Here is a 144179-nt window from a genome sequence, read left to right on the forward strand (position 1 = left end):
CTAAAGATAATTTTTCTCTACCTCACATTGATACCTTGGTGGATAATATAGCTTGACACTCGATATTCTCTTTCATGGATGGATTCTCTGGCTATAATCAGATAAAAATGACCCCAAATGATATGAAAAAGATCACTTTTATTATCATGTGAGGAATCTTTTGCTACAAAGTTATACCTTTTGGATTAAAAAATGCTGGGTCAATTTATCAAAGGGCTATGGTGACACTCTTCCACGATATGATGCATAAGGAAATTGGAGTGTATATGGATGACATGATTACCAAATCTTAAAAAGGAAAAGATCTTGTAGTCAACCTTAGAAAGTTATTTGAAAGGTTGAGAAGGTTTCAACTTAAGCTAAATCCAGCTAAATATACATTCGGAGCCAAGTCAAAAAAATTGTTGGATTTTATAGTCAGCAAAAAAAGATAGAAGTAGATCTAGATAAAATTTAGGTAATCCATAATTTGTCTCCCCCAAGTACACAAAAGGAGGTTCACAATTTCTTGAGCAAATTGAATTATATATCCCGATTCATTTCTTAACTCACTCTTAAATGTGACCCAATTTTTAAACTCTTTCAAAAGAATAATCCCAAGGAATGGAATGAACAATGTCAAGAAGCTTTCGACAAGATCAAGTGGTAGTTATCAAACCCTTCAATATTAGCACCCCCTATCTTAAAAAAATCATTGATTCTATACCTAGTGGTACAAGAAGGCTTGATGAGATGTGTGTTGGGCCAACAAGATAAATCTAGTAAGAAAGAAAAAGTTATTTATTATCTGAGCAAAAAATTCATAGAGTATAAGTTTAAGATTCATCACTAGACAAAATGTGTTGTGCTTTAGCTTAGACAGTTAAAAGGCTCAGGTAGTACATGCTGTACCATACCACTTTGCTTATGGCTAAATTAGATCCCATCAAATATATCTTCGAGAAGCCTTCACTATAAAAAAGAATCGTAAGATAGCAAATGATACTTTCTGAATATGACATAGTATATGTAAGTTAAAAAGTAATCAAAGGAAGTATTATTGTTGAATTCTTGGCAGACAAGGTCGTTAAAGATTATGACCCTATGAAGTTTGATTTCCCGAATAAGGAATTAATAACCGTCTTAAAGTCAAAAGAAGATGATGATAGAAAAAAACATGACAGATGTATTTTAATAGGGCCACTAATGCCATGGGGCATGAGATTAAAGTAGTTTTGATATCTCTGATAGAGCACTACTATCTTGTTACAACAAGATTAAATTTTAACTGCGCCAACAATATCGCTAAGTATGAAGCTTGTGTCATGGGGCTGCATGCAACTTTGGACAGAAAAATAAAAATATTAAAGGTGTTTAGGGACTCATCTCTAGTCATTTATCAATTGAAAAGTGAATGAGAGACAAGTGATTCAAAACTTATCCCTTATCATAAATACATTTTAGAGTTATGCAAACAATTTAAAATAATTCAATTTGAACACTTGCTTCGAGAAGAAAATCATATTGTAGATGCCTTGGCTATCTTAGCCACCATGGTACAGATCGATGATATCGTTGAAATTCAACCTATCAAATTAGATATCAAAGATACGCCAGTATATTGTGCCAACTTAGAAGATGATGAAGATAGCTACCCATAGTATTACGATATCATGCAGTATTTAAAAAATAAACGTATTCAAATCAAGCAATAACAAATGATAAGAGAGTCTTACAAAGATTAGCCATGAGATTCTTTTTAGATAGGAAAACTTTGTACAAAATAGGCAAGGATCAAGTGTTACTCCATTGTGTAAATGTTTCTAAAGTCAAAAGAATTGTTGAAAAAATGCATAATGGTGTATGTGGGGCACACATAAATAATCATATAATGGCAAGATAGGTCATTCGAGCTAGATATTATTAGTTGACAATAAAAAAAGATTATATCGATTATGCTCAAAAGTATCATAAATACCAGATTTATGCTAACAAATTCATGCTTCGCCAGTGCTTTGCATGTCATAACACCACATTGGCCATTTTTTATGTGAGGCATGGATGTTATTGACCCTATCACACTAAAGGCTTTCAATAGGAACAAATTTATTTTTTGTGATGATTGGTTACTTCACCAAATGGGTCGAGGCTACCTTTTTCACAATAGTGACTAGATCAATGGTTTGTAAATTTATCAAAAGAAATAATTTACAAATATAAGCTTTTAGAAAGAATCATATCTGACAATACAAAAAATTTGAATAACAAGATAATGCAAGAAGTATGTGCTCAGTTCAAGATCAAGCACCATAATTCAGTTTCATATCATCTAAAAATGAATGAGGCTACGGAAGCTGCAAACAAAAATATCAAAAGAATTCTAAAGAATATGATTAAAACACACAAGGATTGGCATGAAAAATTACCTTTCGCTCTACATGCGTATTGAACTTCTGTATGCACCTTTACTAAAGCACCTCTACTATAGTTTATAGGATGGAAGCTATATTGCCAGTAAAAGTAAAAATCCCATCTCTAAGGGTCCTAAGAGAAGCGAGATTAGACGAAGCTGAATGGATTTAGAAACGCTATGAGTAACTGAACTTTATCGATGAGAAAAAATTGATGGCATTGTACCATGGCCAATTGTATAAAAAAAGAATAATGAGAGCTCATGATAAAAAGGTCAGACCTCGATGATTTTGAGAGAGTGAATTCGTGTTAAAAAAGATTCTTCCAAGTTATCATGATAATAGAAGAAAATAGACTCCAAATTGGGAGGGGTTCTATGTGGTAAAAAGAGTTTTTTTCAGAAGGGCCTTAATCTTGTCGAAGATGGATGGAAATGAACTTTCTGGTCCTATCAACTCTGACATAGTGAAAAAGTATTTTGCATGATCCAAAAAAAAAAAGTTAAATTAAAAACCTGAAAGGGCAGTTTAAACCCAAAATAAAATCCAAAATAAAAAAAAGGAAAAAAGTTCAAGTCAAAAACTCGAAAGGGCAACTTGGAACTAAAGGAAGGGTTGAAACTCTAAAAAGCAACTGGAATTGGCACTACTTAAGAATGCATATCTGGGACAGTAAATTTCAAAGAGCTTTAAAGTATTTGGGCATCAAGTTTTAATTAAGTTTTTGAAGAAGATTTGATATTTGTTGTCATAGTCCTAAGGCATTGCTACCCCAAATAGCCACTCCTATGCATTCTTTTTTCTTTCCCACCATATTTGTAACTGATTATTCAAATAAATGAAAGCCATCTTTTCATTCTCTAAATCCTATACGTTGCCATTTTTCTTTACATCTTGCCATGAATGGAAGAAATGTATAACTTGCATCCTTATGCTTTTAAATTGGGATGATGATTAATAATTTAACAAAATCATAAGAAGTGTATTATTTTGAAGGGATAAAGGCAAAAGATGACCTCAAAAAAAATTTGACTTTCATGGCTTTCTTTAGGATAAACAAACAGGTGGACATAAAAGTTCATTTGCCAAAATTACCTCCAGGATGATGAAAAATGATTTTTTTGCATACTTTTGGGGTAATGAAAAATGATTTCTCTATAAACATGCACCTCTAGATTGATGAAAAAATAGCTTCTTTATTAAATGTGAAGGAGAATTCCTTCGTTAAAGTGCACAGTAAAGTGAACATACAAGATAATATCTGATGGTTTTTCTGCTAAAGGTGTATAGAAACGAGAGTACAAAAACCTTAGTACTATAATTAACGATTCATCTGCATCTTAGATAAGGCATGCATTTACATTACTTGTCCATTTGATCTTGGCTCAATCAAATCATCTTTAATGATTTATGATTTCATCCTGATTATTTGTTTTCAACCTTGACTCGATCTTGGTCACTTTAATTTGGCCTATGATTTGATCCCGGTCACTTGATCTTGACTTAGCCCAGATCATTTTTAATGATTGATGGTTTTATCCCGATCATTTATTTTTAACCTCGACTCGATCTTAGTTACTTTATTCTGGCTTGTAGTTTCATCCCAATCACTCGATCTTGGCTTAGTCCAGATCATCTCTGATGACTCGTGATTCTATCTTGATAATTTATTTTTGACCTTGACTCGATCTTGGTCGTTTTATTCTGGCTTGTGATTTAGTCCCGATCAGTTGATCTTAGCTCAATCTAGATCATCTCTGATGACTCGTGCTTCTGTCTCAATTATTTATTTTTCACCTTGACTTGGTCTTGGTTGTTTTATTCTAGCTTGTGGTTTCATTTCGGTCACTAAATCTTGGCTCAATCCAAATTGTTCAGTCCAGATCATCTCTGATGACTGGTGGTTCTGTCCTGATTATTTATTTTCACATCCACTCGATCCTGGTCACTTTATTCTGGCTTGTGATTTCGTCTCGATCACTTGATCTTAGTTTAATGTGGATAATTAGTGGTTTCGCCCTATCATTTGTTTTGACCATGACCTAGTTTTAGTTACTTCATCTAACTTATGGTTTAATCCCAGCCATCTAACCTTAGTTCAATTCAGGTTAATTTTTTTTCAAATTCGAGATCAGAGTGACTGTCTAGGTCTTTGCAACATCCTTGTCTAACAAAGATGTGCAAAGAGGGGAAGCTATAGACACTCATTTTAGTCTGAGCCTAATTAGGCCTATTTTGGCTCGGGCCCAATTAAGCCCATTTTTTGTCAGACCTATGCTGGCCCAAACCCAACTAGGCCTATTCTTGTTTTGGCCTGTTGAAGTCTAATTAGATTTATTTATTTATTATTATTATTTTTTGTTATTATCATTATTTTCTTCTTTGATTTTCTTTTTTTATTATATTATATCATATTATTATTATTATTATTATTATTATCATTATTATTATTGCTTTATATATTTTTTTTTCCTTTCTTTTTTTTTCTTCTTTCTTTTTTTGTTTTGATTCCCATATGATAAAATTAGAACCAAAATCCTGTTGAGTCAAACTTTCAATGCCAAATCACAGCAGCAGGAGATTGCTAAAATTTTGGATCAAAAATCATGTTGGATAGAATGCAATCCTAGGATTCAAGCCTAAGATTGATTCTGTCCAATTCCTAAAATTACTCCAAAGACTACCTATAAATTGGATTAATTCTGACACTAGAAGACACAAAAAACAAGGAGAAAAAAAAAGAAAATTATTGGGAAAGCTCTGAAAAATTTGGCAGTAAGGGTTCATGGGATTCGAGTATAGGGATTTCAGGTTTAATTTATAGTTTTGAGTGTGATTTTGGTTTCTGAAGGTGGGTTTGAGGTTGTAAGAGGGTTAGGAAGGGCTAGGACTATTTGAAAAATGTTTTGGATTTTTTTCAAAAATTTTTGGGTTTTTTTGGGTTTTTGAGAACATTGAATTTTTCGATTAAATTTTTCGACAAAAGGTTGAAGTTTCTAGTGAAATTTCCAAAATCTAGCAGGTTTTTCAGAAACTGGTGGGTTTTTCAATTTTTGGTTGAATTTTTTGACAAAGTGTCTAGAAATTGGTGGTGTTTTTAGTTTTCGGTTGAACTTTTCAGTAGGTTTCTAGAGAGAGGTCAGAAGATTTTGAGGGGTAAAAAGAGAAAGGCTTTGGAGTTCTAAGGAAAAACGCTAAAGGGTGCCTTTTAGATTGCCCTAAAACGACACCATTTTGGCAAGCTAAGATCCGCATGTCGACTCGAAAACCTGCGTGTTGACCCGTGTCCTGACCTGACCCGATCGTACTTTTTCTTTTTTTATTTATTTTTTATTTTTTTCTTTTTATTTTATTTTATCCACATTTTTATTTTCTATTTTTTTTAAAAAGGAAAAAATGTTCTGTTATTTCTTAAGAATAAGGAAACTCTTTCCAAAAAAAAAAAAACAAAAAAAAAATTCATTATCTGGTAAATTATAAAAAATGAGTAAGGCTTGGATAATTTGAAATCAAACTGGTGTCATCCTTTGGATGGGCGTTTTGGGAGTGCTATAACATTCTTAATGCATAATAAACTTCCAAACTTAACCTTGTTTTGTAGATCAGCTTTAATCAGGTGGCCAATCACACCTAACCAAAACAGATTGGTGGCAACTCCTTATTTATTCCAAGTATAGCAGTAGGTCAACGATCTATACATTGTGACACCTATGAATTTTCAAAAACAAGATTTGATCTTTTAAGCTTCAAAATCATTTGAAACTTACATGTAATACTATGAAAAATTAAAACTAATGCAAGTTATCAAGTTTTCTTTGTTTAAGCAAGTTTAAATCATTAAATTCAAGATATTCAAATTCATTTTACAATTAAAAGCTTGCTAAAACAAAATTTCATATTTTAAGGCTTGACTCTAGTGAAAATTATTTTCAAAGCAAAACATAAAGTCTCAAAATTATTAAGCTTTCAACACTCCCCCTAAGTTTGTGCATAAATATGAAAATAATTAAGCACAAAATAATCACACCAAGCATTAATAAAAAATTCATTAACAAAATTATGCTCAAGCAATTTAACACCACAATCAATTTCAACAAGCATATCAAACATATTTAATAGCAAAATAAATGCATTTTCAATTCAAGCTCACATTTTCTCAATATTATGCAACATATGTCTTGTAATCAATGTCAACCAAATTTTGCATAATCAATCAAGCATTCACAAATTTCATCAAGAATAAGTAACCAAATTCAAATGCTCTTCAAATAAAAGTTTAAAGGTTACCCATCTCCAATATGTGTCTAGAGTATTCAATCTTCAATCTCACATTATAACTCCTTGCTCTAGCATACGTACAATAGACATTCTCATTTGATTTTTAGGACCCAAATTGCTTTGGGTCCTTAAGAGTTTGTGACCAAGTCTCTTATTCCTTTAAGAACCTATACTTGCCTAATTCTAAATGAAACTTTTCTTCTAATAGGAAAAGTATGTATAGTATGATCATGAAAATTACAAAAATTACATTCAATCATTTTAGCATTTAAAACTCTTATCTAAAGACTCTTGTTTTTCATTCATCAAAACATCAAATTTCTTTTTTCAATTCAAAATTTTCTTTTTGTAAAATTTCATACCTATTTTGAGAGGTTTCAAAATCTATTTTTAATTTTTAATTTTTAATTTTTTTTAAACATTTTTTGCATTCATTAAAAACTCATTCTCTACATTCAACTTTGAAATCATTTTCCTATATTTCTTCTTCATTGATTCACATTCAACATATAGCTCATTATACGCATCTTGCAGTTTATCAAAAGCATATGAATTTAAATTAATAGAATTAGAGGTTACCTCTGAATCTTCAAGAGCCATAAAACATGATGCATTCCAGTGGGATTGTTGTCTTTCATGTATTTCATCTAACTTCTCTCATATTTCATTTGATGTTGGACACTTTGATACCAAAATGAATTTGTAGGAGTTAAGAGCTCTCATAGTAAGCACTTGGCCTTGGCATCATCCATGACTTGCCTCATGTAGTTTGCATCATTTGAAGAAATTTCAAACTTTTTTTTAATCACATTTCAAGCTCTAAAATCTTGAGCTATTATGAACATCTTCATCATCCTTCTTCATTCACAAAATTTAAATTTATCAATCATAGGAACTTTGAGGACTTTCTCATCTTTTTTAAACTAAAATTAAGCCATATAATCTCTACTCAAGATGGTTAAACCTACAAAAGAGACTAAAGCTTTGATATTAATTGTTAGCTTTATAAGTGAGATGGTGATCCACGATGAATTGGATTTCTCCAAATTCTTCCTAAACAATGATTTCAAAGTAATAGAATGAAAAATTAAAAACAATATCAAACTATGATACGAATAACAATAAATTGATGAACTATAAGCAAATATAAACTATAATAAAATAAAGAGATAAGGATAGAGAAATCAAACATAAGGATATATCAAGGTTTGATCCTTCTTCATAAGGCACCTACGTCCTCTCTGTTGGTTATCCACACCAAGGCTTTAATTCACTATTTTTGAATTGAAATTACAACCCTATCTTTTTCTTTATAAGGCTTAAGATATAAATCTTACACTAAGTGCTTTTTAAACTAAGTAGTAACCTTTCAATCTCACAAATTCAAGAGGATGTCTCACATCTTGATTACAAAGTCACTTAATAAAAATGCAAACATAAAACACATTTTAAAGGCTAAGTGCTTGCCTAATGAAGTACAAAGAACTATGATGAATGAAGAACAAATACGATTTCGATACAATAAATACAAATATATAGACTTTAAAGCTTTAAAACTCTTATTTCTTTAAGAGAATGAAAATACAATTTATTTGATCTTGCTCTCTTGATTCATCATCCTCCTTGGTGTGTTGGAGTGGTTAATATATAGAAAATTTGAAGAGCTGGCCATTGAGGATGCTTTAGATGAAAAAAATAGCCATTGAAAGCTTTAGAACTAGCCATTGGAGTTGCTTCAAGGCTGACCTAATCGATCCCTTCCATGAGGGGTCCATTGGTTTAAGTTTTGTGCCATTTACGCCTTTGAAAATCATGACCCGATCGATCCCTTTATGTAGGGGATAGATCGGTTCAAGGGGATGATCGATCCTTTACATAGGGTGATCGATCCCTTTTTGCCTTTTCAACACATAGTTTGCTTTTAGGTAAAAAAATCAATCAATCATTTCCCTAAAGGGATTGATCATGTCCAAGCTAGATGGTTGTTTCCTATTTTGTACTCTACTCACCAATTTGATCATTTCTTAAGTTATACAAATCCAAATCACAAATCATTTGAAGATTTAGAAACTAGACTTAAAGAACTTTCTATTCATATAAAATTCATCACCTAATTCTTTGTGTATGAATTATAGTGAATTTTCAAAACTACCAATTATATAGTTTTTATACAAGTACAAAATGTCTAGTAAAAATTCAAAATCTTTTCTTAAAAAATTTGAATTTGGATTTTGTTTAATCCATTAGAAAGTAGATTCAAAGAGCTTTCTAACCATATAAAATTCAAATATTAAAACTTTATGAATTAATACAAAAAAATAAAATAAGTTCAATATTAGAAAAACTTTGTTCTTGGAAAACAATTTTCTTAAGTTAATCTATTTCTCAAAACTAATATTATCAAAAAAGTTGTATTAAGTCCAAAATGAAAAAATTCACTTTAAAAACAACAATTGGACTTTCATTTTAGCTCAAATATATAATGTTTAAAGATAGATTTGGTTTGAGAAATATGAAACCAAGAAAGGTTTGTTTAAACTTTGAAAATCATATTATTTATTTTGTATCAAAATATAAAACTTAAGAACATGTACTGAATAAATCTTTTTTAAAATCTTGATCAAGCTTGTTTAGTTTAATGTTTTGTCATTTCAAAACAAGGATTCATTCAAGGCTAACATAAATGATTACGAAATCTACAAACTACTTTCACATTCTAATCATCATCTCTTGCTAATTTAATCTCGTGTAACTCAAATGAGTAACTATACTTCTTCATTCCCATTTTCTTATGTTACATTTCTTTTACATTTATCTTATTCTTTTGTGATCTGTATTTTCCACTTTGTTCATATGTCAGTTTTATTCTAGATTTCCTCGATGGAACTCCCAAATCAAAGTTTTTAATTTTAACCATAAAACATTATCTTTTTCAACTTGTTTAGCCCATTAAATCAATGCTTCCTGACTACAAAACATATGCATAACATATTTAATTTATCACTTTTTGCATTTATATAAACTAATATTAAAAATATAATCTTTATGCCTTCATAATAAAATAACATAAATAACAAAATCTTATCTCTTTAACCGTAAAAATTAGAATTACAATCATATTTGGTATTCAAATTGTATGGCGATTGATTCCACTATATAATTATAGTTTCCAAATTATTTTGCATATGAAAAAAAATTAAAAAATTAAAATAAACATAGTACAAATTTGGATATTTGATACCAATTTAGCATTACTAAATATGCATATTTGATAATGTGCAATGCTTTTTGGATATGTATTTTTGTAAACTCTTTATGTTATTGAATATGCATATCCAAAAATAATATTACAATACAGAAAATGCATATTTGGTAACATAAAGAGCTTACTGGATATACATATTCGATAATGCAAAGAACTTATTGGAAATGTATATCCAGAAAGCATTATACATTATTGAATATGCATATTCGATAAAAGTAATATTATTTTTGGATATGCATATCTATATTCTGTAATCATATTTTGGAAACATAATTCTCAAATGTGCTAATTTCCATTCAAAATTGTTGTTTTTTTCGTAGGCTTATCCCCACTGCTATTTTTTTTCCTATTTGGCTATCTATTTTGATAATATACCATATATGAATATTACTTTTAAGAACTTAGGGTTTGTGATAGAAAAATATAGGGAAGAAAAAAAGAGAAATAGAAGAGAAAAAGAGAAATAGAAAAAGGTGTAATGAGGGTTAAAAGGTAATTTCCTAAAGGATAACTTAGTTATTTCACTTAAAGGCAATTTGGTAATAAAAATTTTAGGTGTAAAAAGTATAAGGGCTTCATTTATGCCTTAAAAATTACACTATACACTTATTTTTCTAAGTACACCCTTAATTTAAAATCTAAACTTAAATTTGCTTTTTACACCTAAAAAAATTATTCTTGTTTTCCCGTAAAAACACTTCATACCTATTTACTATTTCTTTTTTCTTCATTATCTCTTTATGGATATGCAAATTCATAAGTTTTTAAAAGGTTATGGACATGCAAATCCCTAAGCTTTTAAAAACCTATGGATTAGCATATTTGTAAAGATTTATAAGCTTACGAATATACAAATCAGTAAGCTTTTAAATGTTTACAAATATTACAAACCCACAAGCTTTAAAAACTCATAGATTTACATATCTATTACCTTTAAAAAACATACATAGTTACAAATCCTACTTCTTCATTTTTTATCAACTATGACAAATTTCATTGTCTAGAGAAATTGAAAAAGAAGAAAGAAATGGTGAATGCAATTAACTGTTGCTTATCTTTTTCATGCTTTATTATTTAATCTAAGTTTAAAAGCCTTTAACTTAAAAACAATATCGACTTTTCTTCTTCTTTTTCTTCTTTCTTTTTTCTCTTTTTTTTCTTTTTTTTTTTTCTTCTATTGTCCAAAGGTAACTTTTTTCTTATTGTCTTATTATTATGTTTTATGCAATACACATTTCTCTTTTTGTTGAGTTAAAGTGAAAATCAGGATAAAATTTTTCTTCCACTTATTTTTCTTTTTCTATTGTCCAAAGGTTACTTTTTTTTTCCTATAAGTTTGTTATCATGTTTTATGCAATATCTATTTCTCTTTTTGTTTAGTTAATGTGAAAATCATGACAAAATTATTGACTTGTTAAGTTTCAACTAATAGGTTATTATAAAAAAAGTCTTTGCTATTATTAGGTTTCGTTTGGAAAATGGAAAATAACTTCTAGAAAATCAAAAAATTTTTTAAAAGAGATTTTTCAGAAAAAAATTTATTTTCTATTGTTTGAATGATTTTAAAGGAAATTAATTTCTAATATTTGTTTCAATTGAAAAACATCAACATTTTTTTCTTTTTTTCTTTTTTTCTCTTTATCTCACTATTACTCTTTTCTCTACCCAGAAACATCACAAACCTTCAACTCTATTTCACCTAATTTGATCTTTAATCCAAATCAAGCAAAGTTTTTCAAAATACATAAATCCCATTACTTTTTAAATCTTATCTAAACAATGACAACATGGAGAGGAAACTATAAAGAGTTATAGCTAAATTAAGAATAAGCCATGCCCAAAATCTCGACTATCTAAAAAATTTGGTAGTACTTTCCAAAAGTTTCTATTGAACTCATTTTGGCATATTGTGTATCTTTTCCTCAATTTTGTTCAGATTCACAATTTTGGTTTTCTGAAAAAATCTTTTATGGAAGCTTATAGTGTTTTAGTAGTTGCAAACAGAAACTTAGAGGCCAATGAGGCTTTTGGTGGTTAAAGGAAAAATAGGATGTGAAGGAGATAGGTTGCACTAGTTGCTTCAGAGGTGGCTAGAGTTAGATGATCTTTAAGGTTTGTAGGATATTGTTTAGGAACCTGAGGAAGAAAAAATTAGCAAAAAGAACAAAAAAAAAAAAGAAAAGAGATGATATGTAGAAATTGCCTTTCGGACTAAAAATCTAAAAGACAATTTCTTCAAAATGAAAGCTTTTTGCCTTTGACTCAAAAATCATTTTTGGTTGACTTAATTAGTTTTTGATATCCTACTTAAGAAAATGGAGAAAATCACTTCTGAAAATTTTTTCAATTGAAACAAATAGACACTTAATTTAGATAAATTTCTTTATATGGTTTCATTGCAACACTTTTTTGGTCTTTTTTTTTTATTATAATTCAATGTTTGGTTGACAAGAAATTTTTAGGAAAAGTTAAAATTTTTATGTATTTATTTCTAGGTTTATCAGCACTTTTAATCCTTATTATAATCCTTTATGGGTTTATTAGGAAACAACTTAAAAAACTTTTTTTGTATCATTATTATTGCTACACAATCTTTCTTTTTATTTTTTCTTTTGATAAATTCAAAGTTTAATGGCAAGAAATTCTTGAAAAAAGTTAAGTTTTTTAGTCTAGGGTTTTTAGCACTTATAAACCCCAATTGAATCCATTACTTGTTTTTATACTTTTTTTTTTGACAATTCAATCGATCTTTGCAAATTAAAGAAAAAACAAAGGCAAAATTTTATATGTTTCAAATATACATATTTGATGAGTTTTATATGTTATTAGATATGTATATTCATAAGTTTTATATGTTTTTTAGCCTGCATATTCAATATTATATGTCCTTGAATATGCTTATCCAATGAATAAAAATTGATGTATAAAAAAAGATAAAAAAATAATTTGTCACAAGTTAAATAATTTTGTAGGAAATATTTTTATAATAAAAAAGATGCATTAAATAATTTTTAAACTGTAAATAAAAGCTCTTCAAAAATATTTTTTTAGGGGTGTACTTAAAAAGCACCTTCAATTAAACATATATATTTCCAAAAAAAAAAAAGACATGATGCCGGTAAGATTGGTAACCTAACCCGGAACCAACAGGTTTCGACCTAACTCAACTTCATATGATCGATTTTTTTTTAAAATCGAGTTTTAGGTCGGATTGGATCGAGTATTATTAAAGAAAAATTGGAGTTGGATCGAGTTCTAGTTTTAGGTAAACCCGACTCGATATTATATAAAAAATTATTTTTAAAATTTTTATTTATATATTTATATTTAAAAAATAATATTTTATATTTTAAAAAATAATATTTTATTAATTTCGAATCGGATACAATTCATATAATATCGAATTTGGATCGAGTTCAACTATAAAAAAATAAAAAAAATTTTGAATCGGATACAAATTTAAATTTTATAATTATTAAATCGGATCGAATTTAAAACTAGTAAAATTCCGATAATCCGTTCTCAACCTTACATGCGAGTCTGCGGGGTGTCTCTGTCAAGAGAAGTCCATAGGAGTGGAGACTGAGTTACGCGCGTTGTCAACGTCGTTTATTTTTTAATTATTGATGATTTGGTTAATTGATGGTTGGGTTGGCGTAGGAAGAGGAGCAAACAAAACAAAAGAAAGAAAAAAAAAAAAAAAAGAAATGAAGGGAAGGAAAATGGCAGGGTCGCAAGACAGACTCCCCGCTTTTGCAATGTTTTTCGAAGAAACTGCAACTGGGCCAGTCGCATACTTCCAAGTTGGAAGACCAAAGACCAAAGACCAAACAAACACGTTTCTACTCTTATGAATTTCTTTCTTCCACGTTACACTTTACTTTTCAAAGTCTTTCTTTCTTCTCTATCTCTCTCATCAGCTAGCGCTTTGAGTCTCTGCTTCTCTTAGATACACAACTCAGCTCCCTTCATGTTTTATCAATTCCATTATTTCGATCTCACTCACTACCACGCAATTCAGCTTTAACCAGGTTTCTTTCTCTCTCACTCTCAGATTTGGACTTGTTTTCTTCTTTTATTTCTTGTTCTTGTTGATTAGTGTATTTAGTTGTTGTATGTAGAAAAGAAAGCGTCATTGCAATAAAAGGTATAGAATAGAAAAATGTTAAGCTAAGCCACTGTTAGTCTCATGCATTGTGAAACATAACTCATTATGCCTTTGTGTGCCTAACTAATCAAAGTAGTTGTGTGGTTTTCATCCGTTTCACTTTGAAAATGGTTTATCAAAAAATGATATGATATAAGCCGTTGCTTGAGCAGCTTGGATGAACTTATCACTGACCCTATTCTTTCATATAATCTTTTACTTGGAACTATTGAAAATACTTATGATTAAAATTAAGTTTACTAATTCATTCTTCAACCCCAAATTGTCCCCCACTTTCTTTAAAATAACTGTTTTTAACCTACCAAGTCCTCAAAATGATTAGGATTTGATATTACTGTACATGCCAATCAAAATTTGAACTTTTGCCTAAAACAAGTGCAAAAAACCCTTTGAAAATATACATAATCAACTACCAAGTGTTGATATTTATTATCAAGTCCATCTTTGGTTCATAGTGTAGAATGAAGATCATAAGGTCAAATGCAGAATTGAAAGCTGATAGTTGTCTTCTAGCATACCATTCAGGTGTCAATACTTTTATACTTCAATTCCATTAAGTTTTAGATTTAAATGTATTTCCTCATTCTTAAGTGGTGTTATAAATTAATTTCATCCCTTTTTACACACACATGCACACAAAAAGAAAAAAGAACAGGCAACTTGAAATGTATCTAAAACAGGGTCTTTAGTCCTTTCCATATCTGCAACTGACCTTCGCACATCCTTTTTGTATCCAAAATAAGATAAGTATTCTATTTTTCAGCATATACAATATTGTTAGATATGTACCTTGCTATTCCCAAGGATATTAATATCCCATATGGCTTGATATTGATACTAATCCGACTGTCTGATGCTTGCATCTTACTCTCTCATAGATTCTAGTGTTGGATGCAATGGATTTGAATTCATAACAACTGCCAGCTGAAGAAAGCCTCAAAAGTGTAGGCTTATATAGTATGTGAGGTAGATTAATTTTTAGAGTTGGGTTGAACCACAGAACAAAACTTGCTCAAAAACATTGAGCATGTACTTGAATACAATTTTTTTATGCTTAAAATAGGGAATGGTAATAACGACACAAATGAAAAGAGCAAAGGGTATGAATGGTGGACTTGAGATTTATACAGGTTTGGTCTAGCCACATGATGCCTGCATCATTTGTCCAAGAGTCCATCTTTTTGGGAGTTTCTTCACTTGCTTTCTTTTGAGCTTACGAGGCTAGCATAATGTGCTAGTCATCTTAATAAAATTTACTCAATCTCTCCACCCTATATAAGTTTTGCTAACACCTAAGAATTTCAATCTCTAATATAAAGACCTTTCTTGGAGGAGTTTAAATAATTACTAGCTAACCTCAAAAAAGATTGGACATATAGTATAATGTTCAGAACTTACAAAATGATATGCAAATCTGTGCCCTACAGGTTTTTCAATTTGATGATGAATATCTTGAAGATAGCTACATGAGAAATTCAATTTTGAATCCTCCTTTTGTGATTGGCCAAAAAAAAAAAAAAAGAGCCTCCTTCTGTAGCTGAGAAGATAAAAATAAATGGTTCTAAATTCTTAGGATATGTTGTCATTTTTTTTTTAATGTTTTCAGATGGTAAAATTTTCAACTTTATGACCCAAAGATGCCTTTTTGCTTCTCAACAGGTATCTTTCTTAGAAGGAAATGAGTTCATTACACATGGTCCTTCAAGCAAACCAAGAGCTTTCGTCCCTTTTCTGAAACTTGAATGTTCCAGATGATTCCATGATATTTTGATCTCTACAGGCATCTTTTTCTTAGCACAGGTATTGGAGCGGTAGTTCATAATTTCAGTTCAGCTTCTTTCATTGACAGGTGCCTTTAAGTTTTCTGTTCTTACCAGTTGGGACCTCTTGAAGCTAACAGAGGGTTTTCAAACTTTTAACGAAGGCCTTTCTTATTTTACCATAGGCACCTAAGATTTAAGGTGACTGCTCTTCTCCGGTGTATTTATTGGCAATTGTGAGATCAAACAAGATAAATCTCGTACATATAATACTATCACCTTTATAAATGTAGAGGCAGCATCCCTATTGGTGTAGTACCCTATACAGAATGTTCATTCTGAAAATTGAATTTTGAAATAATTATCTTTGGCTTTTTAATTAGAATCTCCTTCCTGTTAGAGCAGGTAACCTACTTTTATGACCTAGTGTATGCATACTGGAAAATGCGTATTGAGAAAAGTTTGTTGTTATTGATATGTCCTTGATGTGTAAATAATAAGTTAAAATTATCTACATCTACAAAGATGATAGTGGGAAGTTGGAGACTAGTTTTACACTCTACATTTAGTTATTTGACGATTCTTCCATTTCCTATGATTGGTGATTATTAGCACATCTGGCTATATTTCAAAGATGAATAGTCTGGTTCAAATCTATTCAGAGATTGTAGTTTGTTGGGCTTGTTTTTAAATCCTGGAAGGCTATGTAAGGAGATAAAGAGTCTCTCCCAGTTTGATGTAAGAGAGAAAAAATCTTCCTCATGTGTAATAATGTAAAAGCAGTGATTGCTATGAGTCATTGTCAAATTGATGGTTTTAGGTCATAAGCCTATCTTTGTCAAATCTAAGGAGGAAAAAAGGGGGTGAAAAGGATGAAAGTAGTCATTTTTGTGTAAAAACAAATATAGGTTACACCATAATAGGGAGGGTATGGGGGCAAGGTACTGATGTCTATTTAGTGTAAGAAGAAACTCTAACCTTCTGATGACAGATATTTCAGGGGAGATTTAGTTGGGTTGATGAACAGAACAGTTAACAGAAATTATAACAAACTTATTGCCATCACTATTACCCCGCTGTAATTTTGACCTGCCTTTATTATACTCTTTAATAACTAATCATCTGGATGATGTCTCTTTATAAATAAAATCAAAGTGGTGCAGTCCAATCATATGAACACTTCTTTATTTAAATCTAGAAGACTAGGAACTGAGATATTGTCCATTATGCTCTTGAAGTTTATCTTGGAATGCTGGACTTAATCTTTTGTTTACCTCCCCCCACTGTCTTTTTTTTTATCCAAACTAAATATGTAGTAGCAAGCATGTGCAATTATCTAAGCTGACTTTTTTTATTTCCTTTGTAGATCTAATATATGATAAATGGCATTTTATGATAAAGATGAGGTTCCTATGCTGTCAGATATCCATCCTCAATCATCAGAAAATAATAAGGATTCTCGATTTCAGACATTTTTCTCCAGGACTCAGAGTGCATCAATTTCTATCCCAATGCACTCCATAGAATCCTATGAAAATACTAATCTTGTAGGGCATACTGGTCCCTTGAGGAATGAAAGAAAAACACCATTTATACAGATGAGCGGGCCGCTATATATAAGCCGTAAGCCTGAAAATTCTTTTTATCTAAATCAAAATGCAGCAGGCCGTAAAATGGTGGAATCTAAGGCAGAAAAATTTCCTTCTTTTAATGGCATGGATGAAAAAGATTGGTCAGATAACAACTATGTTGGCAAAAATGAACATTTACTGAGGTCTGGGCAACTAGGAATGTGCAATGATCCTTATTGCACTACTTGCCCAACATATTACAATTTCAAAGCAGAACAACAGAAAAACTCAAAAGCTTCAGGTATCTTTGATGCCAAGGTATTTTTCTACACTCAAAACTAGTGTTGTTGGTTACAATTAACTTTCACAGACGGTTGTCAATTTATTCCTTGTTAAATTGTCTTATATGCTTTGGATTGCATAGCTTCATTCATGAGAGCAATCTTGTTGCTAAGTCTTCTGGTCTGTTTTATGATGTTTAGGTGACTTGACTAGGATTTCAGCCGTTAGTAGCTAATCTGCCTATGTCTGCACACCTACGGAACTCATAATATGAAGTTTTTACAAGTGAATATGATTAATGTTGCTCTCAAGTATGCTATAATTGCTCTCAAGTATGCTATAATTACAAGTGAAAACCCCCTTGGTTTTTTTTTTGATTGTATGAAAATCTTGTTTGAAACTGAGGTTATCTTCACATACACTTCTCTAGTTATTGTATAATATATGGTCTCTGGTGCTGCAGTTGTTAGATTGGTATTTCCATACTTTTTTTTTTATCACATTTTACTTTATTTCACCTAGAGAAAAATACAATCACCAGTCAAGAAGTGTGCATGTGAAGTAGCTTAAAATAGGATATCTAATATCATTTGTTGTCTACTCCAAACTTGCATCTAGATTTTAGTCTCTTCCAATGTTTTAGAAGTGTTATTATATCCGTTAAATTTGTTGCACATCCTTTAGTTTTAAGTACTCCATTTCCTTTTCCCTTTCCATGTTTAATGTATATTTATGAGTAGTTGCTTTTTGTAGATCCTATCCTGCCTCCATTATCCCTGATGAAAAAATAATCTATGATTACGCTACAAAACCGTATTTTTGCTTTTATACTGATGACAAGTTTGATTCTTGATTTTTAGTGAAGGTTTACTTGTTTGGTCATTGTGCACTAATTAGACAATGCAGCTATACATTCAATTGCACCCTCTAAAATTAGTTCACTTGAGTGCTCTAGTAATTTTGTTACTAATTCATTTTTAAAAGTACACAACCTCATGGTGATAAGAGAGCTGGGAATGCCACAACTAATTACTTTATTGCAGTTAGTGGGCACTGTTTTCGGCTTAGGATTCTTTAATGATGATTGATAACGAGGTTACTATGACTATTTATAATCATAAAATAGTATGCATAATGTTGCTTAGAAAAGGTTGCATCACACCCATCAAGGAAGTACGGACTTGGATATGCAATACGAGTACGATACAACATGAACACGGTGACATGGTAATTTCTAAAAATGTAATTTCTAAAAATTGAGGACATGGGCAAGACGTGACAATAAAAATATTTTTATATATTTTTTATATCTATAATTTTTATATGAATATAAATTAAATACAATAAAAAAGTAATTAACAGTGTGTAAAAAGTAAAATAAAATAAAATTATAAACATTATTAGAATTGTGTAGAAAAAATTAATAAACACAAATTTAATTTTATTAATTTAATTTTTAATGCTAATAGTTTATAAAATTCTAAATTTATTAAGTAATTTAATTCTTTTTCCTTTCTTGTGAGAGGATGGAGAGGGTAGAGAGAGAAGGATGAAATGAAAAAAAAAATGGATCATTTATAATTGCACCTAAATGGTCCATTTGGGAGCGAAAAAGGGAAAAAAAGAAAAAAGAAGAGTAGGTGGGAAGGAGATAAAAAAGAAAATAAAAAAGAAGAGTAAGAGGGAAGGTCCGCCTTGTTTGTGCTTTATAGACACCAAATGATTATGTTGAGAATACTTTCATCCAACTTGCTTAAAACAAGAAGGGAAAAAGAGCAAGAGACCAAGAGAAACAGAAAACTTATGTGCTATGTAAATGATTGATGCATGCTAGGCACATTTTTTCTTATTTATGTTAATATTTTTAAGAATTATCAAATTTTTTGATGAAGAATTATCAATATTTGTTTCATTAAAAATGTATCAATGTTTTGAGTGAATCTATTAGACAAGACAATTCCTTCATCCACATAGCATTTTGTAAACTTACTACGTTACATAATGTAGCTACTTTGATTGTATTTTTGTTTTAATTAGGTTGTATCATAACCACTAAACTTATGATATTAAACGAAAAAAAATAGTTAATAGAACTACATAAACTCAATAGTTGGGTTCTCAAATAATTTTTGTGATATATGGAGATCTATTAGGTCTTGGGCTACAACTTAGGGCTACTCCTATTCCATTGCATAAACCTCACTCATCACATCTTGGAATTCTAACTCGAGATCTTCAAGTTGTAATTTCAAGTTCTAACTTACGAGGTGTCCCTTTATAGATAAATAACTAAAAATTTGTAGATATTGAATGGAAAGGATATACCAAAAACCACTGATGAAAAGAATTGATAGTCATCACATAGGTTTTTGTTTGTTGGTAGGGTAGGTGGAAGTGGAAGTTCGAGTGAAGATCTTAGGTTTGGATCTTGCATTAACATCTCTTACACTACAAAGTTTACATGTAGACTATGATAAAGTGAAGGTTATAAAATATGCTAATAGTTTTCCCATTACTGTCATTTCAAGGTCGAAGTTTGGATTTAATCTTTCTACTATTTCAATTCAGTAGTTTTAGTCCCCTTACCTCAATTTTAATGAATTTAATCCTTTCACTTTTATTAAATTGATTTAATGTTAAATGATATTGGCACATTTTGCTATTAATTTGAATGATGTGACATTTTGATGATGACATGACATGTTGAATTGGATTAACTTTTTCACCGCATGGCACATATCAGTTGAAAACAATAATAACTTATTTTAATTAAATAATAGTTAACATTTTTTAGATTATAACATAAACAATCTATATTTTTTTTTATTAAAAATAAGGTTTTTTGTGCTAATGTGTGCCATGTGGCAAGAAAAAATTAAGTTGTCATGCTACATCATCAACAAAAAGGTCGGTAGATCAGATGATCAAAATTAACAATAGAACATTATTGATTGTCCTTAAATTAAATTTTAATAAAAATTTAAGGATTAATTCATTAAAATTGAAGTATAGGGACTAAAAAATTTATTGAATTGAAATAGTAGAAGGACTAAATTCATACTGCAACCTTTCTTTAAAATATTCAATTGTAATGGTCCTTTCTTTTTCAATGTGAAAGTATCATTTACGAAGAATAAGAAATCATATAAGCTGTAATACATGATTTTGTAGTGGTCTAAGCACAGATGTTGATAAAAGATTTTTGACTTAAAGGGGCATCAAATTTGGTATATTCCTAAATTGTCCTATTTAATTAAAAAAAATTAAAAATTGTCCTATTTAATTAAAAATTGATGTGTGAGAGATATCAATAACGAATGAAGTGAAAAAAAATTAAAAATTAGAATATTAAAAAGGTGTAAAATAAAAAAAATGTGAAGAGTGAAAAAAAAAGAGAAAATGAAGACTTAAATTGAAAACCCAAATGGGTGATTTGGGTAGAAAAACATCTAAGCTGGAAATTAGATGGGCAATTAAATACATGAAAGATCAATGTCATCTAAAGATCCTCCAAAACTGGGGTAAAATTTGATGAGCACAAAATGATTTTGAAAGTTAATGGAATGAGTTTTGAAAAAGAATTTGGATTAATGATTAAAAATTGTCTGAATATTCATTGTTTAAACATTATTATACCATTCAAATACGTATCCTAGTGACATGCTTCGAATTTATTTTTTTGCCTATTTGTTTTTGTACCAAACTCATTCTTGTATGGATTACCTTTTCTCTCAATTTACCTTGTCCTCTCATTTTTGCAACCCCTAGAATAAATCAAGGAAATATATGATTGAATTATATTTGTCATGAATTGAAATGATAATGTCCGTAAAAGATTCCTACATTCCTTTGAAAAGAAATCTAGGATGATAGGGGTAAAAACAAAATGAAAAGATGGAAAAAGCCTGAAAAGATTATTTGAAAAGGCAAATGGGGTGACCAAGTGATGGATTGGTCGACATAAACTATGAGTTGTGATCAGATGATGGAAATAATATGAATTAGTTGATGAACTTTATTCTGAAATTATTAGTGCTGAAAAGCTAAAAGGTAAAATATAAAATAATGGAGTCTTGAGAACTTTATTACCATATTTGAAAATTCATGGCATTGGTTCAAGTGGCATTTGTATTACATGCATTGCTTTGCACTATCATTTAGGCCATACATGTGCATAATTTGGTGAATAATTAAATCTTCATTTTGATAATTGCATTTACATCATGTAGTAAATATTTGAATCATGGACCTGCATTTGCATCATTGAGTGAGAATTTCAATTGTTGTATTTGTATCATTTAAAAAGCATTTACATTTATTATCATGGCATTCATTACATACAAAATTTTGACTTCGATTATTGATTGAGAATTTTTATGAGAGGAAATTTTGAACTTTTTGAGGAAAACCTTTTAAGATAAGAATTTGAATCCTTAAATGAGGAAAATATTGTATGAGGAAAACATTTAGAATTTAAAAGTTGTGAAGCCTTTTACAAAGCATTTTCAATGTTACGAATAATTTGTAAGACCTCCAAGTATAATATCTAAAAATTTTATGAGAATTTTGAAAATTTTTTTATGTGAATCCCTAAAATTTTTTGAATCAAAATCTTTGAAATTTGGGTTGAAACCCTAAAATTTTTGAATGAGAAACTTTTGAAATATTGGATGTGAAACATAAAAGTTTTTTGAATGAAAACTTTGAAATCTTGAAAGTGAATCCCTAAAGTTTTTCAAATGAAAATCTTTAACTTTCTAATTTTTGAATGTGAATATTTGAATGTTCAATGTGAACCTTTGAATTTGGGTGTGAATTTTTAAAATCTCGTGAATACAAATCTTCAAAACTTGAGAATCTAAAAAATTCATATGAATCTTTAATACTTGCGAATTCAAGTTCTTGGAAATATGAAAATCTTGCAAATTTTTAAGTCTTGTGAATCTTTAAATATTTACCAAACTTAAATTTTTGCAAATATGAAAATTCTTGTCAATCTTAGTTTTTGCTAATCTCTAGTTCTTGTGAATCTGAGTCTTTACAAATTTGAGTTAGTGCAAAGCTGAGTTCTTGTAAATCTTTAAAAACTTTGTGAATTTGAAAACCTTGTGAACATGAATTTTATGAATCTTTGAATTACGAATCTTTAAATTTCAAGATCATGATTCTTTGAATCAAGTTGGGAAACTTTGAATTTCAACTTGCATTGCAAATTGTCAGTTTGTGAAGTGTTTGAATATCTCAAATTGTGAATCTTTGAAGTTTCACGATTTTGTAGTTGTTATGAAACCAGACCTGGCCGTTATATATGTCTATATCTTTGCACAATTTTTGTTTTTCAAAAAATATGTGAGAGGGGTAACTGTTGACACTCTATTTCATTCGGGGTTATTCTCGAATCTAAAGTTACTTTGAATTGGGTTTTGGACCTAATCCATTTGGTTATAGATTTATCATCTAAGTTTTAGGCTCAGGTAATGTTCTGACCTGTAGCAAGCCCATTTTTTTTTATTGTTTTATTTATTTTTGCTTTTATTATTATTCTAGAAATGAAAAAAAAATAAAAAATAAAAAACAAAGTGATAAATCAAGTGATAAGATTTGGTAGATTAAATTTTTAAAATTCAGTGCTTTATGAAATCAAAATTCAGATTGAAGGGATATGATGCTCAATTTGAATTGAAATCATATCTTTGTCATCATTATATAAGATGTCATTTGCAAGCCAAAAAGAGAGGAACAAACGCAGAGGGAAAAAAAAACAACAATTACAATAAGCAATAAAGTGCAACCACCAGGCCACCATTGAGTTCCATCAAAGCTAAATTTGCCACCGCCTTTAATAGCTTGACCTTGCTCCTTTTAGTCACCTCCAAAGAATTCACCTTCATCCCAGCCTTAATCATCCAAGCCACAGCCTCCAGTGAACTCAATCACCCTACACACCATTTACATAGCCATCACCATTATCGTCCTCACCAAAATTCTAAAAATTTGGCAACAAAAATTCACAACCTGTTTGAAGAAACGCATAACAATTTCAAGTAGATCACTACCCTTAACACCAAAAACAGTTAAATTGCTCTTTGTCATCCATAGCACCATTAACAACCCTTAACCCACTAAACCTATTTTTGCCAAATAGCTATCCATTATCCATAAACCGCACTAAAAAAAAAAAGCAAAGTCAAAAGCAAAAGAGAACTAGAATCAACAAATTTTTGTTTTCTTTTTCTCTTTTAAGTTTTGGTTTGGGCTTCCTTCAAAGGGTTTCAAGTCCCCAAATTTAAAAAAAGGGTAGCCAATAGCAAGAAGAAGAGCATGCCTTGAACTAGTGGTGATCGAAGCAATGGAAGAGGAGACTTGAGAGGTTAAGTTTGTGACCCTTAAAGCTCCATCTATGGAGTTAGAGATGTCAGTGTGAAAAGCTAATTGTGCCATGTTAAAGAAGAGATCAAAATGAGTTATCGGGTGAAATTTGGGCCTCAATGGTGGTTGACTAGTGGTGTGAATGAGGATGGCAGTAGAATTATGCTAGAATCTAGAAAAACCATTGAAACTTTTGGTTACTATTTAGAGAGAGAGACTGAGAAATTAGTTTGTAGAAAGAGAAGAACAAAGGAAAAAACTAAAGAAAATAGAAAAACTTAGGCTTTTATAGAAACACAAAACTACATTGTTTTGGGAAGCAAGAGAAAATAAAATCCATGATGGGTTTGTACGTCAATGTAATAGTCAACTCGACCTGATCGCAACTTGTTCCAATTTTTAAGCAAATTGCGAGCTAAGCCAAAGACCAAGTCGCTAAGCATCATTTCATTCTTGTAGTCAGGCCTTTTTGAGTCAAGTCGAGCCTGAGAGTTTTTTTTTTTTGTATTTTCTATGTTATTTTGTTTATTTATTCAATTATATTTTTCATGAATCTTTGCTCTAAAAAATAAAAATAATTTCAAAAAATTATGAAAAAATTGAAATATCAATTTTTTCTTAAACAAAAAAATAATTTTAAAAAATACGTAAAAAGTTGAATTATCAATTTTTCCTTAAATAAAAATATTTTCAAAATTTCTTTAAGCAAAGTAATTTTAAGATTTGAGGTAAAAGTTAAAGTATGAATTTTTCCTCGAAATAAAATTCATAAGAAGGAAAAGTTGAAATATAAATTTTCCTTAAATAAAGAAATATTTTCAAAAAATTTTGAGGAAAAGTTGAAATATCAATTTTTCTTAAATAAAAAATATTTCAAGATTGTTTTGAGGAAAAGTTAAAGTATCAATTTTCTTTAAATAAAAATATTTTAAAAATATTTGTAGAGAAAGTTGAAAGTATTAATTTTTCCTTAAATAAAGATTTAACTTTTCCTAAAATAAAAAAAAATATTTTTTAGAAAAAAGTTGAAGTATCGTTTTTTCCTTAAAATTTAAATTTTTTTTAAAGTTTCTTTAAATAAATGTTAAATAATTCAATGATAGAACCTCTGCAAGAGAAATAATAGTTTTCTTATATCCTCTTGAGGTGAGTGAATTCTCTTAATTTTTTGCCAAAATATTGAAGTCAATTAAGAATAATTCTATTAATTAATTATCTGATAATATTTTTAAGGGCATAATAGATAACATGAAACATCTAGTTCCTTTTATAGTCATTATAAAGGTGTTATAACCTTTCTCATACTTAACCGTACTCTCAAACTTAGCTTGATTTTGTAGACTAAAATTTACCTTTTAAAAATACCCAAGTCAAGCTTAAAACTTTTCCTTAAACTGGGATAGATTGAGTCAGGTGGCTAATTGCATCTAAGCAAAAAGAATTGGTGATGACTCCTAAGTCATGTCTAGCATAGGTCTATGGATTGGTACATTATGACACCTATCTACCTTAATTCACTGCCTAATTGCTGTATCAATTAGAAAAAATGGATGGTTTTAGTTTTCACTACACTATAGTCATGGGATAGATATGTGTATAGCTCATATATCTAATATAAATTGCATGCCTGCTTACCTACCTGCTTGCTATTTTTAAAATGTTTACATTAAAATGTAAATCCTCCATGTTAGACTTCTTTATCCAACAATGCCAAATTTTTTTGATTTGTGAATCTAAATATGAAATCCTCCATTTTAAAGTGAGCTTGCATGTCAATGAGGTTGGTTAAGTTAGTGAGATTTAAATATTTTGCTTGTAAGATTAGAGTTTAAGTCCTATTGCTGACAGTATCCCTTTGTGGTGATTTGTAAATTTGATCTAAGTTTTTTTTTAAGCTTGTAATCTATCTTAACTATAGATGGAGAAACTTCTTTTCATCTAAATTTTTATTCAAAAAAAAAAAGTGAGCATGCATAAATTTATATGTTCCAAATGCAACAAAACAAAATCAAGTTCAATTTGCTTAGTGTCAATAATTGTGTAATCTGTTTGTAGAATATTATACTCAACAATGTAGCAGAATAAAATCAAGTTCAATTCATTTAGTGTAAATAATTGTATAGTCTATTTCAATCCATGATAGCCTTTAAGTATAAAAAGTAAAATTAAGTTCAATTTAACTAGCTAGGTGAAGCTTAATTGATTAATTTGATTAGATCAAAATCATATTGATCTAAGCATTAGCTAGGAAATCCTTGCAAAATGTCAATATGTATATATACATATGTAAGATAACATGAGAGAAGTTGCAACTGTTTCATATAAATTCGTTAGCTTAAGCCTGTAAATGCATTCCTACCAACTCCCTCAATATATATATATATATAATTTGATTTAAATGATCTCCTCCTATTATATTGCACATCATCTAAATTTAATTTATGCATGCATGCATGTAGCTACAACTTTTCACAAAACCAAAATCTCACCAATCTATCAAATAGAAAAATTAGAAGATTAATCATGTTGAAATTATTTCCATCATCATTTTTTCTATTTGAAAAATGTAAAAGAGAAAAGAAAGAAAGAAAAGGGACATATATATGCCTAATCACCTAGTAATTGAATAGACTACGAATCTGAAAATACATGTATTGTTACATGTAGAATCTGGTAATGGCGTTGAGCTAAAATTGAATGAATTTTATGCAAAAAGATGGTAATGAATTAATGGGTGTTTCACTACAGTCTTTTAGTGATGATCTCAAAGCAAACCACCATTAATCATGGTTAGGTTAATTATCCACTTTTTTAGCCTACTATCTTTATGTTAGTTTCAACTTTCAATATTTGAGGCCTTTAATTTTGCTTTAAATATCTTTATTTTCATTCAAACGCTTTTGCCAATTTGAATAATAAAAAATGGTGATGACTTTTCTCTTATTATTATTATTATTATTATTATTATTATTATTATTATTATTATTATTATTTGTTGACAATCTATTTTAACCAAGTGGGTTCCACTACATGAAATTATCTTGTCTTTTCAAAACTATTTCTTCCTCTTTAAACTATAATTGGAGACTATTCTTTGGTTGCTTCACTCATAATCTATGCAATATTATTAATACCACCTTTAAATGAACCTTTGAAAAATCTTTGCATTTCCTAATCAATCAACCATGATAGGTTGTAACAAGTAATTGAAATGTTTGAGTGCCTACTGACACCATATGTAAATTTTCTAAATTTGTTTTTTTGAAAGGATAAGATTTTACCATTTGACAAATATAAAAGTCAATGCATAATAATAATAATAATAATAATAATAATAATAATAATAATAATAATAATAATAATTTAATGCGATTAAATATCATTCACAAACAAGGATGATTCAAAAATTGTAAGATTCAAATGATAAAATGCAATCGACTATAGTTTGGTTATATTTGATCTTAATGTTAATACTTTGGCATGTGCTCTTGTAAACAAGAAAGGTTCATGAAGTGTAATTGCCTATATCACTATAAAAAATTAAGAGGAGTTAGCCTTTTAGAATGATGGAAGATTAGGTAAATAATATTAGCAATCTACCAATTTATACCAACTCTTAATTGGTTACCTTAATTTTTACAAAATTTCCAACATATTAGTAAATAATACAGTAACCTAGTCTACTATCATATTTTGAATATTTAAAGGAAATTTTATAAGAAAACCAAGGACTAAAGTGAAACTTTTAATAAAAGGCCTATTACCTCAATTAATTATAGCATTATTATATATATTAAGGTGAGAGCTTAACAACAAAGTGTCAACACATCTTACAACTTGGATTGAGACTAAGAAAGACTTATCCTAAAATAAGATAGCCCTATCCTTAGTCCAAATCCACTAAATAAATGTAGAAATAAGATGGGTTGGAATAAGGAAATTGTATTCACATTAGTCGAAGAAAGAGAGCACGAAGATGGATGGGATTATGATTAGATTCATGGATGAACCTAGACACCAAATATTTAGCATATTACTATGTAATTTGCAAGAGTAAATGGGTAGATAATTGTATTCACACTATTGATTATTATGTTTACATACAAATCTCATGATTTGAGCACCATTTTAGCAAGACAAGATTGAAGGCAATCCTATCAATTTAGCAATCCAATCTTTGAAGCTCTCATGTTTAAAGGGATGTTCCTAGCCTATTTTTTTTGTTATTTTTTGTACAAGGCAGAATATAGTTTGTTTTATCCTTAAGCAATTTTTAGATTGTTCTCAAGTTCTATATCTCTTAGGTGAATTTTTTAAAACGGTTAACTTTTATAGTTTTGTATCTTTGATTAGAATTCTTAGGGTGGTGTTTTTGTATCCCTTAGTGCCTAGTCTTGATGGTGAACTTTTATCCCTTTAATTCAATAACCATATTCTACTATTATTCAAATTCTTGTGCGTTATCTTCTTTGTGAGCTTTTTCTATTTGCAAGTACTCTTCAACATCTCAATCATTAATTTCTGGCATCAAATTAGTATCAAAGCTAAAACAAGTCATTGTCATCAAACACCAGTAGAAGATGTTGAAGCTAACACTAATGTTACAATAGCTATAAATGATGACCAAAAGGATGCTTTGATAGAAAAGATGTAGCAACAATCCTCCAACTACAACAATAGTTGAATATGCAAAATGAGAGAGAAAAGATAAGGCAACAAAGAAGAAAGAATAAAAAGATGAAAGAGAGGATAATCCATGCCATAAAAATAATAATGATTTTGATGATAACACCTCACTTCACCTTAGGCAAGTCAGAGACTACCTACGTAGAAATCAACTTTAACATAGTATATTTAATCGGAATATAAATATTTTTAAGTTTTAGAATAAAATGTAACCTAAAAAGTATACACAAAAGAGCGCATTTTTGAATAACATAATACCCCTGAACATCACAATGTGAAGCTAGTGACTATCAAACTTAGAAAGCATGCATCTTTTTAGTAGAAAATTTTAAAAAAGCAAAAAGAAATAAAGGGCAGGAAAAAAATTATAACTTGAAAAAAAATGAAAAAAGAGTTAAAGAGGAAATATCTCCCAAATAACTTTCAGCAAGATGTCTTTCTTAAGCTTTATAACTTGAAGCAAAGAGATCTCTTAGTGGAGGAGTATATGGTTAAATTTGATCACCTCATGTTAAAATGCGAATTAGTGGAACAAAAAGAGCAAACTATTACATGATATCTTGGAGGCTTAAAGATCAAGATAGCTAATTTGGTACAGTTACAACCCTATTGGACTTTCAATGATGTATGCAAGCTTGCCTTTAAGGTGAAGAGATAACCAAAGGAGGCTCATGGTAGCAACTTGATATTTGAGTCTTAAGAAGGCTATATCAATAAATGTGGCTCATTCAAAACAGTTGCTTTTTCTAAGCTTATTTCAAAGCAGCCTAAAAAAAAAGATGAAGCTTTAACAAGTAAGCCTCAGTCTAATGCACAAAGTAAAAGGTGTTTTAAGTGTCAAAGGCTTGGACATATTGCCTCGGATACCCAAACAAAAATATTATGGCTCTACTAGAGAAAGACTTGGAAGAAAATCAAGAAGAGCTGGTTAAAGAAATCAAAACCTCAAAGAGGAGGAAGAGATAACATATGGTGATTGTGGAGCATCCTTAGTCATACAGTGTAGCTTAAGTATCACACATGCTAAGAAAGAAGATTGGTTACATAAAAATGTGTTATGCACTTGGTGTACTGCCTATGGAAAGGTATGTGATGTTATAATCGATAGTGAAAACTTTGAAAACATTATTTCTACTTTTATGGTGCAAAAATTAGGCCTTAAAACAATAGATCACCCCCAACCATATAAGTTGTCTTGGCTCTAAAAAGAAAATGAAATCAAGGTTAGCAAGAGGTGTTTGTTTCTTTTTTTCATAAGAAATCAATATAAGGACAAATATGAGGTGATGTAGCTCCAATGGATGCTTACCACTTATTGCTTGAAAAGACCTTGGCATTATGATAGAAAGGTTATTTATGATAGTTATCACAACACTTATACATTTATGAAGGATGGATGCAAAACTATCCTAAGCCCTACCAAACCTATAGTAATGTTAAAACCAACCAAAGAGGAAGAAAATAGCTGGTTTACGAAAGTCAATTATAGAAAGAAAATTAAGATGGGTGGTATTATGTATACATTAGTGCTAATTAAAAAAAATGAAGATAGTGAGGAGCCTCCTGCAGTAATGTAACCATTATTGGTAGAATTTTAATATGTTGTTTAAGAAGAGTTACCAGCTAGTCTACCATCAATGAGAGACATTCAACATTATATAAACCTTATCCCATGAGCTATTTTACCTAACAAGATGGCCTATAAGATGAGTCTTAAAAAGCATGAAGAGTTATAATGCCAAGTTCATGAATTGGTGAGAAAAAGAATGGTGTACAAAAGCATGATCCTTTGTGCAGTCCTAGCCCTTTTGGTGCCTAAAAAGGATGGATCAAGGTGTATATTTGTGGATAGTAGAGCGGTCAAAAAAATCATGGTTGGCTATCGCTTTCCTATTTCACGCTTAAATGATTTGCTAAACTAACTACATAGAGTAATTATTTTCTTCAAGATAGACCCACTTAGTGGCTATCATCAAATCAGAATAAGGCCTAAAGATGAGTGAAAAACAACCTTCAAGATAAAGGATGGTCTTTATGAATGGATGATAATACCTTTTAGTTTATCAAATACCCCTAGTACTTTCATGAGATTTATGAATCATATCTTTAAACCTTATATTCATAGATATGTAGTGGTATATTTTGATGATATTATGATATACAACAAAGATTAAGACCAACACTTGAATCATCTACACCAATTGTATTGTATATTGAAAGAACAAAAACTTTTTACTAACCTTAAAAAGTGCATTTTTTTTACTTTCAACATTGGTTTCTAGGATTTGTGATGTCAAATGAAGGAATAAAGATGGATCATAGCAAGGTTGAGTCAATTTTAAATTGGCCAACACTAGCATCTTTACATAATATCTGAAACTTCCATGGCTTTGCATTTTTTTACAGGTGCTTCATTAGGGGTTTTAGCTCCATTGTGGTTCTCATCACCAAATGTTTAAAGGATAAAACTTTTAAATGGACTAAAGAAGCCTAACATTGCTTTAAGCTCATAAAAAAAAAGATTATTGAAGCTCCTATCATATCCCTACCAAATTTTGATTAAGTGTTCGAGGTGGAATGTGATGCATCCAATTTTGGAATAGGTGCTATTTTAAGCCAAGGAGAAAACCTATAGCATTTTACAGTAAAAAGCTCAATAAAGCTAAGATGAAGTATTCAACCTATGACAAAGAGTTCTATGCCATATATAGAGCTTTATTTCATTGGAGCTAATATCTCTTTGCCAAGCCATTTATCTTATATTTAGATTATAAGGCCTTGAAGTTCATCAATAGCCAACACAAGCTCAAACTGAAGGCATGCAGCTTGGGTGGAGTTCCTTCAAACCTTTAACTTCACTATCAAGTATAAATCAAGAACTCAAAATGTAGTGGTAAATGCTTTGAGTTGAAAGCATTCCTAATTGAGAACTATAGCTATTGAAGTTATTGGATTTTATGTCATCAAAGGGCTCTACAAGATAGACCCTTTACTTTGGCCAAATTTGAAAAAAGTGTAAGCAAGGACCACACAACCAATTTTTGTTGCATGATGGATATCTTTTCAAGGCTAATAGCCTTTCGATTCCCTCGTGTTCCTTGAGACAAGCCTTAATCAATGAGGCTTATGATGATGCACTAAGTGGACACTTTGAAAGGAACAAAACACTTATTTTTTTTTTTTGCAAAACAAGTTTTATTGGCCAAGAATGGAGAGGGTTGTGATGAAACACCTTGCATGATGTAGAATGTGCCACATTGTCATGAGTCATGGTCAAAACATTAGATTGCATACTCCATTGCCAGTGCCTAATGCTTCTTGGGAATATGTTAATTTAGACTTTGTAGTATGACTATCTAAACTTAAAGGAATAAAGACTCCATCATAGTGATTGTGGATCATTTTTTCAAGATGGCCCATTTTATTCTTTTTACCAAAACTATAGATACTTCTCATGTTTTTTTATCATATTTTAAACAAATTGTGAGGCTACATAAAGTTCCTAGGTCTATGGTGTCTAATCGAGATTTTAAGTTTCTTAAAAATTTTGGTGCACCCTTTGGAGTAAACTTTGCACTAATCTCAAGTTTAGTTCTTTTCATCATCCTTAAACAGATGGTTCAACAAAAGTAGCCAAACGCAGTTTGGGCAATTAATTAAAAAATTTTGTGAGAAAGAATATCAAGCAATGGGATCTTATTTTTCTTCAAATAGAGTTTGTCAACAATCGTTCACCAAGCCAAACCACTGGTTATAACCCTTTGATGTGGTATATGGTAAGAATCCAATCGGTCATTTAGATTTAGTTATTTCACTTACTAATCAACAATTTAATGAAGATACAAAAAAAATGGCTAAGAGTATTAAATGATTACATGAACAAGTCGGAGCTAGGATTTTGCAGCAAAATAAAAAATATAAAAGGGCAACAAACAAGCATTGAAGACATGTGGAATTTAGAAAATGTGATTTAGTATGGATTAACTTACGAAAAAAGAGATTTCTTCTAGAAAAGTTTAGAAATTTCCAACCTAAAGAAGATAGTCTCTTTAGAAATTTCCAATGCATTGAAAAAAAATACCTACAAGATAGAGCTTCCCAACATTTATTGAATATCTCTCACCTTTAATGTTGCTAATTTATCACCCTACTATAGCGAGAAAACTAATTCAGATTAGAAGACAAATTTTTTTCAACCAAAGAAGATTGACACCAAAGTGTCAACACATCTCACAACTTAAGCTGGGACTAAAGAAGACTTATCCAAAAATAAGATAGGTCTATCTTTGGTCCAAATTCACTAAACAAATCAGAGATAAGGTGGGCTAGAATAGGAAGATTATGTTCACACTAACTGAAAAAAGAAAGCATGAAAATGGATGAGATTATGGTCAGATTCATGGATGAACCTAGACACCAAATATTCAACATATTATCATGTAATTTGCAGGAGTAAATGGGTGAATAATTGTGTTCACACTATATATTATTATGTTTATAAGTAAATCCCATTATTTAAGACACTATTTCAGTAAGAGAAGATTAAAGACAATCTCATCAATTTAGCAATCCAATCTTTGAAGCTCCCATGCTTTGGAGGGATGATCCTAGCCTATTTATTTTTTATTATTCTTTGTAGAAGGTAGAATAGAGTTTGTTTTATCCTTAAGTAATCTTTAGATTGTTCTCAAGTTCTATATCTTTTAGGTAGATTTTCTAGAGTGGTGAACTTATATAGTTTTGTATCATTGATTAAAATTTTTAGGGTAGCATTTCTGTATTCCTTGATGTCTTATTCTTGGTGGTGAACTTTTATCTTTTTAATCCAATAACCATATTCTGTCATTATTCAAATTCTTGTGAGTTGATTTCTTTGTGAGCTTTTTTTATTTGTAATTATTCTTCAACATCTCAACCATCAATTCTTGATATCAGAGCTCGTGCTTCACTATGGGAATTGTTAGACAATCTAAAAGATGTATATATATATATATATAATCCAATGCTATATTACAAAATATTAGAGAGGTTGCCATCTATTTAGACCAAATCCTTGCTCAACAAATCTGAAACCTAATTTTAATGACTATGGAAGAATTTCCAACTATTGAAGATCCATGTGATAAAAACAAAAAGTAACTTTACCTTCTCTAATGTCCTATGGAAACCCCATAATACTAAAGCAATGTCTTTCTCAATATAATCTCCTGTCAAGTATACAACACCTAGAAGGTAAAAAGCACATGGATGCAACTATAATAAAAGAAGTTCTAATAAGGTTTTTGGAGATATAACTGACTTTTAAATGAAATTACATGTTCAACAGCTTTCTCCAAATAATAGAAAGCTTGTTGATCTAATTAGGCATAGCCATTTTGTCCTAAAAAAAAAGCTAGAATATCTTAAAGGAAAAGATATCATTAGTAGAAGAAGTAATAGATCACAAAGGCTTTCTCTTTAAAAGAGTATTGCTAAAAAAATTCATTCAATCAATGCCTATAACTACAATTTGCTTAAACTATTGTAGTAGCAATATTTTAAGAAAAAACAACCTAACCTCAACTCTTAGATGACAACCTAATTCATATTGTACATCTAGATTATCCATATCTATAGTTCCTACTAACAAAACAACTTCTCTATCTTGATATGGCTATTAGTTTTAACATTCATATCCATATTGATAATATGATCTAACATGTAATAGAAACCAGATGAGATTAGCAAAAAAAAATATTAATATGAAAATTAAAAATAATACATCTTATATAAAAAACACATGGACGTTAAAAAACATTTAAAATTTCAAATACATCAACAATTAAACCATCATACTTTCAATCAATGTAGATAATAAAAGTGAAGAAAAAAATTAAAAAAAATTTATGAAGTCTTAGTTCTTATAATTCAATACAATAATTAAGTAATTATGTCAAGATATAAATATAAATAAACAACCTTACTTGCATGGCTTTACATGCTCCAAGAATGTGGTACTTCAAATACAATTTGGATAACAAATACCTAGCATGTGTTCTACCAATGCCAACTCAAAATTCTCCTTTGTGACCTAATATTAAATGTTAAAACTAAAAAACATAACTCAAATTTAATAGTAATATAAAGTTTCCAATTCTCATAAAGTTCCTTGTCTCTCTAACAAAAAAGTAAATTAATAAAGATCTAATTATGTAATCACAACAACTCAATTATTAATTTTTTAAAAAAATAGTCATATTTGTGAAATAAAAAAAAATTGTAAGTATATATTAGAATTTGGAGAATTTGTACCAAAATTAGCTTGTCAGTTTATCAAACAAATGCATTTCCCACATTTAAAACAGGAAATAAAAACAATGTCAACTATTAATGGAACTAGGTCTAACCTTGGCTCTTATCTGTTCCAGTAATAAATCACTTTCATCTATATTTAAAATGATTGGAGGTCAAATCCATTTTTCTCAACTACAAAAAATTCAAACTATTACTCCACAAGAAGAAAAGCCATATTGGAAAAAAGTAAAATGAAATGCCGCAATTACCTTGCTTTTGATTGCAATTAAATTTTAGCTTTTTTATGCTCAAGTTTAGTGCAATTTGACTTATATCTTAGCTTGGTCTTTGGCATTTCTTGGCAAAAATACTTTAAAAAGCACAATTATCTCACATGTAAGTACAAATTATGAAAATGAGAAATTTTGATCAATTTTGATACAAATTTGAAGGATTTTTTATGTAATTTGTCAAGTGGCCTAAATTAGTGTCAATATGCAAAATTAACACTTATGGAGTTTTTTTTTTTTTTTTACATAATTTTTGAGTATTTTTTCATAGTCATCTTTTAGTAAAATGAAGGATAAAAATGTTCACAAAGTGTTCAAAAATTTTGTGGAAAAAAAATGGATGAAGCATACAAGAAAGGCATGGATGTTGGTGTATGGGAAAATAGGATAAAAGCATGCCTTTAGACGTCATAAGCTAGTTTAAGTGCACCAAATGCTAGGGACTAATGTGGCAATTTAGGTGGCTGTAATTGGTTGTTATTTTGACTTTGTTAAAGTAACAAACAACATGAAAGAATGAAAGTGGAAAGCTATTGAAACAGCCCAGCACCACTAACCATGCACCCAACCTCGAAGGCAATGAGAAAGAAGGCTTTAGAAACCCTTATGTTGGGATACTTTTTTGGATTTTTTTTTACACCTTAAAATTCTTCCCTCTAACTATAAATAAGGGGAGAGAGCTGGCAATTAGAAGAGGCATTTAGATTAGGATTTACATTTTTAGTTATTTACTTTCCTACACTTTAAATCTTCTTATTAGCCAAAACTTTATTTCTAGTGTTTTTCATTTGAATTTCATTACAATTTCATTACAGTATTACTATTTCTTAAGTGTTCTTTCAAAATCTTTCAATAAAATTTACATTTGAATTAGTTTCTAGCTTAAATCTAATGATTTCTCATTGATACTCAAATCTAATTTTGAATTTACCAATTCTAATGTACCTACGATTTTTACAACGTATCTCATTCAAATCTTACTTTTTTTTACTCAAATTATTTTAATAGTTTTTTAATTTAATTAGATACAACATAGTAAAAATTTAGCTTCAAACTCACACCATAACATTCCAGATCAAACTTGGAAGATACGATTGAATGGAAGTGATAGATGCAGTTCCAGTTCTAATCAACTAGTTTGGTATGAACTTTTATCTACTTTGACGATATGTTTACATTTTTTTCTTATTTCGATCTTGAGTTTTATGAGTTACCTTGTAAATTTTTATTTTATGCAATTTATTTCACATTTTTAAGTGCTATTTGGTTAATTTTTGTTGTACATGTGCTGTTTTTTCAAATTTTGCACTAATTTTGAATTTAAGTTTAATGAACTAATTTTGTTGTTCATTCATACAATTCTCTTTGTAATTTAGGTAGCTAAGTCAGAGATCTAGGTTTTTCTTGCTTAGATGAAGTTCTTTTTCAACATATGATCACTTGTTGAATTTTTTTCTTTGAAATTTTCTTATGTTCAAATACATACTAGCTATTGTTTTAGTTTCTTTACACTGCTTGAGTATTTTCTTTTATTTTTTCTTCTACTATTTAATTCTTGCAAACATGAAAATGCCATTCTCTAAAAATGATATGTGAATGCAAATGTATCATATTCAAGATGCATATGCAACGTTTATATCATTAATATAAATGCAAATGTTTCTTATCAAATCCAATGACTTAGATACAAGTATTATTCACCAAGATATAAAATGTCTTATTTTAAAAATACAAATACAATGATCCATGCAAATGATGAAAATTTATTAGTCCAAATAATAATTCAAATACTTATTAAATGATGCAAATGCATGATTTGAACAATAATGCAAATGCAACAATCCAGACAAAATTTTAAATGGCCATAAAATGAAGCACATGCATGATCCAAATAATGGTGCAAATGCAATAATCAAAACAATGTATCTTTTTTGTCCTATAAAGATCACTCTTATCTTATTGGTTTGGGAAATCATCCATCTCTCATTCATATATGCAACAATTCAAATTTTAATGTTTTTTTTTCAAAAGTGCTAAAAAAGTGGCAACAATATTTGCCCTAAAAGGTCATAAGAACTTCATTTCATTAAGATATTCATATTATCATCCTAAACTTATCAAATGACACCAAAAAATTGTTTCATATAACTATTTTTCATGATCAAAAAGAAAAATGAATAAATTATTCATTCTTCCTAAATATGTGATAAAAGTTTTTAAAAATTAATGATTACTATCGAGAATTAATAAAGTTAATCATAGCTTAGTCTTTCCAAATAGACGAGATGGTTTGACATATCAAGATTTTATTTGTCAAGAGATACTAAAAAGGATAATATCAATGTTTCTTCGACCAGGCTCACAAATGGAAAGCTGATTCTCTTTGAAAATCAATTTTTCACAAAAGAATTTAAAGCTCAATCCATTTTGGCATTCTCCTAACTTCTTGATATAGCATTTTAATAAATATCAAGAGCAAGAAAAGGCTCAAAATTTTAGGAAAAGAAAAAAATAGTTCAACCTTCGAAATAAATATTTAAAGTGAAGTTGATCTTCTTGAATTGCTCATAGGTTTTGAATGATTTTTAAAATGTCATCCCATCATGCTTCTTGCTTTAACTTTGATATAATCATATAGAAAATTTCATAAGTTGCTTTTAAATTTTCAATATTGCTTTAGACTACCCTTTCTAGTTTTTATCTTAGAGCTTCATTATTTTCTTCTTTTTCACTTTTTTTCCTTTTTTATTGATTATTCCACTATGCATTAAAGAACCCAAAATTCATCATAAATCGAATAGTCATAATAATTTCCCAAGTAAAAGTTTTTCAATTTAGATATATAAAATGTGATCAAAATGGACTTTTCAAAATATGTAATGTAAACCAGTGTTTGAAGTTCTAAAAAAAAAGATAGATAAGCCTAAACTATGTGTTTAAAAGTAATCAAACTAAGGATAATTTATTTTTCTAAAGTTATTTTTCCTTTTTTAAAAGCATGGTTTTTCATCATTTTTTCATCATTTCTTTTTCTTTCATGCTTCCATTTTTGACAAAATTTTAAAATTTTTTGAACTTAGTTTACTTTAAAATTGCTAATTTACATAAAGCATTCTCTTTTTGACATAAGATGCAATTTTTTCTTTTGAAAATATCCCCACTTGTAATTGCCTGCTATGATGATCCTTAGTTAGAGTTCGTTTAAGAAAAATTAATAGTCTCGAAAGGTATAACAAATAGACAATTTTATTTTTGTAAAATAGAAATGAAATATAGCTATTTGTCATATCAAATATGGGTACTTCCATTAAATAACAATTTTCGGGGCAAGATTTTCTTTTCTTTTTAATATTTAGAATAATTTGAATATGTCACATGCATGATGTTATAATCAATTTTTTATTTTTCATTTTTTTTACAACTCATGCTAAAAATGCATCATCTCAATTTACTTATCAAGCAAAGGCCTAATGTAGTTCATAGTCCAATCGGGTTTTCCATTCAATGAAAGAGTAAATTAATGTCACACAATTCAAAAATGTTGAACAAAAAGATATCGAGAACATCAAGTAATTTGGAAATAGTCAAAGGCATTAATCCTACTAGAATTAGGACAATGGCTTGGCACTTTTCTATTTAAAGATCATATGGTTGGACCTTGTAATATACATAACACATCCTATTTTCTAATATCAAGTATTGACAAACCCTAGAAAATTAAAGAGATAAGGGTTGCTATCGTAATACACTAGTAGCATACTATTTTGACCTGGGGATTCTTCTCATTCTTTAAAGGTTCTTTCACTCCAAGTTCGTGTAGACTATTATTAGAAGTTGGACACTTGGACATTTGAAGGTTTGTGACAACTAAGGTTAGTGATCTTGGAGAAAATGTGTTTGAATTAAAGGAAGAAACTTTGTAAACAAAATTCTACACCTTACCCAGATTGTATGCTTGTTGTATATCATGATATCAATGCTTGATCATTAGGATTGAAAAGTCTTAAAATTTTGCTACATATAAGTGACTCAGTTATGTTTAAATCCCAACATCACATATACAATAAGCATTAAGATAATGTTAAATGCAATTATGAGTTTTTTAACATATTATTGTCACATAAAGTTATAAAAGTGTTAGTTTTCAAAAATTTTGTTGGTATTTGTGTTAAAGTCCATAAAATTTACTTCATTGGTAATGTAATATTACAACAAAATTATTTTCATCGAAAATACTTTTTTTATTTTTTAATGTTTTGGACTGTTGTAATTTGATCATCCTTAAATATATTGATATGTAGGCTCTCCCACATGGCAAAGTTAGGGTGTGATGCAAAAAGAAAAAAAAAGGCTAAGAGTGTGTGAGTATTAGTTATATAAGATTTCAAGCTTATCTGAGTTGTTATAATTTTAACAAGCGATATGTTTTGTCGTGGCCAAACAAACAAATTTGTTGTCAATAGGTGTGTGTAGAACTTGCTCCATGTGCGTGACTTAAGGTTCACCATGTACCATAAAGTAAATCACCAAGTTAGAGAGCTAGGGTGTGTGATTGTGGACACTTTAATTTATCTAAAATCATTTAAAATGCATTTGAATTTTGATACATAATTTCAAGGTTTGATCCATCGATATTGTTGTTGTGGGCTTGTAAAATGCTAATTTGGCTTTAGTTAGCCAATAATTGGGTTTGCTCTATTTTGGATTTCAAGCCCAAAATAAGATGTTCTGTTTTATTTATTTATTTATATTTCTTTTACTTTAGCATTTTTTATTTTTATTAGTTTTTCATTAGAAAATCAAAAATTGAAAAAGCATAAAAAATCGAAAAATCGAAAAAAAAAAATTTTTTTCTTTGAGAAAATCCAAACGAGATTGGGATTGAATCGTTTGAAGATAAAATTGCTGTTGAGATTAAATTCCTTAAAAGATAAAATTGAGCAATTTTCCTGGAACCGAAATTGTTTTGATTTTTGACTCCATCTATTAGGACGCATCCCTACAAAATAACCCAGAATCAACAGCAGAAAGGGGCGAAAAAGAGAGAGTAAAAGGGAGAATAAAAAAAATTAAGAAGAGTTAGAGGAAGGAAAGAAGTTTGAAGTGGGGAGAAAAACAAGAAACAAAATTCGGCGCAAGTTACCACTGTTACTAAGCCTCGTTCTTTGAACAGGGTTTTTGGTGCCTATGAAATATCTCAGTTGCAGAAGTTTCCTCAACCAATGTTGCAAAGACAGTTGGAGTAGTTCAAGGTAAACCTGGTCTAAAAGTTGAAGCTGCTCTCGTTAGGAGTGGTACTGGTATTAAGAAGAAAGGTGCAACGTTCTACAGGTTCGGAGGTGGAATTTCCTCAACGCAAAGGAACAAATAATGGTGGCTCTGTAGACTGTTCCAATCGCTTGCATCAAGTCCATGCTTCAGATGAACATGGTGATCAATATGGAATAGTGAGAGAACGTGAAAGGAGTAGTGTGAAAATCACTCTGCTACTTACGATGCCATCACTGATGTTGATCAAGAAAGGTTTCATGATGCACGAGACTATGATTGGGACCAACAGAGGTCTTCATCTGAGAGGATATCTTTATCTACTCCGGAGAGGAGGGATTGTTTAAGAGCTGGTAGTGAAGATTCAGATCTACTACGTTTATCCGAGCATAGAAGGGTTAATGGCTTGAGATTTGTGAGTCATGATCATGCCCTAGAAAGCCATGAAGGTAAGCAAAATTACCAAAGAGACTCAACATTACCTCTCCATGAGAGTTCCCTTGGCAGTTGTCTTCAGGGTGGAATAAAGCTCCCTGGGATATCCTAATCAATGGGACTGACTTGCATTATGAAACAAAGATAGAAAGAAGGCAAAAGTGGGGCCAGCTGTCACCGGGAAAGACACAAACCTCTTCCTACCAGGGGAGACTTTGCGACAGGATTGGTAGGGAACTGACGGTAAAAATTAAATCTAACGATTTAAAATATGATACAATGTAATAAAAATATAATATAAAAATAATATATAAAAATAATATTATTTAAAATTTTAAAAATAATTAAATATATTTTTTATTGATATTAATTATTATATATAATTTTTATATAAAAATAATATAATATATAAATTTTAATATTTTATATAAATACATAAATTATCAATTTTAAATAAAAATTATGTTACTTGGACCTACATTATGTATATTCATATGATCCCTCTCTTGATTGATGGGTTTGGTAATTTTGCTGTATTCTTATTTTTAGTTTTATTTTTATTTTGTTTTGTTATTTGGTTACTTGCTTACTTATTTGTTTCTTTTATTTACATGTTTTAATTAGTGGGCATGAATGGATCCTTAATAATAACAACAAATTTAATATAATACATGAAATTTAAAAATTTTTAATAATATTTAATTTTTTAAAAATTTATTAACTAATATAATATTTATTTCTAATGATTAATTTCAAGCTAGGAATCCTCCTTTCGGTGCTGATCTCAGTACGAGTTTAAATCCAATTGGGACATCCTCATAACAATTTCATCTTTTAGAAAAAGAATCCGGTTGATTTTTTTTATTTGAAACTGGCTGATATCTTTGGCCTAGTCGATGCACGAGAAGTCTGTTCAATATAACCTCTTTTACAGATTCGAGATCCGGTTCTAGTGGGTTAGCCTCGATCGAAAAGGGGTTTTGATCAAGAGACCCGTTCTATCCAAAAACCATGTAAAAAAAAGGATGGCGTTGTAGGAATCGGTCAAATTCAAACCGACGAATAAAAGTTTTGCAGACTCTAGCCACTTGGCTACGGTTGCCTCTATCAATTCCATGTCTTTCTCCCTTGCTCTACTTTGCTTTACAAGGTGAGATCAGGAATAAAAGATGCCGGAATGCTTTAGAAGGAAGGACACAACATAGGTGGCGGTTCATTTTCATAAATAAAGGCTTTATAAAAAAAGAGAATCTAATAGTTCTCCTTACCTGAACCTTTTCCGTGGTGACAATATAAAGAAGCATTTAGGGATTTGTTGATGATCTATGATTATACAGTTGATCAAGCCTTTCAACCGGGATTGTTGTTATTGATTTGACGTAGAAAAGGACTCAACTCAAAGAATCAATTTCTTTCTTGAGTTGCTTGAATTTGTCGAGTTGAAGTTAGCACGTTTGATTGACTTGAATAGCCGACCTTCCCAACCAATCAGTCTGTTGAATCTTTATAAACAACCCCGAATCTTTCTTCATCCATTACTGAAAGGTGTTGGCATTCAACTTAAGGTGTCCTGAACTGTATAGTTGTCCTTTCTCTTTTGAGTGCTAATCTAAATAAAAATTAATTTCTTAGCAATATTAATAGGTAAATGAAAAAAAAAAAATCCAATCCCCAACTCCAGCGGGTTCCATGAGTAAACTTCCCTAACTCATTGAAGTGTACTGACCGCGTCTGTCAAATCGTAGAAGTGAGTCAAATAGTGATGGAAAGTATCAAATTAATTAATATAGTATAATTTAAATATTAAATTAAATATTTTTAAAATTTAAATATTTTATTAAATATTTTATTATAATTTAAGAGTTATTTATAATATTAATTTTTAAGTATTTAATAAAAATAAAGATAAAGATAAAGGTTAAAATTTAATTTGTAAATTTAATTTTCATCATATAAATTTTAATAAAAATTTGAAAGTAAAAAATAATTAATTCAATAATAAAATTCTAAAAAATCATGATTGGTTGGTTTTTAAAATTTTTAGATAAGAAATTTTTTTTAAAATTTATCCAAAATGGTAAAAAATTTAAATAAAACTTTGATAATAATAATAGATGTTTATTTTTAAACTAAATAAAATAAAATATTATTTTATAAAATTTTGAAAGTAAATAAAAATCCAATAGTAAAATTTTTAGAAATCATTGGTTGATTTCTTAAAAAATTTGTAAGTAAGAGATTTTTTTAAATTTAACTCAAATGATATAGAAATATAGATAAAATTTAAATATTAATAGTTGATATTTATTTTCAAGCTTAAAAAATACAACTTTGTCAATTAAATTCTAAAAATTCATAATTGGTTGATTTTTTAAAAAAATTTTAAATGAAAAGTTTTTTTTTTCTAAATTTGTCCCAAATGATAAAAATATTTAGATAAAATTTTGATAATAAATATTGATGTTTATTTTCAAACTAAATAAAATATAACTTTATAAAATTTTGAAAGTAAATAAAAATTCAATGATGAAATTCTTAGAAATCATAATTTGTTTATTTCCTAAAAACTTTTTGGTGAGAAATTGTTTTCTAAATTTAACCAAAATGGTAAAAACATTTAGATAAAATTTTGATATGAATAATTGATATTAATTTTCAGGCTTAAAAAAAATACAACTTTGTCAATTAAATAAAATTGATGTTGGAATTTTTAATAATTACAATTGCTTGATTTTCTAATTTTTTAATGGGAAAACATATTTTTAAATTTGACTTAAATGATGAAAATTTTTTATATATTTTAATAGAATATAGAACGTTAAAAAAAAAAGATGATTAGAAATAATGAAACCCTTATAATAAAAACTAAGGATGAAATTCTTAATAATTACAAATGAATTTTTTAAAGAAATTTTTAGGTAAGAAAATATTTCTAAATTTGACTTAATAGTAAAAAAATTAAGTATATTTTCAATAAAATAAAATAAAAACCCAAGAAACAAAGATAGATTATAAGAATTAAAATTTAAGCCTCTCTCATAAAATATTTATTAAATCTAATGATGGAACATTTTCAAAAAAACGAATGTGATTCTTGAATACAGTTGAAATGAGAAAAAAAATTTAAGAATTCTACAATATTGATGGAGAATGTAAAAAAAAAATTTCAATACTTAAATATTAAAATTTAATGAAAAGATCATGTAGAGAAAACCTTTATGATGATTTAAAAATAATTGGTACTATCTTTTAATGGGCATCGTAGGGACAATACGTTCCTCACACATATTTAAACTCCTAAATCTAATACTTATAAGAAAATCAAAACTTATTCCTTTTAAAAGGTCTTAGTTAAGTTTAGAATTTTCTTAGAAGAAATATATTTATTTAAGTGATCAATTACACTTAAAAGAAATATTAGTGATGATTTTTAATTTAGTGTCTAACGATCAAGTTTTCAGATTTATATGTTACAATATTGAATATTAGCTATATAAAATTTCATGCTTTTTAAATTTTTGATGGTTTTCAACTAGAACTATATTTTGTTTTTGGCCAAAAAGAAATTTATACTTATGTGTGTGGGTGAGACTCCTATGAATTCAAACTTTAATCAAATCCAATATTATGACTTAAGACAATATTAGGAGTCACTATCAATTTTTAAACTAAATTAAGAATCGATTATAGATATTAAGTACAATACCAAGACCAAGCCCAGTGATTAGTTTTTAAATTTTGGTCATTTTGGTCATCTTAAAATGTGATTCCCCCCACTTTTTCTTCTGCACTAAATTTTAGTTTTAAAGTATGATTTGTAGACTTCGATTTGAAATCAATTAGACTTTTGGATTTGACATATGGTGTTAGATGCAAGAGGTCAAAGTAGACTAAATGATAGTACAAAATTTGAAATTTCAATATTTCTAAAATTCTTTTGGATTAATTCTTACTTTATTATGTTAGAAACTTAAGGGATTTGGTTTAAATGAATTTGATTGAATTGTTCTTGTATAAAGATATATTTTGGAAATTTACTTCTTATTTGACAATTTTAGGTAAAATTAATTTTTTTGAGAAAATACTACAAAACATATTTTTAATTAATATATATTTGGATATCTTTTCATTAAATATTATATTATTAGATTGCGACCCTTGCAATGCATTGGATAGTTTTACTTACTTAATATATATATAGATACAAATTAATATTCTTTCCAATGTTATATTCAAATATTCAAAATTTGTAGTAACTTTATAAAATTTATATACTTGACTAACTTGTTATAAAAATAAACTTTTTAGAAAAAGAAGAAGAAGAAAAAAATGATATGTTTTCACTTTGCATTATCTTTATTTACAATAATATTTGTACACTTGCAAATTTAAATCAAATAAAAATGAGTTAGATGTCTTTCTTAAAAGAACAAAAACATATACATTATTGAATGATAAATTAAATAATAAAAAAAGTATTGGCATATTTGCACTTTTGTAATTTTGATAAAATCTTAATACAAAATATGAAAAAATGTTAGGAGATGTGTGAAAAAAATACTATTTTTACCACAAAATTGCAATAATAATAGAATATATTTTGGAAAAAGAAAGTTGAAATCAAAAAATAAATTTTAATGGTAATAGAATATACTTGAAAAAGTTCAAATTATTTTTTTTAAAATTTAAAAAGATTATAATAAGTGATAAAGATGAACTCAAATTTCTTGCATCTATATTTGAAATATAAATTTGATAGTTAGAGTTGAGATGAACGTAATCCTTTTGATGATCCTATTATTTAGAGATTTAATATGAAAAGGTTATTTGAATTTTTAATACATTACATAAATTTTTTAAATGATAATTTTTGTTTGATTCAAATCAAAGATTTGAATAAGCTTAATCTTTATAATTTTTAAATATATTGCAAGATTTTCATAATTAAATAATTTATTAAATAAGATTATTTGGTAAAACACTAAAATTAGTCATTATGAAGATAAAATCCATATTTTATATTTTTAGTTTTAAAAAACATATCTCTAGATTGATTTGGCTTGCAATTTTAATTTGAATAATTTTGATATTTGCCTAAATTTAGGATTATCTAATATGTAATTAAAAAAATAGATATTGTACTTTTTAAGAAAAAAAACTATCATATGTTTATCCAAAGAAATTGTCCACATAAACGTTCATATGGCAAATCTTATTAAATATCTATGTATCTTGTAAAATAACATATATGATTACTGATTTTATGTTTAGCTTAGAATTTTATAATTTTCTAATTTGTGAAAGAAAATCATTTTGATTAGAAAAATGTTTGAAAATTAGTTTTGGTTAAGCAAAGAGATTTTCACACCCTAAGTGTCCTAGAAATATCAATAGAGAGTCTTGACTTGTTTTGATAATTTAGTAGAATGGATTTATGATATTGAGTATTTTGGAATGATATACTTTGAAAGGCTTTGAATGCTTTATTTCTTGGTTTCGATTTTTGAAAGTTTTGGGAATTGAGTTTATGTCTCTTCGATTTTTCGTTCCATAAAAATCAACCTCCACGTGAATTTAGATTTATAATATTATATATATGTCATAACATATAGATCCATGGATCTATTGCTAGATATGATTTAGAAGGAGTCACCACCAATATTTTTTATTTAGGTGTGACTGTTCACTTGATCAAATCTGTCCCATTTAATGAAGAGTCCCATGATTAACTTAGGTATCTTTAAATAATAGATTTTGATCCACGAAATCAGATTTTAGGTTCAGGAGTGCAGTTACGTATGAGGAAAGTTATAGCACCCTCATAATGCACATTCAAAGGATGATACCAATTTAATTCCAAATTATCCAAGCCTTAAATACATTTGTAATTTACCAAAATATTTAATATTAAAAATTAATCCTAAAATTACTCCAATAGTTTGGTAGTAATTTAACGTAGTTTTCTCATCTCAAAAGTATTTATGGAGACTAGTCTTTCACTTTGAAGAGGCTCTATCGTTGAATTTATTAATGCATTTTATTTAAAAAAATTAGTAAAGCCTTCTAATAGCTTGGTAAGATTTACTTTGAGGTAGATCTCTCAATAATTTAGTGAGATTTCATTTGAAAGATATTTATAAAATTTTATTTTTATTTTTTTAAGAAAATTCATTAAGTCTCTTAACAGTTTGGTAAGACTTAATTTAAAAAGCAAATCTTCCAATAGTTTGGTAGGAAAAATTATTTTTTTATTATTATTTTTGAAATTTGTTTACAAAATTTTTCAATAATTTGGTGGATTTCATAAAATTTAAATCCATAAAAATTCTCCAATAGTTTGATAGGAATCACCATAATGATAGCCATAATAGACAGTGAAATCATACCATTTGGGATAAGAATGTTCAAGAAGTAGAAATGACAGCAATTAGGTAATTCTTATAGAGCTCTTAGTATAGTTCAGTATAACTTATAAGAATGAGATCAAATGTTAGCCTTTTTCAAGTCTATGATTCCTGAACACCACTTGTTTTGTTGGCTAAATGAGTAAGGGATCTTGGTGTGGTTAGATAAAAAAAGTCATGTAATTGGTTGATAAGATGAAGCAGAAACATAATTCGTAGTGTGGTGATTTGTGGGATAGGTTGGTCGAAGATAGTTTCTAAATTGTTCAACACTCATAGTTTGAGCTTCACTTTTTTTCTTTTTAGGTAACTTTTTAACAGTGGAGGATTTTCCCCCTCAAGTTTGCCATTTTTAATGGTATTTTCAATGATTTCTCATGAAATCACAATTTTAGTAAAATTTTTAGTCGCGTTCCCTGTCATCTTCTCATAATATGACGACTTTAAAGTGTTTACAAATAGCACTGTCAATTTTTTTTTGTTAAGGGAGGTTGTACCTAAGTAGTGACATCATACCACCTTTGGACATATCCTTTAAAAGACGCAAATGCTTGCTTCTCCATTTCTTATAATGAAAAGTGATTAGGGGCTATATCTATGATATGGCGATATTGATTAATATAAAATTGAGTCAAGTCCTTTCACGATCTTATGCGAGTCTTATCTAATTAAACATACCACTTTACAGTAGATCGATTAAGTTATCCTAAAAAACATGCATGAGTAGCTCTCATTGTTAGCATGTGTTGTCATTTTGCAATAGTACATTATGACATGTGTAATAGGGTACTTAGTACCATCGTATTTCTCAAATTTTGGCACTTTGAACTTAGGTGGGATCATCACATCTGGTACCAAATAGAGCCCCACGGCATCCATGGATCCATAAAAATTGACGTCTTCCACAACCTGCAATCTTTTCTCAATCATGCTTATAGCTTAATCGATTTTAAAGTCTTTTGAGGGTGTGGTCATCTGTAACTTCATTTTTTCCTTTATTTCATCCATATTAGAGATTTGAATAGGTTTAACTGTTTTCTCAGCGAAGACAAGTTTATTATAACTTTGTACATTTTCTTGACTGGGTGTATTAGGTATTTTAGAGAAACTGTAATTTGAGAACGTGGCCTATTATGGCTGAAAACTTGAAGTGGTTTGGGTTTGATGTGGATCAAAACCTAGAGGATACAGTGACTCAATAACTTTATTTAAAACATCTTCTTCTATTGTTTTCCCTTATTTATTTTTTCTAGAGCTTACAAAATCTTGCTCAGTTTCCCCTCAATTATCTCTTGGGCTTTTTCTAACCTTTCGAAATGGTTTACATTATCCTGCTTCATCTTCTTAGCTCTAGCTCGGTGTTATATGAATGTATAGCTATTCTTGTACCTTAGTATTACAATTTAAAATTACTGATTATGATATGATAATGAATGAATGTAATGCAATGCATGAAAAAAAAAAAAGAAAGAATAAGAAACTATTTACCTTTTAAAGATTTCAACAAAAGTGAATTTTCATTTATTCCATAGGAGTCTATTTTACATTAGAACTAATATCTTCCCTCTATAAAAATGCCTAACGTACTTATACTAATCCTTGCTCATACTCCCCTGCTGGTATGATCAAAGCTCTCAATGTCTCAACCTTCTTTGCCATTTTTTCTACCTTGACCACTGTCTTGCCTATCTGAGCTATAAGATGCTTTATGTACCTTTGTTTTTCTAACTTTTTTTTTTCGTTGAACCATACCTGATAGGATAATTACTTGTGTTTTTTTGTAAGTGCCATGATGTGATTTTTTTGCTCATTCAGCTTCTATTTCAGTGTTTGGATGTATTCTCTTATCATTTCATTTTCATGCTAAGTTTTGACATAATCATCCTCTATTTGGGAACATTCTCTTTTTAGCTTTTCCTTTTCACAAGCTATATCTATGTTATTTATTTTCTTAGCCTACACCTATATGTGCAACCTCTTGTGTTCTTGTTGTAGCTTTATTAATTCCTTAAGGGCATCATCATGTTCTCTGATAACCTTTTGAGTCTTGTTGTATTCCCTAAAAATCTTATGGACTTAAAATTTTAATTTTTTCGCTTTATCTTTCCACTGTTCTTTTTTTTCCTTAAGCCTTAGAATTTTTTGTTTTAATTTCTCTTTCTTCGTTTTATATTCCTTCCTTGTAATTCTAACTCTCAAGGTACCTTACCTATCTTTTGGTTCGTTATTTGGCAATGGCCCTCGATTATAGGCACAATCTTTTAGCTTCTTTTGGCTCTCCAAATTAGATATCTCTAAGTGACTTTATCAATAAATGGTCCAGGACTCACCCTCTTAGGCTTTTTTCAAGCCTTGATTATGTTATCAAACCCCTGAAAATTTTTAGGCTCCCTATACGAACAATCAAACTGGCTAAGCTTGTATATCATAGGAATAAAACTATTCAGCTCCATGCTATCTCCTTAACATCAATTGTGCATAACCTATTGATTTTTGCAAACCTAAAAGTGGAGCCCTTATCTCATCTCTACATTGATACAACATAGGCTCTCAATTCATTCACAAAGCTAACCATTTCACCTAACAAGCTATGAGTTTTCATAGCAGACAATCCCATTCTTTCTAGGTTTTTCTTTTTAGCCAATTACTCTGACAAAATTTTTTAACTGAAATTTGATTGCAAAAATAAAGCTTGAGAAAGCACTCTTCTTGTATTCAAAATGGCTCTTTATCCACAGATATAATAGTGATGTGCAACCCATAAATCGTGCTTTGCCATTTTGTCTATAAAAGTTCAGAGTTCTTATAGTTTTTGCTAATATAGCTAGTGAAAAATTACACCCCTTTTTAGTTTGTTTAAATAAATCCACTTCTATCTCGATGTAGCCTAAGACCTTAGGGAAAATGACCATCCCATATATGGCTAAAGCAAACACCCTAATTATCTGATCATTATCTGGATGTTTGATAATGAAATTTCAAAGAATTTCTCATGGAATACCTTTATGCTCTTTTTTTCTTGAATATATGAATCTATGAGCTCATTTTTCACTCTTAAAATATGAACCAATTTCTTGTAATTTTTTTATTTGTGCTTCTTCACATACATTCTGTCTAGATACCAAATATGCATACCCATTAAAGTCAAATACTCCTTTATAGTTAGTACCAAATCAATCTTATTGAAGATGAAACAATGATAGAAAGGATTCCAAAACTGTATCATTACCTTAATGAGTGAGTTATCAACCTTCACTGATAGAAGATATACAATATACCCAAACTTTTGACAAAAAGCCTGCTGTTTGAAAAAAGCCATACTATTCCATATACCTGATAGGCTTTTCAAAATGAACTTCTTTTGGTAATGTAAAGATGTAAACAGATGGTAGACAATCTTCTTTTTCTTATTACCTTTTTTCTGACTCTATCTTTACATTTATGGGCGAGTCAAATTTGAAAAGTATAGATGACGTGCAAACCAGACTTTCTGTGGGTTCCATGAGAACTTTTGTTAAAATACTTTTATGGTAGAAACAATATGTGTAATCTATATGTATGTTTATGAATATGCACAAAAATAAAAAGAAATAAAAGAAAACAAGAAAATTAGTTAGTCACCTCAATAAAAAATATAAAATAAACATCGTAAAGCAAGTAAAATAACAACATGACCCTAAATTTTGGATTAACCATAAAGGGTGGAAAGATATTGCTCTACCTATGGTTAGGCTCTTAAAATTAATTATATGGGGTTTGAATTACTTCTAAGAGGTCCCCAAATTATTTCTTACATCATTGTCCATTACAGACTAGTAAAGCACCTTGATCTTTACCCATCATAGGTTACAAGTGAAAATGATTTAATTTGAGTAAAAGTGTTTCACAAACCCATGCAAAGACATAAAATCTCATAAGAGCATATGTACTTCACTCCCTCATAAGGGTAGAGCTTGGGTGGAGAGCTTTATGTTATGCACATGTAAATGAATGACCAATATATACAATAAATAAATTAATAACTAAACAAATATAAGCAATGAAAATAAGTAAATAAGAAAGAAAGAAAATAATCCCAAATTTATTAGGCAAGGCTTGGATAATAAGAAATCATTTACTGGTTTAACTCTCGGTATCCTCAGTGAAATCGTCAAACTGTCATAATGTATAGATCCGTGGACCTATCATTAGAAATGGTTTAGAGGTAGTTACCACCAATCTTTTTTGTTTAGGTATGACTAGCCACTTGATCGAATCTATCCCATTTAAAGAGGAGTCTTAAAATTGATTTAGATATCTTTAAATGGTAGATTCTAATCTACGAAATCAAATTTTAGGTTTGAAAATGCAATTACATATAAGAAAAGTTATAACACCCTCACAGCGCTCATCCATAGGATAGTACCGATTTGTTTCCAAATTATCCAAGCCTTAAATATATTTGTAATTTACTAGAATATTTAATATTAAAAATCAATCATAAAATTACTCCAATAGTTTGGTAATAATTTAAGGTAATTTTTTCACCTCAAGAGCATTCACGGAGATTAGTATTCCACCTTGAAGAGGCTCCATCGTCAAATTTATTAATGCAATTTATTCAAAAAAAATTAGTAAAGCCCTCCAATAGTTTGGTAGGATTTACTTTGAAACAGATCTCCCAATAGTATGATGAGATTTCATTTGCAAGATATTTATAAAATTTTATTTTTATTTTGTTGAGAAAATTCATTAAGTTTCCCACTAGTTTGGTATGACTTAATTTAAGAAGCAAATCCTCCAATGTTTGGTAAGAAAATTTATTTTTTATTATTATTTTTTAAAATTTATTTATGAAATTTCTCAATAGTTTAGTGGATTTCATAAAATTTAAATTCATAAAAATTCTTCAATAGTTTAGTAGGATTCATGAATTTATTTGAAAATTTTTTTTATTTTTTATTTTTAATAAAAACATATTTTTATAAAAAATTCAACAAATAATAAATTACTCAGTAAAAATAAATAAACAATAAAAGTCTGTAAAATAAATAAAAATATAAAAATGTAAAATATAAAATAAATAGAAATAAAATTAAAAAATAAAATAAAATAAAATAAAAATACTATCAGGTTGGGTCGCACCACGGGTAATGCACAGATCCTATTTGGGTTACGTTCGGATCTTGGCACTTAGAAATGACACTGTATAAGGACAATATACAGCTAAATCCTCTATGTTTTCTTCATAAGCTCCAGTCTCCTTTTTCTTTCTAGCTTCATATTTCTCTCTTTTATTTCTTGGAAACAAAGAACATTCAACCGAAAACTAGAAATTTTATAGGTTTCTGAAAAAACTTGTTAGAATTTTACCGAAAAATTTAACATTCGTAAAAAAATTCAACAAAAAAATAAAAAAATTCATCCTAAACCCATATTTTTCATATATTTTCCTAGATTTTTCCCAAATTCTTCAAATTTTAAAAAATTCAACCCTGATCCCAAAGATCTAAAATCTCTGTCCCAATATTCTAAAACAAAAACCAAAAACCCAAACCTTTCTTAATCACCTAAAACTTTGAATCCAAAAACTCCCTACCAAAATCCCAAAAACCCAGTACCTAGAAAAATTTTTAGCATTTGAATCACAAAGCTTTTTCTCTTAGATTAACTATGTCCTATTCTTAGAAATCTTGTCCAATTTATAGGCAGTACCTAGCATAGATTTTAAGGGTCAAACAGAACCAATTCAGGCTTGAACCATAGGATTGAATTTTGTCTGAGCATAATTTTAGGCCAAATTTTTGCTAATTTGTCTAGCTTAAATCCAAAAATCCTTTTATTATGAATTTAAACCTTTGACTGTGTTGATTAAATTCCTTTGATCCAGATTTCAATTTCGTAAATCAATCGCTAGTTAGGAAGTAAGGAAAGAAATAATAATAATAATAATAATATAACACAATATAATACCATACGCTCGACTAATATACTATATATACTATACTACTACTACTACTACTATTGCTACCACTACTACTACTACTACTACTACTACTACTACTACTACTACTACTAATAATAATAATAATAATAATAATAATAATAATAATAATAATAATAATAATATAATACAATATAATAATAATATAATATACTATAATGAAATAAAATATAATATAATACAATATACCATACTATAGTAATGTAATACTAACAAACATAATAAAAATTGATTCGATTGATCTTGGACATAGATGGGTGTCTACAATATATATATATATATATATTATCCTTTTAGTTTAGAAAATTTAGTAAAGCATGCAAACTATATGTATACGTGATTTTTTTGCTTTGAATTTAAAATGTAATTTTTGTTTTGAATTTGGAACTTGATTTTTATCAATATATATATATATATATATATTTGAGAATATAATATTTTTGCACAAGATACTTTGAAAGGAAATACGAAAATTTCTTTGTATGAGATAAGTTCTACAAAAATGCATGAATATTGCTTTGTATATTTGAGTAATTTGAAAATATGTTTTGTTTTGTCTCATAGTATGACAATGCTTTTAACATTGCCAACTAGGGTTAAATGTTGGTTATGTTGACATGTATTTTATGACTTAGAAATTGATTTCATACCATGCCACCAGTTTCAAAATAATAGTTTTTATTCATTATGCCATCAGTTTTAGAATAATGGTTTTATTATGTTTAGAGCAACTATTCGGTTGTTTCTGATATATTTAACCCATGCCATTAGAGTTAATTTTTTTTATATGATTTTGACTTGTGCAATTGGAGTTTATTATGGTTTTCAACCTATGCCATAGAGGTTAAATGTGGCTATAGCATGTTATTAAAGACTAATGAGAATTATAATTTTATTAGTTTTGTTATATGAGAATATGATTTTTGAACAAATATGATTATGTTAATAAAATTTCCCATTGTTATTTTTGAATCACAAATAGCAATAATTTTAGCTTAAATATTTTGTAGCATACTTTATCCAATTAAATGGATGTCAGTTACTTATTGAGTCATTGTTCTCATTCCTTTATTTTATTTTACCTTTTTCATATTTTAGTAATTCCACTTTCGAAGAATTAGTTTTGAAGCAAGTATAATTTTATGAAATTCTGTTAGTTTTTTTATATGAGAATGTGATTTTTGAACAAATATGATTAAGTCAATATGATTACCCATTGTTATTTTTAAATCACAAATATTGATAAACTTTGGCCTAAATATTTTGTAGTACATTTTACCCAATTAAGAAGATTTCAGTTGTTTATTGAGTTGTTTTCCCTTATTTTACTTCATCTTTTTTAGATTTCAGTAATTATACTTTTGGAGAATTAATTTCGAAGCAAACTTGTGTTAGCAAGATTATCCATTGTCCCATGATTTTTATATAGTTTGGATGTGAGTATTTTAATACCGGTTTAGAAGATTTGTTAGTTAGCTATAATATTGGTATCATTTGATCACGATGTATCACTTTAATTTTGGAGATTTGATATGTTGTAAAGTTTCATTTTTGAAATTTTTGAAAATATTGATTTTGGCTTAGTATGATATTTGTTGCTTTAAATGCTTATGAGATTCTATACATAAGTATGTGATGTGTTTATATCTTAAATCCTTTGGATTTGAGCGTGACATTAAGGCTATAAGTCTCGTTTTTAATAAAGGATCGGTTTTTCAGATTTGGGTACGGAGTAAAGAAAGATTTAGAACTTGTAACCCTACTTACGGTAAGTCTCGGCTCTAATGTTCTAATTTGAATAAACTTGATTAGGATTCCAAACTAAAAAAGATTTAAGATGAACTTATATTTCGCATGGTTGGCTTGTTTCCCTAATCTATATTCTATGTTGTATTGCTTCTTAAGTACGGATCAAATTGCTTTATGCAATTTTGTTGTTTTTAATTTGTTAATGAGAAATTAAAGCATCCAATAATGTGGATTAAATAGGAAAAAAAAGGATAGAGAAGCAAGAGAAAACGAAGGAAAATTTGCTAGGAGAAAAAAAAAGAGAAAAACAAAGTGATCGAAGAGCTCTATTTTAGTTTAGATGATGCTTGGGTAATTTTATAAATCTTTAAATTTAATTAACCGAGTTAAGAAATTTGACACAAGTTATTCTTTTTTTCATATTAATACATTTGTATTGAATTTTGTTCAAAATTAAAAATTTTGAATGAAATTTGTCTTTTCTATTATAATTATAAAATACAAATGAAATATTATTTTTTTAACATAAAAGTATGATTTCTCTTTTTTAAGGAATAAAAGAATGAGAAAAAAAAAAGGAAAGAATATTTGGTAGACATGATGTTTGTAACATGATGAAAAATTGGGTATATATTGGGGTCAGCTGTTGACAAAGGGGTGGACGCAGAAAATTGCGCCTCTCCGAAAAGGTCTGAAGTTTGACTTTTGGACAAATGCCCTTGTAGTCTGCATAAAGTAGCCAAGAATGGAAGGATCAGCTTGGGATTTGGATCCCAGTGAACTGAAAAACTGATGAAAGACTCCGGACAAAACAAACACTACTACTGTCTATGTAGTAGCACGAGGTGGAAAAAGGGCAAAAAGGTTCGGAAAAAGGACCAAAAGGTTAGTTTTGTCCTTATAGGTTTCTAATGATTCAATATGAAGGCTTTAATTGAAATTTTATTTCAAAAAATTGCTTTTGCTTGTTTAGATATATATATATATATGTATATGTATTATCATTTGTGAGAATAGCTGAAGAAAGTTGAAAAAAAAAAAAAGATTTAATAAGTATTCCATTTTGGAACGGGCGTTTGAAATTTTAAAAGGAACGTCGAATGTGTATTGGTTTGTTAAATTAATGGTAAATTAAAAGGCAATGTATCTCTTGTTGTTTTGTCGTAATTGGTAAATCGAAAGGTGTTTTCTGTTGTGCCCACCTGGACAGGTCAGTGGACAGAGTGACTGTGTGACGTTTGATGTTGTAGTAGTGTACGTAGGAAAAAGGTATAATATCGTATTTGACTCTAAATTATTATTATTTTTAATGTGATATTTAAAAAATTTATAATCAAATATTTAAAATTTATTTTTTAATCTAGAATTATCTTAATTCTTAATATTATTTAAAATAATATTAATGTGATATTTAAATATTAACGTAAATGATACATAATTATTATGTGATTTAAAATATAATTATTATATATTATTTTTAAAAAAATAAAAAAATTTTAAAATAAAATATTTAATTTTTTATTTGAAAATGATGTCATAATCACATCACTATCATATTATAATTATGTATCATTCATATTAACATTAAAATGCTACATTAATATTATTTTAATTGTATTAAGAGATTAAAATAACTTAACACACAAAATTAAAGCTTAGATAATTGATAAGAAAAATTCTTAATTTAAATATCATACTAAAAAAATTACAATAATTTAGAGATCAAATAAAAGTATTATCCCTAAAAAAATACCAAAATTAAACATCGTTAAAAAATTAAGGAGGAATTTTTTTTTATTTTGAAAGCCCACGTGTATGACGATGTGTCCAGGAGAGGCTAAATGCAAATGCTCTTATAAAACGCGGTGGTAGCTGTTGTTTTTTGCAAGTCGCAATGGTAGTGCGTGTGGCTGGGGCTGCATGTTTTGCTGATTACTACTACTACTATTACTACTAATTTGTTTAGTGGGAGTGGGAGTGGGAGTGGGAGTTGGAGAGTGTTAATAGAATTAGAGGGATGAGCGGGGGGTGGGCTGGCAGCCTGCCTCTCTCTGCCTTCTTCAGCCTTTATTGCATTTACACCGCAAAAATATTTCAAGACACACCCATTTTTCTTTCTGCCTAAAACTCCTTCACCCAAAATCATGCCACTGTCTTTGAAATTTTAGCCTTTTTCTCCCTCTAAAAGATTTTAAAAAAGGGACAATATGACCTATTTCCATTTAAAAATTAGTACAATACTCTCTTTCGGTTCTTGTTTTTGACCTTCATTACTAGCAAAAAAAAAAAAAAAAATGATGGGCGGGTGTTGAATCCAGAAAGATTGCTCCAGTTGAATCAAAGGGCCTCCTTTGTTTTTATTGACAAGTTGTATTTGGAAGGGACTTTCACGATCCATTTATGGAGGACGGAAGCGGCGGGGGAGGTGGGAGTGGGTCCGGTGGGGACCACGATGCCTTCGATCCTTCCCGGAGGAAAAAGCATTACCATCGCCATACTGCTCATCAGATTCAGAGGCTTGAAGCGTAAGAAGACAGGCGACCTTTCTTCCTTTCTTGTTAGTTTTGTTTTGTTTTTGTTCCCTTTATTTGTTTTGTTTTTGCTGGTGAAAATATGAAGAATATTCAAGGAGTGCCCACACCCGGATGAGAAACAAAGGTTACAGTTGAGTAGGGAGTTGGGATTGGCACCCAGGCAGATCAAGTTTTGGTTTCAAAACAGAAGGACCCAGATGAAGGTGGGTACTCCATCAGTGTGCTTTTGTTTTTTTTTTTTTTTTTCTTTATTCTTCTTTTCAGTCTACTGTCATTCATTCATTCGTTCACTCTTTGGTTCCAGAACCAGCACGAAAGAGCCGATAACTGTGCTCTTCATGCAGAGAACGATAAGATCCGATGTGAGAACATAGCCATCAGAGAAGCACTCAATAATGTTATCTGCCCTTCCTGCGGTGGCCCTCCTGTCACCGAGGATTCCTATTTTGATGACCAAAAATTGAGGATGGAGAATGCTCAACTAAAAGAGGAGGTTTTTGCTATGCTTGCTTTTCTTCTTTTCCTTAAGTTAAAAAAAAGAAAAACAAATTAATCATTTTAGTATGTTTCGCTTTCTTGCACTTTGCAGCTTGATAGAGTATCTAGCATTGCGGCCAAGTACATAGGGAGGCCAATATCTCAACTCCCACCAGTACAGCCTGTTCATATTTCTTCATTGGATTTAAGGATGGCGAGTTATGACGGTCATGGGTTTGGTGTTGCTGGTCCTTCGTTTGATCTTGATCTTCTCCCTGGAAGTTCCTCCGCAATGCCAAATTTACCTCTCCAACCAGTTGTTATTTTGGATATGGATAAGTCCCTCATTACCGATATTGCTGCAAATGCAATGGAAGAACTGCTTAGGCTTTTGCAGACCAATGAACCTTTATGGATCAAGTCCAATGATGGGAGAGATGTTCTTAATCTTGAAAGCTATGAAAGGATTTTTCCTAGAGCTAATACCCACTTTAAATCTCCCAATGTTAGGATTGAGGCTTCCAGAGACACTGGTGTTGTCATCATGAATGGTTTAGCTTTGGTTGACATGTTCATGGATTCTGTAAGTTGTCGTTTAAATTTAATTTAAACCGTTACCCCCCCCCCCCCCCCCCCCTCATTTTCTAATCAATATAAATTTTAATGGATAAACTTCAAAATTTTTTGCAGAACAAGTGGGTGGAGCTATTTCCAACCATTACGTCAATGGCCAAGACTATCCAAGTAATTTCATCTGGAATGGTGGGCAGTCATAGTTGCTCTTTGCAATTGGTAAAACCTCTAATAAATGGTGCTTTCTTTTTTTTTTTGTTTATTCATGTTTTCTTTTCGCTTTTTTCCTAAACTAATTCTTGTCTTGTTGCAGATGTATGAAGAGTTGCAGGTGCTTTCTCCACTGGTACCCACACGTGAATTTTATATCCTTCGCTATTGTCAGCAAATTGAGCAAGGCTTATGGGCTATAGTGAATGTTTCATATGATTTTCCCCAATTTGCTCCTCAATGTCATAGGCTTCCTTCTGGATGCTTGATTCAGGATATGCCTAATGGCTACTCCAAGGTTGGTCAAGTTTATTCTTCTCATCTTTGCATACGTACCCTTCAGTTTTGCTCAACTTTAATCTTGAATATATGGCTAAACGCTGATAGGTTACCTGGGTGGAGCATGTGGAGATTGAAGATAAGACTCCAATTCATCCGCTCTATAGGGATCTCATTCATGGTGGTTTGGCATTTGGAGCAGAACGGTGGCTTGCTACTCTTCAAAGGATTTGTGAGAGGTTTGCTTGCCTAATGGTATCAAGCACTTCAACCCGGGATCTTGGGGGAGGTAATTTTCAGTAATTCATGCACTCTGCTTTAGTTATCTTGAGCTCTGAATAAAATGTCCAAATGTTTCAGTAATTCCATCCCCTGATGGCAAGAGAGGCATGATGAAGCTTGCTCAAAGGATGGTCAACCATTTCTGCACAAGCATCAGCACATCCAATAGTCATCGGTGGACAACACTTTCTGGTTTGAATGAAGTTGGTGTGCGGGTCACCGTTCATAAGAAGTCTGATCCTGGACAACCCAATGGTGTGGTTCTTAGTGCAGCTACTTCCTTTTGGCTTCCTGTTACTCCGCAAAATGTCTTCAATTTCTTCAAGGATGAGAGAACTCGACCTCAGGTATAATCAGATTGATCAGTGTCAAGTTTATATAGTAAGCTTGGTTGTTTCTCACTGTTACATTTTTTGGGATGTTTGTTCTTTCCTTTAGTGGGATGTTCTATCCAACGGCAATGCAGTGCAAGAAGTTGCTCATATAGCAAATGGGTCGCATCCTGGAAATTGCATATCTGTTTTACGAGTAAGGCTCTTGAAGTTCAAGTATTTTCCTTTGTGTTCTCCACATAAAGCTTCCTGCTTTCCTTTTTCTTTGGCTTAATAAGATTTTATTGCAATGCTTTGATGATTTTTCGTTTGGCATACTTAATGAATCTGTTTTCTGAATAGGCCTATAATACAAGTCAGAACAATATGTTAATACTTCAAGAGAGCTGCATAGACGGTTCAGGGTCACTAGTGGTATATTGCCCGGTTGATTTGCCTGCCATCAATGAAGCAATGAGTGGTGAGGATCCTTCATACATCCCCTTACTACCATCAGGTTTTACGATTTCACCTGATGGCCATCCAGACCAAGGAGATGGACCTTCAACAAGCTCAAGTGCGCATGGGAACATGGGAAGATCCGGGGGTTCACTAATTACAGTAGCTTTTCAGATACTAGTGAGCAGCTTGCCATCTGCTAAGCTGAACTTAGAGTCGGTGACAACTGTTAATAACCTTATCGGCACCACTGTCCAGCAAATTAAGGCTGCTTTGAATTGTACTAGTTCCTGATGATCTGGTTGTGTTACTGCTGCTACACAACTGTTTTTACCTCTCTCTCCATCATCTTTAAATATTGAGATCAGAGAAATTCAGTCTCTTTGGGCTGGTGGAATTCAATGTGGGGAGAGGTATAGTGGTTAGTTGGGACTTTCAATGCCCTCTCATCAAGAGCTGAAGCTGCTTACTTAACTGCTTGCTGCTGCTGTTGCTGTTTTTGCTGCCAAACTTCATTACCATCTACACCAACTAATGTTTTTAAATTTAAAATTTTTTTTTTTTCTTGGCGGGTTTTTACAAGGCATTTTGGGTTTTTTCTATTTGCCTTGTAAGAGGAGTCAAGAACGCACCATACGTTGTCTTTCCTGCTGGGCCTCTCTCATCGTTTTTGCCTTTTCCTTTCTCTACTCGTATTCTGCACGACAGAGCACGAAAGCAAAGTTGTATGGTTCGGGCATTGACTTCTGTTCATGGAGTTTGCTGTTATCTTTTAATTTTATTTTATTAATGTGAATCATCTGTATTCACTGTTTTTTTTTTTTTTTTTTCAATAATAATATTAATTTCTCCCAATAGTAATAAATTTTCTTTTACAAAAGAGAACTAATTTGAAAATAAAAAAAAATGTATATTGTGAGATTTAAATCTTAAATTTATGGAATGTAATTTATAGGTGTAGTTGCTTGAACCACCACGTAATTACAGATACTCATGTACTTAAAAAGTCTTAAAGCTACTGGGGGCCAATTTTAACACTTAGAAAAGCTTTGTAGTTTGTCATTATTGTTGGGCTCCATGCATTTTATTTGAGTTGAGTTAAACTTGAAATTTCGCCGGTTCTGATATGCAATGTGTCACTAATAGTCAAGTGTGATATTATAATGGATTCTTTCGTACAAATTAGATACCTCAAATATTTGAACAAGCAATAAGTAAGACGTAGACATCATATTTGTTCAAGATTTTGTTTTTGTCCGTTAAGAGTTTAATTGGATTCAACTTTATGATTTTTTAATTTTATATTATTGATTAAAAAAAAGTTGAAATCTGCAGAATGTTTAGCTAGAATTGAAATTATTAAAGTTTTTTCAGGATCAAATTCGTATTGATGTAGGATAGTTGTTTCATATAGCATTTAAAAGTTAATTAGGTTTTAATTTTGTATATGTTCTGCATCAAGAGAAAATTAAGGAGTTATTGTTGATTGGGAATTTGAGATTAAATAAGAGTGAAGGAAGTTTTAAGAATTCTCTTTGAAATTGAAATCCTATTTGATTTTTAACAAAAAAGAATAATCAATCAGCATTAAGAAAAATTTTAGCAATTTTTGGGTAAATTCTTTAGTGAGATTTTGGGTTGGGTGTGATTTAGAAAGTGTTGATATAGGGAAACGAAAAAGGAGTCGAATTTTGAGTCTAAGAAATCCTTTTTTATTTTTTGAGATTTTTTAAAAATTTTGGGGTTTCAATCAATTTTCGATAAGATTTGAAAATTTTGATCAAATTTTAGGATGTTTGAATTTTTTGATTTTTTTTTTATGAGGTTTGAAGCTTTTGATAATTTTTTAATAAGTTTGAACTTTTTGTGGGATCTTAATTTTTTATTGAAGTTTCTAGCGGGATTTAAATATTTTGATAGACATTCATACTTTTTTAGAAAGAAGTAAGAGAATTGACTAGAGAGAGAAAAGGGAAAAAGAAATGTGAGGAAAAAAAAAATGAAAGAAAGCTTTAAATATCTCATTGAAATAACATTGTTTTAGGTTTAAAAAATTTTGAAGACCTATGGCTCAACCCTGTTAGACCCGTGCTTTGATCTAAGGTAAACTCGACTCGTTTTGTACAATTTTTTTTTATTTTCCTTTATTTTTGATTATTTATTTATTTTGATTAAATTATTTGTTGTAATATTTAAAGTATTATTTATTTATTTATTTATTTTGTAAAATAATTAGAAATAAATAAAATTTTGTCTAATGATAAATTCCAAGAAAATTATAAGTGTGTAATTTTCTTAAAAATTTCTAAGTGAGAGTTGTTTTTTTTTTTTTAAATTCGATAAAGACATTAAAGGATTTAAAAATTGATCTTATTATAAGAATTTTTATTTATATTTAATTTAAAAATTTTAAATTAGAAATAATTATGGTGATTCCTTACATAATTAATTAAATTGTGATTATATGTATTAAACTATGTATTTAACCTTGCATTTGATTATGTATTTTATTATTATGAATTTGCATATTTAAATTATTATTTATTAATAATTAATTCTATTTCATAAAATATTTAATAAATTTGATGACGGAACCTCTTTAAGGAAACAAACGTATTACTTAAATACTCTTAAGGTGATGAATATTTTTAGGGGGTCAATTAAGATGTTGAAGAAAACCTAAAAATATTTTCAATAAATTATTAAAATTAACAAAAATAATAAATAATAAGAATAAGAGAGCATGTTAATTAAGGCTAAAAAGATAATTTAATATTAATTGATACTATTTATGGGCATTGTGGGGATAACCTTGTATTTGATTATGTATTTTATTATTATGAATTTTTATATTTAATTAATTATTCTTGAGGTGAGAAATATTTTAAGGAGGTCAATTAAAATGTTACAGAAAACCTAAAAATATTTTCAATAAAATATTAAAATTAACAAAAATAATAAATAATAAGAATAAGAGAGCATGTTAATTAAGGCTAAAAAGATAATTTAAGATTAATTAGTACATTTTGTGGTATTGTAGGGATGCTATAACCTTTTCTACATATAACCGAACTTTCAAACCCAATTCTATTTAAAGGACGAGAACTTATCCTTTTTAGAAACCTATATTTAAGCTTAGAATTTCCTTAGAAATGATATATTCACTTAGGTGCCAATTGTCCATAATTAAAAAAGATTGGTTGCGATTCTATGTGTTGTATCTAATGGGTTAGTTTTTAAACTTACACATTATGATAAGTTAGCTGTAAGTTAATTTACACTATAAAAGTTTTTTTATATATTGACACTTGGTTATACTGATGATCAAATTGCATTAAAAAAAAGACTTTTATTGATAGATTTTTAATACCGTAAGAATATATCATACTTATACCAATATTTTATTTAATCGTTAGTATAAATAAACTTTTTCTGACAGTATATCACTATCCGTTAGTATAAATATGTTATATATTGATGGTTATTAATGTAATAGTCAGTATATGCTTAAAAAAAAAACTATTGGCTTTTATTTGGGGAAAAAATTATGGGACATTTGGTAAAGGATTATTCAAGGTGTTTTTTGATAAAAAATGCCTTGAATAACCCCAATTAGTTTTTTGTAAAGGATTATTCAAGGCAAAATGCTGGAAAAAGGGATCAAACCTACGACTTTATGGTTAACAATTATATACTATAACCGATTGAGCTACTTTAGTGTTTTTATAATTAAAAGCTATTATTTAAACTAAGAATAATCTCCTCATAGAGAGGATTATTCAAGGTATTTTTTGCAAAAAATACTTTGAATAACTACATTCAATTTTTATGAAGGGATTATTCAAGGTGTTTTTGGCTAGAAAATACCTTGAATAATCCTTGAAAAACCCAAAAAATGCTAAAGAGATGGATCGACCCTATGACCTTATGATTGATAGTTGTATGCTTTAACTAATTAAGCTATTCAAATGTTTTTATAATTTAAAGGTATTATTTAAACTAAGAATAATCCGTTCCTAGAGGGGATTAAGGTGTTTTTTGTCAAAAATACCTTTAATAATCTCTTCCCATTTTTTTTACGGATTATTCAAGGCATTTTTGGCCATAAAATGCCTTGAATAATCCTTGAAAAGCCAAAAAAACACTAGAGGAAGGGATCAAACCTACAACATTATGGTTAACAACTATATGCTCTGAGCTACTCTAAAGTTTTTATAATTAAAAGGTATTATTTAAACCAAAAACAATCCTTTCCCAAGGTATTTTTTGTCAAAAACACCTTCAATAATCCCTTCACTTTTTTTTTAGGATTATTCAAGACATTTTTAGTTAGAAAACACCTTAAATAACCCTATTCAATTTTTTGTAAGGGATTATTTAAAGAATTTTTGGCTAAAAATGCCTCGAATAATCCCTAAAATGTTTAAATCATTTTCTTTCCCTCTACCTCCCGCCGACTTTACATACTTAATCTCCACCTCTCACTAACTCTCTCCACCCATCGGTGCCTATAGCCTAATCTTCATCTCCCACCAACTCTCTCCACCTTTCACCAACTCTATAAACTTAAATCTATTAGCACCCATTTTGTTTTAAAGTTGAATCAAAGTTGAAGCATCAAGACTTCGTCAATTCTCAAAGGTATTTTCCGTTTTTTCTACATTTCAATTTTGTGTCATTGAGCATGCCTTTTTTTTTTTGTTCTTCTATTCGTGCTAGCTTTGATGATTGAATGTTTTGTGAAGAAGTAATAACTTAGGATGATTAAATGTTTGGGGTTCACACAATTTGTACAAAAAACACCCAAATCTCTACAAGTGGTGACTCAAAGCATTTACAAACTTGATACAGGTACAACAAAATAGTAAATTGCATTGTTTAAAAAATATTTCCTAGAATTTAGTTATTAAATTACATATTTTCCCTATATGTAGGTACTGATAATTAGCTTATGAACAAAATCCTATATCCATCTTATCTAGATGGTGGGCAGCAGCCCTTTAGAAACCTTCAAATAAATATGAAGAATTCAACAACTTTAGCAGTTGCTTAGGTTGGTGAAGCAGGGTAAACCTATAATAGTGGACAAAATCTTGTCAGCAATTCATTTGTTTATAGTTTTTGGTATGCTTGACTTAACCTTGGGAACATTTCATATGTTAATTGACTAGTAAAAGCTTAATTTGATATGGAATTCTTTATTGGGTTTTACTAATTAAACAGGTATTTGGACTAACTTGGGATGGCATTATCTTGATTTGGGGAGTTATTTATTTACTTTGAGCACCATGTTTGTAGGCATTCAATCATAGATATTAATGTTCTTTTTGTTTTTGGATTTAGTATAATGATGATAGTTCTTGACTTATTTTAAATTTGTGGATTATAAAACAATTTGGTTGTTGTTTTATTTCAAATGTTATTAAATATTTTTACTTTTTTATGTATTTATACTTTATATGAAACTATATCATATTATGATTATAAATAAATTAATATTAATAATTAAGAATATAATTCAAAAAAAAGATTTTACTGACGCCTTAAAATTTATACCAACGCATTTTACTTTTGAAATATTTTAGGCTATATTGATAGTCATGACGGACTATTGGTAAAAGTTAAAACACATAAGACTATACTGATGGGCATTGATCATTGGTAAAAGATATACTGACAGAGACATTATTGGTATAAGTTGAAAAAATTAAAAGCATACGAGTCTATACTGATGGAAAAACCATCGATAAAAGGTATAATGCAAAAAACACAATAGTTGCTATACCAACAGCTATACATATAGTGATGGACTAAAACCATCTTTATTACATATTCTGACAACTTAAAAATCGTTAATATAGATTTATATCGACAAGGGATATACTGATGGTTATAAATTCATCGAAATAGATATTTTGACTGTCAGTATAGGGTTTATAATGCTATACCGACGGATTTTTAAGTTTTACTAATGGTTTTTTCAACATTAGTATAGAGTAGTTTTTTTTGTAGTGTTAAGGGATAGGCAACGATATAGCAAGGCTTAATGAATTCATGCCAGGTCGGTTATTAGTGCTTTCGAAAGAAAATGTTTTATTAATGTATAAATGATTATAATGACTACAATGATTACAATGATTACAAAAAAACAATGAGTTTTTTCCACCATCATCAGGGTTAGTGGGACAACTCTAAATAGGTGGTCTAACATGTATCTTAACTAGTGAAACAACTCAAAAATCCACCAATTGCTTACCTTTTTAAAGAATAAAAGATCTTTTATAAGTATGCTACAAGAAGTGATTAAAATGTTTGAAAATGGGGACTTTTTTTTCGTAGTGCAAAAGATCTACCCCATTGGCACCTTTACCGGATCATGTCACTGTATAAAGTTTGTTTGTAACATCTTAGTCTCAGTCATGGCCTTATATAAGGTTGGCTCGTGACATTATCCCATACTCAATTTGTCAACCTTTTTTCTGACTTTGTGGCTTAGAATTCTTTAATTTTCTACTCAAAGGCTCATAGATCATGATTTCTCTCCCAACTGATCTCTTTTAGTCCTAAGCCATCTCACTTGACTAAGTACTCTTGGATTTGTCTTTAAGATGCTATAGTTACCCTATCAGTTAGAATTTCTTCAACTAGACATTCTGATGGTGGCTTTATACTAATGGCAACCTTGGTTGACTTACTATAATTTGCATTTATAGGTACTAAATATGTGTCATCGAAAATGGTGAGCCCCTGTTGGAATGGAAAAAGATGCCTTGGTTTTAAAGAGAAGCCCTAAATACCATATGGATTGTGTACTAGAGTTCGACTTGATATATAAGTGTTCACACCACTTTTAACTTGTAAAGCATTTTTTATAAGACAAAATCATGAGACCCAATGAGTTGAAGCATACAATACCATACAAATTGGTGTGGATCATGATACAATGCTTCTCTTCAACCACTAAAATTTTATTATTAATATTTATGAGGGAGAAGATTGATCATTGCACTAACACCATTACCTTAACCTTATATGGTAATGGTATGAACCATTTGTTAATAGCTGTGTGGTGTATTAGCAGAATATTAAATTTTTAGTTTTAGTAGTTAGGATTTGAATTCTGATAATTTTAAGTATAAAAAAATGACAATTCTTAGAAAAATTACTTATAAAACAAGCTCGATTCTCTCTTGATTGTTGACAAAAATGAGGATCCCATATGCAATATATAAAAATTATTGAATTAGATAGATGTACAACTTTAGTAAATGACACTTTTGTGCAAAATTTGGTACAATTCAAAAATCTATCTGAACCAATATGAAATTGAATGTCAAACCAATCTAAATTAATTAAGAATGTAAAAAATTTGAACTTGAAGCAATTTGAATTTGAAATAATTTGAAATAATATGACTCAAACATATAATAATCAAAACTTATAATAATATGAACCCAAGATGGATCCAATTCAAAACTTGTAAAACCCGAATTTATAAGATGAAAAGATTCAAACTATAATTATATGATTTTGTTTAAAATGATATGAAAAAATTCTTAAAATTTTGAAGGAAAATATTCCAATAAGGCATCGAATTTTACTTAAAAGTGAAAATAAAATTTTGACATTGTATTACATGAAATTGAAGTTTTGAATTTTTATTTTATTATAAAAAAAAGTTGAAAACAAAAATTTGGTAGGCTAGAAGAGAAAGACATTTATATAAGTATTTAGTGAGCTTTATTTGTAAATCGTTTTTTATATTTATTTTTTTATGTAGTCCAATAATAGTTTTTTCTTTTTGTCAGAAATGTAGTCCAATAGTTATGAATTTGTTTTTAATTGTTGCTTTATATTTATTTTAGTCCACTTATAAAATAAAAAAAAAATTAAACATTCTTATATATTGATAAATTATAGTTATATTCAATATCAAATATTATTTAATTTTTTTAAAAAATTAAATACCATTACCAAATAACTAGAAATACTAAAGCATACACTTTTTATTCATGTTATATATAGTTAAATGTATCATGTTTCGAAGGATAATATAAAAATATAAGAACAAGATCATATATAAAAAATAATATGGAAGACTTACTTAATTTACAGAAGCAAAGCAAAAACATTTTTGCAAAAGTGTTACAGAAATGATGCTGAATTGGTTCACTGGTTAGGAACAAGATCACGCATTCAAAAATTGTACACTATCTACAACGCAAGTCCTTAAACACCGAAGTATGAGATTCCTCAAAGAGTTCACAAGTCATTTGCTTTGTCAATCTCTACCTTTTCCTCTATTGTTCTCTATATGACTCATCACATAGTCCCACATATGAATGAGACTTATGTCATTCTTGGATGAACACTCTTTCATCTATTTTCATCATGGTTGAAAGCCATACTTTAGCCATACTTTGTTTTAGAGAAGAAAAGATTACTATTAATGGTTGAATACAATTTCTCTTTTTTTTTTTATTATTGCTCTAGCCAAAAATGCCAAAAATAAAATTAAGTGGGAAAGCATGCGATTTTTGGTTTAATTTAGAAATCAAGTATTAAATACCATAGGTAGTTTCTTGTATAACTACAATATATAGTTTTTTTTTCAAAGCCAATCATTTTAGGTAGCCTTTTCCAACATATTTTATATTTAACTCCAATTTGAACTTAAAAGATAAACTTAAAAAATAATGGACAATATTCAAATACAAAAAATTTATCAATTTCTTGAATTTTAACTTTTGTACTTTTATATGATTTTTATCATAAATTTCCAAACCTAATTAATCATTATTTGAAAAGTTAAATTAATTATTGCATTCAAATATAAAAAAAATTTTCTATATCTTATAAATTTCAAAGTGATATGAAACATCATTGAATTTGCTGATTTTAAGATGAATTGAGCCTAAAATGATTTGAATAAAAAATGGTTCAAATAAAAACAATTGAAATTTGGACCTATCGATCAACCAGACCAATTAATTTTGAATTTCAAAATTTCAAAACTTTGAAAACAAGATTAAAAATTTTCACTGAATTATTTCTCAATTTCCAAAATTTCAAAATCCACATGCATTCTCAAGCAAAAATACAAAATTCTTCATTTAAAAAAAAAAAAATCTTTTCCAAAATTATTTTTCAAAAATTCAAAGTGATTTTTGTTGGAAAATTTTCTTTACAACACAAGAATCTCTTTAAACAACCTTGAGGGTTAAAGGTTTTTTGTTCAAGTTCAATATCTTCGAGTTTAGATAATTTTCAATAGCCCAAGGTTTATTCCTTAATGTTGGTAACCCTGAACTTTAATTATTTGTCCTATTAGCGATCTTAAGAGTTGATCTTCTTGACCAACTTTGACTCCTGAGTTTTGGATAATTTTCAACAACTTAAAGCTTATTCATTAGTATTGGGATACCCATACTTTAATTTTTTTCTTCTCTTGGCAACCTTAAATGTTGATTCTTTTGTCCAATTTATCATCCTTGAGTTTTAAAATATTCTTCAATAGCCTAAGCTTTATATATCTCTTTAAGGCTAATAACCTCGAGTCTTAATAATTTTATTCTCTTAATAATAACCCTAAAGGTCAATTCTTCTTGTTTAATTCTAGCATCCATGAGTTTAGATGATTTTTAAAAATCCAAGGCTTATCTCTTGCTAACTATTGGTAATCCTGAGCTTTAATCATCTTGTACTCTTGGAAGCCTTAAGAATCAACTTAAAAAATTCCAATTTTGGCAACTCCAAATATTGGATTGACAATCCCATAATTCATTGGAAAAATTCCAACATTATTTCTTTTAGCAACTACAAAAGGAAATATTCTCGTCTTAATAGACTCTTTGGACAAAAACTTGTCCATCACTCTTTTTCACAATATTCTTGTCATATTCATGCATGATGATAGTTCTATTTTTTTTTATAATTATCATGTACTTAATGGATTAATTCTATGACTTACTTGATTAATTCTTGCTTAATTATCCACCTAATTTTTCTAATTGTTTAATGTGTAGGTGAATTGGAAATGTGGCTGCACTTTGTGTCTTTAGCTTACAATTGCCTCACCTAGTGGGGATTTTTCGCTAAGGCACTATAAGAGATGTTGTCAAGGATTTTTGGAGCTAAAGTGATATGCATTTTAAAAGGAGGAACTGCTAAGACTTAGCCAAAAAGAGTCCAAGCCTTGAGCTAGCTATTGTTGTATGTGTGAGCTTGCTTTCTTGCATAGGCTAGCTTGCTATTTGCTGCTTTTTATATTGCTTGCAAGTGCATTAGTAGTGAGTGAGTAAAGTATTGTTCCCTTGAGGATTGAAACCAAGTATCAAAGTTGATAATCTACTAGCCCTATATCTAAACGATTGGAAAAGTCTAATTGATAGACGTGAAAACAAATAAGAAAGTAATTGAAAAGTAAACTATGTAAGCTAAGAAACAACTCACCAACTGTCTCTTGGTAGTTTTTAGGATTGGCTAAATATAATAAGTATACTAAAAGAACTAAAAATTTTTGTAGAAAGAAAGATTGATTACCGATTGCATAAAAGAAAGATTGAAATTGTAAACCGAAAAGAATGTAAGAAAGCTTCAAAAGAAAGAGATCTTGAATATAAAGAAAACTTGTATTAAAAGAATACTTTAAAGAAAATAAGATTATATTGGTTCTTGGACTAGTCTGTCACCCTATCCAAGATACAAGAAAACTATAAAAAATCTAAAAAAAATAAAAAAAATAAAAAAAAAGAGAGAAGAGAAGTGTTGCAGAATGAAATGTGTAACAAGATAAGTGAGTCTTCTTACTTATAAAGCTAGGTTAGGCCAAAAGGGATTAGGATTACAAAGTCCTATTATAAATCAAACTTTAAGAAGAGTAGGCTTTATCTTGATTTTGAAGTGGTATAGTCAAACATGGAGTCTTTAATTGTGGAGTGCCTTAGTCACATGGGTCTCTTGAGTTGATCTCGATTATACATGTTACATGCCATTCATTATCTTGCAATCTTGATTAGGAGTTTCAACTAGGATTGATTATCCAAGACCATGTAGTTGCTTTAATCATAAACTCTTAAGATAAATCTCCAAAAGTCCTTCTTGAATATAAACTCTAGCTTTTATCTTTTGGGTAGTGTTTTTCTTACATAAAAACTCTTTCAATCTAATCAATGAGTCATCTTTTAATAAGATCTCTTTTTGGCTGAAAATGTGCAAGAGTTTTTGTCCAAGTAAGATTCTTTAATAGTCAAATATGCATATAGAATTGCCATTACAAGTTCGATTTAGCTACATTCCCATTGATTGGCTAAATACTAAATGAATTAGGATTGACCTAATCTTGCATGGAATTGCATGGCCTTTCATGGCATCACATGTTTTCACATCCCATAAGCATTAAACCAAAAGATCAAGAAATCACACATTCAATGCAACAAATTCAAACAAATTTTCAAAATTTTGAATTGAAATAGACTTGTAAATTACTATAAATTTTATTGCTATCACACACTCATACTTAGTTTTTTGCTTGTCCTTAAGCAAAATTCTAATACGAACCATTAATACAAATGCATACAAAGTCAAAGTTTCACAACTTATTAATCATGCAATATAGTATAATACAAAGATAGTTATAAACATGATTAAACAAGAAATTTATTCAAAAGTAAGCTATCAATTTCATACAATTCTTGTGAATATGAAGTTAATATATCTCAAATCCATACATACAATCTAAGAAAAAAGTATGCAAAGTAAGCCATCAAATATCAATTTAAAGATAGAGCACTTTCATATGTTTACTTTCTTCATTCTTTCTCCACTAATGTTAGACTTACATACTTGACTCAAGATCAATAGGTTTTTAGAGGCTTACAATGTAAAGCTTGAGTCAAAGTAGGAAAAAAGAAAATTTAGGCTCATAACCCTTTGCTTACTATTTCGAACATGGACTTTAAGAACTTTGAAACTTTTTCAAGACTTAAGGCATCTTTATTTCAATTTTTTTTTAGCCATTTTTGACTTTTTCTCTTTTTTTTAAAAATTTTTTCTAAGCCATTTTGGCTTTTGCCATGCCTTGCCTTACTTTGCACCTTTCTGCCTCCCAAATATAACGTAGATATCTTTATTTTTTCCCTTACATGTGCATATGAAATGTGGATTAGATAAAACAATAAGAAGGATAAATCATAAAAAAAAGCTTTGGCTTATTATTGTAGTTAAATAAACAAAGAAAAGGAAATACATAAAGGCTCAAATATAAAGGTACTAGGGATGCTTTATTAAGGTGGGCTTTAAAACACTCAAATGATCTAAAAAATGCCTAAATCATTTCTTGAATCAAATATAGTATAGGATTTCGCTTTAAGGGTTGAGTAGGTAAATTCCAAAGTTATACTCATCTTCAAAATTTTATGCAACTTTATACTCATAACTTTTCACTAAAACTAATGCATATCAAATATCAAGACTAAATGCACATGACATAAAAATCACAATCCAAAGATAAATATCCTTAAGAATTTGTTTGATGCTTTCATTACATTCACGTTTGTCTTAATATCATACATAAGTCATTCATGAATAAATTATGAAAAATCAACTAAGTTAGCATTATAAAGATTATCAGCATGTTAACCAAGTTTGAAAACAAATAGTTTAGGGATGCTTTAAAAAAAAAATTTGAAAACACTTTGCACAAAGAATTCCCTCCCCTACACTTGAATTATGTAATGATTCAATTGAAATCTTAAAGGATTTAAAGGAAAAAGGTATACTCCCTTATCTTTGTTGTCTTGAGGCTAAAACTTGTACATTCCATTAGCATCCTTATAGCATCTCTTCTTTCCTAAGAAAACAACTAAAAACAATAAAAAGAATAAAGCAAACCTATCTTAAACAAAAAATATATATATATATATATAAAGTTTAAAAATGTAAAACTTACAAATAAATGTAGAACTTAGGTTGCCTCCCAAGCAATGTTAGTGTTGGTCAAGCTTGACCAAACCTAATGATCTAAGAATACCACTTTTCTTTAGAAGGGAGTTTCCTTTGTTGTTTATGCTATTGTGGTATCACATATATATATATATATTTAGCTTTAGAAGGTGAACTATCTCTCATAGCAGGGATTACATAAACAAGATTTGGGTTCAACCTTGTGTTTTTCAATTTAGACTTGCGAAATGGATTTTAGGCTTGCATGGAGTTGAGTTTTCACAATTGGGCTTTTAGGCTAGTCTTTTTGGGTTCGGTTGGGCTCATTAACAACTAGTTTTTCCTCTTTTTTTTTTAGATATCTTTTAGACTTCTTCTTCATCATTTCTATGAAACTTTGACTAGTTTTAAAGGTAATTTTTTTATCTTTGAATCTCGATGTGACTTTATAATTATAAACTTTAATTAAAGCTCTAAAGGTCATAAGGAAATATCTTTCTAAGAGAATTAGAGCCTCACTGTCTTTCATAATTACAATAGCAAAATCAATAGAAAAATCATATTTACCCACTTTCACAAGGATGTTCTCTAATACTCTTTATGGTTTCTTTGTAGATCTATCAACAAATTTGATGCTAAAATTTAAAGGTTTTAATATACTAGCTCTCAATTGCACAAAAATAAGCAAGGGCATTACATATATACTAAAACCTAGATCACATAGGGCTTTATCATAATACAAGTTATGTTATAACTCCTCAGATCATCTTGCTTTGTTAGAAGAATCTGTTGAAGTGTATGGCTGCACTCATCAATAAGTGTAACAGTCTTTAGCTCCCTAAGTAGCTCTTTCCATTTAAGTGTATGTGTTATTTAGGCTATTTCAAATGTCTTACTTTGGGTTGACATCCTTAGAGTCATTCTAACCTTTTTTTCCTCATGGTTTTCTTCTTGCACTTTCTTAATATCAATTTGTATACTTTCTAAGAGTGCCTCTCCAACTTGGGTAAACTTTTCATCTTTGTTTGTCGAATTCATGTATTCTTCCTCTTATGGATCCTTCTATTGAATTCCCTCCTCCTTAGGGTCTACCTATATTTCAAAACTTTTATCCATCTTTTCAAGCTCATCATTTTCTTAAGAGTTGTCTTGAACTTCTACCATTGGGTTAAAGCTTATAAGAATCTCTCTTTTAAACTGAAATAGTTCTTCATCACCCAGTGCTTATTCTTCTTTTATGCATTTCACCTCATGCTGTTTCACAAAGCTCTACAAATTCACCACCACAGGCTCATCCATGAAATCATCCTCATCCTTAAAAAAATAAGTTCCCTTTTTCCCTGTAAGAGTATATGGCATTGCACATAGTTTTATCTTGTTTCTTGGGGTCGATTTTGTATTGCTAGGTAATGTTCTTGATGGATAGTTGGCTATGGCATTAGCTAATTAGCCTATTTGGGTTTCCAAGTTTTTAATGCGTGCAGCTTGGCTTTGGATTATGGCATTCTGGTTTTGCGTAAGTTGGGTTAGCATCTCTTCCAAGCTTGACTTATTTTCTTATGGTGGATTGTATGGTTGTTGATTTGGGCAAAAGTTTGAGTTTTGGGTAGTGTTTTGGTGGGTGGGTTGGTTTTGGTTTTAAAAAAAGTTTGGGTGATTCTTCTAGCTTTGGTTGTAAGTATTACTATAGGGATTGTTGGCAGGTTTGGTTTGTTTGGCATTTTAGATTGACTTTACCCTCAATTGGCATCTACTAGTAGAATGTGGTCTTTCATAGATATCATAGGTTACAAATGGACTTTGGATGGCTTAGATAGGGGCAATTGGGGTTTGGGTTCCTAGGGTATCTATCTTTTTAATGAGGCTATCTAATTGTGATGTGATAGAAGTGAGTGTGTCTAACTTATAAATCGTAGTAGTTTTTTTATGTACCATTCTTTTGGTATCCTATTGGTAGTTGTTCATAGCCATCTCCTTAATTAACTCATATGCCTCATCTACTGACTTTCCCATTGTAGCTCATTTAGCGACTGAGTGTCACACCTCGAGATTAAGATGCAACACGGCCATATTACTTTGAAGCAAAACCCCAAATTAATACGAAGCCTTTTTTATCTTAATAATTTTAAAATTATTTATAAACTAATATAATCTATCAAGAAAAATCTATATCATTAATCCAACTAATGATTCATCTCTATATATCCAAATACCAACCATATAAAATACAAAATCATTTTATAAGATCCCATTGGCCAACATTGTTTTCGACGACTAAGTAATCTTTCCTATTTGATCTTCTAGCTTCTCAGAAAACTAACCAAACTTATCATTTACTTATTTGTAAAGACATGGTAAAAGAGAAATGAGCAAACCATAGTTTAATAAGTATAGGCTCACATACCTTACCGGATCAAGCATCATTTTTATACATATCATATAGATCATTCAAAATATTCATCAAATCATAATGTCAAAACATTTTAAAAATCATCATTATGTCAAATATTTCGTAGATCATAAATCAATATCAAAACATGTCAATTCATTAATTATGAATCATAAATCGTGGTTAAATACATATTTCATACAAATCATGGATCAATCTTTAAAATCATCATAAATCATCATTATCATTTGTTTATTATTAATTATGTCACTGCTATAACCCGTAACATTGGCCATATTAATAATTTCATCCTCATGACCATTGCTAACTATTATAACCCACTAGCCAGAGCCTTACACTAACTACTAGAGCCTGTTAGCAGGGTCGTATGATCTTGTTTATGCTAACTATTATTACCCATTAACCAGGACCGTAGAACTAGTTTTGGTGTCAATGATCCCACTTCCTAGAGATGTAAAAACGTAGCTATCATAAAAGTATTCTTTAAACATAAATCATTTTTTCATTTCATTCATAAGCATGATCCATCATTTATATAGAGAAACACAAAATAATCATATGTTTGATCTTATTTCATACATAAAAAATAATGAAATAAAAACATTCATTCATTTAGAAACATAAATATATACATAAATTTGAAAACAAGCAAAGTGTGTGAGACTCTACTTACCTCCTTTTGATTCTACCACTTAGTTTTTCCCTCAAATAATTAATGCCTTATTCAAGATAATTTCAACATAATAGAAATTAATCAACCCATTTCAAGACCAATGATACCAAAAACAATTAAGTTAAACAAAAGTTAACTAAACTAACTAATATTGGCAGCCTAACCTCCTTTCATTAAAATGACCATATCTCAATATATCCAAATCAGAATGAAAATCTCTTTATGTGTTAGAAACTAGACTTGATATGCTTTCTAACCATGTATGGCCTACCCTGTAATTCCTTGTAGATTAATCATAATAATTTTTTCAATCCACATCATATGTTGCTGCCGGAAGCATGTATACCTTCTAATAAAAATTACACATTTATTCATAGGAAACTCCAAATTCAATTTCGCTTATTCTATTGGAAGGTAGACTAATAAGATTTCCAAACACTTATGGCTTAATCTGTAACTCATCTATAATTCATTGTATAAAAATTAAGATAATTTTTATAATTCAATCCTGATGCAACTACCTTATAGCCTATATATCTTTAAGTAAAAATTAGACAACTCTTGATAAAAAACTCGGATTTGACTTGCATTTATTTCATTAGAAAGTAGATTCAACAAGCTTTCCAAAAATATATAATACTTATATTAATAATCTATCCATTAATACAAAATTCCATTTTGATTCACTATTGTAGATCATAGTATCTCATCTAAAAACATAATTTTTTCTTCAATTTTTAAAAATTCAAATCTCAACTTTCAGCCTTTAAACTCCATTCAATAATCATCAATAAATCTTAAGAACATGAAATAAATGAAGCCCAATAATTTACTCTAATAGATCATGAAGATTAATGAAAGATTTCATAATTTTGTTGGTTTTTCTCTCAAAACTTCAACTCCAAATAATAACAATCAACATGATATTTTTTTTCTTAAATAAAAATAAGGCATATATTCACCTTTAGGAGATTAACTTGATTGTAGCCTCTGATTTTGAATCTCCAACTTGATTTTTTATGATCTCTAACCCTAAAGAAGATGAGAAAGAAGAACTCCTACTTCTTTTTTATTTCATAATAGCTAGGTTTTCTTTCATTTAATGTTGTAGCCCTTTTTCTTTTACTGATTAATCTTTTAATAAATTGATGGGTTTTGTTATTAGTCTAGCCCAATTATCATTTGGGCTGGCGTATTACATTCTCCCTTCCTTATAAAAAGTTTCATCCTGGAAACTTAATTTACATCCATATCTTATTCCTCTATTTTTGTAATTACATCTCTTGCCATATGATTGTTTCATTAAACTTTGACAAAAGTAATCATTTTGCCTTAAAACTTGTTCTTTCCAATTAACCATTTGAAAAAGATATTTTCAATAAGTTAAAACTTATATCATCTTGAATTTCTAAATACTCGTATCCAAGCACATAACTTCTACCAAGATATTCTCTTACCATAGATTCATCATGTACACTAGACATCAAAGGTGACAATATTCTTTATTTTGAACTTCTTTCACTTTACCAAGAACTTCAAATGTCTTTACATAATGCAAACCTAACCTTTCTTCCTTTATAATCCCCATAACGAGTATAAATGATTGACCACTTGAAGCTATAAATCATATATTTAAATTCTAGTATAATTTTTTTGCTTACTTTAAACCATTGCTTAATCAACCAAAATTTATCAGCCATTTGTTCCATGAATTCAAGAAATAAAAGTTTTTCTTCTTTGTCCTTTATCCTAATAAATTTAAAACTTAGATCTACTTCCATACAAAACTTCAAAATGAATCATTGAATATTTGCCTTATGACTATTGCTACGTAAAAAATATTTCTTTTCAAGTCACAAGATAAGCATTGCTTAAAAGAATGTTTGTCAACGATAAAGCTCCAAAACTAGAAAGAACATAAAATATTCTTATCCAAAATTTGTTAGTCCTTATTTATTGAATATTCATCACTTGCTCTACTAACAATAGCATAAAATTTAGAACTTAAAACAAATCAGGCTTCCACTGTGCACTTTGATATTTCCTTATAATAAAATTCTAACAAATTAACTTTTATAACATTGTTTTGTAATAAGAAAAGCACGAGTCCACAAAATTCCTTGTAATCTGCTTAACACTGTGTGTTCATAACCATAACAATCTTGAATAACAATCTCAACAAATCATTTTGTCACCAAAAAGATATCACATAGTACTTAAATTTTCTTTTCTTCTTCATTGACAACATGAAATTTTCTATTAGTTAGCCATTATAAGATTGTGGTAAAGACAATCGATGTAATAGTTCATCTTCATAGGTTTTACACATCATAGATTTAATCATAAATCTTTGGTTACCTAATTTGTCTCCAATTTCAAATATTATTCTTTCAAATTTAATAAACCAATTATCATATAACAACTGATTGTTCATAATCCCCACAAACATCATAATGTCTTAAATTTTCTTTTACCAAATATATTGCTATCATTTCCATGTCAATGTCAAAACCTATGCATCATAATCCATAAGTAAAATTCTCTTATAGAATTTGAACCAATAAGAACTTTAAATACTTGAATTCATGCCAAAAGTATAGTTATGAACAATAGCCAAATGCATCACATTATTTCAAAATTTTTTTCAAATTTCTCTAAAATCAAATACATACTCAACTTCACTAAATACACAAAATCATCACTTGTAAGATTTCAAACAATCATTTTTAATCAAAACATATATATCTTTCTATAAATCATTTACTTCTTCAAAACTAACTTCTTTACTAAATCATTTAGATAACCATACCTTTAATTTTTATCCACAAATTTAATTCATTGCTAAGTACACAGTCTTGTACCACAATAGGCAATGTTCTTCATAAATATAAAATTCAAAGGAATCCAATAGTGTACTTCAATTAGAAATTATAACCACGAATTAATCACTTTAGCCATTAAAAAAAATCAGCACACCTAAAATAGGAATTTAATGATCAAACTTCAAATTAACTATGCAAACATCCAACTCGCATGATCAAACCTTAAATACTTTCTCAATAAAAAAGTAGAATCAAATCAAGTGAATATCCTTCTTTACGTATATAAAACTATTTACCATAATTATAATATTCATAACTAAATCTATCTAGACATTTTCTAACATTGTAACCGAGAATTAATTACTTCATAATTTCAAAACATCATTTCATTCAAACTCCAATATTTTATACTTTTAATTCTAACAATATACACTAATTTACCATTTTTAATCTATGATTAAGGATTCACTTTACACTTATCAAATACTTTAAAATCTCATTAAGTCAAAAGTTTTTTCTTAAACCCATAGGATTTTTAATGATCAAATTGTTCTCTTGAATAATCCTTTAACTCATAAAATATGTCTCATTATAAGTCGTATAGAAAATCTCTTCAACATATAAAATCGCACTATATCAAAGTAATTACACTTTTTTTTAACTACGAGATCCAAAACCAATATGAAAATATCAATAGAATTAATTACATCGAGAATTCATTGAATCATTGATTCCTCAAAATTCATTGAAACTTTAACTACTCCAAAATTCATCTAATCATTTACTTGTACTCACCACTATAGTCTATAGATTAAAGTTATATCTTTAGAAAATCATCACATTATCCAGAGATCATCATCTAAATTCTTAAAAATCTTCACATAGTATATAGATTATAATCATGCTTGTATAATAACTCTTTCACTATAAGGATCATCAATCATCATTAATTTAATTATCATAATCTAACTTTTTACAAATCTTCAAAGATCATAATCGTAGTTCTTAGAAAATCCTCAAAATCATAATATAAGCTCTTTAACATCTCACATAGATTAAAGATCATTACTTCAACTCTTAGAAAATCTCTAAGGAACATAACTTAAGCTTTTAAAGAAAATCTCATCATAGTCTAAATTTTAAAAATTATTCAAAGATCGCAACTTAAGCTTTGATACCACTATATGTCACGCCTTGAGATTAAGACACAACATGGCCATATTACTTTGAAGCAAAACCACATACGAATCCTTTTTTTTTCTTAATAATTATAAAATTCTTCATAAACTGATATAGTTTGTTAAGTAAAATCTATATCTTTAATCCAACTAATGATACATCTCTATATATCTAAATACAAACAATATAAAATACAAAATCGTTTCATAAGATCCCATTGGCCAACATTGTCTCTGATAACTAAGTAATCTTTCGCATTTGATCTTCTAGCTTCTCAAAAGACTAACCAAACATCATTTACTCATTTGTAAAGAAAAGGTAAAAGGTCAATCAGCAAACCACAGCTTAGTAAGTATAGGCTCACACACCTTACCAGATCAAGCATTATTTTTATACATATCATATAAATCATTCAAAATATTTGTCAAATTATAATGTCAAAACATTTTAAAAATCATCATTATGTCAAACATTTTGTAGATCATAAATCATGGTTAAATACATCTTTCATACAAATTATGGATCAATCTTTAAAATCATTATAAATCATCATTATTATTTGTTTATCATTAGCTATGATCACTGCTATAACCCATGACATTAGCCGTATCGATAATTTTATTCTTTTGATCATTGCTAACTATTATAACCCATTAGTCAGGGCCTTACGCTAACTACTATAACCGGTTAGTAGGATCGTATGATCATGTCTATACTAACTACTATTACCCGTTAGCCAGGGTTGTAGAACTAGTTCTAGTGTTAATGATCCCACTTCACAGGGATGTAAAAATGTAGCTATCATAAAAGTGTTCTTTAACCATAAATCATTTTTTCATTTCATTCATAAGCATGATCCATCATTTATATAGAGAAACGTAAAATAATCATATGCTTGATCCTATTTTCATACATAAAAAATAATTAAATAAAAACATTCATTCATTTAGAAACATACATATATACATAGATTTAAAAACAAGCAAAGTGTGTGAGATTCTACTTACCTCATTTCGATTCTACCACTTAGTTTTTCCCCCAAATAATTAATGGCTTATTCAAGATAATTTCAGCATAACAAAAATTAATCAACCCATTTCAAGACCAATGATACCAAAAACAATTAAGTTAAACAAAAGTTAACTAAATTAACTAATATTGGCAGCCTGACCTCCTTTCATTAAAATGACCATATCTCAATATATCCAAATAGGAATTAAGATCTCTTTAATGTGTTAGAAACTAGACTTGATATAATTTCTAACATGTATGGCCCACCTCGTAATTCCTTGTAAATTAATTATAATAATTTTTACAATCCACGTTATATGCTGCTGCCAGACAGCATGTATACCTTCTAATAAAAATTACACATTTATTCATAGGAAACTCCAAATTCAATTCTGCTTATTTTGTTGGAAAGTAGACTAAATAAGCTTTCCAAATATATATGGTTTAATCTATAATTCCTTGTATAAAAATTAAGAAAATTTTCATAATTCAACCTTGATGCTACTTCCTTACAGCCTGCATATCCTTAAGTAAAAATTAGACAACTTTTAATAGAAAACTCGAATTCGACTTCCATTTTTTCATTAGAAAGTAGATTCAACAAGCTTTCCAAAAATATATAATACTTATAGTAATAATCTATCCATTAATACAAAATTCCATTTTGATTCACTATTATAGATCATAGCATCTCATCTAAAAATAGAATTTCTTCTTCAATCTTTAAAAATTCAAATCCCCACTTTAAGCCTTTAAACTCTATTCAATAATGATCAATAAATCTTAACAACATGAAACAAACCAAGCCCAATAATTTACCCCAATAGATCATGAAGATTAATGAAAGATTTCATAATTTTGTTGATTTTTCTCTCAAAACTTCAACTCTAAATAATAGCAATCAATATAATATTTTTTTCTTCAATAAAAGAGGGCATATACTCACCTTTAGGGGATTAACTTGATTGTAGTATTTGATTTTGAATCTCCAACTTGATTTTTCATGCTTTCTAACCCTAAGAAAGATGAGAAAGAAAAGCTCTTATTTTTTTTTTTTTGTTTCACGATAGCTAAGTTTTCTATCATTTAATACCTTAACTATTTTTCTTTTACAAATTAATCTCTTAATAAATTGATAGGCTTTGGTATAGTCTATCTCAATTATCATTTTGGCTGAGGTATTACACTGAGTCTAAAGAGGTTCTCATAGGTGATGTTAGCCCATTATAGAAAATCTGAATTTGCAGCCATTGTGGGATGCCATGGTATGGACATTTTCATAACAACTCCTTGTATCTCTCCTACACATCATATAGGGTTTCACCATCAAGTTGCATGAATGTTGTAATATTTGTTCCTAATGTTTACCATCTTAGCGAGTGGAAAGAATTTGGTGAGCAACTTCTAGACTATATTGTATCTCGTGGTGATAGAGTCAGATGAAAGTGAAGACAATCAACTTTTTGCTTTATCCTTGAGAGAAAAGGAAATAATTTTAGTCTTATAGGATCATTGGAAACACCATTGTGTTTAAAAGTATCGTAAAGTTTTAAAAAGTTAGAGAGATGAAGGTTTGGATCATCATTTAGTAATCTTCCAAACTAAACAAAAATTTAGACCATCTAATGATTAAAAGCTTTATCTCAAAATTATTGGCTTGTATTGTTGGCCTTTATATGGATGGTTGAATTCCATTAAGGTTAGAAGCAACATAGTCTTTCAAAGTCCTATGACCTTTATTTGTTGTATTTGTTGTTGGACTTGGATTTGGTGTAGGTGTTAGCTCTCTTTTTAAATGCCTAAACATTCTTTCAATTTTCTTATCAAGTAGAGCTAAATCAACACTACAAGATATACGGATGCAAACAAGGACAAGATCAAAATAGATCAAACAAATAAAAGTAAAAATGTTTAGATTACAAAGTAGTAAAAATCCTTATTGATATGGATATTTGAACATAGATATAATCCCTGAAAATGGTACCAAAAACTTGATTGCTACTTTTATATTGCCTACAAATGCATAGATTGCATCAAGTAATAATAGTGAGTGAGTAGAGTATCATTCCTATGAGGATCATATATTGTGATTGTTGGGTGTGAAACCAAGTACCATAATTGATAATATACTAGCCTTATATCCAAAAAACTATAAAAGATTGATTGATTGACTAGAAAATAAATAATGAAAGCAATTGAAAAGTAAATTGTGTAAGCTAACAAACAACTAACCAATTATCGCTTGGTAGTTTCTAAGGTTGGCCAAATATGACAAGTATACTAAAAGAATAAAAAACTTTTGTAAAAAGAAATATTGATTGTTGATTGGATAAAAGAAAGATTTTAAAACAATATTGAAAGCAAGTTTGTAAATTGAAAAGAATGTAACAATGCTTTAAAGAAAAAAGATCTTGAATATAAAAAAACTTGTATTAAAAGAATACTTTAAAGAAAACAAGATTGTATTGGTTCTTGAACTAGTTTGTCATGCTATCCAAAATACAAGAATACTATAAAAAATCTAAAAAAAGTGAAGAAAAAGAGAAAAATTGGAAAAAAAAAATGTTATAGAATGAGATGTGTTACTAGTGAAGAAAGCCTCCATATTTATAGAGCTAGGTTTGGCTAAAAGGGATTAGGATTATAAAATCCTATTGTAAATCAAACTCTAATAAGATTAGGTTTTATCTTGATCTTGAAGAGGTATAGTCAGACATGGAATCTTCAATTGTGGAGTGCCTTCGCCTCATGGGTCTCTTGAGTTGATCTTGATTATACATGTGTCATGGCATTCATCATCTTACAATCTTGATTAAGAGTTTTAGCTAGGCTTGATTATCCAAGACCATGTAGTTGCTTTGATAAAAAACTCTTAAGATAAATCTCCATAAGTCTTTCATGAATAGAAACTCGATCCTTATCTCTTGGATAGTGTTTTTGCATAAAAACTCTTTCAATTTAATCAAAGAGTCATCTTTTAAGAAGATCTCTTTTTAGCCAAATATATTGAGGAGTCCTTGTCCAAGTAGGATTCTTTAATGACCAAATACATGTAAGATTGTTATTCCAAGATGTTTTTGTCTATTTCCTTGCATTGGTCGAGTACTAAATGGATTAGGATTGGCTTAATCTTGTATACAATTACATGACCATGCATGGCATTACATGGTTTTCATGTCTCATATGCATTAAAACTAAAGATCAAGAAATCTCATATTAAATGCACCAAATTCAAAGAAAAGTTCAAAATTTTGAATTAAAATGAACTTGTAAATCACTATAAATTTTATTGCTATCACTTGCAAGTTGAAGGGTTGAGTGAGAAGCTTCAAACAGTCTTTGAGGAGCTTAAATGGAGAGAAAAGCCAGCCAACAAGCCATGAAACAATATGAATTTGAAGCAAAAGAATTGGTAAAAGAAGGCACAAAAGAAGGGGGACCATTTATACGAAAAGATAAAAATGGAACCACTTTAAAAAAGGACACATAGGTGAAATTCTTTTTGCTATTGAGTTGCAAGGTTCGGAAGGGCTTTAGGCTAGGAAATGCAGAGAATGTTTCATGTAAGGAGCTAGATTTTTGGTGGAAAATGGGTGGAGAGGTATATGGGCTGATTCAAGGTGGCATATCTTTATGGAAGACAAGTTAGCACCAAGCTGCCATCTTGTTCCCAGATGAGGTTTTTACACAAGACTAGCCAGCAAATGGCTCATTTTGAGGGGGGATCAAGTTACCAAAATTTTTCCTATGTGGAGGCATGAAGATCACTCATTGGCCTAGCTCATCATGTATTGTAGAGGGGAGGATGGCATGGTAAAAGTCACATTTTTTCTTCTACCGGTACCAAAAAAATTTGAAGCTAGCTGAAACTTTGAAAGGCTGTGATTGCACAATAGTAGCCCTTGATTGGCTACTTGAAGACCTAGACTAATGACTTAAATATGAAATTATATAAGAGGAACAGGGGGAGTTGAGCCCACCTTGTAGGTTTTTTTTTTTTTCCATTTCAATTTTTTATTTTTTTATAGGTAACACCAATAGCAAGTAGCTGCCTTACTGATTTTGCCTTAGCTTCTAGGCTTCATGTTAGTTGCTTTCTTCTTCATGTTGTTGCTTTTTAATTCCAGCTTTATTTTATTTTTCTAGCACTGGCACCTTTGTTCTTAATTTAAACTTTGTTTATTACATTTTCATCAATGAAATTTTAGTTTCTGCCATTTATATTTCTATCCATGTTTTCTTTATTTTCAGCTTGTTTCTACTTTGTTTTAAGCTTACTCTTTGTTGAGAAGGATGGCTTTTGATAGCTGGATGGGCTCTAGTTCATCAATAGGCATCAAAAGGCTTGACTTTTGTGTGTTTTATTTTTCTTTCCCCATTTAATTTCCTACTTGTACATTTCTGCCCAGCTTTTTATTTTCTACTAGTTTCCATATTTTGTCTCCTTTATTTTTCCAGCAAGTTCACATAATGTTTGAGCTCTCTAAAGCTTGAGGAGGATTTCCTTGACTGCTATTTTGATGGTTTCATCATGACTCATTGTGTGTTTTTAATTTCTTACAACTTACTTTTCATGCCATTTAAATTTTGCCTAGTTTTATTTTCTATTATTTAATTTTATTTCTTGTGCTATTTATTTACTATTTCATGTTTATTTTATATTTTTATTTAATATTTAAATGATCTCTACATGGTTGCTTTAAATGCCTAATGATATGTGTTACATTCCAAACCCTTTTTCTTCTATTCCATTGTTTAGTTTTCAAGTTGGATTTTATAAATGATTTATTTGGTTTTTGCCTATGGTCACCATACATGCGCTTTTCATTTTTGAGCTATTTTGAGGCTATGCTACTGATTTCTAGTTATCATGTAGCAATGTTCAAATTTGGTTGCATTGCTCATTAGATCAATAGTTTAGGTTAGATTTCACGCTCCATTTTTGCTCATTATTTGGAGTCATTTTTGGTCAGTTCTAGAAAATGCTCACCTACATCTTCTTTCTTCATTTTCAAGTCTACTTTCAACCTATAAACCCAGTTTTTTTTAGTTCCTTTAGGCTAGATCACATTTGCATATCATTTTAGTTCATAGGTCTTAGTATCCATGCATTTTAGTGTTTTGGTTTACAAATTTTTTTTTCATTTTTTGGTTAATTTTAGAAAATGTTTTGTCATCATTTTGGTCCATTTTTAGGTATAGTTTAAGATATTTCATTTAGTTTTTATAGTATCATATAGTATCAGGTCATTTTCTTAGCATTTTAGCTCATAAGGTTTAGATTCATGGCCATTACATCTCACGATTTGCATTATATTTTTCTATCCAATTTATTAAATTTTTGTAATTAGTTTCCTATAGGTTTTTGGTCTTACATTGAGTCTATTTTAGGTTATTTAAGTCACATTTAGTGTGTGCATCCAATTAGGTCATATTTTCTTTTGATCAAATTGCCTAGTTTGCATTTTAGCTTTATTTAAGTGTTTTACCCAACATTCTTTCATTTCATTTTCATTTGGTTTAGCTTAGTATTAGGGTTAGGCTCATTATTTTATTTGCATTTAGAATGTTAGGTGTTTTGTAAAATACCTTAATGAAAATTGATGGCCATAGTGTTTGGTACTTAGCTTAGCTTTTAGGCCATATATAAATTTTAATTTTAGGTCATTATTTTATGCATTCCCATGTCATTTTCATGTTTAATTTTTGTTTTATACATTTCATGCATTTTAGGATAGATTAGGATTTTATTAGCTTAATCTCCAATTAAAAATGCTAACTTTCCTTTTTATATTTTGTTAGGTCAATTTTTTATTTTAATTTTCTACATCAAAGTTCTGATTTCTGTCTCTTCTCTTTTTAATTGCGAATTTATTTCATGCTTTTAATTTTGCTTAGTTTGTAACTTTCTAATTTTAGTAGCTTGCTATTTTATGTTAATCTCCAATTAAAAATGCTAACTTTCCCTTGTATATTTTTGTTAGGTTAATTTTCGATTTTAATTTGCTACATCTAGGTTTTGATTTCTGTCTCTTCTCTTTTTAATCACAATTTTATTTCATGCTTTTAATTTTGCTTAGTTTGTAACTTTCTATTTTTAGTAACCTGCTATTTTAGGTAATTGCTAATTTTTGTAACTTTCTTTTTTGGTCTCTTATCCATAATTAGTAGTTAATTTAGGTTTAATTTATTTGGTAATTTTGTTAGATAAATTTAGGTTAATTAGTTCACTTTAGATTTTTTATAGGACTAGATATACCAGAAATTAGTACTTACTCCTAAGTTTAAAACCCATAATCCCTGAAGAGACGATATCTAGAATATTTTTTTATCTATATTACTTTTGTGATCCGTACATTTGCTATACTCCTGAAGAGCTAGCAATATGTTTTTGGCGCTATTGTTAATGATTGGTACATTTAGGCTAGGGTTAATATCGATAAAGACATGTTAGGATGTTGTCTAGGGTTTTTTTTTTTTTGGTTTCCTGTAAATGTTTTTATATCATTTGTCTATTTTTAGCTTAGTATTTTTATTCTTCATTTATTTTTTCTGTTGCCTGGTGATCTCATGGTTAGTTCATGTGTAGGACTAGGAGCCAAGATCTTATTCCTTTGGACTTTGAAGTTGAGACCCTTTGAAACCTTAGGAAAGAAAGATTAGGTAACCTACCCTTACAAAACCCATGGCCAAACCAACCCACTTGATCATAAAATTTTGCAAGATTACACTATGCCTATCATTGATGGCTTTCAAGCTAGTATTAGGAGGCTAGTAATCCAAGCAAACACTTTTGAGATTAAGCCTATGATCTTTCAGATGATCTAAAGCTTTGTTCAGGTTAAAGGTATAGCCACTGAAAACCTAACTTTTTATGACGAAAACTTTCTCAAAATCTATGAATTTTTTAAGCACAATTGCATTTCCAATGACACCATTTGTCTTAGATTGTTTTCATTTTCCTTAAAAAATAAGGTTAAAAGATGGCTTACCTATCTGCCTCCTAGATCAATCACCATTTTGGAATGATCTAGTGTATAAATTCATGGCAAAGTTTTTCCATATACAAAGATAGCAAAAATGAGGAATGACATTGCTACCTTCTCCCAATAAAAGTTTAAACTACTGTACAAGGTATGGAAGAGATATAAGGAGTTGCTTAAGAGGTGTCCTTATCATGTTCTCCCATTATGGCTTGAGATTTATATTTTTTTATATTGGAGTTTTGGGATAGCACCTATCTATTGTCGATGTTGTTGCTAGAGGGGCTTTAATGAGCAACTCTGATGATAATGCTTATGAGTTGATCAAAGAAATGGTTGTAAGCCATTATCAATGGACATTTGAAAGGTAAAATCCTTGAAAACCCAATGGCATGTATGAAATTATCGGTATTTTCCTTTCAAGCCAAATCATATTTTGGCTAATACATTGTCATATTTGTAGTACTTTGATATTTGATATCTTATACAAGTCTTATTTCTTTATCATTGAGCTTGTATACATATATGTTAATGTTGATGCTCATATGATAAAGTCTTCAAAATATAAATAAAGCTTTGCAAGGGAATTACAATGAGGCTATAATTATATGATCATCATTGCATCAAAGCTATATGTTCCAAAATTGTTCCTAGTTAATGCTTTATCAAAAAGAGGACATTGACAAAAGTTGTTAAGACTAGCATGTGGTTATACTCTTTCTTATGAAGCAAGCAACCGATCTTATAAGTTAAATTTTGGGTAAACTTAAGCTAACATATGGGTGCTTGTTACTAGAACACATTTACTAAACAATAATTTATGTGAGAATGCTATATGTTAGTTCACATAGTGTTTATAGCTACATTCTTATCTGATAGTTGTATAAGTGATCTTTTACCTTGAGATTACTTATGATCTTATATGATGAATGTTATACTTTGACTTTACTTATGGTTCTAATCAATAATGCTCCAGTCGAGTATTGTTAGGTATAACATAAGGCATCTGAAGATGCATGAAAAAATCAAGATGAGATTCATCACCTTGTGTGATCAATAGAGTATCTCAACTAGCCTTAATTAAATTAACTTGAGAAATCTTTGGCCAAAGTGAAATAAGATTTTAGAATTGTTCTAAAACTTATTTGTGAGTTAATGTTAAGGACAAGACTTAACATGGTTGAACAAGCTTAAGTAGACACTAAACCATACTCAAAGTTCAAACTAAGATACTATGTGATGAAAGGATATTAATTATACACAAAAATCATTCATGGATAGATTGTCAAGCCATATTGACTTTTTTTTAGTAAGTGGTGGTCATGGCAATAAAGGTAGCATTGATCATGATCTATAAACATAAGATTGGCTAATTGGAGAATGATGATGAAGATAAAAAGTTTGTTTCATCCATAGCCAAATATTAAGGCTTAAAATGTTTGTATTTATTGCTAGCATGCTAAAGAACCTAATAGGTCACACAAAATAGGATAATTGTGAAAGATTAAAATTGAGACAAATTAAGTTGGACTTAATTTGATTTTGGTATAAACAATAGATGAAATAAATAACAAGAGAAAGAGTTTCCCTTTGTTTCATACATTTGGCTAGTATAGGATTAATTGTGAAAATTTGTATTCCATGCATTAAATCTAATGTGGCCAAATCTTTCCCCTATAAAAAGAACATCAAGTCAGCTCTTCTTTAATGAGTAACCAACTAAGCATCTAGAGATCACTCAAGAAAATACAAGAGATTTTGCAAACACTTACTAGATGTAGCATGTATGGCTTTGAGTTCTACCAAACCTTAGAGAAAGTTTTTTCACAAGTGTTTGTGTGGATCTCCATTAGAGGATGAACATTTTGGTAGCTTTTTGGCTTGGAATCTATTTGGAAAATCACCAAATTGAACCTAGGGGGTTTTGGCATTTAAGGTAAGATCTTTAGCTGAAACTATTCATGCTTGTATATATATTTTGTTTGTATAATCTTATTGATTTATCTTGGCTTTAGGGAATTAAAATTTTTAAAAATTTCACTACTGTAACTTTGATAATGATACATAATTCCCTTCAGCCATCACTTCTTTTACTCCTTAGCTAGTAGCTCTCACTAAGAAAATGGATGTTTTGGGATCTAGCCATACTTAAAACCCAATCCATTCTATTCTATTAGTCCTTTCTCTAGCTATGTATGGAGGTGACCATTTAGCAGATCATTGTCTTATGAAGATTGAGCTTGTCCATTCTATTACTCAGCCTAATAGGTAATAAAACAATCCTTACTCCAACACATATAACCTTGGTTGGAAGAATTACTCAAACTTTTCATAGACAAACACTCAAGGTTAATCCTCTAGCTCCAAACCTTAGTGTCTTCTTAGTTTTTCTTAGCACCTAGTGCCTTGGTACCCCTGACACCCATATATTCTCTTCCATTCTCTAAAACCAAAAAAATATGTTGATAAATCAAGCTAGTCTCATCGAAGGGCAGTTTGTTACCTTACAAAGTCAGGTAGCTGCTATTAATAACTTAAAGGTGCAAATGGGACAACAATTGCTCACAAGTTACCCTTCTTAGTGGCATTGCAATTTGATTTACCTTAGGAGTGGCAAAAAAGTGCCTAGTGGCATTGATAGGACCACTTTTATTGCTACATTTATAAAGCCTATTATAGTGGAGAAGGAGCCCAAAGAAAAGGAAAAAGTGGAGGATGTAATCATTTAGTCTACTAGTACAAATGCCAGTAGTTCAACTAGGCCTAGTACTACCATTTTAGATACCTATAGGCCACCCATCCTATTCCTCTAAAGTTTCCAATAATAACAAACTTTAGATTAGTAATTTTCAACACTTTTAGAAATATCTAAGAGAGTGCACATTAACATTCCCTTTATGGATGTTTTAGAACAGATGCCTAGTTATACTCAATTCATGAAAGATATTTTATCAAAGAAGTGTAGGTTGATTGATAATAAGATTATGGCACTTAGTAAGGATTATGGTGCCACTATTCAAAGTAAAATTCCACCAAAGCTTAAGGATCCTAGTTACTTCACTATTCTTTGCATCATAAGGCCACTACTCTTTGATAAAGCACTTTGTGACTTAGGAGGAGCATTAATCTCTTGCTCTTATTGATTTTTTAGACAAGTAGGCTTACGTGAGATTATGACCACCACTATCACTCTTCAACTTGCTAACATATCCATCAAGTATCTAAGAGAGTGTTAGAGGATGTTTTGGTTAGGGTTGATCAATTTTACCCTCTACTAAGTTCATGGTTTTAAAAATGGAGAACACTTAAATACCCATCATTTCTTACAACCATTTTTAGCCATAAGGGTTGCAATCATAGATGTTAAGAAAATGAAGCTTTGTTATAAGAATAGATGATAAGGAAGCAAAATTTGGAGTTTAAAAGCCTAATAACTTTCCCAATAGCACTAGTGATTGCATGTTTATTAATAAGGTTAGGGTGGGATTGCGATAGATAAGGCAATTGATGAATTTTTGAAAAAAGAGACAATATGCCTTATACTTAAGGATGATGAGATTGATGAGCTCCTACGATGAAAGTCAGATAATAATGATGATTTCCAAAAATACCTATAGGAACACAATGGACAAAAGAAGAAATTGATGCATTTTTTGCTTGACGTAGGCGCAAAAAAGATGCCAAATAAGGAGGGTAGTGACAGGGATAGATTAAAGGTCACTTAGCGTTTCCAATATACCTCTATTATTTCTAAGTCCCACCGTAAGGTATCCACTATTTCTTTTTCGGCACTTTTCTATCATGAGACAGTCATGGACACACCATTGACCCTAGCACTAAAATCAAAGCTCACATATCTTAGTCCCTCTAATAGGAGACTTTAGATTTTTGATGGCATGCTTTCCACTTTTACTACAGCACCACTTGATGATGAGCTCTAGCCAACCATAGAACCTCTCATGGATAAGGTTATGAAAAAAGATATGATTAAATGGTTGGATCCTAGAATCAAGTGTGGTGTAATCACTATGGCCACCGTTAAATTAGGTTGAGTTTGATGAGATGGTCGAGCTATAGATTGTAATTCAGAGTTTTTTGAGAGGCAACTCAAGTTTTCTTTTTTATTTATTTTCTTTATGTAATGCATTTATTTTTCTCATATCAATTTATTTCTTTTTTTCATTTTGTTTATAGGAAAAATCAAAGTTGATTATTCAAGTAAAAGCATTAGCAATTAAATGAGTTTGTTTCACCTCTTTTGCATAAATTGATATATGCCTATACATTGAGGACAATGTGTATTTTAAGTTTGGAGATGGAAAATTTTGAGCAAAATTTTTAAAATTTTAAAATTTTTTTTTAAGACTTGGGCTTAATTAACATTTGCAATGAGTCTTTAGTATGCTTTCTTGGTTGATTGTCATTAATCTTATGATAGAAACCATGATTGACTTTGATTATAGCTTTAGGAACAGAATAAACTTGTGTGAAACATGAGATGAATCTTAAAATCTGCTAATATTTGATTGTAAGCTTTTACTTGTGGGTATATGTTTTGAGCATGGAATTGCATGTCATTTAGTGATTTTTTATATTATCATAAGAATTGCATTTCATTTTTTAAGTTGTGCCTATGTTTTATAATTTGTCATATCACTTCTCAAGGTGAAATTTTAGACTGCACAAAATTAGAGAAATGACTTAGGCCATCCTTGTATTGATTGAGCCTTTCAAGCCAACCTTAATGTATAAATCCATGGTCACCCATTTTGAGCCTTATATTACCCTTTCTTTGTTAAGCACCCACATCAATAAACTTAGACTATTTCTTGCATTTTTGTCCTTATGGTCCCTACCTTATGTGCATAAGGATCATCCATAATATAATTAGAGAGCTATGTCACATTTAGGATATAGGAAAAATAAAAAAAGATAAAAAAGACAAAAATTAAAATTAAAAAATTAAAAAAATCAAAATAAAAGATAATAAAAGGGGAAAAGTTCAAGTTAGGGGTTGATAAAGTCCTGAAAGCTCTTTAATTGATCTTAAGCTTGTAGTCCATGATTAAGGTGCTTGAACCTAAAATTTCCTTCTATCCTACCTTTATCGTAGCCTAACATTACAAACTAGCAAAGACCTAAGGATCTATAGATTAGTGGTGGTTTAACATTAGTGGATAGTTGTGTGAAAGGCTAACGTATGGAATGTATGTGCATTTTGATTATGTTGTGTTAATTCCATGATTGTATGTTCATAGCTAAATTGCATGTAATGATATGTGATAACTTTTGCACATAATGGAACTTTAATTGAGTAAATGCAATTTCCAGGATGATTCTCATGACTAACCTTTGTTTAGGATTTACCTTAAGCTATAATCATCATGCAATCTTTTAGGAAACAATTTCTAATTTGTCATAGGAAATGAAATTGACTCTCACCAAAAGTTCATTTTGTTTAAGGACATGCAAAAAGTCAAGTTTGGGAGTGTGATAATTTTATTTTTTTAGATTTATCATGTGCTTAATGGATTAATTTAATGACTTACTTGATCAATTTTTTGCTTAATTACCCACTTAAAATTTCTAATTGTTTCATGTGTATGCAAATTGGAAATGCATTTGCCCCTTATGTCTTTAGCTTTTAATTGCTGCACCTAGTGGGGATTTTGGCCAAGGCACTACAAGAGCTACCATCAAGGATTTTGCTAGCTGAAGTGAACTGTATTTCATGAGGAGAAGCTACCAAGACTTGGCCAAGAAGAGTCTAAGTTGTGAGCTTACTCTTAGTGTATGTGTAAGCTTGCTTTCTTCCATAAGCTAGCTTGCAAGTTAAGGGGCTGAATGAGAAGGTTCAAGCTAAATTTGAAGACCATGAATTAGGAGAAAAGCCAGCTTAAAAGCTATGAAACAATATGAATTTGAAGCAAAGGAATCACCAAAATAAGGCACAAGAGAGGGGGTCCCTTTATATAACAAGATAAAAATGGAACCATTTTAGAAAAGGCAAAGTAGCTAAAATTCTTTTTCCTACTGGGTCGCATGATGTGGAAGTGTTTTAGGCCAGGAAATGCAAAGAATATTTCATGTGAGAAGTTGGCTTTTTAGTGGAAAATGAACGGAGAAGCATATAGGCTCATGTAAGGTGGCATATGTACACGGAAGACAAGTCAGCACCAAGTTGTTAGCTTGTTCCCAGATTTAATTTTTTCACAAGACAAGCTTTAGATGGCTCATTTTGAGAGGCAACCAAGCTGCCACATGTGTCCTAGATGGAGGCATGAAGATCATTCATTGGATTAGCTCATTATGCATCACATGGGGGAGAATTGCATGGCAAAAGTCATGTTTTTCCTTCTTCCAGCACTAGAAAAATCTTAAAGTGAGCTGGAACTATAGATGGTTGTGATTGCATAATTGGAACCCTTGATTGGCCACTTGAAGACTTAGATTAGAGCTTTAAATAGGAAATTTTAAGAAAAGAATAGGGGGAGCCAAACCTACCTTGTAGTTTTTTTCATTTTAATTTTTTTTTTTTTTTGCCATTAGCAAGCAATACCCTTGCTGACTTTGCCTTAGCTTCTAGGCTCCATTTTAGCTGTTTCCTTCTTCATTTTGTTGCATTTTAATTCTAGCTTTACTTTTTTTTCTAGCATTATCACTTTGTTCTTCATTTAAACTTTGTTTACTACATTTTCATCAATGAAATTTTAGTTTCTACCATTTAAATTTCCAACCATGTTTTCTTTATTTTTAGCTTGTTTCTACTTTGTTTTAAGTTTGTTCTTTGTTGAGAATGATGGCTTTTGATAGTTAGATGGACTCTCTTTCATCAATGGGCAATAACAAGCTTGACTTTTATGTATTTTAGTTTTCTTTCCTTATTTAATTTGCTGCGTGTACATTTTTACCTATCTTTTTATTTTTTACCAATTTCCAAATTTCGTCTCCTTTATTTTTCTAGCAAGTTTCCATGATGTTTGAGCTCTTTAGAGCTTGAGGAGGATGGAATGCTATTTTGTTGGTTTCATTGTAGGGCTTCAATGGTTTTACTCATTATGTGTTTTTAATTCCTTGCAACTAACTTTTCATGCCATTTAAATTTTACCCATTTTATTTTTTGTTATTTAATTTTTTCTTGTGCTATTCATTTACTGTTTCATGGTTACTTTATGTTCTTATTTTATGCTTACATGATCTTTACAAGGTCGCTTTAAATGCCTAGTGATATATGTTGAATTTCATGCCCTTGTTCTTCCATTTCAATGTTCGATTTTATAGTAGGATTTTAAATACAATAGTTACATAAATTGAAGAGTGTAAAGTGCAGGAGTTACAAACCAAATGCGAAAAAGGAGAGAAATCCCTTGATATGCTGACACTTATTAAAGGATTCAATTTTGCCATTGAGTTCAACCATAACTTTGAAGCTAGATCTACAATTGCTTGAATGGAATTTGAATGAGAGTTTTTTAAGATATAAAGATCTGGGTTAGAAATATAAAAAAATTTGGCTAAAAACAAACTAGATTTGAACGAGTACCGATCAAAACATTGTAAAGAGGTCAAAACCAAAAATGCCAAACAAATTTGAAGATCATTTGAATTTAATGGAATTTGAATAGAAAATCTTAAAGATATGAAACTTTTATTGAGGAAATCATAAAGTGCATTAAAAATTGAAGCAATGTTAAATTTTCATGAAAAGTATAAGAAAATTTCCTTCAAATAGCCTTATTTAGCAAGAGAGAAAATAAAATATAGAGAAAGTAAAATGTAGAAACTTAAAACTAAAAATCTAAAAATCTCTCAAAAAGCTCTCTATGGCCAACCACTCTCTTCTATTTATGGGCAAATTAGAGGTGCTTTAGCTCTATGAGTGCAAAAAAAAAAAAAATCCAAGTAACTACCATCATTCTAGAGTTTTCTATCTCTACTTCTTAGAATCCTTTACTTGCTTGTTTGCTCCTCTAGCTCCCCTTTTTCTTCAAGCCTTCTTCGTATGAGTTATTAACCTCCAAGAAGTCAACATTATGACCAATAGAAAGCCTTCAAATGGCAAGTTTAGTAACTCTAACTGGTCCTCTTTGAATCTTGCAAAAGTGGTGCACAATTCCTTCATCACATGGTGTAGACACCATAATTGGTCTGGGCCCAAGCCCATTAGGCTTGGTTCCATAGGATTTGGGCCTAAGCCCATTAGGCCTGGCTCAATAGGGTCCAAGTACTATTATGGGTTTTATTTTGTTTTATTTCATTTTTATTTTGATGTTTATCTATGATTTTTTTATTATTTTTTATTTTCTTTTCATTTTTAGTTGTTTTCTCTTTAGCTTTTTTTTTATTTATTAAGATAATAATGGGATAATAGCTAAAAAAAGGGAAAAATTACAAATTATGTCATGTATAAGCACTAGCAGAATTGCAATCGACTTAATTTCTCCATGATAAATTTTAGGTTTTTTGATAATATGGAAATCCAATCGAAGGGGGACTCCTATATAATAAGAAACTCTATCAATTATTCTCTATAAATACAGCCCTAAAATATACAAAAAATAGATCACACAGAGCAGAAAACATATCAAAAATCAAAGAAACATTAGAAAACACCCACGAAAGGCAGTTAAAATTTTGTTGGAAGGATTTTGGGGTGAAAAAAAAAATTTTCTAGAAAAGTTTTTGGAAAATTTCTAGTTTTTTGATGAATTTTTTCACATCGGTTGAATTTTTTGATGAATTTTTCAACATCGGTTGAATTTTCAATGAGTTTTCAGCCATATTCCCAGATTCTGGCAAGCCTCTTAGTTTTCGATAGTTGCTTTCCAGAAATTGATGAACTTTTAGCCAAATTTTAGCAAACCTCCCCAAATTCTGGTGACTTTTTTTCAAAATCTGGTGAAGGATTCAACTAGAGTTCATTCGGCTTAAAGAGAGAGAAAGAGAAAAGAAAGGGAAGAAAAAGTGCAAAGAAGGAAAATCTGAGGAAAAAATCAGAATTTGGGCTTTTACAACCTTACCAAAATGATGCCATTTTAGCATTTAAAGGGCTTCAGGATCTGTGTGTTTCTATTTGGGTGACCCGACTCGAGCGCAGCCCACTTCTATCGACCCACGTACTAACCGATCTCTTGAGCCGAGCAACTGAGTCACATTTCCCAAGTTGCTTTCTGTGTCTGAAGCCAAGATACGCCGAGTCGCTCTAAATAAGCCATTTCATTTTTTGGTATTTTTTTGTTTTTTTTATTTATGTTTGTTTTTTTCTTAGCATTTTTTCATGATTAAATTTGAAAAAAAAATAAAAAAAAATAAGTATTAATTATCCAATGATGAAATTTATAGAAATTTTAAATAGCAAATTTCTATAAAATTCCTAGGTGAGAAATTTTGTTTAAATTTGTCCCAAATGGTGGAATAATTTAGATAAAACTTCAATAACAATAATTAATATTTATTTTCAATCAAAAAAAGAAAAAAATAAAAAACAAAAAATATTAATAAAAATTTTGAAAAAAATACTAATTACCCAAGGATGAGATTCTTAAAAATTTTAAATGGTAAATTTTTAAGAAATCTCTAGATGAGAAATTTCTCTAAATTTGTCCCAAATGGTGGAATAATTTAGATTAAATTTCAATAAAAGTAATTGTATTCTTTTCCAAATTTGGTTGAAAATATTTGACAATTATCCAAGAATGAGAATCTTAGAAATTTCAAATGGTAAATTCCTAAGAAATCTCTAGGTGAGAAATTTCTTTAAATTTGTCCTAAATGGTGGAAAAATTTAAATGAAATTTCAAAAAAAATAATTTTCATATTATTTTCTTTCTAAAACAAAAGGAAATAAAATGAATTTCGAAATAGGCCTAAATGGTGAAAAATTTAGAAATTAAAAAAAAAGAAAAATATTTCTAATTTGACCCAAATAATGGAATAATTAGATATATTTTCAACAAAAACAAAAAAAAAAACCTTTCCGACAACGGAACCTCTTTAAGGAAACAAATGGGATCCTTAATACTCTTAAGATGAGAAAATATTTTTTAAGAGTCGGAGCCTCTTTAAAGAAACAAATGGGATCCTTAATACTCTTAAGATGAGAAAATATTTTTTAAGAGTTCTACCATATTTATGAAAAATCTTAAGAATTATTTCCAATATTTAAACATAAAAATTTGAAACCATTAGAATCAAGATCTCAGGACAAATTTAAAATAAAATGGTACCATTATTTGGATAGGCATGTGGGGGTGCTATAAACTTCTTTACATGTAACCAAACTTTCGAACTGTGTTTCGATTAGTAAACTCGAACATATTCTTTTAAGGACCCTTAGTCAAGCTTAGGAGATCCTTAAAAGGATAGATTCAGTAGGTCATCAATCACACCTAGTAAAAATGAATGGTGGTCACTCTATTTGTTAAGTCTAGCTATAGATTTACGGATCTAGAGAGTCAGGCCATACTGTTTTAAATTTATCCTATCCTTTAGTCTAATAGTTTTAAATTGTAATAATTATGTTATTTGTTTACTAATGTTTTTATCTTTTTTGTCTTTTATTTTTGGGGCATGAAACCTATATGTTCCTTCTCACACACTATCATATGTGTTTGCATTACATAAACTCTATACCTAGCCTCTGTCCCTCTTAAGAGAGAGTAAAGTACCTATGCTGTCGTGAGATGATAATCTTCGTAATAGCTAGGGAAATACTCCCACTCAAATTAAATCATTTCCATTAGTAGCCTGTGATGGGTGAAGAATGGACTGCCTTACTAGTTTGTAATGGACAATGATGTAAGGAACAATTAGGGATCTTTTAGTGGTCAAAATCACCTAACCATGCATATAGTATACACTTAAGAGGCCAGCCTCAGGATAGAGCCCTTCTTACCAGTTGATAAATGTAACCCGAAGTTAGGACACAAGAAGGAATGATTTGTGATCTAACCATTTTGTTTGTGTCGACTTTATGTATTTGCATTATCATATCATTGTCGTATGTAACATTGTGTATCTATATCATTTTCATATTAGATTTCATCCATAAAAATATACATTTCATTCATGCATCAATATATCATGCATAAAGTATAATTGTGGTATTTAAGGTTCAACGATAGCTTCACCAACTAAGAATCCCATACAATCAGCTCATGAATATAATATAAGAGCTCAAGCCAAACAAATAGAATAAAAAAGTTTCAATCATCTCGAGAGGATAGAAAAAGCTTAAGAGAAGCTGGAATAAGAGTTAAATAAGATTTTAGAGGCCTTGAAAAGTTAAACAAAGGAAAAGGAATAGAAATAAATACTAGCCAGCAGGACTATCCATCACGAGAGGTGGATGACCCTATATATCCTCTTGGTTTTAGGTTGCAACAAGCCCAATACATATAAGACCCACCACTATAGCAGTTCACATATCCTGTAGGGTATACATACTTTAAAATACCATTAGCTTCAAATCTAAGGTAGTACTAGAGTAATATGAATCCTATCTTTATTGAAAAGGTAGTAGAACTTGTACTAATCCCCAACTTGGATAATCCAAAAGAGAAAGAGAAACTAAGGCCTAAGGAGAATGAGGTTTTAGTAGGCTCAAGAGCTGAACAAAAGATGAACTTGTTAGAAGAAAAGTTGTGGGTTGTAGAGGGCATTGGTTTTTATGGTTCAATAGATGTTGCTGGGCTCTGTTTAGTCTCAAATGTAATTATTCCTCTGAAGTTCAAGGTTCTGGAGTTTGAAAAATATAATGGTACAAAGTGCCCAAAGATCCACACTACCATGTATTATAGAAAGATGGTTGCCTATGCTCATAATGAGAAGTTATTAATACATGTATTCTAATATAGCTTTACGGGCTTTGCTATTAGGTGGTATATCTAGTTAGACAAGACTCGCATTCATTCTTAGAGTGATATGGCCCATGACTTCATTAATCAATATCAGCATATCATAGATTTAGCCCTTGATCGTCTGTCTTTGCAGAATATAGAAAAAAAAGTGAATGAATCATTCAAGGACTATGCCTAGAGGTTGAGGGATATTGCTTCTCAAGTGTAGCCTCTTTTGATTAAGAAAGAGACCACGGTATTGTTCATTAGCACTTTGAAATCTCCTTATTATGAAAAGATGATAGAAAATGCCATAAAGAATTTCGTTGACATGGTAATCTTAGGTGAACTTATTGAGAATGCCATTAAAAAAAGAAGCAGAAAACAAGAAGGGGCCAGAGAAAAAAGAGACTGAAACTCAAGCCATGAACTTTGACAGACAGTTCAGGGGATATTAACCCTATCCACCACAAGGTTATTCCCTATACTATCCTACTATGAACAATACATCATTCTACCCATACCAGCCATCTCTACAACCATCTTACCTATCAACATACCAGCTTGTTTTTAGCCCCCAAGCTCTTATAGATAGCCTTAACATCCAATCTTCTGTAAGACCTCTCATTTATCCTGCTAACCCAACAAGTGGTCCACATGAGCAACGAACTACCCAAGGAAAACCCATATTTGACCTAATCCGCATAACTTATATGAAGTTATGTCGAGAGCTTTACAATAAACACTTGATTGCCCTCAGTCATTTGAAACCGCTCAAGCCACCCTATCCTAAATGGTATAATCCTACAGCTTAATATGACTACCACTATGAAATTGCTAGTCATTCCACTAAAAATTACAATGCTCTAAAGCATAAAGTGCAATGTTTGATCGAGGATGGGATGATTAATTTTGATACAAGGGGGATAATAGTGCCTAATGTTAGCAACAATCTATTACCCAATCACAATGTCAATTCTTCGAATAAAGATCAAGGACGGTATGATTTGAAAAGATTTAGAGAGTTACAATAAATCACAGGCCAGATGTTAAGAAAAATCCTTCACTTGATTACATGGGGGCATAATTTTGGAAAAAAAAAGGATGTTAAGGCCAGCTGAATGTTGCTTGTCACTCTAGGTCTTCTTTTAAAGTAATGTTAGGAATTTTTTTTTGCAATAAGATTTCATTTTTTTATCATTTTAATAAAAGGTAAGGAAAATGCATCTCATTACATTTTCTCTTTCATGTCAACCACTATTTCATACTTTGTTATTTCTATATCTTTTAATTCCCATTCTTGAATTCTCAATGATGAATGTTTAGAAAATGATAACAATAATTCTAAGATTTAATTTTGAGAACTCATTCACATTGATTTGATAAGATTATTTAAGCAAAAAGAAATAAGTTGCTGGTAGATGTGAAATAGATATATCTTGAAGATATGCAGTTATTTATAAAGATACATGAGTTTGTCTTTGTTCAATAGATGATCTACAATGAAAGCATTCACATTTGAGATGAAACATGTCTATTTTTCTTTTACCATTCGTAAAACCATTCATTGCTACCCCTTTGAGCCTATTATGATTCTTTTCTAAAAAAACCCCTAAGCAAGGATCACCCCCCATACTGGGGGGCAATTTTTTGAAAAAAAAGAGGCAAAAGTTCACAAAAGATCTTAAAGATAGAAAGAAAAGCAAAACAAAGGAAAGAGAGAAAAGAGAAATGAATGCCACACATGATTTGGGGTAAAGTAAGGATAATCATTTTGTGAGGAATGAGATGGATGAAAATGAAAAAAGTAGTGAAATGTTGGGAAATGGGGCAAAATGCCAAATTGTATCAAATGATAAGAAATGATTCTTTGGTTTTGAACCCTTTAAATATATGTTTTGAGCCTATTTTATCTATTTCTTTCATAACCCATCACCGTAGCCTATGTTACAACCTTTAAAAGTCCATTTGGATCAAATGTGAGTGCTAGAATTGAATGATCATATGTTGGGCTAAGGTATGCTTGTGATGAAACAACGAAATCATGCTACATTGTTGTAAAGATTGATGGGTGAGAGATATCACTAATGGATAAAAAAATAAGAAGAAAAAAATATGAAAAATGAGAAGAGAATAAAAATGAAAAAAAATAAAAAGATGAAAAAATAAAACAAAAAAAATGGAAAAAAGAAAAAGAAAAAAGTGGAAAAAAAAGAAAAGAAAGAAAAAAAATAGAAAAGATGAAAAAGAGAGAAAAGAACAACTCAAATTGAAAACCTAAAGGACGATTTAGGTAGAAAACTCTCTGAGTTAAGAATTAGATAAACAGTTCACATGGATGTAAGATCAAAGACATCTGAAGATCTCTTAAAGCTGAACCAAAGTTCAATAAGCTTAAAATGACTTTAAAAGTCAATGGAATGAATTTTTAAAAAAAAATTTTGGATTAATATTAAAAATTGTCTGAGTATTCATTGCTTGGACATTGTCACACCATTCAATACCATCCCTATTGATATGCTTTGAATTCATTTCTTTGTCCATTTTTTTTTGTACCGGACTCACTTCTCGTTGATTATCTTTTCTCTTGATTCACTTTGGGCTCTTTTATTCGTACATCCCTAGAATGAATTGAGAAAACATGTGATTGCATTATGTTTATCATGATTTGAAATGATAATGAATGAATGATAATATGCATAAACGATTCTAGCATTCTTTTGAAAAGAAATCCAAGATGATTAGAGGACAAAATGAAAAGACACATAGTATGACCAAGTGATGAATATAGTGATGGGTTGGTTGACATAATTTGGGAGTTGTGATCAAGTGGTGGAAATTATGTGTTGAGAAGCTTGTGAATGGTGATCAAATGATGAAATAATGTGGATTAGAGAACAAAATTTATTCTAAAATGGCTAGAGCTGAGAAGCCTGTGAATTGTGGTGAAAATAGTATCGATCAATGGATGAAATTTGTTTTGAAATTGCTAGTGTTAAAAGGCCTGTGAATTGCAATCAAGTATCAATTGATGAAACTTATTTTAAATGGTTAGTGCTAAGAAGTTGAAAAAGAAATAAGAGAGAATGTGGAGTTTTAAGAACCATATTACCACAATTAATTAGAATTTCATGACATCTACATCTGTATTACATGCATTACATTTGCATTATTGTTTGGAGAATATTTGAAACATGTTTGGCTATGCATTTTGCATTATGCAGTAAACATTTGAATCATGATTGAGAGTATGGTATTGTGAGAATCTCGATTGTTGCATTTGCATCATTAAGAAAGCATTTACGTCATTGATCATGACATTCAGTACATATAAAATTTTGACTTTGGTAAAAGTTTGAAAGTCATCTGGAAAAGAAATTTTGAATATTTTGATAAAATCTTGAATCCTTAAATGAGAATCTTTTAGTCTTAAATGAGAATCTTTGAGAATCTTTGAGAATCTTTGAGAATCTTTGAGTTTCTTTGAGTTTCTTTAAATGAAAATCTTTGAGAATCTTTGAGTTTTTCAAATGAAAATCTTTAAGAAGAACTCAAATGAGAACTTTTAGAGTTTAGATGTGAAACTTTAAGATTTATTAAATGTGAGCCTTTGAACTCGAATGAAAAGCTTTGAACTTTTGGATGTGAATCTTCAAATTTCAAATGAAAAAGCTTAAAGTTTTTGGATGTGAACCCCAAATTTGTCAAATGCGAACTTTTAAACTCGAATGAGAAGCTTTGAACTTTTGGATGCGAATCTCCAAAATTCAAATGAGAATCTTTAAATGTTGGATGCGAGTCTTACAATTTACAAATGCTAATCTTGAGATCTTGCAAATTTAAATTCTTGTGAAACTAAAATTTTGATAATCAAGTTTTAGTGAATTCTTGTAAATCTGAAAGCTTCTTGGCAATCTGAACCTTTGAATTTCGAACTCAAATTGTGAATCTTTAAGTTTCAATTATAAATTTCATCAGACCTAATCTATGACTCCTCTGGACATAATTGTCGAAGAGCTTTGTTTATTTTTCAAAAGTTATTGAGCCTCTATTTAGAGGAGCTTTTTATTTTTCAAAGTCGTTGAGTCTCTATTTAATGAGGCTTTTATTTTTCAAAGTCGTTAAACTTCTGTTTAGATGAGCCTTTTATTTTTTAAAAGTTGTTAAGCCTCTGTTTAGAGGAGTCTTTTATTTTTCAAAGTCATGGGCCTCTGTTTAAAGGAGCTTTTTATTTTTTAAAGTCCTTAAGCCTCTGTTTAGATAAGCCTTTTATTTTTCAAAGTCGTTGAGCTTTTGTTTAGAAGAGCTTTATTTATTTTTGAAGTAGTTGAGCCTCTGTTTAAAGAAGCTTTATTTAATTTTTTTAAGTCGTTGAGCCTCTACTTAGAGGAGCCTAATTTTATTTTTCAAAGTTGTTGAGCCTCTATTTAGAAGAAGTCTAAGAATGTTTAAAAAAAACAACAAAACAAAAAAGGACAAAAAAATGAAAAATGATGAATATGTTGGGATGATCATATGCAGGGTGTCTATGTCTTTGCACAATTCCTATTGCAAAGGAAATGAGCAAAGATGGGTAATTGTAGCACCCTAATTGATCCTGACCCGAGCTTATTGAGCCTGGTTTAATAGAATCTGGGCCTAAGCCCATCAGGCCTGGCTCAATAAGGCCCAAATAGTTAGGCCCAATTTGTTTATTATTTTTATGGGTTTTATTTTATTTTATTTTTATTTTGATGTTTATCTATGATTTTATTATTATTTATTTTCTTTTCTTTTTTTTAGTTGATTTCTCTTTAGCTTTTTTTTTTATTTATTAAGATAATAATTGGATAATAGCTAAAAAAAAAGGGAAAAATGCAAATTCTGCTGTGTATAGGCACTAGTAGAATTGCAATTGGTTTTAATTTTTCTAGGATAAATATTAGGTTTTCTGATAATATGGAAATCCAATCGATGGGGGACTCTTATCTAATCAGAAACTCTACTTATTATTCTTTATAAATACAGCCCTGAAATACATAAAAAAATAGATCACACAGAGCAGAATACAGATTAGAAATCAGAGAAAAATCAGAAAAGACCCACAAAAGGTAGTGAGAAATTTGTTGGAAGGATTTTGAGGTGAAAAAGAAATTTTTTTGGAAATTTTGTTTAGAAAATTTCTAGTTTTTTAGTGAATTTTCTAGCATCGGTTGAAATTTTTGGTGCATTTTTTTATGTCGGTTGAACTTTTCGATAAGTTTTCGACCACATTCCTTGATTCTGCAAGCCTCTTAATTTTCGATAGATGCTTTTCAAAAATTGACAAACTTTCGACCAGATTCTGGTAAACCTATCCAGATTTTGGTGACTTTTTTCAAAATTCGGTGAAGGATTCATTCGGGTTAGAGAGAAGGAGAGAAAAGAAAGGGAGGAGAAAAAGCCAGGAAGGAAAATTTGAGGAAAAAATCAAAATTTGGGCTTTTATAGCGTCACCAAATTGATGCCATTTTAACATTTAAAGAGCCCTAGGATTTGCGTGTTTTTATTCAAGAGACCCAACCCGAGTGCAACCTTCTTCTACCGACCTGTGTATTAACCGATCTTTTGAGCCAAGCTGAGCTGCCAAGCCGTACCTTCCAAGCTGCTTTTTATGTCTGAAGCCGAGCCATTCTAGTCGAGCCATTTCATTTTTTATTTTTTTATTTTTGGTTTTTTTTATTTTTATTTATGTGTTTTCTTTTTTCTTAGTATTTTTGCATGATTAAATTTGAAAAAAAATAAAAAAAGATAAAAAAATAAAATATTTTTTTAGAATAAGTATTAATTATCCAATGATGAAATTTATAGAAATTTCAAATGGTAAATTTCTAAAAACTTCCTAGGTGAGAAATTTTATCTAAATTTGTCCCAAATTGTGGAATAATTTAGATAAAATTTTAATAACAATAATTAATATTTATTTTCAATCAAAAAAAAGAAGAAAAAAATAAAAAAAATATATATTAGTAAAAATTTTGGAAAAATACTAATTACCCAATGATGAGATTCTTAAAAATTTCAAATGATAAATTTTTAAGAAATCTCTAGGTAAAAAATTTCTCTAAATTTGTCCCAAATTGTGGAATAATTTAAATGAAATTTCAATAAAAGTAATTGTATTCTTTTCCAAATTTGGTCGAAAATATTTGACAATTATTCAAGAATGAAAATCTTAAAAATTTTAAATGGTAAATTCTTAAGAAATCTCTAGGTGAGAAATTTCTTTAAATTTGTCCCAAATAGTGGAAGAATTTAAATAAAATTTCAAGAAAAACAATTGTCATATTATTTTCTTTAAAAAATGAAATAAAAAGAATTTCTAAGTAGGCCCAAATGGTTGAAAATTTAGAAATTCAAAAAAAAAAGAAAATATTTCTAATTTGGCCCAAATTGTGGAATAATTAGATATATTTTCAACAAAAACTAAGCAAAAAAAAATATTTTCGACGACGAAGCCTTTTTAAAGAAACAAATGAGATCCTTGAATACTCTTGAGGTGAGAAAATATTTTTTAAGAGTTTTACCAGATTGATGGAGAATCTTAAGAATTATTTCTAATATTTGCACATAAAATTTTGAAACCATTAGAATCAAAACCTTAGGATAAATTTAAATAAAATGGTACCATCCTTTGGATGGGCATATGGGGGTGCTATAACCATCCCTACATATAACTGAACTCCTAAACCCTGTTCTGGTTAGTAAATCTAAACCTGTTCTTTTAGGGATCCTTAGTTAAGCTTAGGAGCTCCTTAAAAAGATAGATTCATTAAGTGGCTAATCACACTTAGTTAAAAAAGATTGGTGGTGACTCTATTTGTTAAGTCTAACTATAGATTTACGGATCTATATATTATGACACATGGCATAAGCATCAATGGCACAACTTGAATTTTGCTCCCTCCTTTTGGCACTAATAGCAAACAATTTTCCCTTCATTTTGCTACCAAAATTCAGACCATTAAGTGGACATTTTATGCATTATAAACCTTAAAAAATTTTTGGAAAACTACAAATCTAAAATAACTTCCAACTACACTAATGCACCTATTACCTTTCAAACACTTATAAAAATACTACAAAGGTAATAATACATTAATGAACTAAAAATAACATTTCCAAATGAGAAATATGAGAATAAAGACTTGAAATAAGGTTCCATAAAATTCAATTAAACTAAGGAAATCATAAAAGAATGGGTGAAGAAAAACTTCTATAGATGCCAATGTAGCACAAGCATAATAGTTTTAGCCATTTTTATCTTTTAGTACCAAAAATCCTCCAAAATGAATCCAAGATCTCCAATTCCTCATTTTCCATATTCTCACCTACACATTTAACATTTACGCATCTAGGAGTATTTTTGCCAAATTCCTCAAGGAACAAAGCAAAATGCAAGAGAAGTTACACTAAAAATAGGTAAGAAAATGCTAAAATTTTAGTGTAATCAAACCCCAAAACTTAAGCTTTTGCTTGCCCTCATGCAAAACAAGATTAAGCTAGAATAATCACTAACTTTCAATGCTTCATTCCACACGAATGCCTCATAGATTGATCAATGGACATAACTAAAGTAAAATCATGAACATATGCAAATATACAATCGTCAATTTAAGCTATGCTCATTCCTATGGTTCCCAAAAAGTAAGCAATACCTCCTTAAAAAGTAAGTAATACCTCTCATAAATCCTTGCATGTAATGTAGTGATACCATGCAAAACATGAAAATTCAAGAATAAAGATCAATAAAATGAACTTAAGTTTCGTATGTTTGCTTATCATAACTCTCTCCACTAATATAGATAAACACAAGACTAAGGATCAATTAGGACTTTTATACGATTGTAATGGAAAGCTAGGCTTAAAGTATGATAAAAGTCATTTTAGATTCAAGTAACCTAACAATGCATTATTTTGTCTAGGATCATTCATTGTTGAGCTCTCAAGGTAAAAAAAGGTAAAGCTTATCTAAATAATCACCCTCAAACATTGTTTTTACCCACTTTTCTTTCTTTTCTTCTTTTCTTTGCTTTTCACTACTTTATTGTTTTTGTTCTCCATTTTTTTCTTTTCTTTTGCATACGTTTTTTCTCTTTTTTTTTTCTTTTGTAAGATAACTTTTTTTTTCTTTTGTTTTCTTATTATTTTTTCAAGCTCCACCCTCCCCCCTAATAATGCATAACTCATAAATGATACATGAATGCCCTAATGCACATAGAGTAAAGAGCAAAAGATAGGAAATATACAAATCAAGGCTTTGGGCTTGTAATGTGATTTCAAAACAAAAAAAAAAGGTATCATTAGGCTCCAATGGGGTGACTATAGGAGAATTATATCAAGGTTGGCTTGAAAAGGCTCAATTGATCTAGAGATGGCCTATATTATTTCACTAATCAAGTGTCCTTAAAGATTTTGCCTTAAAAGATTATCAAAACAAATTTTAGAACATGAAACACAACTTCAAAGACCAATGAAAAAATATCTCATGCTCACATAATCAATCACTAGATAAGAAATGCAATTCAATGATCAAAGTATTAACTCACAAATGAAAACTCATACTTAAGAAGTCACTAAACCTAAGCATCATCTATATTTCACACAATATTCAATATTTTCCTAAAGCTATATTCATTGTCAATCCCTTCCTATCATTGGCTTCATAAAGAACTAATCAAAGAAAGCATACTAATGATTCAAGCTACAACAAGTCAAGCTGAATTTTAAGGTAAACTCAAGGAAATTTTGAAACATTTTGCAAAAATTTGGAGCAATTTTCCCATTTTCCCAAACTTAAAGAACACATTATTCTTAATGTGCAAGTAAAAAGAAATAAAGCACAAAAGAGGAATAAGAAAACTCCCCATCAACGTGGAGGCATGGCTAAATCTCCCATCTGGCTTTGGCCGAAACTAACATATCCTTTCTTCAAGCTCTTAGTCCTCTTACAAAACAAAAAAACAATTACATAAAGAAACTACATCAATATGTACAAAGAAAAGTATAGTTAAATGAACAAAGAAAAACTAAGCAATATAACCGAATGAACAAAAGAAACTATCAACTAAAAACATGAAATCAACATATATATACACAAGAAAAAAAAAAAGTAAAACTTGGGTTACCTTCTAAGAAGTGCTTTCTTTTAAGTCAAAAGCCTAGACTATGAGCTCACAATCAACTAATTAAATGAACAACATCAATCATTTCCCCAACCTTACCTCTATAATAGTGCTTTAATTGATGCCCATTGACTTTGAAAGATACCTTTCTAATTCATCCATGATCTATAGTGCCATAGAGAAAAACCTTTGTCACCACAAATGAGCCTGACCATCTTGGCTTAAGCTTACTTTAAAAAAGCTTTAAATGAAAGTCAAAAAGCAAGCTCAAGTGTCCTATCCAAAATTTGCTTGTTATGCCACATTTTCATCTTTTCCTTTAACAACTGAGCACTATCATAAGCTCACAAGTGGAACTCATCAAGCTCATAGAGGTAAAAGATGTTTTTCACCTATAGCATCTAAATCAAAATTCAAATTCTAAATAGCCTAATATGCCTTGTGCTGAAGCTCTATTGGTAAGTGACAAGCTTTCCCATATACTAGCTAATAGGGTGACATTCCAATCGAAGTCTTGTAAGTGGTCCTATAAGCCCATAAAGCATTAGTCAATCTCCTAAACCAATTTTTACAATTTGAATTCATGGATTTCTCAAGTACAGACTTGATTTCCCTATTTGACACCTCTACTTGACCATTACACTATGGATGGTAGATGGTTGCAACCTTATGGTGACCTCATACTTAGCTACCAAAGCATCAAAGACCTTATTACAAAAATGGGATCTCTCATCACTAATGATAACTCTAGGGGTTCTAAATCTAGCAAATATATTCTTGCTTAAAACATTAAGTACTACCCTAGCATCATTAGTAGGTAAAGTTGCGCCTCTACCCATTTAAAAACATAGTCTACAACCATCAAGATATAGTGGTTCCTATAAAATGAGATAAAAGGTCTTATGAAGTCTATACCCTAAACAAAAAAAAATCTCAACCTCTAAAATCAAGTTCAAGGGCAGCTCTTGTCTTTTAGATACATTTTTTACCCTCTAACATTGATCACATCTTAAAACAAACAAATGCACATCTCGAAATAGAGTGGGCCAATCAAATCCCAATTGATGCACTTTCTTAGCTATCATCTATCCTCCCAAATGTCCATCATAGTTTGACGAATGACAATGTTGCAGTATATCTTCAATCTCCTCCACTAGGACACATCACCTTAAAATCTTATATTTACACTACTTAAATAAATAAGGCTTATCCCATACATAATACCAAACATCATGCAAAAACTTCTTCTTCTGGTGGAATGACATCTCAAGGGGTAACACTTTACCAATAAGAAAGTTGATATAATCAGCATACCAAGGCAAAGTGTCATGCCTAAATACCATCAACTATTCATCAAGAAAACTTTCATTAATGTTCAAATCACTGTCAATGGTGCCATTGTCTAACTTAGAAAAATTGACAACCACATGGCTCTCCGATCTTTCTTTATCTCGAATCTCCAAGTCAAACTCCTATGGAAGGAGAATCCACCTAATCAACCTAGGCTTTGCATCTTTTTTGGTCATGAGAAATCTAATCACAACATGGTCATTATAAACTATGACCTTAAATCCTATAAGATAATAGCAAAAATTATCAAAAGCAAATACAACCACTAACAACACTTTTTCAATAGTTTTATAGTTTAACTAAGTTTCATTCAAAGTTTTGCTGTAATAGTATATGGCCTGAAATTGCTTTCTTATTCTCTGACCTAAAATAATTTCTACTGCATAGTCACTAACATTACACATGAGCTCAAATGGTAAAGTCCAATAAGGTGCTATAATGATCGAGCAAAAACTAACTTATCTTTAAGCACTCAAAAAACATGTAAGTAATCATCATCAAACTTAAACTTCACCTTCTGCTCCAACAACCTACAAAAGTGTTTAGAAATCTTGGAAAAATCTTAATGAATCTCCTATAGAATCCTGTATGTCCTCGAAAACTTTTAACACCCTTAACTATACTAAAAGCTGGCAATCTCTCCATTATCTCTATCTTAGCTTTATCAACCTTTATACCTGTGGAAGAAACCTTATTACTTAGCACTATCCCCTCTCTAACCATGAAATGACATTTTTTGCAATTAAGTACTAGGTTGGTCTCCTCACATCTGGTCAAAACAAAAGCTAAGTGATTGAGACAGTCCTCAAAGCTATCACTTAAGACCAAAAAGTCATCCATGAACACCTCAAGAAAATCCTCTACCAATCAAAAAATATAGCCATTATATACCTTTAAAAGGTAGCTACGACAATACAAAATCCAAATGGCATTCTCCTAAATGCAAAGGTTCTAAAAGGGCAGGTAAATGTAGTTTTCACCTAGTTTTCAAGTACTATAGCTATTTGATTATATCTAAAATATCCATCAAGAAAACAATAGTACTCATTTCCAAATACTCTATCCAACATATGATCAACAAAAGGTAAAAGAAAATGGTCATTCCTCATAGCCTTGTTTAGCTTTCAATAGTCCATACACACCTTCCATTTGGTAACAATCCTAGTAGGAACCATCTCTTCATTCTCATTAGACACCACAGTCATCCCACACTTTTTTGGCACACATTGAATTGCACTGATCCATGCAATATTTGAGATCAGATATATGATGCCAGCATCTAGCCATCTAATGATTTCTTTTTTTACCACCTCTTTCATGGTCGGATATAACCTAATTGCACCTCAATAGTTGACCTAAATCTATCCTCCATCAATATCTTGTGCATGTAAAATGATAGACTAATACCTTGAGTGTGGGCAATAAACTAACTATAGTTAGTCTATGATTATGTAGTACAGAAAGAAGTCGTGTGTCTTGATCATCAATCAAGGATGCTGATAAGATCATAAGCAAAATGTCATCCTCACCGTGGTAAGCATACCTAAGGTGTGAAGGCCATGGTTTAAGCTCTAAGATTGGTAGATCTAGAATAGAAGTTCTAATCATTCTAAGAATAGTATCATAATCAACTAAAGGCTCGACATTGGTAAGTGGTACAAATTGGCATGTAAACATCAATATATCATCATTATCATCACTCAAATCCATATCCTCTACATCATCAACTATAGGGACTTTTTAAATATGAGAGATAGGTTGCTCTAGGTGAAAAACATCCTCAATCAAATCACTAACTACCTCTACTCTCAAGCACTAATTAGAATCATGGTATTTCAAAGCCTTTAAAACATTAAACCGAACTTCCTAATCCTGAACTTGCATAGTTAACTCCTCTTTCTACACATTAATAAAATCCCTACTACTAGCTAAAAAGAGTTTTCCTAAAATGATTAGGATCTTTCAATCCACTTCCTACAATGAAATTAGTAGGAATGCTGAATTTTTCTACTTGAACCAAGACTTCTTCCACAATCCCTCTAAGGTATTTTGATGACCTATCGACCAACTCTAGAGTCACAAAGGTGGGCTTAGCTTTTCATATACCTAATTTTTTAAAAATAAACCAAAACATCTAGTTAATACTAGCACTTAGGTCATATAAAACTTTTTCGAATGACATACTATCCATAGTGTATGAAATGTTAAAACTACTATGATCTTTTAATTTTACAGGTAGTCCTCTCTGAATCAAAGATGTGCACTCATTGGTAAATGCAACTATCTTTTAATCCTCTAATCTCTTTTTTTCAAGAGATAATGTTCTTTATAATTAGGCATAGGTGGATATTTGCTCTAACGCATCCGCAAAAGGAATATTGATATGCAACTTCTTAAACACCTCTAAAAATTTAAAGAATTGCTTTTCCTCTCTCTACTTTTGAAACTACTAAAGAAAAAGAATGGAAGGCTTAGGTGGCTCGACTCTAAGAGGAATAGGCCTAGATGAATTGGGTACTGTACTTTGTGTCAATGTTTGGGGTAACTGAGTATGTCTTACACTTTTAACCATCTTCTTTCCTTTATCCTTTTACTGAATTAGGTATCTCTTAAACTCATTTCTAGACTCATCAACTACTACATCATGGGAACCTACTTGGATTGGGCCATTAGCTATCTACCTCATACTTTTAAAGGTAATGATTTTACACTATTTTTTCCCCTCATTCTTAGGGTTAAACTTTTTGTTACTAGGTAAAGTGCCTTAGGTCGAGTACTTAGAAAGGTAGCTAACAACCTATCTGGGCCTATAGGTTCTTAATTGACATAATCTAATTATGAAACATGGTGTTCTGAGTCTACATGAGAAAAGTCTGAGCTTTAATCAGGAAACCTAAGAGCTTTTCAACTAAGGTCTTTTTCTTAACATGGGGAATAAATGGATATGAAAATGTGTAATGTTATGGGGGTTACTGCTACTGATATGGAATAGGCTGTTAGAAACCTAAGGGTTATGTGGTCTATACTGGGGTTATTGTGGTGGTGCATGACTAGGTTGAAATAAAGTAGAGTAGTGGTTTTGTTGTTGTTGCTGAATAGGGTTATTCCTTCAACTTGGGTTGTATATGGAAGTATAAAGGTTGTTGGGTTGTCTAGGGTTTTGTCCTACATACTGAACGGTTTCTAGGTGACTAAGATAAGACTCCTCTAGGTGACCTACCTCATATACCTCATATAAAGCTATAGGACTATGGGTGAACCTAGAATAACTAAGACTTGGTTTAGAAGATGTGACCTTAAGGTTCAAAGACATTGAAGATTTGACTAGGGAATCTACCTTAGCACTTAATGTTATAAGCTCACTAAGTTTATACACCTCTAAAGCTATCCTAGGATGTTATCTATAATTTGACCATTGATAATTATTGGCAACAATATCCTTTACATGAATAATGTTGGAGGTCTTTCTCATTAGGGCACCTCCTACTACAGCATTTAAGATAGTCTTAGTGTTCGATATCAACCTATTATAAAAAATCTAAATCTCTAATTATTTCGATAGTCTATGGTGCAGACACCTCTTCAAGAGCTCTTTGTATCTTTTCCATGCCTTATATAAGGTCTTTAAGTCAAACTAGGAAAAGGTGGTGATCTCATTCCTAAGCTTGGCCATTTTGGCTGAAGAAAAGAACTTAGCCATAAACTTCTACATTAAATCATCCTAAGTGGTAATGGAATCTAATGGCATCGAGGCTAACCAACTCTTAACTTATCTCTAAGAGAAAAAAAAAACAATCTAAGCTTAATGGCATCCTCAATAATACCATTAAGTTTGAATGTATCATATATCTCTAAAAAGTCCCAAAGATGAGCATTCAGGTCCTCAGTCATATGACCACTAAATTACACTGATTATTATATCATCTGGATGATGGCAAGTTTAATCTCAAAGTTATTGGCTTGTATGGCTAGCCTCCTAATGCTAGGTTGAAATCTATTAAGATCAGTTACATTATAATCTTTAAGTGCTCTAGTGTCTTGCTCGACCATAATGATTGTACGATTGGGTTGTCTCTCCCTTATAAACCTCCTAAGTATAATCTTAAGCTCGACGTCTAAAGGGATCAACTCATGTCTCCCAACTGAATACATACATGGGTGAAAAGATCACTAGACCTAATGAACAACTTTAAGAAAGAAGGCCTAAGTATGTACAACTAAAGAGAATGGTCAACAAAACAAATTAGGGTATATACACACAAAATCGAAGTAATTCTAAAACTAGCCTAGTATATATACACTAAAGGTGAACCAATCCATAGAAAAGCATGGTGAAGGATGATATTAACCTAAGACTCTTGACTCCTAATCCCTAACAATGGTGCCAAAAAACTTGATTGGACAATTCTGCAAGCGCATAGGCCGTTCAAGTAATAATAGAGACTAAAAAGTCTAGATGTTGATCTCACAAGAATTAGTAAAAGAAATTCTTAGCCTAAATATTGGTTATCAACCACACCTTATCTAAAGTTGGTTCATTTGGAAGGTAGGCATGAAACTAAGCTAACTAAAAAGATATAATCAAACAAAGCATCACATATGATTATAGTAAGATGTATGCTTACAATATGTAAACTAAGTAAAGTAAAAGAATGTACAAAAACAATACATAAAATGGAATGAAATGAACTAAACATGAATTAAAATGAAAATTTAAGCTAAGAATAGCAAATGACAATTGCAAGAAGCAAGTAAAACAGTAGCTAAAGTATTGTAACCAATTTAACTAACTTCATCTAACTTTAACTAACTCCTAAATAATTTCAACTTCCAACTAAAAGAATACTAGAAAAATCATAAGAAATGAACCAAACAAGATGTAAATTGTAAAATGCAATAGCCTAACTAAGTGAAAACAAAAGCAAAATCTCAAAATTCAAATGACATGCAAAAACCGAGAATAATGTGCAAGGTATAAAAAATCGAAAATCAAACAATAAATTCTAGATCTAAGCTTGAACAATTTGAATAAACTTGAATGATAAATTCTAAAACTATGAGTGATCTTCAATGAAAACCATATTCAAATGCAAGTTAGGAAAAAAAAAGTGCAAGATCTAAGTTAGAAAACATGAAATCGAAATGTAACTAAATCTAGAAACTAAACTTTCAAGCTAGAAATCTAGATAATAATCATGTAAAATTGCATGAACATGATATGGAAAGTGTAAGAATAGTAAAAGAATAATTAAGGAAATCAAATTGAAGAATAAAAACTAAAAACTAAATGCAAGAATTAATAAAGAAAAATGAAAACCAAAACTGAGTTGGATGTGGAACCTATCAAGTCATGAAAAAAAAAATTGGATCTAGAATTTTCTAAACAAAAAAAAAACTAGAACTGAGCTAAGGCAGGTTACATCAACAAGTTTACAACATGAATCAACAAAGAAATCACATCAAAGAAGGAAAACTCCAGCTTATTGAACTACAATTCCAACTAAATGCAGAAACATGAAAAACAAAGCAATTGCAAAGAAAATGATCCAAACAGTAGGTAAAAACATAAATTTAATTGCAATAAAATGAGAACTAACAAATAAATACATAAATTGAATAGTGTAAAGTGCAGAAGTTGAAAATCAAATGCCAAGAAAGAGAGAAGTCCTACTCATTCAAGGATTCAACTTTGCTACTGAGTTCAGCCACAAATTTGAAGCTAGATCTAGAACTGTGTGAATGAAATTTGAAGAGATTTTCTCTAGATTTAAAGATCTATGAATCACAAATCTAAGGAAAAAAATTTGGCCCAAAACAAGCTAGATTTGAATAAGAATCGATCAAAACATTGCAACCAAGTTAAAACTAAAAATGCCAAACAAATTTGAAGATCACTTAAATTCAATGGAATTTGATCACAAAGCTTAAAGATATGAAACTTTTACTAAGGAAATCATAAAATGCATTGAAAATTAGAGCAAAAAAGTTAAATTTGAATGGAATGTAAAAGAAAATTTCCTTCCAAACAGCCTTGTTTCGTAAGAAAGAAATTAAAATGCAAAGAAGGAAAAATGCAAAAACTTAAAACTAAAAATCTATAAATCTCTCAAAAAGCTCTCAATGGCTTGCCACTCTCCCTTATTTATAGGTGAATAGGAGGTGCTTTAGCCTCTAAGAATACAAAAAAAAAAAAAAATTCCATATAACTATAATTCTTATAAGAATATATTTAGGAGTATATTTGTCAAACTTCTCAAGGAACAAACCAAAATGTGAGAGAAATTGCACTAAAAATAGATAAGAAAATGCTAAAATTTTATTCTAATTATATTTTCAAACTTAAGCCTTTACTTGTCCTCATGCAAAACAAGATTGAGTTTGGTTCTATTTGCATATCGTAGAAGTCATCAAATGCCAAGAAATCTTCCATTACTTGTTACCTAGCCTTCTTTTTAGCTTCAAGCTCTAACTTTAACCTTTTCACCTCAGGCAAGGCCTTATTGAGCTTAAGAATGGCCTGTTGTTGTAAAGACTCAACTATGGCTTTGGATTGGCATGTCCTTAAGTCTAGCAGTCATGTCATCGAGCTTTTTACTGAGCTCTTGATTAAACTTCTTCATTTCAACATAATGGGCCTTGAGTTTCTCATTTACCTTCATCACAACATTGAGGTCCCGAACATAGGCTTTGAAATCTTGCTTAGTCTTGTGATAGTGGACAAAAGTCCAGTAGGAGCTCAATAGACCTTACTCCATAGTTTTTGAAATGTAAGTCAAGAGTTACTTAAAGACTACAAGAGACAAAAACATAGCTTAGACTTAGGAAATAAAACAAATCATATATCAAGAATAAATCGAGCTAGAAAGTGTACTAACCTTTCTTTGAAAGGGTAACCCATGTGATCTTTTTGAGCGATCGAGATCCTCGAATGCATTTTCTATAGAGTCAAGCTCTACATTTATTACTACCTACTCTAAGGTGGGCTACAGTATTATGGCCAGCCTGTAAAGGAAGGCCTTAGTCCTTTACCTCTTTTAAGCATTTACACCATGCCTTTTAGCCTTTTTTGGGGCACAATAGAGTTGGATGAAGGTTGAAGAAGAGGTGAATTAATTATTTTGATGCCCCTTTAAAGAGCATCGAGCTGGATGGGGGCTTTACCCTTGCCCTTTGTTTTTAAGGTATGTATGAAATGGGTCACATCAAAAGGTCCACCTTAGGCTGACATGTTTACAAAAGAAAAAAGTGTTAGTAAAATAAACATCGTATGAAGTTACCTCACACCTACCCCAATAGTTAACCTCCCTAACAACATTAGGGGAGATCAACTCATAAACATCAACAACCAACTCTCTTTTCTTGAGGAAGTTAATTACTTTGTCCCAAGCTTTGAACTCGTTGCTGGTGAAAGGGCTAACTTGGACATCTTAAAAAATGCCAGGCCCATTATTTACCTTTCATACCACCTTATTTTCATTTTTTATACGGAGTAAAAGTAGCTTTTAACTTTTTATTGAGTATAGTAAATCTGTAAAAATCTTCTTAGCAATTCAAGTTATCATACAGAACTAGCTCTTATAATGTGGATGCTTCTTAACTACAAAAAATCCCCTAAATAGAGGGATGGTAAGAACTAAGCTTAGCTTTCTATAAAAAATAATAAAACTTATAATGGACCTAAAAAATTTTAGGTTGATTTAAGTGATAGTTAAATCATAAGAAAAATGAAGATCTACAATAAAAAAATGTAATGGGAACCTCATATCAGCCACTATAGACTCTTTATAGACTTAAATTTTATCCTTGTCTAAAGGAACAATGACTCGATCATTAATGATTAGTGCTATTATACTATACCTCTTTTTTGAAAAGTCAAATATAACCTTCAAAGCATTGGAATAATCCACTGAGTACATTTTAGGGTAGTCTTAAGGGTTAGCCCTGCCTTTTAAGTCTATATAACATCTTTCGAGGTTATATCTAAGCTATATAAAGTGTATAATAAGGTGAGATATTCTACATTATTGCCTTCGATGATCTTTTCCTCTTATTCACCCTCATCCTCCTCATCGGGTTAATCGAACCCTTCTACTTGCTTTTTGCATAAAGCCTTTTCACTTATAGAAGTTTCATCATCAAATGACTCAGCTTTTGAGGAAAAAATAAAGCCCTAAGCCTGAGAAGGAGTTAGGACCTCCATTACATCGAATGAAGAAGGTGAATAAGAGCCAAAAAACTTTTAAAGCCCAGAATATGAGCTAAAGTTAAACCCTGAGCTTAGTTTAAAAGGGTATCAAGAAAAAATAAAAAGATAGGAAGGGTGAAGATGAGAAAGAAGAATAGAAAAAGAGAGATTATATTGAAAATGGGGGAGGCCAAAAGAAGGAAAAAAAAAGATCAAGTAGAGAAACCAAATTGATCCATAGCACTGAGGCTAAAGGATTCTAGGTCTCAGAATTTAATACAGTAAAAAAATCATCCATCCCATGATAAACACGCTCTCCTTTTGTATAAATATTGTCTTTAATTTGTTTCTAGCCCTCAACAAACATCGAATTTAATCAAAAAGTAGTTTGGTTATAATCTTTTTTTACAATAATAATGGGGATTTCATCATCTAAGGAGAAATTTTGATAGTCGAGCTGACCTTCCCTTACTTATACTTTAAAATTCCTAGACATACTAGAATCAGAAGATATAAGGAAAAAAAGATAAAAACATACCGAGGACTTGGAAAAAGGAAAAGATCAACTAAAAGAAAGTTAGAAGTATTGGAGATTAGTTAAATCAGGTTGGATTGAGAGCTAAAAGGTTATAATGTGAGAAATGGAAGCACTAGAAGACCCTTTATACAACAAACACAAAAATCATATAAACATTATAGATTGTACCATGTAGCCAAAATGGTTACCAAGGACAATCCTTTACATTCCTAACTTTAACTCATTTTACAATCTAATTTTCTCTTTCCTAATTAATGCAAAAAGAGCACACCGATCATTGCAACAAAGACTGTTCACAATCACCAAACACTTACAAAATATCAAATCAGCCATATGCTAACACAAAAGAAATTAAAAAACAACAAAAAAGCACAAGTCCCATCTCGGTCATCATAATAATAGGTTAGCAAATTACAACCAAATGTGACGTTGAATGTATAAAACACATCAGTAATCGCCCAAAGGTTTGCCTAATTTGATCCTCAATCACATCAGTACTTTTGTTTATTCACCCCGATGACTTTAGATTGAACCAATTGAATAAAGTTCTTAAAGCCCAGGCTCAAGAATTTAACCTTGGCATCACTAAGCACATATTAGATCGACTTAATCAATGCTTGTCAGTTTAATACTTAGACTGCTTAGAGGGGACTAAATGTTGAGGGCATTTGTAGGTACAAAAAAAAAGTTTTTTTTTCATTAGAGACTATCAATAGATAGCCAAGGGTATTTTCGACCTTTAGGCTGAGCTAACGTGTCAAGTCGACCTGATGTCATGGGGCCATGTTAGTTAGGCCACCTCATCAGTCTACTCAATAGAACCTCTTAAATGCTGACTTGTCACCCTCAAAATGGATGATAAATCTACTAGGTCATCTTGAAACCTAGGGCTAATCTCGGGCAGCCTAGCCTGTCCATGTCCTTTCTCATTACAAGTATAAATAGGACCATCTAGGTACCATTTCACCATCTTGCTTTCTTCCATTTCCTTACATTCGCCTTTCTATTATTCTCCTCTGCGAATCTCTAACTTAACGTTGAAGTATAAACGTTGGGACCATTCCCAGCCTTTATTTTAACCACTCTCTTTCTTTTTTTTTTTATTTATTTTAGAATTTTACTCCTCATGAATAACTCAACACAAACATCCATTACGTCGTTTTGAAAGATTTGTAGAAAACAATATGAACGTTTATGTCATGGTATTATGTACAACCTTTATTCTTATTTTCCTTTTTGAGTACTCTTAAAATTAATCTTTCATATCATTCATAGACTAAAAAATAAAATTTTGCTCTAAACAAGAATTCATAATTATGTCTATATATCTATATATATACATATATATATTATGTTTTTTTTTATTAAAAAATTTTCAAAATTCTTATTATAAAACTACTTAAAATTATAGTAAGTGGCAATATATAGTAAAAATATGGAATAAGGCAAACATTTAAAATAAAAGATTTAGATGATTTGTAAATTAAGTGAAAAAGTTTTGATCAATTTTAGGGGATAACAGTCTATATAAAATAAATATGGTTTTGTAATTGATTAAATTAGAATTTCACTAGTAAAAAGTTATATAGTCTATAAAAAAAAGTCTATATAAAATAAAATAATTAAATAATAGTCTATCAACAATAATATATATGATTATTTAAATAATAATAATAATAATAATAATAATAATAATACTCCATTAATGTTAATTACTATTGTATAAATGTTTTGAATGATTATAAAACCTACAATTGTTATATTCTATACTGTAAATATGATATGCTAACGCACAATTATTTAAATAAATCTAAATAAAGTATAATATATGTCATTATCTTTGTTATTAAAAAATGAAATAAAAAATTTAATGAAACAATTTCTTTTTTAAATTTTGAATGATTGACATCCTTGTAAACTTTTTTTGTTTGGTTGATCAAATAAAATTATTTTAATTAAATAATCAACATACTTGTAAACTTTTCTTTTCTCATCATTGTAATGTGTATGTTACGTCTGTTTAATATTTACAATAATGCTTATGTATTGAAAATGTTTCTTCACTTTTATATGTTAAAAATGAAACGTTGCTGCAAAAAGATTAAAAAAGGTTCTGCAACAGAACTAAGTCGATTTTAATTGTTTTCTGTTACTCATCAAATTTGATCAGTTTCGATTTTTAATCCAATTAGTTCAAATATTTTGATTATCAGAGTTTAGCAATATTTCCTTAAGTTCTATAAGTTTTTTTTTTTTTTTTTTAATGAGATAGATCATTTAGTTTATGAAATTTTTAGCACCGAACAAACCGAAGTAAATAAGCGTATCTAACTCACTATTTTAGCACCTAATAATTAAAATTATGCATGTCTAACTCAGATGCTTGTTGCAATAAAAAGAAAAAAAAGGGCTCACGTGTTTTCTAGAAGTAAATAAGCATAAGAAATATGCAGGTATATTCATCTTGTCTAGTATCAATGTTACATGATAACTGTAAAATTTTATAAGTCATTTTTATTTTTAAATTTTGAAAATTTTTATGAATTCAGTACATTTTGTCTTAACGTGTTAATTACTTGGATTTCAAGTTTGCTTGTATAAATTAATCAAGTTGAACGAAAATAACAAAAACCATTCAAAAGTGACAAAGAAAGTAGCCATGAAACTCATGCATTCCATCCCAAGTTGATGGATAAGCACTGATCCAAGCATACGGAGTTCTACATATACACATGTGGCCATGCATGCAAAAAGTCGTAACCCATGCAAAAGGTAGCAAACTTTGGTAGCCCATGTTGTAGCCGAACCAAGAAACCCAATATTGCAAGTATCATGTTCGATCAAAGAGGAAATTTTGTGCAAGAAGGACTCTTTTAAATTCAAAAGAGTTTCAAGCCAAGTGGAAGAATCAATAAGATCATGTATTTGAATTCAAACACAGTCGAATCTCCCACAATTTTAATTCAAAATTCAAATTGTGATTGACATGGCAATGATACAGTCATGGGCGGCACAAGCGGACCAAGCAAAAAGTGACAATCAGCCACGCAAGCTTCACTTCATCTGAGAAGCTTCATCCATTCAGTTAGCTTAAATCAAATTCAAAATTGCATTTTTAAATTTAAAAGAGTTTGAGCTAAAGTGAACATGTCTAGATTCATCCCCTTAGCCCTTATCCTGTACTATAAATAAAGCTCACTTGTAGAGCATTTGACATGCTGCATCCCTCGTACCAATTCTCTTCTTTCTCTTTAGTTTTGGTTTTACTCAAGCTTTTGTAATCTCTTTTATTTTCATTCGGCTAGGGTGATGATTAGTTGACGTTCTCTTGTTCTTGAAGCTCTTTCAATAGAAGTTATTTAAAGCTTTCTTCTTTTATATTTCGAACACTTTCAAGTACGTTTCAAACACTACTGTTTACTTCCAATGTTCTTTTAAGCTTCCGGTTTGTTCACTTTCCATTTACATTACTTTGCTCTTTACATTCGGCCAATTCTAAGTTCTTTTGCAAGCATTCATTTATTTACTTTTAAAACCCATTTACATTTCAAACTTGCCTTTACTTTTCTTGTTCTACTCGACCTTTACATTTTCAAGTACTTTTGTTTTCTTTTCAATAACAATTTAAGGTTGTCTAAATATAAAGTAGAAAGATTCGTTTTGATACTTGATCTCACACCCATTTTATAATCCTCCAAGGAATAATAACTCTACTCACACATTATTACTTGGATGCGAACCGTGCACTTATATGCTATTAAAAAGCAGCAATCACTACAAAGTTAGTGATACAATCAATGAGGAAAAACTTGCACTTTCAACAAAATGCCCATGCCTGTATTTACTCTCCTTCACATGACAATTCCGATGGTATAGGAATCTCACATTTCCGAGCCACCGATTAAAGACACGATTTTGCCAAAGCCCACTGCAGTTACTAAACAACACTTCATAGTTTCATTTTTTTTTCAAACAGTAGGATTACTGATTGAAAGGCAAAAGGCATATAATTAAGATTAAGAGACAACAGCAAAGAAAAGGAAAACAAAAAAGGAGCAAAACATCCATTGTTGATCTTTATATATTTCCATTATCTTGCCAAAAACATTTACATCACACAGTTTCAATGACACCTGACAAAAACTTACAGCTTTCTCCCAGTGATGCCAACAAAGATTCACAGATTTCTCCATCTATTGATAATACCATCAGCAAATGACTTAAGGTTTGCCCAGAGACTTGACTTTTTTGAACTTTCTGTTTCATCGTTCTGCTCTCTAAGGAGGTTCCTAGATAATAGAATTTTTCATATCATCTTACAGCAAATAACAAGTAATGAAATGGCAGAGAATTCACGAAATAAACAGAAACACAAATAAATTTTATTGCAAATGATTTCAATGGAAAACGGAGATGCTATTTATAACGGGTCCAGTAAAAGCCAGAGCCAAACTTAGGTCTATTTATGGGCTTTAGTGGTTGGGTTTCAGTTGCATACTTTGAATCTAATATGCAAATACATTTAAGTAGGACAGGCATATGCAGAACAATTTGCAACAAGATACATAGAATATGCATAAAATATCAATGCAGTTCAGTTTCCCTTGATGCAGTGTGTCAAAATTTCTTGTTAGTCTAAGACAAGCCACATGCCCACATGAGGTGTCAGTCATTTGTAAATTTCTAATACAGATTAAAAACATAATACAGACTAAGAGACTATCAAGCATATATATACGATAAAGCAATCAAATTCAAGCCAGTATGATGCCTCAGATACAAATGAGAATATGAACCACATTCCTAGAATACTTCAAAAATAACTTAACTCAATTGGTACATGATTGAGTTATTACAAAAATGATAAATATAATGATATTTACATGCAAAAGGTAAAATGTAATATTCGTGTTAGAGCTATGATGAAAATATACATGCATGCACATTTGCAAACATTTTCTAGCAATTCTGGGCAGGAAAATAAACAACTTTCTAGCTATTTAGAGAGAATAACATCCGGCATGCATCCATCGGCCACACAGGAATAAAAAGGTCACAAAATAATACGAAGAGGAAGTTATATTAAGCTTAGTCCAAGGCAAAGGAACCTTGATAAAAGCAGACAAGAACATTCATAGATAGAACTGTAAATCATCATCCTCATTATTTGATGGTATTAAAAAAACTAGGACCTATTCCAACCTCATTCTAATCAGCCCGGATAAGTGCAAAACATTGACACAACCATCATCATACTTTCATTCATGAATCTAGGACCTATAACAACCCAATCCATACACCAGTTGAGCCATTAAGGGAAAAGAACACTTGCCTTGCAAATTTTTCCTCTTCCCAGAATTGTTCATGATGCTCAGTTTTAAGCTCTGGAGTGCCAGAGTTTAGTAACTCTTTAGATACAGTTTGTTCCTTTTCCTCACCCTCTTCATTTCCAACCTCAGTTTCTTCTTTTAGTAGATCACCTTCTATTACACCAAAACCTGGCTGAACACCCTGAGACTCAGTTTTACACTCTTCTGATTCAATATGTTGATCAGAAGCTTCCACAATTTTTTGTTTGTCCAGAAACGCTGGAAATTTATCAGAACTATCTATCCCAGCATCCTCTACTTTATCATACTCTTGTTTCTCAAGAAGCTTAACATCACCTTTCAGCACACTATTTTCTTCTAAAACAAAACCGCAATTACTATCCTGAAAGTAAAATGACAAATTAGATTACAAGGTTTTTAAAGAGGTTCCGCTTTTGCACCAGTGAAATAAACTTTATAGAAAATAAAACTAGGATAGCTAAGTTCTTAAAAAATTATACTGAAGAGTATGACAGCAAGTTACAAATTCATCCTGTAAAGCAAAGGACAAGATAAAAGAGGTTAGGGGCACACCAAAAGTATGACCAATGAAATACATTCTGAAATATTAGGTTATTAGAGGTCTCATTGATATACTTAAGAAGCACAATTTTTATGTATTATTTCGAGGAAACAACTTCATAAATTGTTTTCACTAATGACATGGAGAAGGACACAAGGAATGAGAAAGTGTCTAAATACAAGCTTCTGCATTCAAGTAGGAAAATTGTGAGGAAAGAAATCCATATTATTGAAAACTGTAACTTCAATAAAATTTGTTGAGTTTCTTGAGAAAAATGCCAAACACTTTCAGTGCCAAAGTACCCTTGCAACTAAGAGCAGACTCTTGTCTATTAGAAATACATTTCTGCATTTATCATCAAAGGCAAAACCCAGAGAAATGAGTCGCACTTACTGGAGTTTGGGGCTTTAGAACCCCTTCAGAAAATGTCTTCTCAGCTGAGGTATAAACTTTGTCGGCCTCCAGCTGCTTGTAATCCATAGTTTCTGTGAAAGTGTCACCTCGGACTCCTGCTGCAGTTGAGACCACTTCAGCTGCAGTTGAGACCACTTCAACTGCAGAATATGATTTATCCTCTTTATTGACAACTTTTGCTGATAAATTTTCATAACTGCTGTTTGCAGAACAAATTTCCGATTTATATTGCAACTCTTGAAGAACCTTCCTAACAACATAATAAGAGCCACCAACTTCTTTTTTCGCTGCAGTTGCATTTGGGAATTTTCCAGCATTCTCTGATCGATACCTGGAAAAAGATAATAGAAAAATCATCATTCTGTCCTAATTAAGGCACTAATGAATTAGAATTTCAGAGTAACTAAACTCAATAAAACAAACTTAGTTTCTAATTGTTGAAAGAAATGTACTATACCAAGACAAACCCCAGCACAATCCAAAGAGACAAATTGAATTAGGATTACAGGGAAAGATACACGAATTGTCAAGATTCCAGTTAAGAAGATGATTTACTCAAGAGGATAATTTTGTCTAAATACTGCTAAGTATGGAATCCTAGCATGTTTTAGTGTAAACCCAAAAGCTAGCATATCCCAACTGCTGTAGCTGTCCTTCACTATCATCAAAAAACTATACAGAATCATGCAAGAGCAGCCTGGAAATCGACACTAATAAGACATTTTGCCAATGCCAAAATATTATGCCGGCCTAGGTTTTACTTGATTTGTATGATTATGCTTTCTGGCACTTGTTTTCAGAAAGTAAAAGGCTAATAAGAAAAAGCATTCTTGCAGGCGAAAGGGAACAAAGGACCTCGTTTGATCAACACAAAAGGAATAATAATAATTGCAATCCGCAACATTAATCTTCAAGAGAAAAACACTCCTTATTCAATCAAACTCAGTGGGTGAACAATATAACAGAATAAAAGAGAGAAGAGCAGACCTGGTGACAAAAGATTCGATCAAAGCTCGACGTTCATCCTTGGCGACTTTTTTGCGCTTTGGAGAGTCAGAAGAAAGAGAAGCAGCGTATGATCTTCCACGCCACACTATATTTCTTGCCTCACCAAACCATGCGGCTGAAAAATGGAATCGAGTTATACCACTAATTTAACACAAAATAAAAAAAAGAAAAAAATCACTAACCAGGAGCTGCCGACTGCTTCGAAAAGAATAGCCGTCCTCCTCTTACAATCTGCATCATTCACATATACAACATTTTCAAGAGAACGACCAAATTATTAAGAAAGCTGGGTTTTTTTTTATTTTTAGGGTTTAATCTAATTATACCTTTTTTTTTAAATAATCAGTGTGGGATTTTGCGCTTTAAAGCAACTTTAGATGTAGTTTTGGTTTTCGGAAGTTTGATTTTGGAGTTAAGTGTCACCCTAACGGCCGTATTTGAATGCATATAAATCTAATATATATACATATATATATATATATATATATATCACATAATTATCGAATAAAATTTATTGATGCAAATGCTTGCGTGAATAATTTTTTTTGACACTTCAAAAAATCATTAAAAATTTTTTTTACAATGATATAAAATATTTCTTAATTTTAAATTTTTATAAAAAATAAAATTTTAAAATTTATTTAATTATATAAAATTTTTAAAATTTAAACGAAATATCAATTTAGATTTAAAATAATTAAAGGAATAAAATTATTATTCTCTATTTTGGTAAGATTTTATTTAAATAAATAAAATTAATTCTTATTTTTTATCTATAGATTAAATAAATTTGTTTAAAAAATTATTGGTTATCTAAATCTTTCTAAGTTATATTTTTGAAAATTTTAAATTATCCAAAGCTTTTCTTTTTACTAAAAAAATCATATTTATTTGCCAAATACACCTTTAAATATATCTTTTTATTTTTAAAATTTAATTTTCTAATAATTTTCTAATAATTAGTTTTATATATGAGTCTGGATATGAGATTAGTTTTAAATGACCAAATAATGAGTGAAAAAGCACAATTGTTCTTCATCTGAAATTAGTATTACATTTTGAAATATTTATATTTTTGTTACTTTTACAATTAAAATTATAGTATTAATAATTGTGAAGTTTGCCTGTGGAATATAAAAAATTTCACCTATCGTTTTCAATCAAGACAATAATATATATGTTTTATTTTTACAATTAATTTTTATATATATCTTAAATTTTAAAAATATCAAATATAATTTTATCTTAATAGACTTCATGATAATCTTTTATTATTTAAAATGATCAAATTTAATCTCTTAATAATTTATACATGATTATTTAATATCATTCTTTAACATCAATTTAGTTTTTTTTTTTGTCATTGTTCTCAATTTTTGTATTATCTCATTTTCTTTTTCTATTAAAAAATGAAAGTTATAATAGCATTTTTTTAGGTACTTATAATAAGCACACAGTCTTTAACTTTACTTTTTTATATATATTCAAGATGTAAAGTTACATAAATATATATATATATATTATTATATTTTTTAAGTGTTGTCTATCGATTTTCTTTACTTTTAACTCTTCACTTAATTAGGTAATATTTTTTTTAATTAGCTTTTTTTCATATATTACAAGGTGCAAAGTTACAGAAAATATTTTTTTGTTTTATTTTGTAAGTACTATCTATAAACCTTTTTTCTTTATATTTGACTTTTCACTCAAGTAATTAATATTTTTTCTCTTAATTCAACTTTCTTACAATATGCAAAAACACTTTCATTAATAATCTGCTTGATTACATTGATTTGAACTTACTATTTATATCAAAATATTGTTACAAATAACAAGAACTAATTGACTTTTGAAATCATTTTTTTTTGTATGTAATATAATTAGCACATCAATTAGGATTTTGTATAAAAATTTGTAATATGCTATATTTATTCCTCTTCAAAGTTGTAACACTCTTTTTATTTATAAAAAAGTTAGGATAAATTGAAATCTAATTTGATTTAATTTTTTTTTATTTTTCAAATAAAATCTCATTTAATTAGCACTTGATGTTTTCTTAAACATAATTTTAAAAAAATATATGAATTTAAAAAATTAAGAAGTCTCCGTGAATTTAGTGGCATTCAATTGTAAATATTTTTAAATTTTAGATTCTATTTCAAGTCAAACTCAAATCACCTATTCAATTTATATTTATTATTAAAATATTAAAATTTTATAATATTAAATATATTTTAAATTTAAAATTAAATAATTTTTTAATATAATAATATTTTGAATCCATATTTAAAAAGTTATGCATAAAATCATAAATCCAACTTATAATCCAACTAACGAATAAGTCTACTTTCTAATAAAGTTAAAAAAATTATATTCAAATTATAGTTAATTTGTGTTTTTTTTTCTTTGCTTGAATTTTGAAAAACATTCATTAATCAAATATGAATATGAATTTAAAAATACGTATTTTCTTAATTTATTTTAATTAGCTTAATTAAATTAAATTTATTTAACTAACTTTCTAAGATTTAATTGATATAAAATTATATATTTTTCATATGATAAATAATATTATCATACTTAAAGTATATGAAATTATTTGGTAAAAAAAAACAATTGAAATTAAATAAATAATTTGTGATTTTTTAAAAAACCTTATAATTAACCGTAATTTATAGGATTTTTTTTCATTGCATTTTAACTATAAATTAATTTCAAGCATAAATAATTAGATATATATGATTTTGTCTTTTTTAAGTTTTAAAAATTTGAGTAGCTAATAATTTTTTAAATATATTTATTTGATAAATAACATAAAATTAGAAATAATTTTACGTGTCATCATGAAAAGAAATTTTTTTGCACATATAAATTATTTATGATTGCCTTATTAAATAGATAAAAAAAATAATTAGATTAAATGATAAGTAGTTTTTAACTTTCAATATCATAAACTAAATCTCCTAAAAAAAAAAGGTTTCAATTACAATTGAAAAATAATTGATTGAATAATAATTAAAAGTAAATTAATAAAGTAAGATAATACATGTATTGCATGGGTAACAAAGTAGTAAAAGAAAGAAAATGAAAAAAAAAATGAAAGTTTTTAAAAGAAAGAAAATGATATATACATATATATATATATATCTTATTTGGATAATTAAAATTAATAAAGAAAAAAAATTATAACAACCATTGTTTGGATAAATATTATAAAGGAAAGAAAATAATTCATTATAATATTTTTTTCAACTATAACTTTTTTTATAAAATAACATATAATATACAAATATATCTTCAGACTACTTAGCTTGTATAAACAAATCTTTTTAAACAAAATTGAGCATATTTAATATGATAAAATATATTAGCTAGTTATTAATTTACTCTTAATTTTGTGTTTAATTCAATCTTTTAATTTATTCTGACAATAATTTGACTTGTTTTGTTGTTAAGACTTAAAAAATCATAAAATATTTTATAAACTATAATGTTATATAAAATACTCATTAAAAACATATTTTTGTATAAAGTTTTAGTTATATAATCAAATCTATTGTCTTAATAAAAATATGGATATAATAATCTTTTTATAAAAATAAAACTTTTTTAGTTTTCTTTTCGTTAGCTTTTCCCTTAAATTGGAGTATTAAAAAAGTGAAAATTACAAGAGAAACCAATTATTACTAAGTTTTCATCTTTTTCTTTTTCTTTAAATTAAAAGTTTATCCAAACAAAGAAAAGGTTTTTCTATTTTCATTACTTTCCTTTATTGTCCTTTCCTTTCCTTCTCTTCCCCTCCCTTTAATCCAAACATAGTGTAAGAGAATGGGTTTCGTAGCCTTTTAAGTTTTGAGAGTTGGGAGGGTTTTATTTTTTTTTTTACACAAGTCAAGCAACCTATTAATCATCATGAGCCCATATTCAAGTGCCTCCTATATTGTTTTTGGAACATGCATTGAGTTTAATCTTACCTCGATAATTTATGCATTTATATCAGGAAAACATTAATTATTTATGTATTTATATCATATTTATATGAAAATTGTATATTTTGTATTGATAGAAAAAAAAAAGCAAAATATATATTTTTATTTTTATTAAACTTATAAATGATTTTTATTAAAATTTTAAACCATATTATTTTTATGTTTTTTTCATATCGTTTTTATATCTTATCATTGTGTCATACTTTCATACTAGTAACAACAGGTTACTTCGTTGAATGGTCAAAAAGTTGCACCTTCAAAAGTAGTTAATCACCAAATTCTGATAAGGTAATAATTAAGGAAAATATCATTAATAGGTTTGTTATTCGAAGCTATAACTACTTACCTAACGATAGGCTTTGACAATGATGAAGCAAGGAATTCCTTGCTACTTTTAGGGAGAGATTAATTCACTTAATCCCTTATTATGATCAAGCTAATGGGTAGGTAAAACATCATTGAGAAAAAAAGGTTAAAGATAGCTCAATGGTTTTAAAAGCGATATTATCAGAGTATGTTTAATGGCAACAAAAAAAAATTCAAACAAATTGTTCTCTAAAAATCTTAGATCATCAAATCATTACCACCTTATTCTTTTTCCTGCATCGATTCATAGGGGTTCTTTTTTGTTACAAATCTATCTGCCTTACATTGCCCACACTTGACTGAAAGCTCCCTTGACAGATATAGATTTCTTGCTATTCCTTACTCTTGTCATCATCTTGGTTGAGAATCTGTAATTGCATAGAATTAGAACAAGTAATATAAAATGAGTAGAGTATCATTCCTACGGAGGTTAAATATATGGAAAAGAACTAAGTATTGTAATTGTTTACCTTTAATTATATCCAAAAGATGAAAAATTAATATGCAAGAACTAAATCAAACTACTTAACTAATCAAATAATACTACAAAGACTAAGATGAAACTCAAATAGAACTTAAACAACTTAAATTAAATTGAAACCATTGCGACTTCACTAATTGAACTTAGAAACATGCATGTAAATTAAACTTGAACTAATATGCAAGATCCTAAAACATGCAAAAACTATTAAACCTAAACCTAAAAACCTTAAACACACAAAAAGCATATTAAACAGAATCTAAATTAGACTTAATTAAATGCAAACAACTTAAATTTAATGAATGAAACTTGAAACCTCTAATTAAATTAAGAACAAAACTTAAAGTGCATGAATTGCATAATTTAAAAGCACTTAAACAGAGAAAATTCAAATTGAATTGAATTGAAAGCAAAGATAGAAATTTAAGAAAGCTTGAATTGAATTAAAAACAAAAGAGAACATGAATTTAAAAGAAAACTGAAAATAAACTTTACATAAACTTAAAATAAATTGAAAAAAGTTTAAAAACATGAAAAGTAAAGAATAAAAAAACTTAAAGAAGCTAACTAGATGTCACCCCAAACCCTACTTCAATTTTTTCTTGTACAAAGAATAACTATTTATAAAACAAGAATACAAAGAATCCTAAAGTTAGAAGAAGAGGTAGGTGGTGGCTAGGGCTTTTTTCAAGAGAAAAGAATGCCTTATAATTACTTTTAAATCCTTGGTAGTCTTCTTGAATAAGAACTCCAACTTGGACTAAGCTTTAGTACTTTTTGAACATTTCTTGAATTAGGCTTATTCTTCTTGAATAATAGAATGGACAATTGACCTTTCTTTTTAGCAACTTAAAATCCTAAAGTGTTTTAGCTCTTCTTGAATATCTTTTTCAATTAAGCTTGAATCTTGAAATTAATTGGTTTTATATCAGATTCTTAGATTTTTGAACTTATGCTTCTAGTTGAAGAATTCTTGGAGAAGAATAAAGTAAAATTCTTAGTTGTTTTAAACTTATATGATGCCCACTTTTTATAGTGCTCTTCTATCTTCATGCAAATCATATTCTTGGAATGAATACCCTACAAATCCTATCCTTGGTAGGAATACCCATTTAAAATAGGATTTCCAAGTTAACTTAGGAATACCAACTCTAAGTATGATAACCAAGTACATCTCCTAATCAAGGTAGGAATTCCAAGTCAAAATGGGATTTTTTAATCAAAGTGGGAAATCTAAGGGCTATTTGGGCTTTTTTAAGTATGGACAAAATTTTCAATTCAACATGCCATATAAGCTTTAAAGTTATTTCTCTTGGCCAATGAGAAAATACGTGCTTCCATGTCATCCATTAGTAATCCTATATATTACACACTATATAAGCTACCGTAGACTTACATTTAAATTGAATTTACTTTTTTACCCTTTATAATGGTTGAGTCTTCTTTAGACAATTCTTGCATGAATTTTATAAATCTTTCATCAAGATTCAACTAATTTTAAGTCTTAAGGTATGGCATTCAAATCTTGAATAAATTCTTGCATTTTCACTCTAAGATTTTCCAAAAACTCAATAAAAACACATTAAGAACCCTGCAAGATTTATTCAAATATATCAAGAATAATCCAAAATTGATCAAAACCTTTCAAAATTCTTCAAGATTCACCAAGATTCCATTTTTTCTTCCATATTTCTTACAAAATAGCAAATTAAGCACATTAGGAGTAAAAAAAAATTACTTTACTAAAACCAAAGCAAAAGTAACTCATTCAAGCATTGAAAATAACTCTATTTCATAACGTTATCACATCCTCCTTGTCATCATCATCTTTTTTAGCCTTATCAACTACACAGAAAGCTTTGATCGAACTATAATATGACTATTAGATTGAAGCTTGAGATGAGCCAACTTGATGCCCTAGAAACATAAAAGTTGTCAACAAGAATATTTGAATGCAAAGACATTTTATGAGGGTAACAAGAGCATTGATATACTTACCCTACCTCTACCAATTGGTAACTATAAGCACACAAGCTAATTTAAAAAATACAATGATAGAGTAGAGTTATCATCCCACATAAACTGACTTTTAGGTTACTTAGTCTAAGTATTGGTTATTGAAATACTTTTGCTATAGTTAGCTTAATCACTATATTGAAAGGTTTCTACCACTCCTAAGCTAAAACATAAGAGTAAAGCATGAAAATGAACAAGTAAACATAAAGAGTAAGAACAACTAAAATAATTGAACTTCATTATAAACCGTAAAAGCAAAGCATGAATTAAACTCAAACAACAATTGAACTTCAATCTAAACCTAAGAATAAGTAAAATAATGCATAATTCAAATGGAAAATAGAAACTAAAGTGAAAGAGAATTGCATGAAAAGAAAGCAAAATGTAAAAATTGAAATTTCAACCTAATGCAAGTAAACCGAAATTGCAACATTGAATAAAAATGGATCTAATGCTAATGCAAGGTATTTAACTGCAATTGAACTTGAAAATAGTAAATCAAACTAAATCTAAATGCATCAAATTGAAATTGCATGAATTAAATGGAAGGAAATATAAAAGTGCTTAAACCGAAACCTAGATCTATACAAGAATTTCGAATATTCAAAACATTAAAACCTAGATCTACAACTTTAGAAAGCAATTGAACTTAAACTAACTAAAGAAGCTTAAATCAATGTGTAAAATTTAATTACAAGAAAAAAAAAAACTAAAACAATAAAAGAACAAGCTCAATGAATTTTAAACAAAATTAAGTGTTGAAACAAAAAAAAAAGAATAAGAAAATAAATTAGCTAAACAACCATTAAAATCAACAATTAAACTACAAGCAATTGACCCATTGCATAGCAAGGAGGAAATAATGGACCCATTGCCTAGCAAGGAGGAAACCGCTAATAACTCTATCACTGCTGCTACCTCCAGCCAACTACCAAAACCAAAATTTCAAAATTTTTAGAAAAAATTGCAAAAAGAATTTCAAAATGAAAATTTCCAAAATTAAAATGCTATGAATTAAGAGTCTGTAGAAAAAATTTTGGATCAAAACTAGCAAGAATCATAGAGAAAAGCTAGGAAAACCAAAAGTAGTGCAAAGGAAAATTTAACTAAACATTATAAAAGTAAAAAGAAAGAAATTGAAAGTGCAAGAAATCTTAAAGAAACTTAAAATGCATTACAAGAAATTGAAATTACATGAAATGTAAGTCCAGGAAAAGTAAATTTTGTTGAAAAATTAAAGAATTTTCTCCATAAATAGCTCTTTAAAATAAATAAGGAGGAAACTTTCTAGAAAAAATGAACAAGAAATGTAAATTGCAAGAAATGAAAACTAACTAACTCTTCGTCCTTGGTCGACCACTACTCCTATTTATACGCCAAGTATAATGTGTTCCAACCAATCAAATTACAAGAAAAATTTAGCTAGGATGCTTCATAAGCTAAATATTTCCATGTTATGAAAGCTTGCTTTATAAGCTTTCTGTTTACACTCTTCCTCTTCTTTTCTCTTCAAGCTTTCTTCTTTTGATCCATTAAGCTCTAAAAAGTCAAAATTATAATCAATAAAGAGCCTCTAAAGTGCCAATAGACAACTATCCATTAGCCTTCATCTTAGCTTGAAATTAGGTGCCATTTTCATCTAGCCACTCCATGATTCATCAAATGGCTAGCAAGCACTTCTTCATGAAATTTTAGGCGTTGAATTCTACTTCAATTTGTTAGTATTTTCCCTTTAAGTGAAATCATATTTTGGCTAACATATTATCATATTTGTAGTACTTTGATATTTCATATCTTATAAAAGTCTTATTTATTTATCATTTAGCTTATTTACATGTATTTTAATGTTGATGTTTATATAATAAAATCTTCAAAATATAAATAAAGCTTTGCAAAAAAATTACAATGAGATTGTAATTATGAGATCATCATTACATAAAAGTTATATATTCTAAAATAGTTCATAGTTGATGCTTTATCAATAAGAGGACATTGACAAAAGCTGTTAAGACTAGCATATGTTATGCTCTTGCTTATAAAGCAAGTAACCGATCTCATTGGTTGAAGTTTGGATAAACTTGAGATAACATATGGGTGTTTGTTACAAGAATAAGTTCATTGAACATACTCGACATGAGAATACTATATGGTAGTTCACATAGTCTACATAGCTACTTTATCATGTGATGGTTATATATGTGATCCTTTGACTTGAGATTGTTTATGATCTTATATGATGAATGTTATATTTTAACTTTACTTATGGTTGTAAGCAAGAATGGTTGAGTCAAGTATTGTTGGGTATAACATGAGGCATATGAAGATGGATGAAGTAATCAAAATGAGATTAATCACTTTATGTGATCAAGAAAGTATCTCAACTAGTCTTGATTGAATTAACTTAAGAATCTTTGGCCAAAGTTAAATAAAAGTTTAGAATTGTTCTAAAGCTTATTTATGAGTTAATATCAAGGAAAAGACTTAACACAGTTAAACAAGATTGAATAGATACTAAACCATACTAAATGTTTAAATTGAGATACTATATGATGAAGGATATTAATTATACACTAAGACCATTCATGGATAGGTTGTCCAGTCATATTGATTTTTTTTTAGTAATTGGGGGTTATGGCAAAGAAGCTAGAATTGATCATGATCTATAAATATAATATTGGCTAATTGGAGAATTAGTGATGAAGACAAAAAAATTATTTCATCCATAGCCGAATAGTAAGGCTTACAATGCTTGTGTTTATTGCCAACATGCTAAAGAACCTAATAGGTCACACACAATGGGATAATTATGAAAGATTAAAATTTGAATAAATTAAGTTTGACTTAATTTGATTTTGGTATGACCAAAAGTAGAGGAAATAAAAAAAAGAGAAAAAGTGTCCATTCTTTTGGTGCATTCAGCTAGTATAAGGTTAATTATGAAAATATACATTCCAAGCATTAAACCTAAAGTGACCAAATACTTCCCCTATCAAATGAATATCAAGTCGCCTCTCTCTTATACAATTGTAACACAATTCTTCTAAGAATTAGCAAGTTTCACTCAAGGCAAAAATAAGCTAAGAAAGTCTAAGCAAAATTTGAGAGAAAACAAGAGATCTTGCAAACACATACTAGTTAAAGTATGGGTTTGATTTCTACCAAACCTTAGAGAAGGTTCTTATACAAGAGATCATATGGATTACCATTAGAGGCTGAACACTTGGGTAGTTTCTTGGCTTGGGAAACTATTTCGAAAGTCACTAAATTCATCCAAAAGAATTTTGGCATACATGACAACCAACTAAGCCGAAACCCATATATGCTTATGAAGCTATATGTTTGTATAATCTTGTTGAATAATCTTAGCTTTAGGGAATTAAAAATTTTAAAAATTCCATAACTTTAACTCTATATATTGATGCATAATTCCCTTCAAGTGGTATCAAAGCCTTGTCAATATAGATTATACAATTTAGTAGTTTGTTTGGTTGTTAATGATATCAAAACTATTTTGATTGTAATTTATTATTATGATGTAAAAGTTGAAAAATTAAGTTTTTTCGTATTGTTTTGATTAGATTACTTTAAAACATCAAAGCATGATGTCTTAGGATGATTGACTATGAATTTTATGATTTTTGGATATCATTTGCATGCTTAATAAATTTTTTTGTTTACAATCTATTCATATAAGGAAAATCCTGTTGTAATGATATTGCGAAACTTATTTCTAACTTTAAGGAAATTATTTGGCTACAAAATTTCAATATATGAAAATAGATATATTGATGATCATTTTGTAAAACTTTTAGAATTTTTGGAGTTGATTTGGTCATTCCAAAGGTGATAACAATTTCAGCCTAAAAATCTTTTAGTGGTGGCTGGGAATGTATAATATGCATATGATGCATGGTTATCTTAATATGATTATGGTAATTGATTTTCTTGATGCAACTGGTATTCTGAAAAGTTAAAAGACTTTAAAAACTTGTTCACTAAGATTTTAATGAAATCTACTTGGTAATCAATATTGAGAATCTTAGGAAACTTATTCATTAAGATTTCAAGATTTGCTTTCTTAATCACCAAGTTTAGTGGACTGTTTTTATAAAAGTCAAATTAATTGTTACTTATTATTGAAAAATTATTAGCAAAGGCATAAGAAAGCATGGGAAAGAATTTAGAACTCTTTGATGGTGACTAGTAGAGGCAGCATAGCAATAAGTGACCAAAACTACCTAGTTTCCATAAATACAACCTTAGCCACAATTTGCTTCCCTTCAGGAATGGGTTTTTGGCCAAGCCTTATGTTGGTGCTAATCTTATTGAATTTGGATTCATAAATTGTTTGGGTTTGAGAAATAAAGTTTCATATAAAATCCTAAATTGGATTTTCTAAATTGTTTAAAACTTCTAATTAATAATAAACTATTTCACTACAACACCTAGTTGGACTAAAAAATTTCCAATGCATGTAATTTGACTTGATTTTAATTGATTGGCATTCCTAAATGGTTTAGAGTGATGCTAACCATGTTACATTAAAATCCAAGTAAAATTATGATTCCTTAATTGTTTAGGAAATTATTATTAGAAATTACATATTCCTAAGATAATAATTAAACATATTTGACTATGCTAGCTAAACATGTTTAGGCCTTGCATCACATTGAGTTGGATTGATGATTGATATATGATATTGATATTGATTCAGAGAATAGATATGCAAGATCATGAATTTGAACCAAACATGTTGATTGTGGTAGTGTGCATGCTAGTTATGAGATAAATACCATGTGTGCTATATTGATCTATTCTTATAAATGCTAGAATTTATATGTGATAAATGCTATGTGTAATTGTAAGATACATGATAAGATTACCTGTATTGGATATATGATGAATTCTTATGCGTGCTTGATGACACCTATGATAAATAAAAATTTTCTCGTAAAAAAAATATTAAGTCTTGATGCCTTTCATTAACATAAAAAACTAAACTTTCTACTAGTAGGGCTTGTTGAGACTAACTCAATGCACTCATTATCTGAAATAAGTTGTATTATGATTAATGGGTCTTACTTAATTATCATTATATTGTCCAGGTGTGAAAAACTTGACTATATAATGATAGAGGCAATGATTGGGTGAATCACATAAGATGTGATTAGACAAGAAGTTACACCTAATTGATCTAGGAGTCATATGGGGATGTAATTGATAAGCAAGATATCTACCTAATTTACTTATTATGGCTTGTTGAGACAAACCTCATAGTAAACTAAATGGGATCCTAGCCCACTAAAAAGATATGATTTTTCTAAATTGATAATAAGGGCTATTGATTTGATTAAAGTACTAGGAGCAACCAATATATAGATTTGAACTTTATCTATATTGGTATTGAACAATATGACTGATATTTGTTCAATTTTATAAGTTGTAAAATAAGTAATAATTGTCACTTCGTGGCATACTTAATGCTAACAAGTTCACAAGGCCTAATTTCAATGATTGGCATCTCAATTTGAAGCTTGTCCTAAGGCAAAAGAAAATGCTTTATGTTATTAATGATCTGGTTCTATTAGAACTAGATGCTGGTGCTGATGTTGTAGTGTAGCGGGTTTATGAAACCCATAAAAACTATATTGATCAAGTCATGTGTATCATGGTGGCTAGCATGACCCCTGAGTTACAAAGGCAACATGAGAATATGGATGCACTAAAATTTTAGTATTTTATCATATGCTTTTAATGTAATTTCTCTTGAATATTTGGAGCTTTTATATTCATTTTGAAGGAAATTTGGTGCCAAAAGCTATGAAATGCCAAAAATAATGTGCTTGTGCAATAGTGCCACTTATAGGAGTTTTACTCACCCATCTCTTCTATGACTCCCTTAGCTTATTTAAGCTTAATTGAACTTTATTTCAAGTGTTAATTACTATATTTTTTATTTGAAAATGTCCTTTTTAGCTCACTAGTGCTTTGTCACCTTTGTAGCAATTTTACATGTGTTAAAATGGTGAGTAATGCACTAGTGTAGTTTGTAGCCATCTTTGGATTTGTGATTTTTCTAGAATTTTTCATGCATAAATTGTCCAATAAATGGTGTCTATATTTGACAACAATTTGAAAAAGGAATTGGTTACAATTAGCACCAATTATTGGAAGTAGAGTTCAACTAAGGCCGTTGGATGTATTTATTAGGTGATCAAAGGATTGTGGCACCATTTTGAATATTCAAAGAAGGATCAATTGGAGTTGCTTATTTAGCAATTTGAAGGCTTCTCATTGGATATAATTTTGACTTTTTTGGAGCTAACAAGATCAAGGGAAGAAAGCTTGAAGTTAAGTGAAGCAAGAAAAAGTAAACAAGTGAGCTAAGGGTGAAAGTTAGTTGAGATGGTAGGATCTAAAAGAGGTGGTACTGGAATTTTTTTGCATTTTCATTGGTTGAACTACCTCACATTTGCCTATAAATAAAGGAGTGACCGGCCATTAAGAGACTTTTAGTTAATTTTTACATTTTTTTTCTTTTCCTTGCATTTTCTTTCTTTTCTCTCTAAACACTTTCCTTCTTATTCATTTAAAGGGTTGTTTGGAAGAAAATTTCCTTTATTTTCTAGCAAAGTTTATATTACTTGCCTTTATTTTCAATGCACTTTATGTTTCTTTCAATAAAAGTTCAATATCTTTAAGTTTTCAAGTTCAATTTGATGTATTTTCACTTGTTTCTCAAATTTGTTTGGCTATCCTCAGTTTTGATGTAATTGTATTTTTATATTGTCCTTTTTATTTCAATCCAAAATTTTTTCTATGGATTCTTGATTCATTGTTCTACAAAATTGGAAAGTGTCAAAGGTAAATTCAATCTAAACCATTCCACAAAAATCTTCAATGTTTCGATTCAATCCAAAATGTGAGTTGGAGCTTGAGTGGTTGATAGCACTTCAAGTTGCTTTTCTCCAAGTTGGGTGTTTAATTTGTAATTTCTTTACTTTGCACTCTTTAATTCACCAATTTACTTATTAAATTTAATTTGATTCCATTTAAATTCATGCATTTTAATTTTGTTTGGCTAATTTTTCTTGTAACTCCTATATTTTTGTTGTTCTTGCACTCAGTTTGTAATTGAGTTTAATGAGCTTAGAGTTTTATTGATTCATATGATTTCTTTGTTGATCTAGGTAGTAACCTCATAGATCTATATTTTCTTAGTTTAGTTTGAGTTTATTCCATCTAGAGAGTTGCAGCTCTAAGTTTTCATTCATGAATTAGTAGTTTCTAGAATTCAAACTTCACTTTCAATTTTTAAGTTTTTGTTTAGATCTGACAAAATTTTCTCATTAATTGCACTTTAATTTTATTTCTATCTAGTTCATTTACTATTCTTATAGTTCACAATTCAATTTCATTCAATTTGAAGCAACTTAGATCTATTTTCCTTATTGATAATTCGATTTCCAAATTTGCATTTATATTTGGTTTTTGCTTGTTCTACTTGGATCTTGCATTTTCATTCCTTTAATTTCATTGTAAGTTTGTTTTGATTTTAGTTTAGCTATTGCATTTGTAAATTCCAACTTGTTTAGATCAAAGTTCAAAGAATTTTCTATATGATTCTCTTGGTGGAAGATAGAAGTTAGTTGAAGTAATTAGATTTCAGTTAAACTTAATTATTTCAATTGATCATGTTAACTACTATTTTACTTGTTAGGTAATCTTGTATTTTCAGTTCTTGGATTAGATTTACATTTCAATTCATGTTGAGTTCATTGCAATTCAATTTAGCTATTGTTTTTGTGCATTTATCTAGTGCACTTCTTTTACATATTGCAAGTTTATTCTTTACTAGAATGATGTTTTGTTTTTTTTTTTTTTTTCACTTGTTCTCATTAGCTTAGTCTTGTACCAAGCTTTGGATTGAGCCAACTTCGAAGAGAGTGTGGGGATAATAGGTACTTAGGCTAAAAACCTTTTTAGCTAATCCTCATAGGAATGATATCTAGACTTTCAGTCTATATTATACTTAAACGACCTATGTGCTTGAAGAAATATCATAATCAAGTTTTTGGAGCTGTTGTTGGGGATTAGAAGTCAAGAGTTTTAGGCTCATACCATGCTTCATCATGCTTTTCTATATATTGGTTCACCTTTAGTGTACATACACTAGGCTAGTTCTAGGTTGTTTCAATTTTGTGTGTACATACCATACCTTGCTTTGTTGTCCATTTTCCTTAATTGTACATACTTAAACTTTCTTTTTTAGATTAGTTTCATTTGGTCTAGTGATCTTGTGGTCCATATGTGCACTAAACTAGGAGACATGAGTTAATCGTTCTAGATCTCGAGCTTGAGACTACATTTAGGAGACTTAGAAGGAAAAGACAAACTAAACCTATAACCACCATGTCTTAGTAAGACACTAGAGTTCTTAAAGATTATATTGTGCGGATCTTAATGGATTCCAACCTAGCATTAGGAGGCTAGCCATCTAAGCCAATATCCTCGAATTTAACTTACAATAATCCAAATGATTCAATAAACACTACAATTTAGTGATCATATGAGTAAGGATCTAAATATTCATCTTTGAGACTTTTTAGAGATATGTGATACTTTCAAACATAATGATATTATTGAGGATGCCATTAAGCTTAAATTATTTCTTTTTTCCCCTACTGATAAAGCTAAGAGTTGGTTAACCTCGATGCCACCAAATTCCATTACTACTTGAGATGATTTAGTTCATAAGTTTATGGCTAAGTTTTTTCCTCTAGCTAAGACAACCATGCTTAGGAATGAAATCACTACCTTTTCCTAGCATGACTTAAAGACCTTGTATGAGGCATGTGAAAGAAACAAAGAGCTCCTAAGAAGGTGTCCACTCTATGGCTTCCTAAATGGCTAAAGATTCAAATATTTTAAAATAGGTTGATACTGAACACTAGGACCATTGTAGATGTTATAGCAATAGGTGCCCTAATGAGTAAGAACTTTGACATTACTTATGATTTCATAGAGGATATGGCCACCAATACCTGTCAGTGATCGATTGATAGAGAATATCCTAAAAGAGTTTAGGGTGTACAAACTTAATAAGCTTATAATGTTTAGTGCTAAGGTAGATTCCCTAGCCAAACCTTTAAAGTCCTTGAATCTTAAGATTACATCTTCTGAGCCAAGTCCAAGTTAGTCAAGGTTCACCCATAGTTTCATAGCTTGTTGTAAAGTATGTGGAGTAGCTTGTTGTCCAATATTTAGGATAGAACCTTAAGCAACCTAACAACCTCTATGCTTCCACTTATGATCATGGTTAGAGGAATAACCCTATCTTTTCATAGAGTCTGCAACAATAGAGTAACCCTACTCTAGTTCAGCCTAATTATGGACCACCATAGTATCTTTAATACACTAGACAACAAAACCCCTTAGATTTCCATTAGATGTCATATGAGCAGTAGGATCTATACCTTTACAAATCTCAATATTCACCTATGCCACTTTCTGATAAGAAAACCTCAATTAAGGATCTTTTTCATTCCCTAATCAAAGCTTAAACCTCTTTTATACATACTCATGTAGAAACCTAATTTTGCCCGAGCAAAATCCGATCATTTTTTAAGCTTTTAAAATTCAACTTGGCTTAAATCAAACAATTTTTTCAATTTTGACAAGTTTCTAAAATCAGTTTTGGACCAATTTAACTCAAATGCCCTAAAGTCAACTTTGGTCAAACCTAATCATACTTGATCAAACTAAGTCAAAATTAGTCAAACTTAGTCAAAATTCCTCAAAATTCACAACCAAATTGGAATGTGATTTAAAATTGAAATTGAAATTTTTTTTTAAAGCACAAAAAATTTTATTGTAATTCAAAAAGTGTAAAATTATCAAAACACCCTTAGAGATATTTTTGTAATTTGACTTTTTTAAGTCAAAGTTTTGTGAAAATTTTTAAATCATAACTAAATTTTTTTAATAATTTTTTATGCATTGAAATCTCAGACCACAACTTATGAGGTGTGAAATTACAAAAATACTCCTTAAAGATATTTTCGTAATTTGACCTTCTCGATGTCAAAATTTTATGAAAAGCTTCAGATCATATTTTATAATATTTGATAATTTTTAAAATTTTGAAAACCTTAATTGTACCTAAGAGGTGTGAAATTACCAAAATGCCCCATAAGAGTATTTTTGTAATTTGATCTTTTTGAGGTTGATTTTTTGTAAAACTTTTTAGATTATGATTTTATAATATTAGATGATTTTTAGTGATTTTAGAATCATAGTAGTACCTTCAGATGTGTGAAATTATCAAAATACCCTTTCATGATTTTCTTGTAATTTAACCTTCTTAGGTTGGATTTTTACGAAAATTTTTAGATTTTAATTTCATAATATTTTATGATTTTTTATGCTTTAAAATCTTAAAAATGAGCACAATAACAATGATCTATAAGAAAATGGCCTAAATACTAAATTCTTTATACTAAGGGTAAAATGATATTTTCATTAGATTTAATGGCTATAAAAATCACACCTTTGGAGTGTTTATTCTAGGCTATTATATCATATTAAGAAGGTGAATCCAATGGTGAAAGTTCCCACCTTGCAACTAAAAATAAGGATGGAATA

General features: G+C 29.6%; 2 protein-coding genes, 1 long non-coding RNA gene and 3 other non-coding genes across 9 annotated transcripts; 4 read left to right on the forward strand and 2 right to left on the reverse strand.

Moving 5' to 3' along the window:
- The first annotated feature begins 13479 nt into the window (after nt 1–13479).
- Nucleotides 13480–36849, forward strand: LOC149514055 (uncharacterized). 4 transcript variants are annotated; one of them, XR_016329249.1, is made up of 4 exons: nt 13481–13964; nt 15761–16062; nt 17228–17750; nt 17915–18084. It is a non-coding gene; the product is annotated as an uncharacterized LOC149514055 (long non-coding RNA). The 4 variants fall into 4 exon arrangements; XR_016329247.1 differs by lacking the exon at nt 17915–18084 and adding an exon at nt 36407–36849 and having other exon boundaries at nt 13482–13964; XR_016329248.1 differs by having other exon boundaries at nt 13485–13964; nt 15761–15901; nt 15979–16062; nt 17228–18084.
- A 20208-nt stretch (nt 36850–57057) lies between these two features.
- On the forward strand, nt 57058–61111 carry LOC111274769 (homeobox-leucine zipper protein HDG12-like). Its single transcript, XM_022859668.2, has 10 exons — nt 57058–57696; nt 57791–57908; nt 58010–58198; nt 58295–58765; nt 58873–58974; nt 59069–59263; nt 59353–59533; nt 59605–59873; nt 59965–60054; nt 60201–61111. The coding sequence occupies exons 1-10, from the start codon at nt 57572–57574 to the stop codon at nt 60588–60590; spliced, it is 2130 nt and encodes a 709-aa protein (XP_022715403.2). The 5' UTR covers nt 57058–57571; the 3' UTR covers nt 60591–61111.
- Nucleotides 61112–82590: 21479 nt separating this feature from the next.
- On the forward strand, nt 82591–82698 carry LOC149514056 (small nucleolar RNA R71). Its single transcript, XR_016329473.1, has one exon. It is a non-coding gene; the product is annotated as a small nucleolar RNA R71 (small nucleolar RNA).
- Nucleotides 82699–114206: 31508 nt separating this feature from the next.
- LOC149514057 (small nucleolar RNA R71) lies at nt 114207–114313 on the forward strand. The gene has a single exon (XR_016329476.1). It is a non-coding gene; the product is annotated as a small nucleolar RNA R71 (small nucleolar RNA).
- Nucleotides 114314–123420: 9107 nt separating this feature from the next.
- LOC111282474 (uncharacterized) lies at nt 123421–127115 on the reverse strand. Its single transcript, XM_089746515.1, has 5 exons — nt 126866–127115; nt 126663–126798; nt 125655–126006; nt 124702–125081; nt 123421–123658 (listed from the first exon to the last, which is right to left on the reverse strand). The coding sequence occupies exons 1-5, from the start codon at nt 126921–126923 to the stop codon at nt 123547–123549; spliced, it is 1038 nt and encodes a 345-aa protein (XP_089602641.1). The 5' UTR covers nt 126924–127115; the 3' UTR covers nt 123421–123546.
- Nucleotides 127116–142329: 15214 nt separating this feature from the next.
- LOC149514058 (small nucleolar RNA R71) lies at nt 142330–142436 on the reverse strand. Its single transcript, XR_016329465.1, has one exon. It is a non-coding gene; the product is annotated as a small nucleolar RNA R71 (small nucleolar RNA).
- Nucleotides 142437–144179: the final 1743 nt, after the last annotated feature.

This window comes from Durio zibethinus, chromosome 17, assembly GCF_047325235.1.
Source record: "Durio zibethinus cultivar Kanyao isolate XHJ-2024 chromosome 17, ASM4732523v1, whole genome shotgun sequence".
Lineage (NCBI taxonomy): Eukaryota > Viridiplantae > Streptophyta > Magnoliopsida > Malvales > Malvaceae > Durio > Durio zibethinus.

Excerpts from the sequence above, each read along its gene's own strand:
- LOC111274769 (XM_022859668.2), top strand. The coding sequence starts at position 57,572 with ATGGAGGACGGAAGCGGCGGGGGAGGTGGGAGTGGGTCCGGTGGGGAC. Across the intron at positions 57,697-57,790 it reads CAGATTCAGAGGCTTGAAGC|AATATTCAAGGAGTGCCCAC; the intron begins GTAAGAAGACAG and ends GAAAATATGAAG. Across the intron at positions 59,534-59,604 it reads AACCCGGGATCTTGGGGGAG|TAATTCCATCCCCTGATGGC; the intron begins GTAATTTTCAGT and ends CAAATGTTTCAG.
- LOC111282474 (XM_089746515.1), bottom strand. The coding sequence starts at position 126,923 with ATGATGCAGATTGTAAGAGGAGGACGGCTATTCTTTTCGAAGCAGTCG. Across the intron at positions 126,007-126,662 it reads ATCGAATCTTTTGTCACCAG|GTATCGATCAGAGAATGCTG; the intron begins GTCTGCTCTTCT and ends ATCTTTTTCCAG. Across the intron at positions 123,659-124,701 it reads GAAGAGGAAAAATTTGCAAG|GAACCTCCTTAGAGAGCAGA; the intron begins GCAAGTGTTCTT and ends TCTATTATCTAG.